Here is a 141,560-nt window from a genome sequence, read left to right as displayed (position 1 = left end):
CTGAAAAGGCTGCATGCAGACAAGGAAGTCAGCAGAACTATAGCGCCTTTTAGAAGATAGGCACACACACCTCCTGGGGTGGTAGTCGAATGCCTGGGTCTTGTAATTTGGGGATGATTATGCCTTTATGTAGCTAGAGGAATACAGAAGTTACTCTCCGCTTCTCAGAATGACTCCCCTTCATTATTACTCACCAGAAAGCAGCAGGCGCTAGTCCTCTAAACACAGAGGATGAATGCTGTTTAACCTTGTTCTTCTCAAGAGTGAGAACACTCAACTGTGGAGGGCTTCCTTTCCCTCCCCCAATGGACAGCTGCTCGCTGTCTTGGATCCGGTTGTGCCTCTCCTCCCTTCGGTCAGCTTCTTAGTAGTTTTGCTGTGTGCTGCTGTAGTCCTGGCACCACGCGGCCTGACACACTTTGCAGTCAGGGAGCATCTGCCAAGTGCAAACAGGGGTGCCCGTAAGAGCAAGGGGACTTCTTCTAGAAGGAGGAGATCACTTGACAGGTACATCTCTACTGGGTCTGGAAGGTACCCGTTTATCCTTCTCTCTCTGTTTGACAAGGTTAGTATCTTCAGTCAATAGCTTAACTTTACCTCTGTTTTTATTACCACCCCCAAGCATAAATTATTTAGCACAAATGCAGACATAATCTCATATAAAATTACTCGGTGTTAGTGACCTGCTGTGAGCATTATTTTCTTGAGTGTGTTGTGCTGTAACCGCAAATTAGCAAAGACATTTAAAATTTACTGTGAATCCATTTAGAGGGGTTATTGTAGTTGATGTTACCTGATTTTTTTTTTTTTTTTAAGTAGGCTGCACACCCAGTGTGGAGCCCAACACAGTGTTTGCACTTAAAACCTTGTGGGGCGCCTGGGTGGCTCAGTGGGTTAGGCCACTGCCTTCGGCTCAGGTCATGATCTCAGGGTCCTGGGATCGAGTCCCGCATCGGGCTCTCTGCTCAGCGGGGAGCCTGCTTCCCCTTCTCTCTCTGCCTGCCTCTCTGCCTACTTGTGATCTCTCTCTGTCAAATATATAAATAAAATCTTTAAAACAAACAAACAAACAAACAAAAAACCTTGAGATCAAGAGTCAGATGCCTAACCAACGGAGCCATCCAGGCAGGCGCTCCTACTTTTATTCTTATATAGGTCATAGCTTTCCTAGAACAATTTTTTTTTTAAGATTTTATTTATTTATTTGGCAGAGACATAGCAAGAGAGGGAATACAAGCAGGGGGGAGTGGGAGAGTGGGAGAGGGAGAAGCAGGCTCCCCATGGAGCAGGGAGCCCCATGCGGGGCTCAATCCTAGGACCCCAGGTCATGACCTGAGCCGAAGGCAGACGTTTCACAACTGAGCCACCCAGTTGCCCCCTTTTTTGTTGTTGTTTCACTTTTTACCCCTCAAAAATTTCTCAGTTACCCCATTCATGGCCTGGCCATTTTATGAGTAGGGATCCAGAAAGTGCCAAGCTTTGGGGGCCTGGATTTGGAGGAGAGGGGAGGGAGTCTAGTCTTTAACCAGAAAACTCTGGGCCTGTAGTCATTTAAGAATTCGGGTTTTTTTAGGGTGGCCTTAAAGATAAAATCACTTATCCCCTTAATGATTTGCCAAATTGTTGAAGTACAAGTCTAGAGCTAAAAATTTTGCTCCGTTTTAACAGTGATCTAATTGTGAAAATCACAGATGGCTACTGACAGTTTATGAATGTGAGTCATTTGCTGATTTTCAAAAAACAGTGGGAAAGGAAAAGCCAAGGTGAAACGAGAAACTGAAAATCATATAGCCACATTACTGGGCGTCGGGGTCCTCAGACAGCAGAATAAGCGAAACAGACTACAGGCATAGGAAATTGGCTCGTGATTGTACTAAAGTCCTGCCTCCCCGTGCACGGAGCCCTTAGAGCATTGCTTGCAGCAGCTTATTGGTCAGGTCCCTCCGCCAACAAACCCACAGGGTCCTCCGCAGCTTGGAAGCCTGGGGAGTCTAGGTGTTGGGCGTGGTGGGAAATGTTAATTGGCCTCTGAGCGAACTAGCTAAACTGCTAGGATTCTTATCCCTTGATAAACTTACTCCCTCCGGCGGTCTTGTTAACATTTAAAAATAAAATGCTAAATCTATTACAAAGCACCGTAATTTAATTTTTGTGGCATTTCTGTGTTCTGTGGTTGTCAGCAGAGGGTCGTATTCATAAAGTTTTTAGGCATACTGAGTTTTAACTCTTAACCTATCCAAGGTTGTTTTTTTGATTGTCGGGTGTGCAGTCCTAGGAATTTTTGTCTAAGAATAAGGTCGACCCAGCAATTTTTAGTCACTTTTCTTTCGGTAAACCTGCAAAGATAATTTTGAAAGGGAGTGACAAAACAAGCCAAGCTAGGAATGTACGGAAAGAGAGAGGGAAGCACAGCTGGGTTTGGCGGCCACTGGCGTGTCTCCATTCCCCCTCCCTTTTCATCCTGAGCACGTGCTGTTCCTTGTGATCGTTGATTTTTCCTGGAACTTTTTCCTTGACTTTGTCTCAGGTTTTTTTTTCTCTTTAAGTTCCAGGCGGGAGAAGCAGTGTTGTCTGAGATCTTGGCTGGTTGCTGCTGTTCAGGGAGGGTGGAACTGGGGAGTGGCAAGATAAGAAATTGCAGAGACCGGCCAGGTTTTATGGACCCTGGTGAGTCATGCTATGCAAGAGGAGTTTGATCTTGACCTTGACGGCAGTGCAAAGCCATTCAAATATAAACTGAGGGAGCAACAGGAAAATTTATTTGTAATTTCTCTACAGTTCGCCTGTAAAATTATATGAAAAGAGTATAGGCAGTCCTTGGTTTCAGAAACAAAAAAAAATTTTGTTGGCATAGGGTAGCCACCAAATGCTTTAGCTTCTTATGCGAACATTACTTATGTATTTACTCCCCATATTATAATTTTTGATCCATTTACAGGATTCTTAATACGGTATTAATTTACTTTATTTTAGATTTAGTTAGTAATTTAGATAATATCCAAAATCAAACTTTTTGGGGCGCCTGGGTGGCTCAGTGGGTTAAGTCGCTGTTTTCAGCTCAGGTCATGATCTCAGGGTCCTGGGATCGAGCCCCGCATCGGGCTCTCTGCTCAGCAGGGAGCCTGCTTCCTCCTCTCTCTCTGCCTGCCTCTCTGCCTGCTTGTGATCTCTCTCTGACAAATAAATAAATAAAATCTTAAAAAAGAAAATCAAACTTTTCCCCTTCATTTTTATTATGAAAAAATTTAAGCCTGAGAAAAATTTAGAAGAGTAAACACAGTGTACATATTACCCTTCATCAGGGGTCAACAATTAGTACCATTGGTTTATTTTTAAATAAACTGGAAAGAGTAACCCCCCAGCCATGTGAAATTAAACTGTAGATATAGCAGACATTTAACGTCTAAATGCATCAGCACACATCTCTTAAAAATGATAAGGATTGGGATGCCTGGTTGGCTCAGTTGGTAGAGTATACAACTCTTGATTTTGAGGTTATGAGTTCAAGCCCCACCGTGGGTACAGAGATTGCTTAAAAATAAAATCTTTTAAAAACATGATGAAGATGTTTTCCTGCATAACCACAATACTGTTAGTAAGATTAAGAAAATTAACAGTACTTTGAAAATACATTCTGATGTCCAGACCATATCCAGATTTCCCAAAGGGTGCCCAAAGGGTTATTTATAGCCACCCTCCCCTCAGATCACATACTATATTTGATTGTGTCTCTTCAGTCTCAGTCTGTAGCCGCCTTCCCGCCCCTCCCCATTCCCCTCATTATAGTAACTGTTCTAAGAGAATGTTCTACATTCTGGAATTGCTTGCTGTCATTTTGATGTGTTTTTTAAAAATTCCCCTGAATTTTTGTCAACTGGGAGACAGTTCTGATAGCTTGATTAGATGGAGGTTACAAGTCACTGGTAGAAATATTCTGAAGGTAATAGTAGCTTGTTCCAGTGTTAGCGTGATCCCTTGGTCAAGGGTTGTCCGTCTGAACTCTCCACTGTAAATGTATGTTTTCCCCTTTGCAATCAAGTAATCTGGAGGAAGATTTTTTTTTTTTTTTTTTTTAATGTTTCAGGATAGTCTTACCAGTTTTGACCATGCATTATGCTTTCCAGCATTCTCTTGCTTGGCCCCTCTGTTTCTGTGGACTAGGTAGATCTTGCATTGCTTAAACAGGTGAATATCACTTAACTAAATAAAGAAATGCTAGTGTCTGATCATTCTGGGCCAAGTGAAAGACAAAGCAATGCAATAGATGAGAAAAAATGAGTCCAGCGTTTTGCATGGCTCGGAGGACCCCTTTCTAAGACTACAGTTTCATGTCTGCTAAGCACAAACCATCTGGTCTAGAGGAAGGGTTCATACGTCTAGGGTGTCAAGGGAAGATCTTTCTTTGCTAAGTGTGTGTGCCGAGAGTCAAGATGTTTTCAAGTGCTTTCTCTGGTAATTGTTGCCTTTCTCTGGAAATGATGGCTCTGATTTCATGTGTCTAACAGTGTAAGTGTTAATGTCAGCTAGAATGATGCTTTTTGGAAACATTTGAATTCCTAAAGAGTAGATAACCCTATTAGTCTGTTATAGTCTTCTGGGCTAACAGTAATATGATTATAATATATTATCCCCATAGGACATGGAGAATAATCTCCTTTCCAAAAGAGGATCAGGAGGGCAGCCAAAGAACTGTCCGTGGATGGATACTTCGGGATCGTGGGCTAGGTGGAGGAAGCGTGCTTGGTGAGGTTTTAACTAGAAGGATCGGAAGTTCTAAGGTAATTATGAATCATTAGGGTGTAGGTGAAGGTGAAGTAATGGTTTAGGATTGGGGAAATTATTTCGGTCTGCAGCAGTAGAGTGAAGAGCTACTAACGCAGAAGCTTGGTTGTGTTTGTGTACTGCCTGCTCCCCCCGCCATTAAAATCATTAAAATGATTGTTTAAAAAATGAAGAGAAAGAGGGGTGCCTGGGTGGTTCAGTCGGTTAAGCATCTGACTCTTCGTTTTGGTTCAGGTATGAGCTCAGGGTCAGAGATGGAGCCCTGCTTCAGCTCGAGTTCAGCACAGAGCTTGCTTGATAGTCCCTCCCCCCTCTGCCTCTCGCCCCTGGAGCTCGTGTTTGCGCACTCACTCCTCTATCTCATAAAAAGAATCTTGTAAAAAAATGAAAAGAAAGAAAAAGACCATGTTTGAAGGCAGCATTCCTAGAGTGTGTTCATAGATACTCAGTGGGTGCTCTGTGGAAAAGGGATTCTCAGTAACTCTGGAAACTTCAAAATTTGGGGTCAATTCAAACAGATTTGGTTACTGCAAGAACTTAGGCTGTTGGAACAGAGAATTTCATTATACAAGGATTTTTCTGATGGCCATGGAATGCTGCATTGTAACAAAGAAAAGAAAGTGCAGAAACCCCATAATTCTGAGCAGAGATGCCACTGAACATTTGATGTACAAATTTTAAAACTTCTATATGTATATTTTCCTTTTTTTTTTTTTTTTAAAGATTTTATTTATTTGTCAGAGAGAGAGAGAGAGAGCGAGCACAGGCAGACAGAATGGCAGGCAGAGGGAGAAGCAGGCTCCCTGCTGAGCAAGGAGCCCGATGCGGGACTCGATCCCAGGACGCTGGGATCATGACCTGAGCCGAAGGCAGTCGCTTAACCAACTGAGCCACCCAGGCGTCCCTGTGTCTTTTTCTTTAATTCAGATATGCTGTACTATATACATTCTTCTACAGGATGATTTTTTTTATTTTTAAAGATTTTTTTTTTTTTTTTTTTTTTGACAGATCACAAATAGGCAGAGAGGCAGGCAGAGAGGGAGGAAGGAAGCAGGCTCCTTACTGAGCAGAGAGCCCGGTGCGGGGCTCGATCCCAGGACCTGGGATCATGATCCGAGCCGAAGGCAGAGGCTTTAACCCACTCAGTCACCCAGGCGCCCCTACAGGATGATTTTTTTTTTTTTAAAGATTTTATTTATTAATTTGACAGACAGAGATCACAAGTAGGCAGAGCAGCAGGCAGAGAGAGAGGGAGAAACAGGCTCCCTGCTGAGCAGAGAGCCCGATGCGGGGCTCGATCCCAGGACCTGGGATCATGACCTGAACCGAAGGCAGAGGCCCCAACCCACTGAGCCACCCAGGCGCCCCAGGATGATTTTTTTAGATTAAATAATGATTGCTTAGATTTCCACGGTGTGACTTTGCCTTAATTTTTATCCCTAGTCCCTTTTTTTTTGCACATGGAGGTGGGTTTGTGGTTTTGCCTATATAAATAGTACTGCAATAAACATCCTTGAATATACAGATTTATCCAGTTACTTCTTGAGGATGAAAAGCTGAAGTGGTAGCTTTTGGGTTAGAAGGTGAGGGTTTCATTTTGACACGCATTGCCAGGTTGCCCTCTAAGGGTTGGTTATCCCAATTTATGTTCCTTCCATCAGGCATGAGATACCTATGTCCCCACATCCTCACCAGCATTTATTATTATCAGTCCCTTTCTATTTTTTAATTTTTTATTAAGTAGGCTCCATGCCCAGTCTGGAGCCCAACTCGGCGTCTGATCTCTCCACCCTGAGATCAAGACCTGAGCTGAAATGGAGAGTCGGAAGCCTAAGTGACTGAACCACCCAGACACCCCCCATTATTATCAGTCTTTTGAAAATGGAAGCAACTTCTCTGGCTTCATCCTAAAATCTTGGGTTTCATATTTGCAAAAGGGTAGAAGAAACTTAGCTGTAGGCAGATAGCATTTCATAGGTAAAGAGGTTCAGCTCTTTGCTATAGAATTGCATTCTTTTAAATCATCACTAAATCATAGTTTTTCACTATGATAAGAGGAAGGAAATACAGAGACTTTTATGATCCTTGTTATTGTAGGTAGCTTCCGTGTAATGTCCTGCGGGGCTTGTTTGGAGAAGGAGCTGGCTCTGAGAATGTGCTTTCCCATCCATTCGGAGGCCCTCCAGTTTTATCATGAAAGGGCGCCGAGGCACCATTGTTACAGAAGTGAAGGCCAACAGTGTAGGACAGTCAAACCCTAACCAGCTGTGGAAAGGTAGAGGAGAGAAGGCAGATGAATGTTCCAAAGTGAAGAAAGGAGAAAACACACTTAGAATTGTGAGATTTTGAATGTAAGGAGACTTGGCAGTTCAGTGATCCTCAACAACCTGAGGGAAGGGAGAAGAATCAGAATGTTTCCGTATTCTGTACTCTTACATTTTGAATGCATGTAGTGTAGTTCTTTCTGCAGATCTCCCGTGTCTCAGTGATGGAGGTTGAGGCTTGGTTGGAAAGATTGAGAAAGCTGCACACAGTTCAACATGAATGTTGTATAGATGGGGTGGCCGAGGCCCAGAAACCGCAGAGCCAGCAAGGGTGGAACTCCAACACTGGTATTGTTGACTTCCCCAGTTGAGGAGTTTCTTCTCCACCATCTTCCTTAGAAGGAAGATTTTTATGAGGAGTTTCTTACTCTGCCCATCATACCTGTCTATTGTGCGGTATACAGCTAATCCACTCCCCAAGAGACAGAAAACTAGAACTCCTTGTCAGTACGTAAATTCCTGGATCTTGTTGACATTTCTGGTTCGAAGAAGCTCTCCTGGGCTTAAAGGCGGGGAGGATTTGAGGAGTGGCTGTTTATCGACAGCCTTTCTAGAACAGAGTGTTGATGTGGAGATAATTCAAGTATGACAGCTGCATAAACCTTATCTACTTGCTGCCCCCCACACCCCCAGCCTAACAGCTAAAGAATGAAATCACAAATGTTCTGTTTATTAATGTTTTGTTTTGTTTTTTTAAAGATTTTATTTATTTATTTGACAGAGAGAAATTACAAGTACACTGAGAGGCAGGCAGAGAGAGAGAGAGAAGGAAGCAGGCTCCCTGCTGAGCAGAGAGCCCCATGCGGGACTCGATCCCAGGGGCTAGTGTAAGTTTCACTCTGTCTGAGATCATGACCTGAGCCGAAGGCAGCGGCTTAACCCACTGAGCCACCCAGGCGCCCCTGTTTATTAATGTTTTTTGTCAGATAATTTCAGTCTGGCTGGAGGAATCATATGTGTGTGTGTGTGTGTGTGTGTGTGTATTATATATCTATATATCTATCTATCTATATATATCTATATATCTATATATCTATATATATCTCCTCTCTCTATATATATTTATTAATGTATATATATATATTAAACTGTTGTGAAGTTGTAGAAACAGGAGGTCAATTCACATACTGTTAACACCTAAGCCCATGCGTAACCTTGTCTCTAGCCTTCTTTTGCCTCATGCATATGCTTATTCTTTAGCACTAGTTAGGATAATCTAACAGAACTTTGTTCATGTTAAGTATAGTAGTCTGTGCTAGGTATTCTACATTTGTTGTGTCTCTGAGGTTTCATAGCTTTTTAAAGCTGTATAAGGTTCCAAGAATTGTATGTATCACAGTTAACCTGTTACCTTATTGTTGCTTTTGAGTTGTTTTCCAAGTTTTTGCTTTTAGAAATAATTTAATAAAAGACTTAGTGCAAAGAATGTCTGCATATTTGGAATAGTTTCCTTGAAATTGCTTGATGAGAGGATATGAGCATTTTTATGGCTCTGTTGAATTTGCAAACAGTTTTTCCAAAGGGTTATACCAATTTACACTTAACATCAGCAAAGTTAGTCAAGTGTAAGTTTCACTCTGTCTGCCCTTTTCTGGCTGAATCTTTGTGGTGTGGTTGCAGAAAAGCCAGTACTTGGTCACCTCCACCAAACGACCACAACAGCATGCTGTTGAGCCGTAGTTCATTAATTTAATAAATAGCTAAGTGTCTACTATTAATCAGACATTATAGATGGAAAAAAATAAAGAAAACAGTCCGTATTCTTACAACCTGCTGGAAGAGCCGTGCTCAGATGTGTGGGGTCGTGGATAAGACTTTGTGTCAGTGGGAAAAGAGCCAAAGTCATTCTAATCCTGGGGGGTGGGGTGATACCAGGAAAAGCTATGAAAGGGACCAGGACAGTTTCGTATGAACCAGGTTTCGGCAGAGCGCATTCACACGGAGGCGTGGTGGCCTGACAATGGGGAGGTGAGGCCCAAGGGCTGGGCTGAGCCTTTGTTTGGAGCCCGCAGCAACATTGTTTTCAGGGCCCTCCCAGAGACTTCACTCCCTAGGGCAGGGGCTGTAGGCATTGTGTGGGCAGCACCAGGAAGGTAATTTCTAGTTTTTAATGACCCAGGGTTCCATGCAGGTTGCACAGTACAGAATTGGGGTATCCGTGTTGGCTGAGCCCCTCTTGTGGGTATGTACTTGAGGAGGTTGGGAATCATGCTGTTAAGAATTTGGGGGGAACAGCGAAAGCTGAAGTGACTGCCTTAGGCTGCTTGGCTAGTTAATACTTGTTCAGGAAGAATTTTCATTTTGAATCTCATGTACAGTTTAATAATTTAACAGATAATAGACTAACAGGTCGGTGGAAATGTTTACAGAGGATTTCATAGTTGTTAATTTTTACCACTTGGGTTTTTGGTTTTTGTTTTGTTTTTTTTTAATAGCTGGGAATAATAACTAGGGAGGGTGGAAAAAAGAACCTGTGATTGACTTGGCAGTTTTTCTGCTTCAGATGGGAAGAACCAGGAAAGAAAAAGACATGGCAAGTGAAATTTTTCCCCCAAAATAGTTTTGGGGGTTCCTTAATCTCTTAATGTTTCCTTGCCAACACCCAGTTTTCTTTAAATACTTTTTGTGTGAAAATTGCCACACAGTTGCTCCTGAACATTAAAATAGATGTGCCAAAGGCTGTAAATTTGTTGTCAAAAAATTCCTTGCATCTTTTTTTTTTTTTTTTTAAGACAGCATGCACAAGTGTGGAGAGGAGGGGGAGCAGAGGGAGAGAGAGAGAATCTTAATTAAGCAGGCTCCACACCCAGTGTAGAGGCCCACACCAGGCTCCCATCTCACAATCCTGAGATCATGACCTGAGCCGAAATCAGGAGTTGGAGGCTTATGACCTGGTGCCCCGAAAAAATTCCTCGCATCTTAAAAACAAAAACAGGTTTATTTTCTTTCTTAAGTATGTGTCACTGGGCACCCAGAACCTTAGATCTTAATATCTCTCAGTGTGTAGTATAAGCCTCAAACATTTAAGTAGATCTGAAATGCAGAAATTCAGGATTCACATTAGAGCTTCAAACTTACTACATTTTTATAAAACTTAAAGTTTTGGGGACTCACCATACTATATATCATGAGCACCAGCATGGACTACTGAAATATGATATTGGAAGCCAGTCGGGGGTATGATATTGACAGTGAAGATCCCGATAAAAGGAATCTATAAGCAAAGTGTGGGAACATGAGCTGTGTGTTTAAGGGATTTGTAGGCATTTGAGAATCTGAGATGATGGAACATAGTATTCATTAAAAACTTGGACTCTGTAAATTAAAATTTTTTACTAAATACATACATACATACATACTTGGACTCTGGAGACAAATCTTGGCTACACACAGTCAAGTTACTTTTCCAGTCCTGAGGCCCCTCATCTATAAAACGAGGGTGGTAACCTACCCTGATTTAATGTAAAGAGGGAATGAGGTGACATGGGTATTTGGGAAAGTGCTGGCACACGGGGGCTCAGGAAATGTATTCCTTCTCCCAGGAATCCTCTTTATAAGCAGAATACTAGTGAATGCATTCTTTATACAATACCTCTGTACAGGGCAGTGAACATCGATGATCTCTTTTTTCGGTGGTGAGATCAGTTATTTTTTCTGGTTCTTATTTTTCTCAGTAAATATTGGTCAAAAAAGGTAGTGAACGGGGCACCTGGGTGGCTCAGTGGGTTAGGCCTCTCTGCCTTCGGCTCAGGTCATTATCCCAGAGTCCTGGGATCGAGCCCCGCATCAGGCTCTCTGCTCAGTGGGGAGCCTGCTTCCTCCTCTCTCTCTGCCTGCCTCTCTGCCTACTTGTGATCTCTTGTCTGTCAAATAAATAAATAAATAAATAAATAAATAAATAAATAAATAAATCTTTTTAAGGGGGGGGGGGGGAGTGAATGTTTTGCAGTACTCTCCCACGGCAAAATTCAAGTCCAAAACTCCGATGACACATCTCTGTTCTTTGTTTCCCCTACATTTGCATCTTATCTTGTGTCTCTTAATGTGTGGGGGAAGGGGGGAGAAAGTGAGCAGCCTTCCCTTTTCCTCTAGGCCTGCCTTTTCTGCTTCTGTTCTCTTTACATTCTCTCTCTTTCCTGGTTCTTTGAGAGCGTGGACATCCGAATGGAGTATAGCCCTGGATCATAAGATTTGTTGCAGGCATGTTTTCCTGCGTTGTATTTGACATGTTATAAATCACACATTGCATGGTCTGTAGGGGTGGACAGAACAGAGATGTCTGGTGTGAGTGAACCCAGCGAAAGAACACGGAGTCTGGCAGCCCACTCGCATGCGAAGCAGCCCCTTGCCCACTCCAGAAGCCTGCCCCTCGCCACAGCCCTCCCCCCCTGTAGTTAGTATGCGTAGTCCCCAGGTTTCTATTTTTCACTCCATCTGCTGGCTCCAAGATTTGGCAGACAGAATGTTCCTCCTGCTGCTTCACGTCGAGTGAAAATATGGCCTTTGGTAAGACTTGGACACCCAACTTTTAATAACCAAGTGGGATTCTGCACACACAGGCTCAGTCAGCTCATCCAAACTTTCTTCCTTGGATAAAGGAACTTAGGTCTAGATACCAAAAATATCAGTCCCTTATCTGGAGCCTATCTGAGTAGTGGTGAATTCACTTGTTTTGATGAATACCTGCTAGTTGGCCCACTGGAAATCTGATCCTGGACTATTTCTTCAATGTCAAGTCCCTAAATATAGCACATAAAGCCCTTTGTGATCTCACCGCCTCTGTCTTTCTAGCCTCCCTTCTCGTTTTTGCAGTATATACCCTTCAGTCCAGCCCTGCTGAACTGCTTTTTGATTTTCAAACATGTTATTTCTCCCTTGATGCCCGTTCGTCCTCCTGGGTGCTCTTCTCCAGCCTATGCTGCACTCTTCTTTCCAGACCCAACCCTAGACTCAACCTCTTCTTTTTTTTCTTTAAAGATTTTATTTATTTATTTGACAGAGAGAGCACGCACAAGCAGGGGTAGCGACAGGAAGAGGGAGAGGGAGAAGCCTCCTTGCTGAGCAGGGAGCCCAATGTAGGGCTCCATCCCAGGACCCTGGGATCATGACCTGAGCCAAAAGCAGACGCTTAACTGACTGAGCCACCCAGGTGCCCCTAGACTCCACCTCCTTGAGAGTATTTTCCCGACCCCGCCTCACAGTATGATTAAGAGCCACTCTCCTGTCCTTTGGACACATGACCAGTTACAGTTTCCTTGTCTGGGTGATGTAGTACAGATAATCACAAGGACTGCTCTATCTTATTTATAGTTAACTTTTTATCCACAGAGCAGAGGGCAGTTTTTGGCACATAATAGGTGTATAAGAAGTGTCTTACCTGGTTTGCCTTTTGTATGTTTCTTTTTATAAAAAATGTATGAGTATATAAATTTCACCTCATTGCTGAAATAGCACACGTGCGTGTGTGTGCATGCAGTTAAGGCTTTTTGCTTTTTTTTTTTTCATTTAACAAGATATCCTGGAATTCAGTTTACAGGTTTTCTTTACTCTTTGGGGGGGCATAAATTTTATGGAAATATACTTACTATTCACAAATAAGTGAAGAGCTTGATGAGTTTTTACAAAATGAACACACCTTTGTATGCCCAAGAAATAATAAAATTCCCAGAAGCCCCCTTCAACCCCACCACCCATCCCAAGGATATGTATTCTCCTGACTTCGTAGGCTATACCCTGGTTGTGCCTGTTTTCAGCTTGATTTACACGGAGTGACACCATGTGCTCCTTGGTGTCTTTGTTCCACATGATGTGTGAGAGATCGGTCGGTAGGGTTGCATATAGTTACGGTTGTTCATTCTGGTCGCTGTATAGTATTCCAAGATCCAGATAAGCTACAAATTTTTAATTTGTTCTACTGTAGAAGGACTTATGGGTTCTTTCCAGTTTGGGGCTATTTTTAATGGTTCCTCTCTTTTCTTTATGGCCTCGTAGTACTTTCTCCATCCATGTGAGTGTACGAGAATTTATAGTACTGCCGCCATCCAGGTGAATGTACAAGAATTTATTCAACCAGTCTTGTTTGGATAGACATTCAGGTTTTTCCTCAGTGTTTTTCTGTTACAAGTAATGTTGTATAAGGTTTCATTTTTTTTTTTTTTAATGATGATTCATTTATTTAAGAGAGAGAGTATGCATGAGAGTGGGGAAGGAGACAGAGGGAGAGGGAGAATCTTCAACCAAATTCTTCAACCAGAATCTTCCCCACTGAGTGGGGAGCCCAGTGTGGGGCTCGACCTCATGACCCATGAGATCATGATCTGAGCTGAAAGCAAGAGTTGGATGATTAACTGACTGTGCCACCCAGGTGCCCCTTTTGTATAAGGTTTTGAATAAACTTGCACATTATATTAAGAACATGGGGGGGCAAAAACAAAATCTAGACAACTTTGGGAGGAGGGGAAAGAACATTTTTTGGGGGGAAAACCTAATCTATTTGGCAGTTTGGCTCAATTGATAAAAAGTAATTGCTGAACTTTTCTTAGGAACAGGTTAGATCATGGAACAACATTTGGGGTTTCTCTTAAAGGAGAGGTAGAGAAGGGCTTCGAGTCCCATATCTCTGCCTCCTTGGGCGCAAGTTCAGAAGACTCCATTGTTTAGTGTCCTGACCGGCTTATTCACATATTGGTTGTGCATCTTCTGGGTTCCAGACACACTGTTCTCTCCACCTGGGGTATAGCTCCTTGACCTCATGGAGCTCACATTCCAGTGAGGGAGGTGTGCAGTAGACAAGACAAATAAGAAAATATGTAGTAGATCAAATGGGAACATAAAGCGGGGAAGGCAGATTGGGCTGTGTGGGTACGTACATGTGTGCATGTTGGGGTGTTTGCTTTTTGGGGATAAGACACAGATCTTTAAGGGTAGTCAGGAAAAGAATGGCTTTCTTTTCCTCCTTGTAGATTACCAAGCCAGATGTAACAAACACGGAGAATTATACATGTTTAGGATAACAAATTACGAGCTCTTTAAGTATACAGGATCTTGTAATGTTGTCTTTTCCTTGGATTATTTTGCTTCTCATCTGGAATGTCAGACTCATTATCTTGTAAGGAATTTTTATGCGTCAGAGTCATTTATTAATGTGTGTGTTCAAGTGAAAATCATTTACCTGATTCATATGGATATGGAGGCTGACCAGAATTCTAATGGAGAGGAGAGAGTATGTCTTCCCATTAGGAGACCCAGTGCTTTGCTCCCCGAAACGCTCCAGTTAAAGCCATGGCCCAAGGCTACTTACATTGGCACCTGGATGGAAATTTCCAATTATGCAAACCTGAATGGGGCTTACTTTTTCTCCATTGCATTCGGGTCATAAGAGATCCTTCAACCTAGGTACTGGGCCTCGATAATAATAATGGTTTCTCGTGAAAACGTAAAAAAGTTACTAGTAAGCCTGAATTTGTAGTAAATGTTATTTTAGCATTTATCACCCTGCATGATAATTTCTTGTATGTGTCTGTACCTTACCCTGTGCTGTCCTACTCATCCTTGGTCCCCTGTGGCCTAGTACTGCCTGTAAAAAGTACCCAGGAAAGCAGTTGCTCCATAGATAACTTGTTGACACGATGGAGGATATAACTGCTGTGTGCCAGTTTAAATTGGGTTTTTTAGCTGTGATTCAGTCACTATTGATCAAGACCATATTATTGGAAACTACTGTTTTCCCAAAAGCTCATCAAAATCTTAGGGAACACCTGATTTCACCCTCTTGGGTTTTTGACTTTGCTACCATGTGACCTTGGATAGATGACTTCTGGAGGACTTGACTTCCTTATCTAAAATTTAAAAATCGTGATGATATCTACTTCACAAAGATGTGAATTTTATTTTATTTTATTTAAGATTTTATTTATTTGACATAGACAGAGATCATAAGTAGCAGAGAGGCCTAGGGAAGCAGGCTCCCTACTGAGCAGAGAGCCGGATGTGGGTCTTGATCCCAGGACCCTGGGACCATGACCAGAGCTGAAGGCAGATGCTTAACGGACTGAGCCACCCAGGCACCCCCCCAAGATGTAAATTTAAATAATTTAGGTTGAAAGCAATGTGTGTGCCTGTGTACTTCCTAGCTCAGGACAGAGCCATACACATAAATTTAGTAACAGGACTTTAATAGGGACATTTGTAAGGTCCTCTAGTTGGATTTGTATAACCGTGAGCACAGAAGAGGAAAGGGGCAGCGGTAGCCCGTATCTAGAAAGATTGAGGATTTTTGACTCCAGCAAGCTTCTGAATCAGTAATGTGGTGTGACTGCTGTTATCAGTGACCGTCCGCAGTTATCAGTTGATTACAGTAATGGGAAATTCTAAATTCTGTTAATAAAACGAAATTTCCCAAAGTTCTGCGGAGAATCACTTATGTTGCTAGTTTTGCGGAGGAAATGGGGCTAATTGGGGAAGTGGCCAGTTTTAAATCATTGAACATCTCTGTTGTAGAATTTCTTTGGCCTTGTGTTATCCTGCATTGTGAATCTCCAAGAGGGGCTCAATTGAGTAGACCACTTTGTAACAGATGGAATAGGGTTGCTGGTGGTCCTGCTTGTTTCTGGGCCCATCAGACTGCTCCTAGACGACTCCGTCAGCATGGCACCTCCCTTTGTCAAGTGTAGACTGCTGGGCCTCTATCCAGAGGCCAGCAGCCAGGATGCAGAGGGGCGCACAAAGGAAGTGGGGCTGCCTAGCCTTGCGGGGCAGGAAAGGTTAGGTGGGTTGAGGTGAGGGTGGAGGGAAATAGGAAACTTCTGACCTCGGCTACCCCAGGTGGGGGAAAAGGATTTGACTGTGGAATGAGAACCAGTGGGTAAAGTGATGGGGAAACGTTTTGGACCAAACCCAAAGTAGGATTTTCTTCGAAGATAACTGTGGCTTACATACTGACTCAGTCTTCCTGGAAGGCACAGTTTTAGGTTTGGTGTGGAAGCATTAAATGGTGATGACAAGTGTTCCTCAAAATCCCATCCAGTCCTGAGACTGTGAATTTATGATTATTTTCTTTTTTTTGGCAGAATTTATTTCCTCGGCCTTTTATTTTTTTCAGTGTTGTGCTAATTCCTGTAGATAATCAGAAAAAGCATTAATATGTGGTTTGTGTACATTTGTTAGTTGAATGGCAAGACCAACATGTGAGTCCGTTGCTAGCCAGCTTAGGACAAAATAGAAACAAGGGGCCCAGTTTTGATCATTTGTTAACAGTAGCACAGAAATTCCAGAAGAAGACTGAAAAAGTATGTAAACTGGGGGTTGAAGGATTAATGTGGTTTGCATGGCAGACAGGAGAGCAGAAGCCCCCGGATGGAAGGCTTTTGAACAGGAGCAGTGTGGATAAATCTGTTAATTACAGAAAATCCATCTGGCAGCTTTGTGGAGGGAATAAAGGTTGGAGAGGCTGGCTCCTTAGTAATCGTGTAAGCCATGTGGGTTCCTGAAATCTTTGAGGGAGAGGCTGTGGCTAGAGCATGGATGAGCAGGGTCTTAAAGCTCAGTCCTTTGAGTAGAGACACACCTGGAGCCTAGACATGGACTGTAAATTGAATAGTATTACTTGCCTCTTAGGATAATTATGAGAATTAAATGAGATAAAGAATTATGTAATTAAGGGCTCAGCAAATGTTACTCATGGTTTCTTACGTAGCTGAAGTTCTCTAGAGCCATGGTTCTGGAAATATCCTCAGACCCCCCACTTTGGTATCACTTGTGAGCTTGCTACAAGTGCAAGTTCATGGGCCCCACGTGGGATTCCAGATCCAAGAAAGGGAGAGAGGCCTCTGGGTGGCTCAGTTGGTTGAGCATCTGGCTCTTGGGATCCTGGGATTGTGTCCTCCCATTGCTGTCTGTGCTCAGTGGGGCATCTGCTTTTCTCCCTCTCTGTCTGCCACTCCCCTCTGCTCTCTCAAAAATAAACCAACAAATCTTTTTTAAAAGGAGGGGAGAATTTAAAAGAGGGGCCAACAACAGTGTCCTTTGCAGTACAGAAGATAAAAGTACCCCAGAAGACTGAAATTTAGGGGAAGGGAAGTAGTATGTTTCTGCAGTGCCCAGCTAACAGCCTTACATGCAATGTTTAGTAAATACCTGTATTCATATTATTTTTTTAAAGACTTTATTTATTTATTTGAAGGAAAGAGTACGTAAGCAGAGAGAGAAGCAGGCACCCCTGCTGATCAGGGAACCCGATGTGGTGACTTGATCCCAGGACTCTGGGATCATGATGTGAGCTGAAGGCAGCCGATTAGCTGACTGAGCCACCCAGGTGCCCCACTGTTTTCATATTATTGAAGACAGCTTGCTTAGTATTATGTTGGGGATGGAAGGAAGGTTTCAGGGCAGTTATATATAATATGTATAATGTACATACTCTATATCCCAAATGATTAAAAAAAAACTTTGAAACCACATTAGAAATTTGATATTGTATGGAGTTTAAATCTTCTGTTTAGGGATATTTCTAGAATCCTGTCTCCTGTGACCTGTGCTGTCTGCTGTAGATTAAAACTGAGATGTGACTCTTGCTTTCAGAGGCTTCGCAGAATTACACTTTTTTAAGGATTTGAAGCTGGTCCTTTCCGATAGCTTCTCCAGCTGTAGAGAATAAATATTCTATCTGATCTCTCCTCTGCCCTGTCAAAAGTGAATGTGTGGTTGTCTTCCCATTGGTGCAAGGCCGACTTTGAAACCACCTCATTTCTGAAAGCATTGCACTGACTTTTTAAAATTATTTTATGGCTCAGGATATACCTTAGAGATCATTTAAATCCTTTGCAAGATTTTATGTCCCTATTTAATGTGGGCCACCTTGGGTTTTCATGGACAGTTGTGCCAGTTGGTCTGTCCCCATCCCCACCCCTGTCTCCAGTCCAAGCACCAAACAGAGGAGCTTGAAATAAAGTAAATTGACATCTGCACTTCATTCACTTAGTCGTTATTTACTGCCCATTGTGTGCAGGACTCTGTGGATAATAATGAAGTGGTGTCCATAAAACTTGCCTAATGGAAGAGCCAGGACAGCCCGAGGCCTCGTGGATGAGTCTGGCGGAGTGGCCCAGGCGCTTGGTACCATCCCTGCCTGGGGCCTGGTTGGAGGGCAGTTACGTGCTCAGATGATCTCTCCAGCACACACTGGAGTTTGGAGTTATAAATGTGCCACCCCTGTAAGACACCCCCCTTGTACTGTGGTCAAGAGAAAAGTGGGTAGGTTAGAATGGCTGGTTAAGAAGTTGTGTTTTGAGGGGCGCCTGGGTGGTTCGGTCATTAAGCATCTGCCTCCGGCTCAGGTCATGATCGCAGCATCCTGGGATCCAGCCGGCATCAGGCTCCCTGCTGGCTAGGAAGCCTGCTTCTCCCTCTCCCTCTCCCCTTGCTTGTGTTCCTGTTCTCGTGTGCTCTCTCTCTTCTCTGTCAAGTAAATAAAATCTTCAAAAACAGATTGTGTTTTGAAACCTTGTATTTCTTGAAAATGGATGACATGGTGTTTGAGATTGCAAGGGAGCAAACAGGAACCATACTCGCTCGTCTTTGTGACTCCCTAGTTTCACATCTCCGAGACACTTCAAAAAAGCACGAGTGGAGATCATTCCCCAGGAATGACAATGGAATAATCTGAGTAATTGTTAAGAATAACTTTCTTGTTTTGTTTTGCTTTTATTGAGGTATAATTGACAGATGGGTCACAGGTGTGCAAAGCGATAGTTCAGTATTTGTACATAGTACAAAGGGAATATGTTTCACTTGACCCTTGGATCAAGTTGCGGGTTCTTTGTCCATTGCTTTGGGCTTTCGGGGTGGGACGGGTGGGTGGTCAGACTGAGGACAGTCTTTCATTATCTTCTTGTCTCTCCAGATCCCCCAAAGAAAAGTCGCTGGAGCCTTAGACCACCACTTTCAGAGATTGCCAGGACCATATCTGGACCTAAATGTTTCTAGTAGGCATAGTTTCTAGTAGGCATAGTGGTTTCCTTTCTCGGAGTATAGCTGTTGAGTGTTAAGAAGGTCAAGTTAAGGGAAATGAGATCTTTTTTAAATGTTTTAATCCAATCCATAAAGGTTTTGGGTCATCACAGTGCCAGAATACAGATTGGATATTTGAAGAATAAATTTGGTGGAATATACTTCTAAAATTTATGGGTGTGTATCCCTCCCCCACCCCTGAAACTGCTGAATATTGACAGAAATTCCCTTTAGTCCTACTGAGCTACCCAAGAAATGTTAGTGTCCTGGAAACGTAGACCCCAGTATGGAAAATAGAGTTAAGGCATTTGGGGAGTTTTAGAGCTGAAAGAAGTTTAAAAAAGAAAGAAACCCCAAGTATTTGTGTTTGTTTTATTTTAATGATTGTCTTTGAATTCACCTCTTTTCCCCCTTCTGTTCTCTGCAGTGAACACCTACCTCTTCATGATGCAAGCTCAAGGCATTCTGATCCGGGACAACATGAGAACAATTGGCGCTCAGGTCTATGAGCAGGTGGTTCGGAGTGCTTATGCCAAGAGGAACAGCAGCGTGAATGACTCAGGTATATTTTTAGTAAAGTGATGGTCTGATTAGAATGTCTTCTCCCGGGGCACCTGGGTGGCTCAATGGGTTAAAAGCCTCTGCCTTCGGCTCAGGTCATGATCCCAGGGTCCTGGGATTGAGCCCCGCATCCTGCTCTCTGCTCAGCAGGAAGCCTGCTTCCCTTCCTCTCTCTCTGCCTACTTGTGATCTCTCTCTGTCAAATAAATAAAATCTTCAAAAAAAAAAAAAAAAAGAATGTCCTCCCCACAGAGGTGAATTTGGTTCGAATAATTATTTTTGATGGGGAAAAGTGCATTGTAAAAGAAGGTTTGGCTGCGTCTTCCCTGATTACAGGGAAAAAAAAAAAAAAGAGACTCTTGCAAAATGAATCCTTGTTCATTTTGCTGACAGTATATTAAGGGTGGCCGAAAGGACGCGTGTGTTAGGACGCAAGCAAAAGAGGAGGACCAAAAGCTGTTTCTGGAAATACTTTTGATTACAAAAAATGTTCCACACGACCAGAGGTCCTTCACTTAATGATTGTATGGTTTCACACTTTGGGGTTGGTGGGCGTGTTTTGTTCTGTTTAGTTGCATGTGGAGGTAGTGGTGGTCCACAGTGTATTCAAAGCAGATCTGGCCAGGGCGGCCGCACGGGAAGACTGGCTCCAGCTCTGTCTTCCTGTTGGTCGCGACTCGAATTTGGTCAGTCCAGCGGGACTCTACCAAGGCTTTGAGACTCCACAAATTCCCATTTCAATTCTTAAATGGAGACTGCAACAGTCTCCACGAATCAAAAAAGCAATTTCTGGAAGAAAAGCTTAATCGTTTACCTGGTTTACCTTTGTGGTCAGCCGTGGTTTTCATCTGTGGTTTAGTTCCGGCTACGTGACGGAGTTTCTCAGTGGTAATCTCAGCATCATTCAGCTTTGCAGAAAGCTTTGCAGACTATTTAGCTAAAGATAGCAATGACAGACACAAGAGTGAACATTTCTGCCTTCTCAGTCTTTTACCTGTGGCTTTTATTATCTTATAAGCACTAATTATATAAAGAGGAAAAAAGAACACAGAGGTTAGATGGCTTGCCTAACATTATATTAAAAGAACTTGTTTCTGAATCATGATTTTGACTCTTAACTATTTTTATAGAGGCTAAACATGGTAAGTTCCTCACCTTTGAAAGCTGTCTTTTTTGTCTCTCTTTTTAACTCTTCCAAAAATTGAACATAGAAAGTATTTCCAGACGGTTAAATGGGACGGTCGTGCAGCTTCTCCTGTCTGGCCAGGGATAATTTTTATTTAAACAATAGATTCTGAGATATTATTTTGCTAAGCATTGATGATTTGCCTTTTATGTCTTTAACTGAGAACTAGTGTGCTTTCCTGTGGCTCCTTACCAATTTCACTCAAACCTAGTACAGTATTATAAAATGAGTACAGTTTAAGAAATATTCTTTCCTTCAAATCAGCCCTCTTTTCTTCCATAGTAAGTTCTTCAGTTATCCAGAGCTCACTGTGGAATGTGAAATTGCTTTGCAAACATTGCAGATGAGAATTCTGTGGTGCTTGGGGTCTCAGGAGAAAGCATTGCCTCTCAGAGGGAAATGAAATCCTTTAAAAGAATTGACCACATCCTCATTTATCTTCAGTCTGCCCTGCTGGCCAGCTTAGCAACAAAGGAGTATAGTTAGCAAACTGAAGCTTTAACACTTCCTTTCTTGTTGTTTGCAAAGAGCAAGTGATTGACTTCCCAGGGCTTTTCTGCCAGATTGTGGTTTCAGGGGACAGTTACCTGAGCTCTGACCCAGACCTGGAAGAGGAACCGGTAAAGCACCTCAAGCCATGGGAGAAGGCTGATCAAGCCATGGGAGAAGACTGAGCGCACTTCTGTTTCCTAATTCATTGTGTGTGGCATTAGGTTTTGCAAATAATCCCCTCACACATTGTCTCCCTCAACTCCAGCAAGGCCCTGCCTGTGGGTAGGCAGGATTTTAGGTGACTTCCATTTCTTCTGTAGTACAAATAATCTTGGTTTTGGAGTGGCTGGGTCATATGACTTTCCCTGAACCCTGCCCCAAACCTGCTTGTTGTCGTGTGATGAAAGTTGGGAGTCCTAAAAAAATCCAAACATAGGGGCGCCTGGGTGGCTCAGTGGGTTAAGCCTCTGCCTTTGGCTCAGGTCATGATCTCAGGGTCCTGGGATCGAGCCCCGCATCAGGCTCTCTGCTCAGTGGGGAGTCTGCTTCCTGCTCTCTCTCTGTCCATCTCTCTGCCTACTTGTGATCTCTGTCAAATAAATAAATAAAAAATCTTAAAAAGAAAGTAGGGAGTCCTTTGACTGCTTCTCCAGAGCTCTTTCTCCTGATGAGTCAGGAAAAAGGAACATTGATGCCACTGGGTCATTTATCCTGTCCGAGTGTTCATGCCTCTCCAAGGTCACATGACTGCTAGGACTTCCATCTGGGCCTTTAGCGAAGTAGTCTGCTCTCTCTCAGAAGTTAGAGGAGCACAAGCAGGGCACAAAGTCTCACTAACTCCTCTAGGGTGGCTATTCTTGAAAACTAAGCACCAACCGAGTTGTGTCTTGGAAGGCTTATCCAGGGACCTGGTATTATTTGACGTGGCATGTGTTTATTCTCAAATTATCATACACTGAAATAATTTTTCTCAGCCTCCCTCTGGTTGAAATAATCATTCATTTTGTGTTCATGGTGTCTGTTTCCCTTATAGATTGGAAGTCTTTGCTCTCAGGGGCTGTCTTACAGTGTGCTAGCCACTTGACTTGCATTGCCTCATGGACTTGTGAGGGACTCAGTAGGTTATATGCTGTGTCCCCACTTTAGGGATGAGAGGCTGGAAGCAGCCAGGAGTTACAGGACTTCATGTGGCTGCGGGGTTGGGCCTGCTGACTTCTGGGTCCGCGTAGTGCCTTCATAGCCTCTTCCATCCGTGTAGCCCCAGCACACGTACACTGCCTAGCACATAGCCTCCTCAGGAAGTGGTTTTTGAGTGCATGAGTGAATAGATTTTTTTTTTTTTTTTAAAGATTTTGTTTATTTACTTGACAGAGAGAGAGATCACGAGTAGGCAGAGAGAGAGGGAAGCAGGCTCCCCGCCGAGCAGAGAGCCCAACGTGGGGCTCGATCCCAGGACCCTGGGATCATGACCCGAGCCGAAGGCAGAGGCTTTAACCCACCGAGCCACCCGGGCGCCCCATGAGTGAATAGATTTAACAAGAAAACATTTAAGTGTTGTAACCTAATTTCAACTTTATCATCCTAATTGGCTTCTGTTTTATTGGCACATCTAGGGAAGGGAGTGGGTATTAAAGAGGAAATACTACTTCATGGGAAGTGTATCGAGTGAAAACCACCATTTTTATTCATTTCAAAGCAGTTCTCTGCCTGGCACCGTCGGAGAGGGCACCCTGGACTTGAAGCTTCCAAGACAGTTGGGGGGACTGTCATTTCTGACCTAACCACTCTGGCCAGGAGCCACCAGGGGCTTGACAAGGGTAGCAGCAGGACTGAGGTGGTCCCTGACCTCTGCTGCCCAACCCTGGACACGGTGCTGGGGACTCACACCCACATTCAGTAGCCTTCGCGATGTTGAGGGTAGCTGAAAAGTTTCATGTGACATTTAGGTATGACGCTAGCTTTCTTTTCCCTTGAAAGCTAAAGTGGTGATCATCTAATAAGAACGCACTCTAAGGGATGAGGACTGTGAGCCAGGAAATACACTTGATGTGATAACCTGGAGAAGTTTCCTGCTGTCACTGAAAGCCATGAGTGTATGAGATCAGGAATCCTATAGAACTTCCTGTGAGCAGAGGGGGAGATATTCAAAAGAACATTGGAATCAGAAGAAAATTCCCACTTAGGGCTTTTTTTGCTTGTTTGTTAAAGTTTATTTATGTTTTTTAGTAATCTCTACCCCTGCTCTGGGACTCAAACCCACCACCTTGAGATCAAGAGTCACACACTTTTCTGACCGAGCCCGCCAGGCACCACCACCACCTCTGCCACTTAGTTTTATAGATAAGGCGAGCAGTTGGGTGACCTGTCCTTTCTCGTCCTTAAATAGGAGTTTGCAGGTGCCCTTCTACCTGTGACTTTCACCCGGAGGGAGATTTCTTACCTCTCTACCCACATGTGTACACACATGCATGCAAACCTTCCCACACCTCTGGCCCCAAGCCCCTTGTAGTCACATACTCAGAAAAATGTTCTCTTGCCCACATTTTTGGAAACAGGACTGCTGACAGAGGCGAATAAAGTGAATCAAGTCATTGCTGGGGTGCTTTGTAATCTGTTCAGTGAGCTAGATATTCTTCCCCTCTCTCTCCGTGGTTTTTAGGCATTTAGTTCATAGTCTTCCTTATGTCTACTCACCCAGCAGGTGCAGGGGTTATCCTTAGGCATGCTGACACATGAAAAATGCTGATTCTTTCATTTTACAGATATTGGTTCTGATGGCATGATTCTAGTATATATAAATATCCACATTTTTCAAGCAGAGAGGCAAGTGTTCGGTCTTTTCTCAAATGGAAGGGGAAGTTGGTGGTTCTTCTGAAATCTGTTGGTCAGCATTTCCCAGTCCCCGTTCAACTGGATGTGTAAGATAAAGGAAAAGGCAGATTTTAGCCATCACTGTGTATTGGGGTAGCCCTGTCGACCCCAGTGCACATGGAAACCCTCCCCCGCCAACAAGGTGGGGCTTTAAAAAATACCAAGGTCTGTACCCCACCCCCCGAGGTTCTTATTTCATTAGTCTGGGAAATAGCCTGGGCATTATTAGGATTTTTTAAAAGCCTCGTAGATGATCTAATGTGCAGGCGTGGCTGCCGAACCACCAGTGTGAAGCAGGGTTGAATCATTATGCCATCTGAATTTATAGGTAGGAAGGATGTCTGTTGTTTTTCCATTTTATAAATGTAGAAGCAGTGCCTTCTTTGCCCTTCTCCCTCCCTTGCTGGGAGAACATGTCCTGATTTAAAATAGATTACAGTTAAATTAAAAAATAAAGCCATGGCCAGAGAGATTCAGCAGGCTTGCTCTATCCTCGAAGCCGCTCCCTCACACAGTAGGGAGGTGCAGAGGAAGAGGAAGGGGCTCCTGGCTGGCTCAGTGGGAGGAGCCTGTGACTCTTGGTCTCCTGGTTGTGAGTTTGAGCCCCACGCTGGGTGTAGGATTAATTTAAAAATAAAATCTTAAAAAAAAAAAGAAGAAGAAGAAGAAGAGGAAGGAGCTGTCATTCGGACGTCCCCATTTCTGGGCAAGCTGGCACCCCACAGTAACCAAGCAGCTTTATCAGGTCACAAGCAGTTAATTTCCTCTACGTCTTAACGGCTTTATCTGTGTCTTCACGCAAACCCCCAAAGGTAGGATCATTAAGGCTAGAAAGTGTCTTAGCCCTTCTGCACGCTAGTTTTTTGTTTTTGTTTTTACATCTTATTTCCTGTTTAGGTTGTAGTTCTTTTAAGACTTGGTTCTGTCACTGCCCAGAATTCTTATTCTCTGCTTCTGTGTTTTGTATTTTTAATTTGCTTATGAAAATGCTATTATAATGCCTCTGGGAATTTCTTCTCCTTCAGAGGCAAATATAATTACTGTGGTGCTGCTCGGCAGCAGCTGCTCCCTCTGCACGTGTGCGTATCACAAAATACACCTTTTCTAGCACCCATGAAAACTTTTTTTAAAGAGAATCATTTATATATTTAAACACACACACACATACACGTAATTAAGAAGCAAAATCAGAATTATCCAGAGTAATGATTAGAACTGGAGGTTCTTGACATAGGTCTTTGAAGTGTCAGTACTTTCAGAAAGGATCGATTTAGGACACGTTTGCATGTACAGACTGGGGACTTTGGGGCTGATTTCTGTAATTTCTGTAAAAAACAAAAATGTAATCTTGCTCTTAGGGTTCATGCCGGCACTGTTCATGTCTGTACAATGCAGGCTTGGTGTTTTTGTCAGGAAAGCTACTACTGAAAATGACAGAAAGCATTGTGTTCCTCGCTTTCCCTCTTAAGAGACTTCGTTCTCTTGCAGCGGACTCTCAGAGTTGTGCCCCTGTATTTATTAGCCGTAGATTCTTGGAATCCCTCTTAGTGTTGCTTGAAAAATATCTGAGTTGAAGGTTGTAGAATTCTCCGGTGCAAAAAGCGAATTTGAATAGGAAGTTTTAATTTTCATAGAATCTGCATGAATCCCAAAGGGGATTGGCGAGAGGGATTTTCATACTCTGAAAAAACTGTGCAGCACACTGGAGAGGTCACTAACCCAGACCTTAGTCGGGTCTCTGTTGTAGCTGTACCAGTTGTGTATGTGATGCCTTGGTGTCCTTACCTGGAAAAAAAAAAAAAAAAAAAGTTGGAGGGCCCCTTCATACAGACTCCTTAGGAAAAAGGCACCCACTTCACGCTCTCAAGGCCCCACTAATGACAGTAAAGAGGGGGTGTGCGTGTTCTCATGTGTGTGGCTCAGTGGCACAAACCCCAAAGAATGAAGAGAACAAGGAGTTGGAAGTCGGAAAGCAGACAGACCAGTGATACGGGGCCCAGCAGACCCAAGAAAACGGACTGCTTGATGTGGCCGCAGGGATAGCCGCTATCCCCTAGAACCCTCCAGAAGCTTGGGAAGTAGCAGTATTGGGTACTTCTGCAGATGAGAATGAAAGTGACAGCTACGATAAAAATTGGTTGAAAGGTGCTTAAAAAGCAGTCGGATACCCAGGTTCTTTCCCCATCCTGGCAGAGGACTAGAGACCTGATCACCCTCAGGGATGGTGAAACAGGGGCCCCTCAGCTTGGGGCTCCTGGCTGGGCCTGAGTGCTTCCAACCCCTCTCTTTTTCTGTCGCAGTGTGCTTGTATTGTAGCGAGGACTGCAACTTTCTGGCAGGAGGTTAAGACTAGAGTGCTCTGGGGACACCTGGCTGGCTCAGTCAGAGAGTGTGCGACTTGATCTAAGGGTTGTGAGTTCAAGCCCCACACTGGGGGTAGGGATTACTTAAAAAAAAAAAAAAAAAAAGTGTTCTCTGGGGAATCTGATTGGACCAAGAAGAAGGATCCTAAGATACTGGTGCTGGAGGCTCCTGAATCTGACTTCTGGCCAGAACACTCTGCAATGGAAAACCTCAGCCCAAGCCCTTGCAGTTAGTGCCCCACTCTTAAATGTAAGCAGTGAAAGGAGCACTGTGCAGGGATCAGACCAAACAAGGAGCAGCAGATGGAGAGACACAGGCGATGCTGGGAGAAGAAGAATGCAAAACAGCTGTCACACCTTCTCAAGGCTGAGGGGAAAAGGATTGCAAACATGAAATAAAAGAGTATATTGTAAGAAATGAACACTCAGGAAATAAAAATGACTTTTTAAAATAAAAAAAAAATAGCAGAAAGGAAAATGAAAAGAAGGTCTAGGGGGCCTGGGTGGCTACGTTGGTTAAGTGCCTGCCTTCTGCTCAGGTCGTGATCCTGGGGTCCTGGGATGGAGCCCCGAGTTGACTCCCTACTCAGTGAAGAGTCCACGTCCTCTTCTCCCTCTGCCTCTCCCTCCACTCGTGCGCACGTGCTCGCTCTCAAATAAAGAAAGTCTTTAAAAAAAAAAAAAAAAGATTGAGGATGTAGGCTCCCCCCTGAGCAGAGAGCCCTATGCGGGGCTTGATCCTAGGACCCTGGGATCACGACCTGAGCTAACCCACTGAGCCACCCAGGCATCCCCCCAAAAAAGATTGAGAAAATGAGAAAATCAGAGGACCAGGAGGTCTGACATCTAACTCGTGTTTTCTGTTCTCCAGAAAGAGAATGCGGAATACAGAAGGGAGGGAATCATCATCACAGTGATAACCTCTAGTCCTGCCCCCAAATTCTAGAACAGGCGCATACAAGTTTCTAGACTGTAAAGGTCAAACGGTCAACACAGTGGGCAAGCATAGAACTCAGAGTAGAAATGTGACATTTCCTGAACCAGGACAAAGTTCTTCATTTCCAGAAAGAAATTCCCAGTCACCTTCACGAAGAGCCGGATTGGAATGGCTTCTGATTTAACAGGTGTAGGTGGATTCTAGAAGGCAGTGGGGAGCACTCGCACAATCCTCAGGGAGAATTTTTTCCAGCCAAGCATTCTGTAAACCCTGGCACCCTGTGAATCAAGTGAGAACGAAAACAGTCAGATGTGCAAGGTTGCAAACACTTCCATCCCCCCCTGCCTAGGAAGCTATTTGCAAGAAGTTTTCCAGTGAGAAAAGAGGAGAAATGGAAGCCAGGCAGAGTGAGGTCTCCCGCTGGTGAGAAGTGAAGGGAGTCTCTAGGACGCCAAGGAGGGGAGACCGACCGCAGGACGGCGTCTGCGCAGCGGGCACCGGGAGAGCCCGTGGGATTGGAAGGCGCAGGACCGTCTCTGGGAAGACCGTGGAGAGAATGTCTCATGCTGGTGGACCTCCTAAGAGGGGCCGTGGGTGGCAGAGGGCATGGCGTTAGTCACGATGCCATATAAAACTAAGCAAAGAGAAACAAAACAGTCACTCTAGGGAAAAAGAACAACCAAATTATGCAGGAAAAGAAATCCTAACTTGGCACATTTCTCAGCTATGAATGAATAGTAATCTACGGAGTAAAGACTTCAGGGTAAATACTGAGGATGGGCCCCACAGTGGAAGTCTGTGGGTAAGGTGACGGAAGCATCTGGAACAGCTGTATGGGAAGTACGTACTAAAGTAATTGGCTGGAAGGAATGAAACTAGTTGCCGTAGAGAGTAGGACATGGGGGGAGGCGGGTGCTGGTTGTTTTTTGTTTGTTTTTAATTACGTTGTTGAGTTCTGCGGCTGGACAGTGAGTACATATAAAGCTGTAAGACCAATAAGAACAGAGACACTGGTTTATCATCTGGTCAACCTTTTTATTGATGGTTCAAATTTTTAGCTGCAGCAAAGAGCTGGTCCAGAATCCTGATTCTGCAGAAGATGATAGCTAAGAAAAATGCTTTGATAGGCCTCTGAGAATTGCAGAATTGATGACCTGTGCTGGTCTGAGCTGCCTTTTCTTTTCCCTGTCTAGATTATCCTCTTGACTTGAACCACAGTGAAACCTTCCTACAAACCACAACGTTTCTTCCTGAAGACTTCACCTACTTTGCAAACCATACCTGCCCCGAGAGGCTCCCTTCCATGAGTGAGTACAGTGCCCCCCACTTTTCAAACTGAAGTGTCTGGTTTTGTTTTGTTTTTTTTTTTATTAAAATGAAAAGAGTGTTCTCAATCTCTTAGGATGCCTCCCCTATGTGGAGAATAGAACGCCTCCCTACCATTGGAAACAGGAATTAGAAAAGCTACTTGTGTCCTCACCCTTCTTCAGCCCTTCTGCAAGGTTGCCTGTGTTCTTAGTGTCATTTTCTACCATATTTCTCAGTTTTCCCTTTGCATGTACCCCCTCCTTGATGACTTGGGGCCTGTTAGGACGTCCTAGAGAAAGTACAGGCAACCAGCTTTATCTTTTAGTATAAATCCCGTGCTGATTATACCTGATTTGGTAATACGGATGAACCTGACTTCTCCAAGCGTTGGTTCAGAATTCTGTGGTCTTGTCCTTTTGTTCTTGCCGTCTCCTGTATAATCTCAAGCAACGGCAGTAAGTCCTTCTATATTTTCGTGCCTTTGGGCTTTCACACAGGCCCCCTTCACTTAAGTTAGTGATAACGAGTGTTTGGGGTCTGGGCCGCATTACTTGGGATCATTGATGAGTGAACCGGGGCCCTGTGTCTGTGCTTGCCTCTGGAGCACGCAGAGAGGCTCCAAGTTCAGCCTCACTCTTTCCTCCTTCCTCTTTGAGTTCAGCTGCCATTCCACGGAGTCTTGATTTCTTGACTTGCCGCTTTACGCAGCACTAGTGATGAGCTGAGGTGCAGGGAGTTGCAGGCAGGGGAAGGGCCTCCCATCTCTGTGGAGAACACAGTCAGCTGGGAAAAAAGCACTGACCCTCCCTAGAGAGTGAAACCCTGGTCATACAGGGAAAACATGCTGTCACTTTCTGGCCTCTTAATTGTTTTTCTCCCCCCGCCCCCACTCTCTGTTTAGAGGGCCCAATAGACATAAACATGAGCGAAATCTCAATGGATGACATCCATGAAATCTTCTCTAAAGACCCAGCCATCAAGCTTGGAGGTCACTGGAAGCCTTCAGATTGCATGCCTCGATGGAAGGTAGGATGTGGGGCCACGCCCGAGGTGCTAGGAGGCCCGCCCGGCCTTCCCGGCCTTCCAAGCCACCGTGGGATTCACAGACTCTGATAATTTGGAATTTGCACCCTATGACCTGTTGCAAAGTATCTGCACTTGATGGCAACACTTCAAAGGCATGGGTTTCCCTAAGAACACTGTAGCCCCAGAAACGTGCATCGTTCCTATGACTGTGCAGGACCCTTTTGTCTTTACAGGAATACTGGCTAAGTGAGGGGGAGGGTTGGTAGGTCTCTTGGGCCACATTGGTCAAAGTCATCTTCACAAATTTATTGCTTCGTGCCTTGTCCGGCATTGTTGGCTGTTAGTTTAGTGCAGCAAAGAACGGTGCTCCCCAGCCCAACATAGACAGTTGCTTAGTGGTTTTCTGCATGATATGGTGGTCAGGAGGCCTCAGTGTGGACTGACCTGGCCCCTGACACTGGCCTGCGTCCATCCATTCTTGTAACAAGTATTTGTTCAGGTGCAGCTTCTGTGCCCGTCATGCAGTAAGCAAGGCAGATCTGGACTAGACGGGCTTTTCCAGCCCATCACTGGGATGTAAGGTCAACTTAATGATCAGCACTTTTTAAAAATGTATATATATAAAAGACAGATACATGTCAGAGTGTACTGCGTGTTGTCAGGGGAGTACTGTCTTGCGGAGTCCATTTTAGTTGTGTGCTCGTATCTGTGGGCACGTGTGTCTGGGTCATGGTGTAGAACGAGTGTGTGCCTCTGGGTTGTGGTTAGAGTGACTGATTCAGCCGGCCGGCTGTGTTACGCAGTGTGGTGCGTGCTTATGCCCAAGGGTCCGCCTGCTGGCATAGCTCTCCATGGAGTGGAGGTCGCAGATAAGGCAACCTTCTAGAATGCCCCGGGAGCTAGCTGGTCACTAATTCTGTGGCAGGGTCCTGCCGCAAAGCCGATGTTGCGTGCGTTAACGGGACGGCCTGTTGTGCGGTGACCCTCTCCAGGTGGCGATCCTCATCCCTTTCCGCAACCGCCACGAGCACCTCCCGGTCCTGCTCAGGCACCTGATCCCCATGCTTCAGCGGCAGCGCCTGCGGTTCGCCTTCTACGTGGTCGAGCAGGTGAGTGGCCCGTCCTGCTCTTTCTGAGACAGCAGTTCAGGGTGGTTTCAGCCAATCTGCCTTGGCAGACAGTGCCAGTGAAACTGAACTCTTAGGACTGAGCCCCGCAGAGGTGAGAGGGGAGCACAGAGCAGCTCTGGGCTTCTGGCTGGGGTGTTACTCGGCACCTACAGACTTGAGGGAGTCCAGGATGGAACTTTGTTTACCCTCGAACAAAGGCCCCTTATAAGGTGGTTTAGCTAGAGGTGCTTGGGTGGTGTCTTGGGTCTCCAGACCCAGGAAATTCCCCTTAAGATAAGGAGCAGTGGGGAGAAATGGCCATATTGTTCCTTCTTCCCTTTATGGGGCTGGATGCTCCTCCAAAGGCCTGAGAGGTCGAATGCCTGCTCTTACAACAGTCGTGGGAGAGAGGAGCCTGGGCCCGTTACCCTTCTTATTTCTAAGGAAATTGAGGCCAGATGTCAAGTGGCTTACAAGAGGCCGTGATGAACTGCGGGCCAGGCCTCGCTCTGGCCAGGTGATCTGTCCCAGTTGGGTTCATGAAGCTCTCCTTCAGGCTGCGCTGAAGCGGTGAAGACGGTGTTCCACGAGTCCTTTTAAAAAGACAGTTTTGCTGCTTTTAGGTTGGCACCCAGCCCTTTAATCGAGCCATGCTGTTCAATGTTGGTTTTCAAGAGGCAATGAAGGATCTGGACTGGGACTGTCTTATTTTTCACGACGTGGATCATATACCAGAAAGCGATCGGAACTACTATGGATGCGGGCAGATGCCCAGGCACTTTGCAACGAAGTTGGACAAGTATATGTATCTGTGAGTATCATTTCCTCCGGAAGAGGTTGACTCTAAAGGTGCTGCGAGGCGCAAAGATGGCGAAATCCTGTTAGCTCTGCCCCAGCGCACGGCGGCTGGCGGGGGGATGAAGGAGATGGAACACAGCCCCGGCGCGGGGCACTGTCGGGCAGGTAAAAAGGAATGGAGCCCTGCCCCGCGGGGCCGGAGGGATGGACCTTGAAAACGCCGCTGTGTGAAAGAAGCTAGTTACCAGAAGCCACATGTTGCATGATTGTGTCCCGTGACTTGTCCGGAATAGGCAAATCCATAGAAACAGAAGGAACAGCGGTTGCGTCGGGTTGTGGGGAGGAGGGGGAATGAGGATAATGGGTACAGGGCTTCTTTTGAAGGTGATGAAAGGTATTAAAATGGATTGGTGTTCGTGGTTGCACAACTCCACAAATATCCTAAAAACATGGAATTGCATGCTTTTTAAATGGGTGAATCGTTTGGAATGTACAGTTCTGTCTCAGTAAAGCTGTTACAAAACAAATCAGTTAGAGTAAGATGCAGTTGGCCACAAAGGTTGATGTGTTTCAGCGCGAGGGAGCATGGCAGGTGGTTGAGGGCGGTAGGCGCTGTGTCATACCGGAAGCAGTTGTCCAGTGCCGTGGTGGCCCTCCCCAGGGGAAGAATCCGTCCTTTGATTCCCAGATGACTCAGGCTGTATGTCTCCTTCTAGGCTTCCTTACACCGAGTTCTTTGGTGGAGTGAGCGGCTTAACAGTGGAACAGTTTCGGAAGATCAATGGCTTTCCGAACGCTTTCTGGGGTTGGGGTGGAGAAGATGACGACCTGTGGAACAGGTACTCCCCTCTTCCGGTTTCCAGGGCCTTCTAGAAATGCTGCCTTGGGCTCCCCAGACAGCACCACACAGATAGGATAGGGTGCAAGCCATGTAGGTAATGTGATGTGTTCTGGTAGTCATGTTTAAAAAGGTTAAAAAAAGAACTTTGAGATGAAATTCATTTTAACATATTAATAAAACATGCCAACAGTATATTTATCACACTATGTCAAAAATAATATCCACCCAACATATAATCAATATGAAATATTAATGAGATATACTTCACATTTATTTTTTCTCTTACTATACCTTTGAAATCTGGTACATATTTTACAGTCAAAGCACATTTCAGTGAAACCTCCCCAAACCAGAGATCACGTATTAGTGACAGGAATATCCAGATTTATCTGTTCTGTTGGATAAGGCTTATATTATACAAGTTTGTGAGAATGATGCTATATTTGAGTAGTATAAACTAATCTCTTTACAGAATGAGTAAGTAAATAGTAACCTAAAAAGGAACAAGTAAGCAAAACAATCTCCATCTTGTATCTGTTGACTTTCTCGGTGGGTTTTAAAAACGGAAGTTACTTGTTGCTTTAATTACAAAGTAATACTTGCTGGTAAAAACTCAGATAATAAAGGTGCATAAACCAAAGGGTATAATTCTTAATCCCTGTCGCTGTGCTATTTTAACAGGGCTTTTCTTTCTCTACTTCTTTGTATTCAAACACAAACAACCCAGACCCATCCCTTCTCCTCTTCCAACCCTGTTAACAGGGATAGAGCCACTTTGTTATCTTTAACAATTGCGCGACATTCCTTTATGGAGACGCATGATATTTTATTTTAATCCTTTCCTCTTAGTGAACATTGTTCATAGTTTCGAACGCCCTTGTTCACGTGTGCAGATATTTCTTCAGAATCAATTCCTAGCTGTGGAACTACAAAGTCAAGTAAATGCTCTTTTTACATTTGGATAGTTACCAGAGTTTCCCTCCAAAAGTGATCACAGAAAGATTTCAAGCAGCCGTGCGTCAGCATTCCCGCCTTCTCACATCACCGCCCACGTTGGTTGTAGATAAGCTTTTATGTTTTGCCACATTTCAGCCCTTGGCTGCTGTACTGGACAAAAGAGCTCCAGATAATTCTTTCTCAATCTGAGAGGTACAAATGGCATCTCATCCTCTTAATTTGGGTTTCTTAGGAACCTAGTAAAGATGAACAGCTTTTCGATAAACGTAACTGGTTTGACCGGTCCTTGAATCCAGTTGAACTCCCCCAGGACATCTGTCATAATTCTCCACTCGTGCTCTCCCCAGCTCAGCAGGAGCCCTTGGCGCAGGAACAGGGGACAGGAGCCCCCGGCGCAGGGATGGGGGAGCTGGTTCTCCCCAGTGCCCTGCACCCTTCCCAGGCGACTGTAGACCTCTCTGTATTTACCAAACTGGAGAGAGAACACGTTTCCCAAAACAAAAGGAGAGTATAATTTGGAGTCAAGCGGAGGGTGTTGAAATAATACTCTGCCAAGCTTTAAAATAGTGATGATGACCATGGATTCCATGTCGATACCCAGAGTCTGCCTCCACGTGCTACTTCTTACAGCCCAGTCAAGTGCCCAGCAAATCCAGCTTGGGAAATTCTGTCTTCATCACATGAAGAATAAGTAACTGGACACCTCCTTAAGTTCTGCTTTCCTCCTAGTATTGTGAAGTTTTACACGGAGATTAGAGGATGTCATACAAATTAGTTCATCTCCCTGACGATGGGGGAGTAGACAGTCATTAAAGTTCATAAGCAGGGACAACACAGTACAACTCGGACTTCACTGACTTGCTTTGTGGTAAGCTGTGGACAGGAAAGGCGCTGCCCACCAGGGAGAAAAGCACTTTTGATAGGACCCAGACAAGCCGGCAGAGGGAGCGTTTGTGTGCACTCACCTACAGGGGAATGAACGCTCACTGTTGCCCCCGTCCCTGAGAGCCTATGTCTCACCTTACTCCCAAGAATCTTGCCTTTTGCCTTTCAAAAAGTTTTGGTATCATAGACCTCTTTTCTAAAGCCGTGAACTTACGCAGGGGCATGGGCGATTGAACATTTAGATGGAGAAGTTGTTCTGCTTTTCAGCCTGGGGTTTCTCAGCCTTGGTGTGGGTGTGGTGGTCTGGGGTACTTGAACATGGAATCTGAAAGCCCAATGTCTTTGTCTGGGACAGAGTACAGAATGCAGGCTACTCTGTGAGCCGGCCAGAAGGTGACACCGGGAAGTACAAGTCTATTCCTCATCACCACCGAGGAGAAGTCCAATTTCTTGGAAGGTTGGTGCAGTTTGTTTGTTGTTCTTACACATCATCCTCTATACTTTGCGTTTGCAGATGTCCCAGAGCATATCATACTCCGCCCTCGTCTTACTCCCCGCCTTCTCTCCAGGGTCCTGGTCTGGCTGGGTTGCAGTTTCTAGATAGGTTTTCATGTACCTGTGAGGCGGGCGTTTGTGTGAAAGCAGATTATCGGTGAACGATTTGATCACAGATCTTTGAAGGAAATCACTCTTTTGGCCTCTTAAGCTTCATGGTCTCCTCTGTAGCCTTCAGGGAGTTGGAGAAAGATCCACTCAGTTCAAGGTCCCATGTAGCTTACACTGACAGGGCAAAGCAGAGTTGGCTCCCCTTTCTGTGAGCTCCGGTTCAGGAAGGCTACCCCTGAGCTTCTGTTCATGTGGGCACACTTGATCAGGAAGTTCCATTCTGGGATCATGGGGGCATGTGGATGGAGAGACAGCTCTGTGTTGAGTGCCTTTGTGTCTTGCTCACGAGGAGGAGGACTGCTCTCCGGACCACCAGTTCTGATTGCATGAGCTCTGTTGTCAGGGGCGTGAGAGGGCACGGAATGCAGACCCGACCTTGCTCACCTGGTGTATTTTTAATATCTTAACTCCCGTTTCCCCGTTCCGTAACCTTACCTTGGGCCAACCATTGAACAACGGAAGCCTTGGTTTCCTTGTTTGCTTAAGGAGCGGTGCATTAAATGAAATGAGGTCATAAACAAAGCCCCTGGCATGAAGTAGGAGCGGTCTCCAATAATAACCTTCAGCAGGGAGCAGCTGGGCGGGGTGGGCTTGTCCGCCGGCCGTGGGATGCCGGAGAGCTGCCCTGGGTTGCCGGAGAGCTGCCCTGGGTTGTGACCCGTGTGTGGGCTGCCCTGCTCTGTCCTCCACCATGAGGGCGTTGGGCCCTCACTCAGAGCCGCCCTCTGTTCTCTGCTCCAACAGGTACGCTCTGCTGCGCAAGTCCAAAGAACGGCAAGGGCTGGACGGCCTCAACAACTTGAACTACTTTGCAAACATCACGTACGACGCCTTGTATAAAAACATTACTGTCAACTTGACACCCGAGCTGGCTCAGGTGACCGAGTACTGAGATGAGGAGAGAACCTATGTTTGCTTGACCCACCGCCACCAAGAAAGCAGCCTGGGGAGAGGTCTTGGGGCTCCACACAGGAAGAGAAGAGAAATACGGCGTCTGGTGAAGGGTCACAGGGTTCGAGGAGAAAATGTGAACAGAGTACACGCACAAAACGCCTTCATTGTGGCTGGGAACATCCTTCATCAGGACTGGCTTTCTGTTTCCACAAGGCGGACGTCGGTCCCGCTGCTTGTCTCCCCCGGTCTAGAACCCCAGCGTCGCGTCCCCGCCGGGATCTCCAGGATAGGAACCGATGTCCGCCAGAGTCCCGGCGCTGAGCCTGTTCCTACGAATGACCTTTGGAGCTTCTCGGCCTTCAGAGCAAAGAGGCAACCCCACCACAGGGCAACTGTGTTTTAGGAAGAGCAAGTGAAACACCACACACCATTCTTCTCCATCTCTGGTGTTCTCTTTGGTTTCTTTTCTTTCTTTTTTTTTTTTTTTTTTAATTACCTGCTTTGGGTGGGGATTGAGGGTGGGGGGAGGGAGTGGGGAAGATAAATAGACCTGTAACAATCGCTTCTTGAAGAAGTATAATTGTAAATAAGCCATGTAAAATGCCTTTTTTAAATTTAATTTTATAGCTGGCTCCAATTCAAACAGGATTTATATATATTAGATCACTCACTTGGTTGGCAAATGCAGGGACTCCGTTAAAATGCAGTAGCAGGCTCTCCCTTCCCAGATGTCTATCACTTTGGAGGGGAGTGGGTAGAGGGCATGTCACAAACAGATGGGAACAGTCCAGTCTGTCACTGGTCGCTGACTCCTGTCCCCTCCCTCTCTCTTCCAGAAGTCTTGCTCTTGACTTTGCTGTGGACTCTGTTTCCCTGTTGGGCACATACACTCTCATCCCAGGCTTCTGCTAAACAGGACCTCTCCCTGCTCAAAGCAGACCCCTTCAGGGGGCCTCCTGTGCACACGCCCCTGGATCTCTGGACTTAAGTTTTTGTCCTTTCGTTACCGAGAGTGGTGGGGTCAGGTGGGTGGGTTTTCTGCCTCTTCTGCCCCCCCCCTTTTTTTTTTGCTCTTGTGGAACTTGGCCACAATTCTGAAATCTGTGCCTAAATTATCAACTAACTTCAGTGATTCCTCTGAATTTTTCCCTTTTTGGTTTCTGGGAAGATTCTTCGTCAACATTGTGAACTAGTTCATAGAACTAATGAGCGATGGACTGAAGCAGTCAGCCAGGGAGCAGGTGACACTTGGGTGCTGTGGCTCAGCTGGGGGCCAGGGTGAGGCCAGTCCGAGCTGTGTGGGTAGACCGAGCTCCTGGATGCCAGGACCCAAGCCTGAGTGCTGGGCTCACACCCCGTGCACTTCTTGAAGTTAGATTCTAAATTGCCCTTGAAGTTGTGCCTCTCTGTTTTTCCCTGAGCCAGATCCCTCCATCCATAGTCCCTCTTGGCTTCTGTAGGATTCTGAACAATGCCAGTCTTTTCCTCTCCTTTTCCATAAAGCATATTTATATATTGTGATTAGGAGTACTTTCTGAAAAGTACTTCATATTTTTTTTAATTGCCTTGTTTGCCTTCAACTTCCTTAATTTTCATGGTTTACATGGATGTGTGTGTAGGGATATATTTGTGTATATACGTGTGGGTTTGGGGTTTTCTCCGTTGCATGTGTTGGTTCCGTGGACATATGATCCCCACAGGCTGTGGGAGTGATTGGCCAGGCCTTGTTTTTTGTTCATGCTTTTGTTCTTTGGAAGAATAGAGCGGTGTTGTAGAAAACCGACTTGCATTACAAAGCTCTTATCGGCTCATATGAGAGAGCAGGTTGCTGCCCTTGAAGATGCTGGTAAGTTGTATCATGTGTTTTTAAAAGAATGTTGAGCATCTCATGCTTTAAAAGACCTTCATGAGGGAACATTCCACACAGGAGCTCACTTGGTTTTCCTTTGAAGTCCGGTGCGCAGAGCAATAAAGATTTCTTCCCCCTTTTCTGCCATCTCCCCTCAGGCCTGTGTGCTGGCCTTGCCTCTGCCCCTCCTCCTGTCCTCTCTCAGCCCCGAAGGCCCTGAGCCCCCCGAAGGCTTTCCGGGGGACACAGCCATGAGGTCATTTGGAAGAATTTGCCAGAACAGAGCGATCCTTGGTGAAGGATGTCGTGTGTGTACACGGCCGTGTAGTAAAATGGTCTTGTTCGAAGCTTTTCACGAACATACCTGCCACCAAGAACAAAACGTTGGCAAAAGGCTACACAGCTGATTTTAAAAAGAAAACGCCGATTTGAGGCCAAAAGGAAGGTGTCTTTTCACTCCTTGAGGTAGGGTCACTGAAATTACTTTGCGATCATGTGTGAGTTTGTCTTGTGAGTGGAGACACCCTACTGCGCACCGCCCCGTCGTTCCCCCGCCACGCTATCGTGTGGGAAACGTGGAAGTTACAGACAGACAGCCAGGCCCGTGAGCTGTTAGTGGTGTGAGATTCCCATGTTGAACAACAACAACAAAAAGAAACGGATAATAAGAACCAAATGTGACCTTGCGTGTATTTTGGCAGCTGAAATTCTTTCAAGGCTACTGATGGGTGACCTGTTCAGTCAGTCCCGTGTCAGCTGCGTGCAGGGAAACGTTTGTCCTTTCACGCTGGTTTTCTGAGCGAGGAGTTAACTGCAAAAATACTCCTTTTGACGTGACAGGGGCTCCTGTTGGAGCTCCTCTGTCTACCACAGTCCAGAGTAGCTGAGCGACAGCCGCCTGTCCCGACCGTGCCCGCTCTCCGTGGACGATGGCGTTGAACGGAGCTAGCTAGCTTCCTTCCATCACGACGTTTTTTTTGAGCTTGCTCTTATGTTTTAAGAGGTGCCAGGGGTACATTTTTGCACTGAAATCTAAAGATGTTTTAAAAACACTTTTCACAGAAATAGTCCTTTGTCATTACATTATTTACTCATGTGTTTGTACATTTTTGTATGTTAATTTATGGATGATTTTTTCAGTAAAAAATACATATTCAAGAACCAAACCTTGGTGGTCGTCTTTCTTGGCCTAGATCAGTCTGGCTTCTAGGAGGCCTTTCCCCTCTCTTTCTCACGGAGTTCAGCGTCTGTGTGGTCCTTCAAGAAGCTTGCGGCTTCCGCGTGGCTGGGCTGGCCCCGGGTGCTCCCGAGAAAGACTGCCCGCCTGAGCCCAGGCACCAGACCAGCTGAGGGACAGCCTCAGCCGATGGAGCAAAAGCACTAAACCCCACCGTGCCACCCAGGCATCTTCCCACACTTGGGTTTTCTTTCCAGAATGGGCCCAGGAGATGCCCATCGAGTCAAACAAGACACCTGGGCAGGGAGAGGAGGAAAGGAGTTGGGAGTTTAGATCCAGAAGTTCCTCTGGGGTCTGTCCAGGGTTTGCTGTCGCCTGGTTCCGCTTGGAGACTGTGATCATAGCTTCTGTTTGTTGAATGTTTACCGCTCACTGGTATTTACTGAACGTAAAGTTTTGTGTCCAGGTGCTAGGAATATAATGATTAGCAAAAAGGACAGGGTCCGTGGCCTCATTGAGCTTACTGTCCTCTTTCCCCACAGCCCCAGTGGAGGGGATGATTAAAATTACCACTGGGGCGCCTGGGTGGCACAGTTGGTTAAGCGTCCGACTCTTAATTTTGGCTTGCGTCACGGTCTCAGGGTTCTGGGATCAAGCCCTCCATCTTGGACTCCCCAATGTCCCTCCCCATTCCCCAGAAAAGAAAAATACAATCTTTAAAAAAAAAAAAAAAAAAAAATTAACAACCACAAAGAGTGCTGCAAAGGACATGGCTGCTGACCACAGGCGTATGGCGTGGAAGGGGTCCCTGGCGGGAGGTCAGTGAACAGTGGGGTTGTGCGGGACCAGCAGGTTACCGGGCGAGCTGCAGGACCGAACACTGCTGGGCCGGTGCAAGGGACGAAGGGCTGCCCCGGCCGCAAGGTGGATGAAGCCAAATGCCTGGTAGGGCCTTGTGTGCTCAGGTAAGGAGGTTGGGTTTTATCCTTAGAACCTTGTGACCTTGAGAGTTGCCACCAGGCGGGGCTGTGTGATGTCATTAAACGTAATCTTACTGGTTGGCTTGGGCTGCAGAGAAGCAAAAGAGAAGGAGGGGGACCAGGTTCAGGGCGCACAGTCACATGGGCACAGTATGCAGTCGGGGCTGAGGGGATGCTGAGGGAACAGGTTGCTGTTGGGATGGAGCAACCCACCTAGCTTCTGGCTTCCCCACTTGGGTTCACGACAAGGCCATTCCGGGATGAGGGCCCTGGAGTCGGACCAGGTTCGTGCGGAAGACCACAAGATCGGTTGTGAGAGTGTTGAGTTTGGGCGTTCTGAGGTCACCAAGCAGATAGGGGAAACAGTTGGGACGTACTCCAGTTGGGGACTCCCAAACAGTGGGGACCAGGGTGGATGGTGTCTCTGATGGCCTGGGAGACGAGCCCAGATTCAGGAGTGGATGCTGACGCCCTGGAGCGGAGTAGAGCAGCTCCCTCCAGAGAGAAGGTGGCCTTGGCCCCCCGGCCGGAAGGGCTCCACTGGTAACAGCTGAGACGCAGAGGGGGCAGGAGCAGGGCAGACAGGGGGCTAGGAGGAAGCAGCAGTGGGCAGGACAGGAAAGGGACGGGAAGGGTTCGAGGGGAGGGAGGGGTCCACAGTGCTGAGTGCAGGGAAAACATGAGGAAGGTGAGCCTTGGGGCGTGGGGAGGAGGGAATGGGGGGGGGTGCTTAGCAGGGAGGCAGTGAAGCCGCTGTGAGGGCAGCCGCCTCTCCAATCCCATTGAAGAGAAGGCTGGAGCTCAGGGAGAGTTTGGATCCTGATTTTCCTTTAAGAGAAACCTGAGTGGCCTGAGCCATAGGGAGATGGGCACCGGAGAGAGAGCTGAATATCCAAGAAGAGACAGGGGCTAATTTAGCAAGAATGTTCCTGAACCACTGGCAGTGGATGAGACTAAACAAAACCCAGGAGGAATTAGGAGCCCTTCCCACGTCAGTTCTGATCGGCAGACACAAATAGCCCGTGAAGACCCGTGTGGCTGTTGAAAGAATCAAGGATCCCTTTCAGTAAGAAGTCACCAGAATTGATTCCTGATTACCACTTCCTCCCCACTCAAGAAAAAAAAAATTAATTTGGGGGAAGTACAGTCCTAAAAATAGTAGTTCCCATTTGTTGGGGTTTGTGCCACAGGCTGTGCCAATTAGTCTTCATCCCTGTGAGGAAGACATTGCCCCGCTTTCTAGAACAAGGGTGCTTAACCCTAGGCTCTTAACATCTGGGGCCGGATCATTCTCTGTACAGGGAATGGGGGGTGTATAGCTGGACCCTTGGCACCCACCTTCTACAAACCAGTAGCAGTGCCCCTCCCTCCCCAGTCGTGACAACCAAAATTGTCACCAGACAACTGCCAAATGACCCTGGGGAGAGCAAAATCCCCTGGTGATAGCCGTGGCTCGAGACCTGGAGAGGGAAAACCACCAACGCCGCTGTCTGCTGGAGGTCCTAAGACCAGCGCACAGAGACAGCCAGGGTCTGCCCCGACGTGAATTCTCGGAACCCCTAAGCTCCGTGTGTGTGTGTGTGTGTGTGTGTGTGTGTGTGCGCGCGCGCGTGCGCGCGTGCGCGCGAGCTCTTAAATGCCTTCTGTTGGGACACCTGGGTGGCTCAGTTGGTTGGGCAGCTGCCTTCCTCTCAGGTCATGATCCCAGCGTCCTGGGATCGAGTCCCACATCGGGCTCCTTGCTCAGCAGGGAGCTTGCTTCTCTCTCTGCCTCTGCTGCCACTCTGTCTGCCTGTGCTCGCTCTCCCCCCACCCCCGATAAATAAATAAAATCTTTTTTTTTTTTAAAAAAAGCCTTCTGTTTACAGACAGTTGATAAGTATTTTTATGGATTAAAAAAACACATGAGAACAGCCTCACTGAGAACATTCAAGATCCCTCACCCTCGAATCGTGGGATTTGGCTCCTCCTGATGTCCGTCTACCTGCACATGCGTATGGGGAGATGAAGACACATTTACGATAAAGAACAACAGAGGGGCGCCTGGGTGGCTCAGTGGGTTAAAGCCTCTGCCTTCGGCTCAGGTCATGATCTCAGGGTCCTGGGATTGAGCCCTGCGTCAGGCCCTCTGCTCAGCAGGGAACCTGCTTCTACCCTCCTCTCTGCCTGCCTCTCTGCCTACTTGTGATCTCTGCCTGTCAAATAAATAAATAAAATCTTAAAAAAAAAAAAATCTTTAAAAATAAATAAATAAATAAACAAATAAAAGAACAACAGAAATCATCTTGTAATTACTTGTGGTTTTTTTATCCTAATATTCCGCGGAGATGGCTTCCCTGTGATGGAAAGGCTTCTCAAAGCAAACTCGGGGTCCCCTCCTCGGAGAGGCATCGCAGGAGCGGCTCGCCGACATGCTGCATCCCCGGGTCTCCTTTATTTTGTTCCACAAGATTTCCGACTCTGAATCCGGTATTTTTACGGGTTCTTGGTTCGTCGGCTGTCAACCCCACCTAAATGTCGTCTCCATGAAGGCAGAGACTGCTTTGTCCTTACTCTCCTCCCGGTGCCAAGAACTGGCCCCAGCACGTAGTAGGTCCTCAGGAATCTCTGTGGAACGGAAACTGCCTTCTTCCTCTGAACGGCCGCGTTTATTTAACGCCTTCCCTCCTGTTGGACGTGGAAGTTTTTTCGGTTTTCCCCTTTTTCCACGGTCCCATCACATGCCCCATAGTGAACACGGCTGTGTGTAGATCCGCAGGCCCGGGTGTCACTAGGTCACCTTGAGTCTCAGAAGGGACAGGGAGTGGAGTGGTGCTGGCCAACGAGAGTGCAGTTCCATTTTTGCAGGATGAAGAAGTTTCGGGGATGGGTTGCAAAATTCTGTGACTAGACCCAGCGATCCGGAGCTAGGCATGTAAGAATGGTTAAGATTCCACTTTCACGTGATGCATATTTTTACCACAATCTTAAAAACAATCAAATTCTGCTTATGAAGGGCATGTGGGTGGCTTGGTCAGTTGAGCATCTGGCTCTTGATTTCAGCCCAGGTCATGATCTCAGGGTCATGAGATCGAGCCCCATGTGGGGCCCTGCGCTCAGCGGAGAGTCTGCTTGAGATTCTCTGCCCCTCCCGCCTATGTGCCCACATGCACTCTCTGTCTCTCTCTAAAACAAAGAATCTTTTTAAAAAGTAAGAATTCTACTTTTTAACCTCATCCAGTAGGAACGTCCATGCTTTCCACTTGAAGCCTTGGTACCCCCAACATAGTAGGCCCTTATCAAATATCTGTTGAATTAATCTGTAAATTTTTTTAAGAGTCTGATTGGCCTGTATGCTGTCTTTGGTCACCCGTTCGGGCAGAATGACAGACGCAAAAACCTCAGGTCCCGCGTTGTCCTCCGTGGCCAGAAGCTCTCTGCAGCCTCGACAAGGATCCAAGAAAACACGGTTCAGTGTTGTGTCCTTCCTCCACTTGTCAGCCCGGCTCATCTGTGTTTCCGTGTAATCTGTCACTCCTCACTGTAATGTCACCTTCGAGCCGACAGAGCCTCAATTGTCTTTTCTTCCCTCGTTGGCCCGTTCAGTTTCCTGCCACGTCACCGCTAGTCCGTGTTCCACGGTGATAAACTAGTCGGTACACCATGTTGGTTTCATTTTCCTGGACTCCTTCCTTGTTCTGCGGTCCCTCCTCTCCATTCATGCTTCTCTTCTATTTTAGCCTAACGCCAGGCTTAGCAAGCTGTGGCCAGCCAGCTGCCCGTCTCTGCAAATAAAATTTCACTGAAACACGGCCATGCCATCTGTTTACGTGTGGCCCACGGCAGAGCTGAGCAGTCGTGACAGACTCCGTGTGGCTCCCCAGATCAAAACTGTTTACTCTCCTGCCCTTGACGGGAAATGTTTGCCAGCCTCTGGCTCCCTAATTCATTTCATGTACCGAAGGTTACATTTTGTCTTTGGGCCTTGGCACTTTGCGTAGTAAGTGAATAATTGGAATGCACTTAAAGCTGACGTTGGGGACATTAACCTCAGGGGGGGTTTTCCCTTGTTTTTCCCTGTGCTGGGGACACTTCGGTTTCAGAGGGTACATGTCTTCCCTGAACACCCAGTCGGAAGCAGCCGACTGTCCCATTCCCGTGTGATTTTTCTTCATAGCAGATCACTAGGTGATCTTGTTCATTTAGTTGTTCCCTGGTGTGTGAGCGGTCTGCCCCTCCCCCCAGCCCTGGAAACTTCCCAAGGCAAAGAATCTCCACTCTCCACCATCCACAATGGCCCGTGGCAGGAGACGGTGTTAAGATATTTGTTGGAAAGTAAGAGAGACAGAGAGAGACAGGAGGGGTGTGCGCGTGTGTGGAGGGCGGCAGGTGTATCTATCCAGACTCCTAGGTTTCTCGATTTGTCCTTCTATGGGCCACCCCTGGTTTCATCTAATTTCTCTTTATCTGACAGCGAAGGAAGTGGAGTCCGGAGAAGGGAAGTGACTTCCCCAGGCAGCCGAGCCCTGGTTGCAGAAGTGGGATCCTGCCATCGGGCATCTTCCCACATCCCCGCTCTTTCTAGAATTAAGAGTAGATCTACTCCCTGACTTCCTCTCCTCCTTACCCCTAGGCTCCCCACAGAGCCTATTTCAGCCACCCACTATTGTTCTGGAAGTAAATGGCACCGCTTCTGTGGTGCGCGCCCTGGTGAGCAGTCGTGAGGCGCGGCGGGACCTGGGCGGGTGGCAGAGAGGACAGAGAGGAAAGGTCTGCCTTTGGGGGTGACAGAGAAGGCTGGAGAGCTGTGCTCCTAAGGGAGCTGCTTGGCTCATACCCTCCCCGGCAAGTTTTCTGCCAGGGACAAGCAGATATCATTGCGTACGTGGGAGCTGTTTGTCCTCACAGCGAATTCGCATGTGATGGTGAGTCTGAATCATTATTCAGCGATCATGGTTATTAGGGGGACAGCGCAGCCCCACTCTACTGTAGCATTATGGGTGCCAGGTTTGGAGTGAGCGATTGTGTCTGCCACATAGCGGGAGCCTCATAGCAGGCCTGGGGGCTCCCCTTCTCCTGATGACCGGTGGTAGCATCAAGGGTGGCTCAGGGCTGTAGAGAGGGGACATTTCAGATGAGACATAAGGGACAGAGAATCAGCCATGGGCGATCTGAAGAAAGGAGTGTTAGGCAGAGGGAACAGCAAGTGCAAAGGTCCTGGGGTAGAACAGTTTCCTTCAGAAAAAGAGAAGGCTGTGGGTTGGCACAACATGGAGGAGGGAGACAGGGGTTACAGGCAGAGGTGGGGCTCAAGAGGCAGGGTCTTGTGGACCGTGGCGAAGAATTGGGATTTTAGTCTGAGTGTCTCCAAAGGCCACTGGAGGGCTTTAAGTACCAGAGTGAGGAGGTCTGATGTATTCATTGGGAGAGCTCCTCTGGCTTCAGGTCACTGGTGATGGAGTTGGTGTTGGAGGAGGGAAAAGAACAGGAGCTGGGACACCAGTGGGGAGCCTATGACAGCCATCCAGCAGGTCATCGTTGGCTCCAGGTGGTGAAGGTGCAGAGAAGCAGACCACAGTCCACACCCACACCATGGAATGCCACCCACCTCCCCGTGGAGGACCAAGTCAGCCGTCTCCAGGACTCCCTCAGCCTGCAGCCATGTCCCCTCCACAGGGGCACCTGTAACCAATGTCTGGTTGACGCAGAGATCCAAAGACCCCGTCCTCTTGCCCTGATGGGGGCAGAAGAGCCGTGCCAGCTTCAGAGCTCGGCTGCGGCCACATCACAGCCCAGTCTCTCTGGGCCCCTTCTCGCTGCCCTCACTCCCTCGCCGGTAAGGCCCCAGCTAAGTGGCCTGTGTGACAACCCATCAGAGTCTGCTTTCCAGTGACCCCAGCCAGGGGTAGGGACTGATCTGAAGAGCCGTAGAAACAGGCTATACTGCTCTGTGGGGGCAGGTCCCTTCTCCAGAGCCGGTGACTCAGGAGCGGGCCCCACCCATGGTCACATAGCCGCCTCACCTCCATCACCGAGGAGGTGATTGAACGAGAGAGTCCAGTTTGAAAGGCTTAGACTAGAAGTGGGCCGCAAGACCTTCCAGAAGCCCCGAGAACCTTCGCTCCTGATGCTGTGGGTCTTTGTGGCTTTCGCTGAGATTACACAGGAGTGTGTTTTTACTAACTTGCCGCCACAGGGCTCTTCTAATCAGAGAACCGGGTCGTTATTCAAATCATCCCCTCCTCAGAGGCCCTGCCAGCCTCATTTCTGGCAGACTTCAAAGTTTCCCCGTTGCCACACTTTCCAGCTTGATACACTTTGAAACTCTGACCAGGAGCAGTCACCTGAAACAGCAGAACGACTCCCATCTAAATTTGAAAAGGTCAGCGGTTTGGGCATGATGCGTCTGCTGCCGAGCCTTCCTGCTTACTGGCTGCTCGGCCACAGCGGGCTGGGCTCCCTCACTCTCTCAGCGACTGACGAATCCTTGCATTTATTCGTCCAGCCTCTCTGCTGCTGCTGACCAGTCAGACAGCGAACTGGCCAGCCCACTTCCTAATGGCTTAGCACGAATGATGTGTGTATCTGCCGGAAGTGCCGTCACCATCGTATCTGGAACCAGTTCAGAACGCTCTGAAGGCCCAAAGAGCTTGCTGTCTATTCTACAGGCAGTGGGGAGCCAAGGAAGGTTCTGGAGTGGGAGAGTGGAATGATGGAAGTCCTAGTTTGAGTTCGTTTATCTGGTTGCCCAGGCACCCCTCCATGCAGCCGTCCTGTCAGCTCACAGATATTTACTGAGCATCTACTATGTGCCAGGCTCTGCATTCCCAGTTTCCATCTCTGGCGGTGAACAAGACAGACCTAAAGCCCTGCCTTCACGGAACCAGCATCCTGGGGAGGCTAGCAGGATAGAGAGAGGATAGAGAGCTAGAGACATAATACAAAATAAATAAGTGGGGGGCGCCTGGGTGGCTCAGTGGGTTAAAGCCTCTGCCTTCAGCTCAGGTCATGATCCCAGGGTCCTGGGATCGAGCCCCACATCGGGCTCTCTGCTCTGCAGGGAGACTACTTCCTTCTCTCCCTCTCTCTGCCTGCCTCTCTGCTACTTGAGATCTCTGTCTCTCAAATAAATAAATAAAAATAAAATAAAATAAACAAACAAACAAATAAATAAATAAATAAATAAGTGGGTTCCAGACGTGCTAAGAGCGATAAAGGAAATGAACAGGGTAATGGCACTGAGAGTGACCAGGGACAGGGTCAGGCTCTTTTGGTTGTCGGAGGGCCAGGGAGGAGCCCTCTAGGGAGGTCATGATTTAGCTGATGGTTAAAAGAAACAAGGCAGTTATGAAGAGACCAGGGATAAGCGTTACAGAACGAGGAAGGGCAAAATGCAAAGGCCCGGAGGCAGCAAAGAATCTAGCTTGCTGGAGCAAGTGAAAGGAAGCCAGTCTGGCTGAAATGGAGGGGAGGAGGCCAGAGGAGGGTCCCGGACGCCCTGGGGAGAGCTTTGGAACTTGCGGGAGAGCAGCCAGAGGCCAGTGCAAAGTTTCAGCAGGGGAGTGACCTGTTTTGGCTGCCCTTGGGAGCAAATGTGGCAGCAGAGAAACCAGCAAGAAAGCCACAGGCGAGCATGGAGGTGGCTTGGACGAGGGTGGTGGCAGTGGAGCTGGGCAGAAGTGAAAGAAAAGACTGGGGGTTCTGGGTGGGCTTGGAGGGGGTACGTGTTTGGGGAAATGAAGATGTCTTTATAGGGTTTCAAGTCCAGAGCCCAGGAGAGAGATCAGGTGCTGATGGGAATCCGAGGTTATTCACCAGGCGCGTGCGCGTGCGCGCGCACACACACACACACACATGTTTATTTAAAGCAGCAGGATGGGGGAGGTCGCTGAGGACAGGGACGTGCCAGGGTGGGGGGCCGGTGGTAGCAGCACCCAAAGACAGAGCTCCACAAGAACGCTGCTGAGAGGCGGCCATGAGCAGGGGTGCCACCATTGGACTTGGGCGCAAGAATTGTGACGTCAAGAGCCATTTGGTGGCACAGAAGGTGGAAACCTGATTGCAGGGCACTGAGGAGGGGGTAGAGTGAGAAGTGGGTCAGGCCGTGTGGACACCGCTCCTCAGGAACCTGATTCGAGAAGGACGGGAGGGATGGGGCAGCCAGATTCTGGCTCAGAAGCCTCCTTCCTCTGGGGTCTTGTTATCTGGGGCGCTGAATCTCGGCTGTACCCACAGGCATCTGGGCTGCCTTTATCTGCCCGCCCTTCTGCCCTGAGCCTGTACCAGTAGCCGCAGCGGGCCAGACTCATAGGACAAAGGGACAGGCCCTGTGCTCTGGGGTCGGACCAGGCACTTCCTCAAGGCCACAGAGCAAAAGCAGGAGGACAGATCGGGTGGCAGCTTGTACTCTGTCTCCCACAAGGCAGCCAGCCCAGGTGCCGGTGATCAGAACTGCCCAGAGACTAAAAGGTGGGGATGCGCCCTGGGGCAGCCCCCGGAGACATGGTGAGGGGCACCTCCCCAGGGCACTTGCTGGCTGCTAGAGGTGACCTCCAGGCCCAGCCTGCTGGCTCAGGAGACCCGTGTTGGGTCCAGCAGGCAGCCTCAATCCTTTACAGCCCGGCGGACCCCAGAGACGGACAGGCTGGGGCTGGACCCCAGCTTTGCTTCTTAGTAGCTGTGGTGCCTAAGGTAAATCATTAAAACTCTGGAGCCTCGGCTTTCTCACCTGTAAAATGGGGATAGCAGTGATTAAGCTTAAGATGCAAATAAGACCAAGACATTCTCAAAACCTTCCAGAAGTGCCCTCCTATCTTCTCACCCCACAGGCCTTGCAGGGCCCGGGCGCCTCTCCCCTGGGTTTCTCTGCCCCGGCCTCCCTGGCCTCCTGGCTGCTCCTCCGTCTCACTGAGCCCATTCCCACCTCAGGACCTTGACCTGTGCCAGTCCCTCTGCCTGGTGTGCCTTTCCCTCAGCTATTCCTCCGGCTGTTCCTCCCACCGTCTCCTCAGATCCCCCTCCTCGCTCCCTCCCACTCCCATCCGGCTCCCTCCCTCGCACCGACAGCACGGACAGCTGAAACAAGCCTGTCTGTTGTTTCCCTGGCCCTCACCGGTCACTGAAATGTGAGCTGCGACTTGATCTGCTTTGTTCCTGGCTCAAGCTCTTACCTAGGACATCGCAGATGCACCATGAACACCATTTCACAAATCGTAGCTATTTCTAAGTGTCCGGCGCTGTATGGGTAGAGAAGAGCCAGCGAAAGCCCAGCTTTCTTTCTTTCTTTTTTTTTTTTAATTTTATTTATTTATTTGACAGACAGAGATCACAAGCAGGCAGAGAGGCAGGCAGAGGAATAGGGAGAAGCAGGTTTCCTGCTGAGCAGAGAGCCTGATGTAGGGCTCAATCCCAGGACCTGAGCCGAAAGAAGAGGCTTTAACTCACTGAGCCACCAGGCACCCCAAGGCCCAGCTTTCGGTGGCTGGTTTGTCACTCCGCCATTCATTCACAGATTCATTCAAAACCGACTCTCAACCAGCTGTGTGGCCGCCCTGAGCTGGGTGCTAGGGGAGAAGCCACAGAGCGTGGTGTCCTCGCTGTGCCAATGCTTGAGGGCACAATGGCGTGGCCCTCAATTCCCAAGCCTTACGAACCTCCGCTTCGCCCCAGGCCTAAGTGCACCACCCAGGTCTGCTGTCCCCAGTCTGCGGCCAGCAGCTTTTCTAGCAGGATCTCTCAAGACGCCGTGGCCGCGGTGGCTGCTGTGTGGCTTTCCATTCCCAGGGTCTCTTCTCTAGCTGTTCCCCTGAGTCTGCAATGTGCCCAACCACCCTAACGTGTGGTCGCGCTTGTAAATGTGTTCGCACGAATGTACAGGGGTCACCCACCTGCCTCGGGGCCCTGCTCACAGCCTCCTTCCCCTCCTGGCTCCAGTGTGCCTTGATACCTTCTCTGTTCTCAGTCATCAGACTGAACCTTCAGCCTCTCAGCCATGCTGGCTCCTTCACTGTCCTCTCCCCCTGAAAGGCTCTTGTTAGCCCTGCCTTACAGTTGGGGAAACTGAGGCCTGGCCTGGGGAGATCCCACCTGCCTCCAGCCAGAAAGCAGGAAACCTGAGCCAAACCCAGGTTTGTCTGAACCAGAAACCCCAGCCGTGCTCCCCTGCGGGTCTTCATGCTTTGTACCAGCAGACACCAGGGCCGGCCACCTGCGGTCACCACCTGCCGGGTCACGTCTGGTCCCCCTTGCTCTCATACATGGCCTCCACCATCCTTGTAGTGTTGGTCCCGTTTTTCACCCTGTTTGAGGGGTGAGCTGAAACTCAGTGAGTTGATGTGACCAAGGACAATTCAGCCAGCCAGGGGCGGGGCTGGATTTAGAACGAGGCTGTGGGACGTCGGAGCCCTCACACCCCTGCCCTGCGTGCCCAGGTGCCTGCATCTCTCTCCCCTACCCTGGGAAACAGGAGTCTCTGAGAAGCTCCAGGCTTTCAATTGTTCCTGCCAGAGCTTCCTGGGAGCTGGCAAGAGGGAGCCACTGCTTGGGCCACCTCGGCCCTTCCTGTCTGGCTGTCAATGGGCCTTTGTGTGGCCAGGTCTGGCCCAGCCCCCGGCCACACTCTACAGTTTCCTGATGACTTCAGGGCACTCAGCCAGCAGCTGGGCATGGCCTGGGAAAACCACCACCCAAATGAGCAGGGCCTGCCTACACAGGCAGGATGGAACAGCCCCTGGGCCTTTGCACTTTCTATTCCATCTGTCAGAAAAAACCTTTGTTCAGTTTTTCCCATGACCAGTCCCTTCTCGTCCTTCAAGTCACAACTCAAATGTCACCATTTTAAAGAGGCTCCTCCTGACCTTGGGGCTCACTATGAGCTCCAAGAAGGAAGGGGTTTGTCTTTTGTGTGTGGGGGGGGGGAGAGACTAATGATAAAGAAGTTATCAGTCCAATAAAATCCTTTCTGCTCGTGATCTGTACGGTAAAAATAACCAGATGATGGATAGAAAGCATCTGGGCAGGGGGTTGCTCTGAGGCAGTGACATTTGAGCAGAGACTTGGATGAAAGGAAGAAGCCACCCGAATATCTGGGGGGAAGAGAGTTCCAGACAGAAGGAACAGCAAGTACAAAGGTCCTGAGGCAGGAGTACGCTGATGTGTGTGAGGTTCAGCAAGGAGGCCAGTGTGTCTGGTGCAGAGTGACTGAGAGGGGGATGGTGGGAGACGAGGTCAGGGAGATGAGCTTGGTGGGAGAGGGGGTAGATCCTGCGGGGCCGTACAGGTCACAGGGAGACATTGCCTTTATCTCTGAGAAGAGTTCCAAGGGACATGACCTGAGGTGGGTTTCCGTGGGCTCCCCTAAGTTGCCTTGTTGAGAATGGACTAGATGGGGCAAAAATGGAAGAAGGGAACTCATTTGTCCAACCAAATGGCGCCCCATACTGTGTGCCAGGCCTGGCGCCAGAGATACAGCAGCCAACCTCTGCTGTCAGGGAGCTCCCATGCGACAGGGAAACCTGATGATAAACCAGAGAAGTGAGTATAATGATTAGTATGTCAGGTGATGGAGTGGAGAAGGGGGAGGCAGGGAAACATCCCAGAGTGTCGGGGAGTGTGCTGGCACCTGCAGATTCCACACTGCGTCCAAGTCTGTGAGCTCACGGAGGGGGACCGTGGTCTCTCCGTGGCTGGATCCCAGACTCCAGCAAGGGGCTTGGCTCTGAAATGGACTTCCACTTCATTCTATCTGTGGGGAAATTCAGAGAGCCACCGGGACTTGCCCAAAATCACCGAGCTAATAGCCGGTGAAACCTGGATAGAACCCAGGGCTCCTCTCACCCATGGAGGGGGCCAGAGGTGAACGTGACTCTTGGTGTTCCACTGTCTTGAATGCTTAACTGGCCCCTGGGGGCCGTGTCTGGGCGTCAGCTCTGCTAGCAGTAGGGCCTCTGGGCTCCGAGCCCCAGCTGAGCTCAGGCTCCAGCACACAGAGGACACGCAGTAAATGAACGCAGGGAAGCAGGGACCAAGGCAGGGGCTCTGACTGCTTCCGAGCAATTTTTCCCTGCAGGAGATATTTGGCAGTGTTTGAAGATGGTTTAGCTTGTCACCCTGGGGAAGAGGGCGCATGCTGCCGACCTCGAGTGAGTGGAGGCCAGAGATGCTGCTAGAGGACCCACAGCGCACAGAACAGCCGCCACCACCTAGGGACCCTCCAAACTGGGCTAGTTGGGAGGGACGGGCCCGCCCGCTGTGTGCTGGCGCCACCTGGTGGCGCCATGGGACAATGCAGCAGCCCGGGGAAAAGCCAAGACGGAGAAGCCATCCCTCCAGGGTTCCGGTAATATTAATACCCAGGGCAGGGGTAGGAGCGATCCCGGCTGGCCCTTGGCTCACCGTGCACCTGCCAGGTTCATGCGAAGTGTTTTCTTCGGATTAGCCCCAACCACATGCACACTTAACGGGCCGAATGGACGCGTGGGTCTGAAACGGAACCCTCCACCTTCGCCCGCTCAGAGGCAGCTCCTTTGAGCTGATGCTCAAGGAGTCGTCCCAGTCCTTTCTGTCATCCCCGTGTCCCCCCTGCTCAGAACCACCCCCCACCACCGTGGCTCCCACCTCATTCACGGGGAGAGCCAAAACCCAAAGAGCCCGCAAGGCCCCGCTCCACTATTTAGAATGGACACACACTCCAGCCTGCGTCCTCCCCGCCCCTCTCTATTTTTTATGTACGGCGGGAATCGCCAATGACATGTTTTACTTATTTATCTCCCTTCCTGCCAATCTCTTCCGGGGAGAACAACTCCCCGGGGTTGTGTCCACGGGGTCACTGCGCTCTTCCCGGCATCCAGCACTAGCTTTGGGAGCAGCAGGTGCTCCACGAACATGTCCTGAATTGGATGGGCAGATGGGTCCTCGTGCCCCCCCAACCCGGCCTGGCACAGAGATTCGTGGGTTCTAGTCTTGCTTCCACCACCGAGGCTGTGCCACCTGGGACAAGCTAGTTGGAGTCTCTGGCCCTCAGGTCCCTAACAGGACTAAAAATAGTCCCCACCTCATTGTCTTCTGACAGTATCTGCAAGTGTTTAGGACCCCGTGTGGCACCCAGTGCCTGCTCAACACCGACCATGCCTTACTTCACTCACTGCTCCCGAACTTCTTCCTCCTTCTCCTCCATGCCCTAAGCCCCCAAAGGGGAAGGCTTATGTCTCAGTCGTGTTCTTTACTCCAGGGCACAGAGTAGGTGCTCATTAAATACTGGCGTTGTGGGAAGGGAAGGACATAAATGTCTGAGGCGTGCCTTCTATTTGTCAATCACCTGAAGCAGGCTCTCCTAGTTTATGGGGGAAGAAACCGAGGCTCCCACAGGACAGAGGCAGGACCTGTCCCTCCAAGCTGGTGGGGTTGAGGGTCGGAGAGACCCACGGGTGCGGAAGGAAGAGCTGTCATTCTACAGAGAGGCCAGCAGGGTGCGAGCGGCGACCTGGAACAAGCGCGACCAGCGCTGCGCCACATTCCACCCCCCACCCCGGCCTCACCCTCGGGAGAGAGCGCCTCCCTTAACCTTTGCACCCTTGGCAGGTCACTTGCCTCTTGCTAGCCCGGACCCTGGTCTCAGAGGCTCTGTCCTACAGGAGGTGCCTTTCTCCTGCTCTGCGTCGAGCGCTTGTGCTCTCCAAGGGGCTGTGGGCAGGGATTCCTGCATATATTAACCCATGCAGCCTTCAAGCCAACCAGAACGGGGGGTGGGGGGGGCGGGGGGGTGTGCACGGTTATTGTCCCATTAGTCAGAGGGGCCAACTGAGGCTGGGCTCGTGAGGTCACTAGCCGGAGGTAATGCTCTTCCACACTGCTCCTGGGGTGTACGGAGGCAGATCTCCCGCCTCTGGTTGGATAAACACCATGACACTTGCATGGTCTTTTCTGGGCTGAGTGAGTCGGCTTGCTGACAGGGGGAGGGAGGCAGACAGCTGTGCCCAGGAGGGAGAATAGCAGAGCCTAATCTTTTGTTTAAAACATTTGTTGGACCCTCCCTATCAGGGAATCAGGAAAGTCGGGAGATGGCGATGCTTCACGGAAAGGGGAGGGAGCCCACTGGACTTTTCAGGGAGGAACAGTAGTTCCCCATGTGGAAGTGGTAGGACATCCCAGGCTGAGGGGACAGTGAGTACAAAAGCCCTGGGGCAATTCAAGGAACCCTAACAACGGAGTCTGTAAAAATGACCAAAAAAAGACGGAAAAAGACAAGATGAAGGCAGAGGGCTGTGGGGCTCAGTTCTCGGACACCGAGAGGCAGGGGCACATCCCTGGGTCAGACCCAGGACACACAGTGAGCTGGGGGAGGGGGGCAGAAAATCGCCCTCCCCCTCAAAGGGCTAACAGCACCCTCCTTTTTACAGATGGGGAAGCTGGGGCCCAGCGAGGTGGGAGCAGCTTGCCCGGATGAGCAGAATTTAAGCCCAGGCCCTCAGGCTCTGGAGTTTTAACCATGGCACCGGAGCCTTCCAATCTCCAGTCCCCTGAGTTTTGTGCTAACTGTGCTCTGCCTTCCCAATGTAGATTTTATTTATTTATTTTTTTAAAGATTTTATTTATTTATTTGACAGGGATCACAAGTAGTCAGAGAGGCAGGTGGGGGTTGGGGGACGGGGATCAGGCTCTCCACCGAGGAAAGAGCCCGACATGGGGCTCAATCCCAGGACCCCGGAACCACGACCCAAGCCAAAGGCAGAGGCTTTAACCCACTGAGCCATCCAGGCGCCCCATCCAATGTAGATTTTAAATGGACTCCCCACCCACATTTTTTTTTTTTTTTAGCTGAATCTGTTTCTGTATATATACCATTAGCAGAAATGGAAAACCCATGTCATTTATCACCAATCAAAGATGATGGTGCAAATAAATACAAAAAGAGCTAAACAATGTCATTCCATTCTTGCCAGATCCTCTTGCTGGCCAGGCCGGGAGGCAGAGCCCAGCTGGGGCTTCTTTAAAAAGGACACAAGAGAGAGTCAGCCGGGTGCTGAGGGACATGCTGGCAGCAAGGGAGCCTTTTCCCTGAGATGCTCAGAGCAGCTTCGAGAGAATCCCTGTAGGGAAAACTGCCTCTCTGGGACCTGATGCTGGAGCAATTCAGAACAATCTGGAACAATCTGAGTCTCCCAGTGGGGCTGGACCAAGCCACCCCACCGAAGGCCAGATGCTTCTTCTCCTCAGCTCCTTCTGGTGTTCCCAGGCCCTGCTCCCACAGACCCTGAGTCCGTGCCCAGGTCGGGGTTGGGGGGATCCTGGCGGCAGAGCTCTGACCGTCCCTCTTACCTTCCATTTCTCCCTGGCAGGGCCCGTAGGGCAGGTTATACAACCGGTGCTCCGCCAGACCTTTCCAGGGTCTGAGCTGCAGAGACCCAGTGTTCAGCTTGTGGGGCTTATTTTTCTGTTTTTAATAGAAAAAATGTTCCCTGTACCACTAAGTCTTTTGTGGGAAGGGTTTGGAAACCATTTCCAGATGAGAAATGATTTTAAGGGAGAGGAACAGCCGAAATTATGGGCCATTCTGCCACCAGCTCCCCCTGGGATGGGCCAGCAGTGGGGGGGGGGGGGGGGAGCTCTTGAGACTGGATGCCTCCTCTGGCCGAGCCGCGGCCAGCCATGCGGGCACCCCAGATGGTCTCGGAGACGGCTGTGTCTGGGGGCTGCCCTCCCAAGCCAGGCACTCCCCACACATCCTCATTCTTTGCCAATACCCGGCTCAGGCCTCTGGAGGCAGCTGCCATTTTGCAGGAAAGACAAAAGTTAGGCACGTAGAACGGAGCCCCCAACCCGCTGCAGCCCCCCCACCCCTCCACCCCCCAGGGAGTCTGCAGGTCAGAGCTCACAGTGTCTGCGGCAGACAGAGGGGAAGAGCGCAGATCCAGCAGGAAACAGAAAGGGAAAAAGACTTAAATGAAATGGAGGTTTAAAAACAATGGGCAGGGGCGCCTGAGTGGCTCAGCAGGTTAAAGCCTCTGCCTTCCGCTCCGGTCATGATCCCAGGGTCCTGGGATAGAGCCCCACATCAGGCTCTCTGCTCGGCAGGGAGCCTGCTTCCTCCTCTCTGTCTGCCTGTATCTCTACCTACTTGTGATCTCTGTTTCTCAAACAAATAAAAATTTTTAAAAAAATATTTAAAAAATAAATAAATAAAAACAATGGGCAAGCATCCAGTCTAGGGACCCCCGTGGAGGTGATAAAATGAGAAAAAAACAGCAGCGATAACCCATGACCCTGGCAATCAGGGCAGCTGGGGAGCTGGCTGAGTTCTACTGGGAACCTGGAAGGGGGTCACAAGACTCTGTGTGTGTGTGTGTGTTTACCATAGTTATTAAGGTATCTCTTTGTGCCACGTGGTTTTCTGTACCTGGGTTTTATTTTTAAAAAGAAAAAAGACTAAAAAAAAACAAAAACCAAAAAACCATTTGTATTATCCGTGCCGCTGGAGAAGGGGAGGCTCGGCTGAGTAAAGAGGCTTTCCTATGGGTGAGCACAGAACTACAATTTGAGGGGCGCCTCCGTGGCTTAGTGGGTTAAAGCCTCTGCTTTCTGCTCAGATCATGATCTCAGGGTTCTGGGATCAAGCCCTGCCTGTCAAATAAACGAAATCTTAAAAAAAACAAAAAAGAGAGAGAGATTGAACTACAATTTGAATCCAGCCTGTAACCCCCGTGGCTTGTTTATTCATTCATCAAATATTTCCAGAGCCCAGGGTCTGCCTTCCCCCACCCCCAGGGCTACAGCAGCGCAAGGGAGACCCATTCCTGCCCTCAGGGAGCCCGGAGGCTGGGCTTTGGGACCGGACAGAGACCTGGGAAACCCTCCTGCCAGGACACCAAGGGATTCTGGGTAAAACGTGGCAAGTAAGTAGCCTTGTAAATGCACAGCACAGACTTTAAGGGAAGTCTGCAGGGGTTCAAGCAAAGAAGAGCAGAAAATTGCAGCCCAGGCTAATGCCATGGGAGGGATCCTAGGGACTTTCAAAGAGACTTTTAATTCTGAAATAAGTAAAAGTTGCAAGAGTTACATAATTCTACCTGGATTTACTAGTTGTCCACACTTTGTTGTGTTTTTTCAATCATTCCTTCTCTCTCTCCTCCTGGAAATATCGTTTCCCCCTGGAATCATTGGGGAATACACTGCAGACGTGATGCTCCTTTACCCCTAAATATTTTTCATGTGCATTTCCTGAGAGTCACGATGTTCTCTTGCACAACCACATAGCTACCAAATTCAGCAGTTACGACCTAAAAATCCGTAAACGTGTTGCCAACTGCCCCAATAAAGACCTTCACAGCAGTTGTTTTTTTTTTTTTTCTCAATCCGGGATCTAATGGGGTCATGATGTCTCTCCTGTCTCTCCGAATCAGAGAGATTCCGTTCTTTTTTTTTTTATACCCCCCCTTTTTAAAAGATTTTATTTATTTATTTGACAGACAGAGATCACCAGTAGGCAGAGAGGCAGGCAGAGAGAGAGAGAGAGGAGGAAGCAGGCTCCCTGCAGAGCAGACAGCCCGATGTGGGGCTCAATCCCAGGACACTGGGATCATGACCTGAGCCGAAGGCAGAGGCTTTAACCCACTGAGCCACCCAGGCGCCCCGAGAGATTCCGTTCTTGATCTTGATATTCTTTGAGGAGTACAGGTCAGTTTCTAGAACGCCCCTCCTTTTGGGGTCAGCCTGACGTTTCCTGATGACTCGGGTTGCATCCTTTTGTTGGGAGCCACAGAAATGATGTTGTAACCTTCTAGGTACAACTTATCAGGATACTAGTTATGAGTAACTATTATTGATGATTTTTACTATAATTTACTGGTGATGTTCAGGTTGGTCTCTCAGTTAAGCCAAGTAAAAAATTTTCCTGTAATTTACTATTTCCCTTTGTAATTAATCATTATGTGGGGGCTCTATTTTCATATCTCCTGCAGGGAGTGAAGACTGAGCTTTAGGGAATTAGAGCCAAGAATCGTGAACTGGGAACCTTGAGAGCCACAGTCTCAGTTAAAGGGGAATTAGAAAAAATAAAAAGAATCTAACTTCTAAGTAAGAAGTTGAGCTCTAGATTGGAAAAAGTATCCCTTGATACTATGTAGCCGCAGGCCTGCTTTCACTTGCTTTGAATTTTAATGTATAACTAGGTCAGGAAAAGGGGATCCAGGTTGATGGTGGTGCCCAGCCCTAGCTCCAGGCCTGGCCTGGTCTGGCCAATCAGAGCTCAGTATCCTGTAGCCCTAGCAATTGGCAACACCTGGAAAATGACCCAAGCCAAGCCAGTGAGTCTCTTTCCTGGGACTTCTTTAGGTGAATAGGAAGAGCCTGCCTTAGTTTAGGACAGCTGCTTGCCTGGGTCAAGAGACAACAGGGACTCACTGCGGGACACGGGGGCGTGTTCCTCACTGGTGAGTGCCCAGTGAATACAGAGGGAGGTCCCGAGAGCCACCTCCACCTCCTCTCTACCCCATCACCTACCCAGCACAGCACAGGTTCTCAGGGAGCCTGGGGGAGGGGTGACAGCAGCAGAAGACATGCAGGTTTCCCCAGCACAACCCTGGAAGCCTGCTCTTTCCTTCCGGATGCTTCTGTCAGAAGGGGACAGAGAGAACCCAGGGCCAAGTGATGGAGAGGAGAGGGCTGAGGCAGGCAGGTTGGGTGGCGGGGGAGGACGGGCCTGACAACCACTGCAGAGACAAAGAAGCCTCTCCTGACTTTGTCCTGACCTCCATCCCCCCCTGAATTGAAGACTCTGCCCCCAGAAGCCCTTTCTGCTGGGAGAGAAAGTCACCTGTGGGTCTCTCCCGCCGTGGTGACTGAGCCTGCTGTGAGCAAACTCCGTGCAGGACCCAGGGAGGCAGAGAGAGTTCAGAGGGGCTTTGGGACTCGGTGCTTGGCAAGGTCCCCAGGGAACACCTGAGAGGTGCAAGAGATTAATGATATTAATTAATGAGAGGTGCATGAGATTAATCCTGAGATTAATTCTGGCTGGGGAAGCCAGTGGGGCTTCAAGGGGGAGGTGTCCAGTGAGGAACACTTGGTCACTGAACGGCATTTTGTCAGGGGAAAGGTGGACTGGTGGGGGGGACAGCCTGAGCAAAGGCCCAAAGGTGGGAAGAATGTGGGAGCTTCAGCGTGCAGTGGCCGGAGGAGAGGAGGGGCAGGGGCGTGGAGATTAAGGCCAGCAGGTTTGGATCAGGAATTCCAAGACCTCCTTAGGACTTTGGACATTTCTAGAAGGCCATGGGGAGCCACCGCAGGCCGACGAGGTCCAGGCCCAGGGCCTGTGAGAGGCCTCAGATGAGAACTGTCCTGGCCGTCGGGGCTGGGCAGGTTCAGGGTCTCACCTGGGAACGAGGGTCTCCCAATATTATGTGCCTTGAACTTTACCTCACCTGAATCCTTGGCCCTGCCAGATGCCAGGGACGGTGCTATGTGAACTTTAGAACCAACTTTCTGGTTGCTGGGTTGAGAAGGGGCTGTTGGGGCGTGAGCACAGAAGCCCGGCAGCTGAGACCAAGGCCCGGGCTGTTGCAATTGTCCATGTGTCGTGGCCGGGGGAGGGAGAGGGAGTGAGGAAGGTTGGATGTGGGACTCTGGGGTGAAGGGACCTCCTTTTCACTTGGCGGTGTGCTCTGAGTGGAGTCCACGTCACCCAAGCTGTGTGACCTTAGCCAAGTTGCTTTACCTCTCTGTGCCTCTGTGTTCTCATCTGTGAAATGCGGATGACAGCACCTATCCAGGGAATGGTTGTGGGGGGTAAAGCGCTTGGCTTCTAGTTGGCACTACAAAGTGTGGGCCACTGTTATTGTTATTGGTGATCTTAATGTCAGCAAGTCGCCCTCCAGTCTTCATGGTAGTCTGGAGTAACCGAGTACGGTAGCCACTAATCTTGCTCTGAACGTGAGGGTCCCAGACTCTAATATCCAGGACTCTAGTACCACTACCTGGTGCCCCAGGGCCCCCAACACAGAGTTTCTGGTCCAGACTCCAATCTCCCCTGCTTGGGCCCCTATCAGGCCTCCCTGCATTGATCCCTCTCCTGACCAGGACAGAGACACATGCCCGGTGCAGCCCCGGCCCCGGGAGCTGTGGTGCACCTTCCCTTCTGCCTCCACCTGCCTGTCCCTGATGCTCGTCTCCCAAAACCCACCCTTTCTTGGTCCAGACCACCATCTCTGCTCACCTTTGCAGCTACAACAACTTGCTCGTTCTGACTTAATCAGAGAAAGGTTTTATGTGTAATTTTAGATCATGCATCCTGTCCAAGTTCAAACAGCACAGATGCATGCCAACATTTCAGACCATTTATGCCATCTGGAAAGCTGTTGATAGTAGTGGTTTCAGGGGAGGGGAGAGAGACTGTTGGTTTCCTGTTATTTGCATGTCATTAAATTTGGGGGAGAAATTAGTTTGCTTTTCTATTTTTTAAAATTCTGCTCGAAATCTTGGCAAGACATGTAAGTGGCAAAAAAAAAAAAAAATCAGATGGCACAAAAAGGTATGCAGTGAGGATGAAATCTTTCCCCCACCCCTGACCCCCAGTTTTGCTGGCCCCCCTTCCCACAGCAACCCCATGCCTGGTGTCCCGTGGGCTCTCACAGAGAAATACGTGACCACAGGCGATTTTTAGTTACACAGATAGAGGCATGACCTACGCAATGTCTTACATCTTGCTTGTTCTCCCCTGACATATCTTGTTGATCTTCATTTGGCTCATGAGTGCTGCCACCGTTCCTTTTCATAGCTGTATAATATTCTACCATGGGGTTGGCCCGTGTTCCCCTTAGTCATTCCCTGGCTGTTGGACCATTAGGTTATTTCCAGCTTTTCGTCATTTGCAAGCAATGTTAGAGTCGTCTTTGTTCTTAATACCGTCGTGCTGTGTGTGTGAGTAAATGTGTGCAAAAAATCCCTGCGATCAGATCTTCCGAAGGACTTATGCATTTTACCTTTGGCTCCATAGGACTGAACTGCACTTTGGAGATGTTGTAGCAATTTCTTCCCCCACCAACACAAACGTGTGAGCGTGCCTGTTTGCCCAGAAGCCTGGCGGCACTGTGTGCAATGAACATCTGGATTTTTGTTGCTCTAGAGGTGGAAGCGGAAATCTCAGGCTAAACTTTGGTTCTTTAACTGAGAGCCAAGCAGAGCACCTTTTGGTTTTTGTGTCAAATCTGCCATCATTGGTCTGTGTGCCACTGTTTTGTTTGTTTTTTTAATGATTTTATTTATTTACTTCATAGGCAGGGATCACAAGCAGGCAGAGACAGAGGAGGAAGCAGACTCCCTGCTGAGCAGGGAGCCTGATGGGGGGGCTCCATCCCAGGACCCTGGGGTTGTGACCTGAGCCGAAGGCAGAGGCTTTAACCCAGGTGTCCCTGCACCACTGTTTTTAATTGAAGTTTATTTTATTTTATTTTTCCCTTCATCCTTGATGCCCGGGCCCACAACATATGCCTTGGGTGTATATGTGTTTTTGTAAAACAAGTAGTAGTATTTTTTTTAATCTGAGAGAAAAAGAGCGCACAAGCAGGAGGAAGCACAGAGTGAGAGGGAAAATCTCGAGCTGACTCCGCGCTGAGCACAGAGCTGGGCGTGGGGCTTGATCTCGTGACCCCTGAGATCATGACCTGAGCTGACGCCAAGAGTCGGATCTTTAACCGGCTGAGCCAGCCAGGTGCCCCCCAAGCAGTAGTATTTTAGGCACGAGTGTTTTTAATTTACAGACAGGTTCTCCTTCTCTTTCTTGCTTCTTAAACTCAACATTCTATTTCCACAATGGCCGCGTGTGGCCGAATGTGGCTGAGGCGCTCCCACCGTGCTGAGAAGCGGAACGTTTCTGCTGCCTTTCCCATGGGCTGTTGGTTCATGTCCTCTGGGGCAGAACATTTTCTTGGCGTGACCCAACCGGGGCCCGAACCCGTCTCCTGCGAAGTCAGAAAGACGCAGGGCCAGGAGAGATCTCCAACAGCTACATGACTGGTGATGGCCCCCCACCCCCTGCCCCAACCTGCCGCCTGGGCCCCGAGTGGGGCGGGCGGGGTCCCGGCAGCCACCTGCCTGTGTGGCCTGGCATGGCCTTGGAGGAGAGTGCTTGAGGGCAGCAGGAGCCCTTGGAGGGCAGGCTCAAGGCCAGGGCGCGCCCCTCTTCGGGCTGTCAAGCCTCGGACTTCTCCCCAGGGCTCTCACACATGGTCCCTCACACACGGTTCATGGTCTGTCAGAGGCCAAGCAGCTCAGTTCCTTCGTGGAATGGGCAGAGCTAAGCGCTGAGAGAGTGAAACCACCCATGTCCACCCTCTACGGGCACAGCATGATGGCGTGGGAGTGCTCTGGCCGGTGTAGCCAGGTCAGGGGCTAAGCTGTAGGTCCCCAGCCTTTGGCCTGTTGGGTCTTTCTGAGTCAAGGTCCCCACGTGCATCCGATAGGGGTGATTTGGGGGGTGTCCGAATCACTTTTCCTTCGGCCGCCACAGTGTATCCACCTACCTGTGCCCTCACCAAATATTTATTTATTTTTTTATATTTTATTTTTATTTTTTAAAGATTTTATTTATTTATTTATTTGACACAGAGAGAGAGACACACACGGAACAAGAGAGGGAACAGAAGCAAGGAGAGTGGGAGAGGGAGAAGCAGGCCCCCTGCTGAGCAGGGAGCCCAATCCAGGGCTCGATCCCAGGACCCTGGAACCATGACCTGAGCCGATGGCAGCCGCCCAACAACTGAGCCCCCCAGGGGCCCCCACACCAAACATTTGTTGAGCACCCATGGAGCACCAGGCAGCGGGCTTCACAGTAGACCAGATGGACAATAACCTGTGCCTTCTTGAGCTGGTTTTGTTGGAGCAGCGGGGGAGGCAGAATCATGTGAACCCCAACCCCACAATGTCCACATCCTGATCCCTAGGATCTGCAAATAGGTTACATGGCAAGGGGGAAGCAAGGATGCTCTTCAACGGACCTTGAGCTGGGGAGACGATCGCGGACTACCCAGTGGGCCCCGTGGAATCCCAAGGCCCCTGCTAAGTGCAAGAGGGGGGCAGGAGGGGCAGAGCCAGAGCGACGCAGCACAAGAGAGACCAGACTCGCCACTGCTGGTCTGGAGGCTGGAGCCGAGGAAGGCAGGTGGCCTGTAGCTGTCGACAAGGAAAAGAAACTTTCTGTCTTTGAATCTCTAGAAAAAATTCAGCCCGGCCCCTGGAGTTTCCCCTAATGAGAGCAAGCCTGAACTTCTGATCTCCACAACTAGGAGATAAGCTTGCATTGCTGTAAGCTACCAAGTTGTAGGGATTTGTTACAGCAGCAATGGGAAACTAACATACAAATCCACAAGCATAATGTATTAATAGGTGAGTCGGAGAGAGGTGTTGTGGGGGACATAAAGCCAGATGGGAGATGGGGAATTTAGCTTGGTTTGTTATTTCAAACAGAGTGAGCAGGCTGGAAGGGCCTCACTGAAACGGTCACATTTAACAGAAGCCTGAAGATGGTGAGGACATGAGCCGTATGGCGAGAAGTGGAGGTGGAGGGAACAGCAAGTGCAAAGGCCCTGAGGTGGGGGCATGTCCGGACAGCCACTGTGACTGGGGCAGAGGTGGGGGAGATGAGAGAAGGAGGTCAGGGTGGTTATGGGGGTCAAATGGGCTCCAGTGAGAGGGGCCTGGCACACAGGCACTCAACAAGATCTGGAAGGTGGTGCTGCTGGACCCAGGGTCCAGGTCCAAGCAGGCACTGAACCAAGATCCGTCCCTTTCCCAGCTCTGCCCAGGCCTGACGAAGTGAGGAAGGAATGTGCCCACCTCTCACCCCACCCCACCTCTGGCTTCTTAGGCCAGCCTGTTGCTTAGCATTATTCTCTGGATCTCTGGTGCCTGATACCGCCTGGTCTAGGAGAGGTGGGTAGAGATTTCTTGTCCTGGAACTGCCAGGCCTGGGTGCAGGGAGAAAGATGGCCATTTTCCCTCCAGTTCCTGTACTCCATGACCTGGGCCACGTGGCTCCCCCATCCCTGGGCCTTGGTCTCCAAATCTGTGCCGCAGTGGTTAGATTCTTGAGGGTCTCAGACCCACAGACCTACATGCTGCTCACAGATGTGTTTAAATGTTTGACATCAGCAGCTGCCACTGAAAAGTTGGGAAACTTCCCGTAAAGCTATATTTATAAGGCTACTCTTGAGAATCAGAAGGTTGGGCAGTGGGTGATTGGAGCTGGGTAGTGGCGACCACAGTCCCCACCCAGCCCACTTGACCATTTCTGACTCTTATCCTGCCGTGTCGGGGTTATTGGGTTCTCAGCCCTGGACTCACACGGCCCCTCTGGCATGAACTTCATTCATTCATCCAAAAGCCAGTCTGTGAGGCGCCTGGGGGGCTCAGTTGGTTGAGTGTCTGTCTTTGGCTCAGGTCAGGATCTCAGGGGTCCTGGGATCGACCCCTACGTTGGGCTCCCTGCTCGGCAGGGAATCTGATTCTCCCTCTCCCTCTGCCTGCCTCTCCCCTCCCCAGCTTGTGCTTTCTCTCTCTCTCTCGTAAATAAATAAAATCTTTAAAAAACAAGCCCCCAAAACAAAACCCCAAAACTAGTCTTTGAGTGTTCACACATGTAGGACCGAAGATCTAAACCTTCTAAGGACTGTTTACAGATGGGGGGAGGGGGGCTCTGCGAGGGGACGTGGTTTGCCAGGGTCCCGGAGTCCCCGCTGGGGGCTGCCTCCAAGCCACAGTGGACTGACCAATTGACAATTGGCCAAAATTTATTGAATATTGACCATAAGCCCTGTACTTCTGAGGTGCCTGACCCTAAGGCACAGCAGAGGGCAGGATGGTCACTGGGCCTGTCCTCTGGAGCACCTGGTCAGGTGAGGAGGTGAGCAGGGTCCCAGACAATCCCCACACAGAGAAGCAGGGCTGGGATGGGGAAGGAAGTCCAGGGGCTGTGAGGGGGGGACCTACCCCTGGAGAGGGGTTAAAGGTGAGCTTCCTGGGGGGGGGGGGCCAGGCAGAGGGTACAGCCTGGACAAAGCCCTGAAGGCCAGGGAGAGATGGGGGCCTGGTCAGTGAGCTGCCATAGCGGGAGGGGATTGGGGTGGGAGGAGGTCTAGGAGGGGCCAAGTGACAAGCTGGGGTGAGGGGAGGGCCGGCTTGTCCCAAGGGCCGTGGGGTCCTGAGAAGCCTGAGACCGGGAGGGACAGGAGCCAGTGCCCCTGCCTCACAAGCTGCGGAGGCTCACCCTCCTCCCTCTCCCCTCCTCCGGCCCCCACTTTCCCACTTCTCTTTCTACATCTGTCCTTTTTTTTTTTTTTAATATATTTATTTATTTATTTGACAGACAAATCATAAGTAGGCAGAGAGGCAGGCAGAGAGAGAGAGGAGGAAGCAGGCTCCCCACTGAGCAGAGAGCCCGATGTGGGGCTCAATCCCAGGACCCTGGGATCATGACCTGAGCTGAAGGCAGAGGCTTTAACCTACTGAGCCACCCAGGTGCCCCTCTGTCTGTCCTTTTGAGTCTTTCTCTGACCATCTTTTTTTTTTTTTTAATTAATTAATTAATTAATTTATTTTTTTTTTTTTAAGATTTTATTTATTTATTTGACAGAGAGAAATCACAAGTAGATGGAGAGGCAGGCAGAGAGAGAGAGGAGGAAGCAGGCTCCCTGCCAATCAGAGAGCCTGATGCGATGCGATGCCCAGGACCCTGAGATCATGACCTGAGCCGAAGGCAGAGGCTTAACCCACTGAGCCACTCAGGCACCCTCTAACCATCTTTCTGCCTGTGTGTCTGTTACCCTCTATCTCCCTCCCCCCCAGTCTGGTGACACAAGTGTCCCTGCCTGACTTCCGTCTACCCCACCCCCCACATCTCCCTACTCCCACTGGAAAGCTCTCCGGGGAAATGTGTTCACCACCAGCGTGGGTGGTTCAGGAATGCTCCAGGGGCCCTGCCCCAGCCCCAGGCGGCCTGGCCTCCATCCCCGGAAGGAAACCACAGCTTTTCACTTTTTCCACATGGTGGGAGGGGCCTGGATCTCTGCAGAGAGATGCTGCTGGAGCTCTTCTTAGTCCCTGATGTCCTAGTCCGTGGATGTCCCAGGAGAAGGATTTTCCCCAGAAGGAGAAGGTGGAAGCAGGAATGAGGGGTGGTTGGGACCAGGAGAGGCCTGTCTAGTCCCTCTTCAATCCCTCATCTACAGGCTCCCTCCGTGCAGACTCGCCGGAGGCCCTCGATGAGCGTCTGATGAACAGGCAGGAGGATGGGGTGTGTCTATGTTCAGAGATGGGCCATGGGATGTCCTGGCTTCCGGGAGGGTTATAATCCCCCTCCCCCAATGTCTCGCACAATGCCTTTGTGCCTGTGACACGCGGAGAACACGAACACGTGTGGAGGTCCACGTGGCTTTCTCAAGTGTCTGGCATCCGGGTGGTACATGGTCAGGGGAGCTCAAACCGCAGCAAGCCTGTGGGAGGTAAGCTTATTGTCTACAGGTGGAGGGTCTCGAGGCTCAGAGGAGGTCCCTGCCAGGCAGGGACAGGGGAGGTGCTGAGCCGGAGCCCATGTCCTGTGACTCCCAGGTCAGGGTCTTTTCAGCAACGTCTGCTTATTTATCCTTTTTGATTGGTCAAGTTTCTGCCAAAGCAGCAGATCCAGCAGAGAGGCGGTGTGGGGTGGGGGAGAAGGGTGGGGAGAGAGAGATCGATCATAAGGACTTGGGGCATATGTGATTGGAGTCTGGCTAGGCAAGTCCACATCTGAGCAGGCCATTAGGAAGGGCAGGCTAGAGATTCAGCAGGAGCAGATACAGACATTCCGTCCACAGGGGGAGTTTCTTCTTCCTTAAGGAAACCTCATACTGCTTTAAGGCCTTTCAACTGATTAGATCAGGCCCACCCAGATGATCTGAGATAATCTCCTTTACATACAGTCCCGTGACTGTAGTTGTTAATCCCATCTACAGCACATCTTTCGGGCAGCCCCATCTGTGCCCATGTTTCACTGACGAACTGGGCAGGAGCCTAGAACTGACCATCCAATTCCCAAGAAGCCTAGAAGGCAGGTCCTGATAATGCTTCCATGTAGGGTGGGAAAGCTGAGGCTTGTGGAGTGGAAGTGACCCAGCTCTTGGCCCCACATCTGGTAGGGAAAGAACCAGGTTCACAGCAGGGCTGGGCACCCCCAGATCCTAAGTTCTTACCACCTCGCCTTTACTGTTGGCAACGCTTCTTAGTCCTCTACCAGGGGAACAGGGGGCAGCCTGGCTCAGGGGTCAGCAATCAAATAGCCTATATTAGATTAGAGGCCATGCTTTCCTTAGGATAGGGAAAGAACTCGGGGTGTGAATCGAGTGGTTCGAACCCTGGATTTACCACCTGCAAGCTGTGCGACGTGCCCACGTGAGCATCAGTTACAGGCCATAACACGGCGTGTCCTGGCGTTTGGATGGCACCGTGGTGGTTCACGGGCTGACTTTAGGACAACTATGGGTTTGGCTCTATGTGATGGTGAGATTGTTTGTCTGATTTTGGTTCTCCTTTAATCCCATAGACTGTGGGGAGATTCTTTGTGATGTGTGGTAGACATTGTGATGTCTACCAATCTCCTTTCTAACAAAACAGAGCCCCCCCCCCCCCAGGCTTAGCACCTGCGGCAGCATCAGTGTCCGACATCAGATAGTGTCCTTGTATCTCCACGGAACTTACTTATGTAGTTTTCCTGCTATTTATAGAAAGCATCTGGTGAGTCTCCCTATATGGTGTTATTGTCAAGATTCCTGTGTACAGGGGCGTCTGGGCGGTTCAATCAGTTAAGGGTCCAACTCTTGATCTCGGCTCAGGTCATGATCTCAGGGTATGAGATCAAGCCCCGAGGTAGGCTCTGGGCTTAGTGGAGGGTCTGCTTGAGATTCTCTCTCTCCGCACCCCCCCCCCACACACATGCTCTCTCTCTCAAATAAATAAATCTTTTTAAAAAAGAAAAGCAGGGTGCCTGGGTGGCTCAGTAGTTAAGCCACTGCCTTTGGCTCAGGTCATGATCTTGGGGTCCTGGGATCAAGCCCAGGGAGGTGATGGTGGAGTCAAGACCTGGTTAACAAGAACAGCAGGTCATGGGGAGATCATGGGGAAGATATTCTAGGCAACAGGAACAGCCAGTGCCAAGGCCCAGAGGCAGGACCGAGCTTGAAGATTCAAGGAGCAGAAGGAAAGTTAGCACGACTGGAGCCTACTATGAGTTGGGGGGAAAGTGGGAGATGAAATCAGAGGGTTAACGGGACCAGATATCCAGGGCTCCAAGAGCCTTTCTTATTATTTTTATGGCACCATGAGGTCTCTATGGGTATGGCCAGCCTGCCAGCTCCCATATGTATACATCTGAAGGTATCTGTCAGGTTTCTTGTCTGAAGCGGGGAGGATTTGGGGAAGGACAGACAGCTGGGGCCAGCTGCTTCCCAGACACCAGAGTCCAACCCCTTGAAGGCTGTCACAGCTGCGGGGAGCCAGGCCCACCCAGGCTTTAAAGAATTTAAAACCACTCAACACATGGAAAGCCTTCCAAGAAATCCAAACAGTATCCCCAGACTGTGATGTACCCACCTTGGCCTGAGGCCTCCCCTGCCCCTTCCCTGGCTGATTTGTCTCCCAAGCAGCTGGCTTATTCATTTGCTTCTGGTCTGTCTCTCCTACAAGAAGGTCAGACCCACAAAGGCAGGGATTTTTGTTTGCTTCCCTGCTGCATCCCCAGGGCCTCGCACACCGTCTGGCTCACAGCAGGTGCGGAACGAGTGTGCGGGAAACAGGTGGATGACCGGACCCTCGGTCCCCATCCCAGTCCTGACCCTCGGTCCCAGGGATAACTGCTCTTCTCTCTGTGCAATGGTCCCTTCCAGATCTCATTCCACTGGTTCTAAAACAGAGTGATTTTGTCGCCAGGGCACGGGTGGCAACGTCGGTGACATTTTTGTTGCTGAAACCAGGAGACAGGCACCACCATCACCTCACGGTTGGAGGCCAGGGTCGATGCCCCTAAACATTTTTTTTTAAGATTTATTGATTCGAGAGAGAGCATGGGAGGGCAGGGGGAGAGGGAGAGAGAGAATCTCGTGCAGCCTCTCTACTGAGTGCAGAGCCCGACTTGGGGTTTGATCCCATGACCCTGAGATGGCAGCCAGAGCTGAAATCGAGAGTCAGACGCTTCACTGACCGACCACCCAGGTGCCCCAGCGTTCTCTGAAGCAGTGCTGAGGACAAGAGACACCGCCTCGGCCTGTGCAGCTGCACAAAGGTGCGCTGGTTGAAAACACAAAGATCTTTCAGGTGTGTGTGTTTAATATGTTTATTTAAAAAAATTTTTTTTAAGATTTTAAAAAATTTATTTATTTGACAGACAGAGATCACAAGCAGGCAGAGAGAGGGAGGAGGAAGCAGGCTCCCTGCTGAGCAGAGAGCTCGATTCAGGGCTCAATCCCAGAACCCTGAGATCATGACCTGAGCCGAAGGCAGAGGCTTTAACCCGCTGAGCCACCCAGGCGCCCTTCAGGTGTGTTTTAAAGAAAGGAATCATACTGTGTATGTCATTCGGGGCTTGCTTTTCTCCTTAGTGATAAATGTTGGAGGCTCTTCTGGCTAGCAGAGGTAAACCTCCACATCCTTTTTCATGGCTACAGAACGTTCCAGGCTATGAGGCAGCTATAGTTTTCCTGACAGTGTCCCTCCTGGCTGGCATATAGACTGCTTGCAGTGTTTGATGATCACAGATGGTGCTTCAGTCAATATTTGGGGGTGTTCATTAATACAAACTAATAATAATAATATACTTATTATTTATTAATAATAAATAATAATTATTAGTTAATAATATTAACCGTTAATAATAATAGTAATAATAGTTGTTATTTTTGCTTCAGCGAGACTGAGCCGGGATTCAGCTCTTGTCACAAAAGCCCCTGGGAACTCTGAAGGGAGAGGAATGAGATTTTCCCCGAGATCCTTCGGGCCCAGACATTCCCTCACACTGCACGTGGAGCCGTCCCCCGCTGGGAAGGCGCCCTGCCTGAGAAGGCAAGGAGCTCCCGGAGAGGCCTAGAGCGGAGGGGGAGGACAGGCCTGGTGGCAGAGACAGAGCAGAGGAGCAAAGGTCTGGAGGCGGGGTGGTGCCTGGCGGGCCGGACCAACAGCGATGACGACCCCCTCCCGCGGTGACACGGTGCCAAGTGACACACAGCCGGTGACATGGCTGCTCTGACCGCGATCTCTAGACCTGAGGGTGTCTTGGAAAAGCAGAACCTCGGGCCCCACCCCAGATCTATGGAGTCAGAGTTTGCTTTTCCACAAGAGACCCACGTGTTCGGGATGATCATGGACGATGCACGGGCCTCAGTCTAGAAACATCCAGAGAGACGTCATTCTCCTCCTGGAGGGAAGGCTGGACTGAAGGGCTGCTCTTCTCTGGTTCAGACACGTCTGGCCGCTTTCTTGGTGGTGGAAGAACAAAGAAGGAAAGAGAAGGCCACCCCCGGGGGCACGCGTGCATACGTGTGCGCGCACACGCTGCTCGTGTCACTGGCCGTTCCGGTGCTCGCCAAGGGCCTCTGCTTCCTCACGGAGGCATTTCCTACCGAGATGGGTCACAGAGCACGCAGTCCTCTCACTGGGCTCTGCGGGTCCTGGGGTCATCCCAGCCTGGATGTCAGAGGTGACCTTGTGACACTTGAGCCACAGTCGGCAGGAAAAGCGACAGCACGACAGCCTTATCGTTGTCCATGGCGGGGAGAAGAACCCGTCGGGGCCTGTCCTCTCGGACGGGAGCGGCGCCCCGCGGCTGTCAGGGCCTCGTTCTGATGCTTGGCTCACCCAGAGGGCCCCTCGTCCTAAACCACCTTTTTTACCAGCTCAGAGTCAGGCCTTTTCTGGCAGCCATCTGTATAAACAAAGTATTTTGGGGTCTAGAAGAGTGGTTTCTTCTCTGGGCAAGACTTTTTGACTTAATTGTCCCCTCACCTCTGACTCCTATGCTTAAAAAGATCAAGACTGAGCAAAAGAAACATATTATTTTAGTCCACATCTCTTAAGAAAACAAAAACACATTCAAATTCCACTCCTCGGGCTGTGTTGGCCTCGAGCCTGGCCCTAAAAGGCTGAGGGGACAGACGATAATTCCCGGCCTCCAACGACGCTCTCCTGACCTCTGGCCTCTAGCCCCCAGCCTCGACCTTTCCCATTTCTCTGCATTCTGTCTCCCCACATCGCCTGGACCCATCTGTGAGCCTCCACCTGTCCACACAGGAAGAAAAACGGAGTTTGCAGTATAAATATTTAGCTTGAAGATCTTGGAGAGTGTTTTGGGGGAGGCTCCTGGGTTCCAGCACAGCTGACCCCACAACTTCTCCAACGGCCCCGCCTGCCCTCCACACACGCCTCCCTCAGCCCTACTAACCAAGGCAACTGGCAGCACCTGGGGGGAATGCTGGGGGAGGGGTGCTTGAGCCTGGCGCCCCCACAATGTCCATCACCCTTCCCAAAGCCACCCTGATGAACATACAATCTAGGTCAAGGCAGCTCAACCTCTGGCCTCCAGCTCCTCGTACAGATAATCCGGGCCCGCCATGGAAAGATCTGACTTCGTTCACAGCAGAAGCTGACATCCGGGGCTTTGAGCCAGACCTGAGTTTGAAATCTGCCACTTCCTAGCAGGGTAACGGTGAGTGAAGTACTTTGGTTCTTTGAGCCTCTCATTTCTTCCTTGTAAAATGAGGATTAAGGGGGTGCCTGGGTGGCTCAGTGGGTTAGGCTTCCGCCTTCGCTGAGGTCATGATCTCAGGGTCCTGAGATCAAGCCCCGAGTGGGGGTAACCCCTGCTTGGCGGGGAATCTGCTTCTCCCTCTCCCTCTGTGCTCTCTCTCATTCTCAATCAACCTCAAGTCAATAAATAAAAAGTTTTAAAAAAATACAATGAAGGTAAAGTCAGTGCTTCTAAACGGGGAGTGATTTTGCCCCCTTCCCAGGGGGGAAATTGGGCAAAATCTGGAGACATTTTTGGTTGTCACAATTTGGCAGGAGGGTGGGGGGTGGGGGAAGCTGTTGGCCTCTAGTGGCCAGAGGCCAGGGATGTTGCTAACTACCCTGCAGGGCACAGCACAGCTGCACATAACAAAGAATTATCCAGTACAAATGTCCAAAGCGTTGAGGTTGAGAAACCCTTGGATAAGGTGATCTCCATGTTGTAGGGTTTTGCTATAAGGATCAAGTTCACCAAGCTGCTGATACGGGGTCCGGCATGTGCTAAACATCCAATCCATAGCTGGGAGTTTAGTTAATATTTTTCTTCTCTCTGAGGACCTCAACCTTCTCTCTCCAGTCTCAGACCATCTCCTAGCACCACACCTCGGGTGCCTCTCACGGAGCAGAAGGTACCTGCCCCCTGCCCCCACCGCCGTTTCCACAGCCCAGTCCAGGCCCTTCACCGGGGCTCTCAGCCTCCACGCCTGCCCCTGCTCCGTCACCTCCCCCACACCCCCACCACGGCAAGTCCCTAATAACCAGCATGTTCTGAGTGCTAAAAATGTTCTAGACCTACACTGAGCCTTTATGTGCATTATGTTCCTTAATTCTTAGAACAACTGGCAGGCCAGTACTAAGATTGTCTCCATTTTAGAGGAGGGTAGACTGAGGCTCCCTGTAGTAACCAGGCCAGAGTCACACAAGTAAATGACAGAGCTGGGATTTGAAACCAGTTTTGACTGAGTTCTGCTCTTTTCACTGGAATGGTACCCAGCGTCTCATATCACTAAAGCACAGTGGATAGGCTTCAGAGTCACTGCAGGGAGGGGGCTGGTCTGCTGAAATAGAGAACCCACCCAGCATGGACCCAGGGATCTGCACTGTGACCGTCTCCTAAGTCCATTCTCAGGGATTCTGATGCTGACCATCTACGCACCACACTTGGGGAAAAAGACTCTCTCAGATCCTGTTGTTCCTCTTAAAACCCTCAATGACTCTGTTTTCCCTCAGAATGAAGTCTAAAGTTCTGGGCCCTCCTTCTCTCATTTCTGAGTTCTTGCGTTTGTGTCCTGTCTCATACCCCTGGGCCTTTGCACATGCGGCAGCCCTGCCTGCCCTGCTGCCTTCCCTCTTCTTCCTGCAGGTGCTGGGCTGGGAGTGAGGACTTCTGCGTCTTAGCCTCATCCGGCAGCAGACACACAGTAAAACTTTGGGCATGCCTTCACTCTTGGGGGGCCTCTGCTTCTCCACTGGAGCCACAAGGATCTGACTAGATAATGGCTACGGGAACAGTCGGGCCAGAGCAGGATCTAACCACCAAAGGCAGGCATCTGGGCTGTTGCACTTGGCTGTGGGTCGGCAGCCTGCTTTTCTGGCACGTGCTAAGCACTAAGTCATGTTACTGGGAAGTCCGGCCCCAGAGTCTTGGCTAAAGCCGCTTTGGCCAAAGCAGTGTTTCCCCACCTTATCTCCAGCCTACTTGCTCATAATATTTAGCAATATTTGGTCTTAAGTTGAGAAATCTGGTGACTCAGAGAAAAAGCAGCTTTGGCCAGCTCCCCATCCTGGAGCCCTCCGCCCCTAACAAGGACGCACCCTTCTACACAGAGAAATGTACTTTCCTCTGGCCGGCAGCTCTTCATGGTGGAAAGAGCAATCGGAGGCCCAGAGAGGGAAACCAACTTCCCTAAAGCCACACAGCCAACCAGCAGCATGCATGTATTAAATATTTTCTGAGTACCTACTATGTGCAAATCTCTGTGGCACATAGAGGCTGGGAAGACAGTCGCGAACAGGACAGAGAAGGAAACGGTCCTTGTGGGAATTTTAGCCATGGCCAAAGGCTCTTGAGTGGATTAGACACTGACACATACAAAGCTCTTATCATGTGCTGGGCACCCTTTCAAGTGCTTTATGTGATGACTTGATTTAACCCTCATCTTAGCCTACTGAGGGAGCTGCTGTCATTTGACAGTAAGGAAACTGAGGCACAGTGAAGTTAACACACTTGCCTGAGGTCACACAGCTAGTGTGGTGAATGGTGGGCTTCCAAGATATCAGGTCATAATCCCTGGCACCGGTGAACGTTACCGTATATGGTGAAGTCTTTGCAGATGTGACTGAATTAAGGATCCGGGGATGAGATGAACCTGGATTAGCCACGTGGGCTCTCAGTGCCACCAACCGTGTCATCGTAAGGGGGAGAGTAGACAGACACACAGAAGAGGAGAGGTGATGGAGAGTCAGAGACTGTGGTAATGTGTCACCAAGCAAAGGGATGCCAGCAGCCACCGGAAGTGGGAAGGGCCGAGAGATGGTTCCTCCCCCTGCCGAGCCTCTGGAGGGAGCACCTTGGTTTCCACCCGGTGAAGCTGGTGTTGACCTTCTGCACCCCAGAACCGAGCTGGAGTAAGTTTCTGTTGTCCTAAGCCACCAAGTTTGTGGTAATTTCCTATTTATTTATTTATTTGACAGAGTGAGAGAGATCACAAGTAGGCAGAGAGAGAGGGGTGGGGAAGCAGGCTCCCTGCTTGAGCAGAGAGCCGGATGCGGGGCTCAATCCCAGGACCTTGAGATCATGACCTGAGCCTAAGGCAGAGGCTTAACCCACTGAGCCACCCAGTTGTCCCTGTGGTAATTTCTTACAGCAGCCACAGGAAACAAATACAACTAGTAAATGGCCAAACCAACATTTAAACCCTGGCAGCCTTCCAACATTCAATGTCCTAGATGCATCTTATTTTGGTTCCACAGGCTGGAGCTAGTCTCACCGTCAGCCCGGATTCAGGGCCTGTGGAGGTAAGTCATGCTGCCGAGGGCTCGGGTCCAAGGAGATCATGAATTAGGGCATCAAGGCAGTGAAACTGCCCCCGTCCCCACCTCCTGCTCAGGAAGTGAGCTGGAGAGCCAGAAGGGCCAAGAAATAATAATAATAACTATAATAATTATTATGACTATTATTTTGCTTAAGCTAGGATGAGCTGAGTTTCTACCCTCTACAACGAAAAGCTTGTCGACTATTCTACATAGACAAATGGTTCTCATACCGAACACTTTGTCAGTAAGGCAGAGAGTTCTTCCCTTAGGGATTAAGTGACATGGGCCACTAGGAGCATAGGAGCTTCTGAATCTGGTCCCGTCACTTGGAACCGGAACACAGTTGATGGGAGCAGAGGAAAGCCAGGCTTTGGAGTCCAACTTTCTGGAGTCCCTGCCTCCCCCATTACCTGCAAGCTCCTAAACCTAGTTAAGGGAGTCTTGAGTCCTGCCGTGAGGGAGGGAGATGGGGGGTGGGGGAGGTGGCGTTATGAGGATTTGAGGACCTCATGCACCTGGGCTTGCTTCGTGCAGAGGGGACCCTCACTAAATGGCACTCAGGAACCTCAACTTTTCTCCTCGGAGCTCCGTTTCGAGATGCCATCGTGGAGAGAAGCAGGAGAGGAAAAAAAACGAAACCACCCCACTTGTCCCTGAAACAGCCAAGTGAAACCCATCTTGCCTGAACAAACAGTTTAAATCATTGTCCTAGCTTAAGATTTTGTATTTCTCCCCACACGAAGACTCACGACAAGATCCGGCTAGGGACCCAAGCAGAAACTTCTGTGGTACTTACTCTATGCCAGGCCCTGGTCACATGGGTCCCAAGGGAAAGTGAGGCCCAGAGAGGCTAAGTGACTCACCTGAGGTCACATAGTAAGCAGCAGAGGACTCAGGTCCTCTGACTCCATAATATTCCTTAATCATTGCACTCTTAATCATTGCACTAGATGACACCTAAGGAAGGTATAAAAGGCTAATTTTTCTTTGCATATCCAAATTCAAAGTAAGGAAATTTGTAACTTAGTGCAACCCTGACAGTGTAGGCCCTTGTAGTGGGGCCTTAATCTTTGTGTGCACAAAGGAGCCTTCCAGAAGTTACATGGGCCATCCTTAGGCTGCCTCCGACCTGCACAGATTTTGTTTATCCATGAAGTGTTTTGCATCTTGAATAACCAAACCTCCCACCCACCCCGCCCCAACCTTCCTGGCTTCTCTTAAAAAACGCAGGGCTGGAGCTGAGGGGCAAGCCTGGATTTCAAGGGGGTGTTTGTTCACGGCAGGAAGAGAAAGCGGAGGAGGCCTAGCCCCCTGAATACAGCTCAGTCTGAGGTGGTTTCCTGTGCCCAGAAGACCTTGTCTGGATCGGGCACATCCCCACCATCCAGCCATTCATTCCTGCCGGGAGCACAATGTCCCCTTGTGCCCCTGACGGCCTGGAGCCCCGCAGGCGAATGAAAGCAAAGGTCTCTGGTCAGAACCCAGGCCCCACCGTCCAGGGCTCTGTGGCCTTGCTGATTCCTGTCCCTCTCTGGGCTCCCCTTGCCTCCTCTGTAACGTGGGAATGCAGTCATCCCTGCCCAACATCCCACCTCCCCACCCCACTGTTTGGTCCTCCTGGGGGGATCTACTCCTCTCACCTTGCTTGGCTGTCCGACAAGGTCGATTGGGGGGGTCACATGACCCAAACTCAGCCAATCAGATTCTCTCTCGGGAGAAGACTCACTAAGGGGAAATTAATGCTAAGAGGGGGAATACCTGGTGCTCTCAAGACCTGGCCCTTTGGTTCCTACTCCCCACAACCCTGGCTCCTGCTTCTTGTGTACCCGGACCTGACATGTGACTGTCCCTTCCAAGTCCCAGCTGGTCAACTTCTCCTTCCATTACCCTCCTTTCTGCTTTTTTTTTTTTTTTTTTTTTTTTTTTGCTTAAATTGGGCAGGGTTGGCTTCTGCTGCTTAGCACCAAGGAACTCTGCCTGATGCCAGCGTGACAGCTGTCGCTTCTACAGTTGGCGTGATGGCCACATCATACGCACTAACGTAAACTGTAAAGTGCCACAAAAACACGAGGAACTGTCAAGACACTGCATGTAGATCTTACTCACTTGGGCCTTGGAATCAGAATGAGACTCCCGGTTTTACCCCTTTCTTGTTGTGTGACCTTGGGCTACTTAGGACCCCCCATCTTTTTTTTTTTTTTTTAAAGATTTTATTTATTTATTTGACAGAGAGAGATCACAAGTAGGCAGAGAGGCAGGCAGAGAGAGAGAGGAGAAAGCAGGCTCCCTGCTGAGCAGAGAGCCTGATGAGGGACTCGATCCCAGAACCCTGTGATCATGACCTGAGGCGAAGGCAGCGGCTTAACCCACTGAGCCACCCAGATGCCCCAGGATCCCCCGTCTTGAGTACCAAATATGGAACATAAACTTTTGTGTGCTTTTCTTATTTTATTCAGGCCTCAGAATGGACAAGTTTTTATGATTACAAGTGACAGAAACCCAACCCAAATCAGCACAAGCAAAAAAGATAATCTAATTGTTCCTGTAGTCAGGAGTGTCCCAGCTTCAGGCATGGCTGGATCCAGAGGTTCAGATTATGCCTAAAGAAATTAGTTTTTCCCCATCTCATGGCTCTGCTTCCCTACGTGTTGGTTTCATGTTCAGACAGGCTCTCACATGGCCCCAGTATCCCACCAGCTCAGAAATCCTTCGAAGATCACCAAGGCAGGAGACATCTTCCTTCACCTAAATGAGGCAAACAGCTATAGATCTCCCTTTATTCCTCGTGTGTGTGTGTGTGTTTAATTAGTAAGGTCAGAAGGCTGTAATAAGTATGCTTACCAGGCTACATTTAACTAATGTTTCCAGACTTCCAGATACTAACTTTTACATCCTCCCAGCCGTCCTGTGATACAGGATTGATGACCATCCCCATTTGATACATGGAGAACTGAGGCACAGAGAGGTTAAGAAATTGCCTGGGGCCACACAGCTTTTAAGTGGAGGTACCAGGCTTTGAGTCCACTCAGCCTGGCTCTGGAGCACAAACTTTTATACTTTTAACACCTCTGTGGAACCATAGACATTTGGGCTCCACGATGACCTGGGCATCAGAATTTGGAGCTGTGGACCACACGCATGACTGAACAGCCACCCAAAGACTTCCTAACTCACCACTGATTTGAGATGTTAACTGTTCCGGTTACCTATGGGTGCAGAAAAATTACCTCAAAAGTGGCTTAAAGGGACGCCTGGGTGGCTCAGTTGGTTAAGCAGCTGCCTTCGGCTCAGGTCATGATCCCAGCGTCCTGGGATCGAGTCCCGCATCGGGCTCCTTGCTCAGCAGGGAGCCTGCTTCTCCCTCTGCCTACCATTCTGTCCGCCTGTACTCGCTCTCTCTCCCTCTCTCTCTCTGACAAATAAATAAATAAAATCTTTAAAAAAAAAAAAAAGTGGCTTAAAAAAATAATTTCATTAATGGGTCTTCAATCTGAGTAGGGGATGGTAGGGAAGACTGTGTTCCACTTAACATCAACTGGACAGGGACCACCAAGGGCTAGAGGATTCACTTTCGGGATGACTCGCTGACATGGCTGGCAAGTTGGTGCTGGTTGTTGACTAAGAGTCCAGCTGGGATAGAGATTTGGGGACCTTGATATGTCTCCACACGGACCTCTTTAGGTGCCCTGGGCTTCCTCCCAACCTGGCGGCTAGGATCTGAAGGCAAGCATCTCCATACAGAGGGAGAGAGCCAGGCAGAGGCTGCATTATCGTTATGACCTAGCTTCCAGAGCTAAATAGAATCACTCGAATGGTACCTTATTAATAAGGTGGTCACAAAAGCCTGCCCAGGTTCAGGGGAGGGTCAAGGTCTGGAAGAGTTTGTGGGACTAGAAATACCATCATGGCTGTTTTTAGAAAACACAACCTGCCACATTAACTTTGTCACTTACTAGATTCCTGAGTGGATTTGGATCTATTTCTGGTTTTGTTCCATTAATTCGTCTGTTAATATCCACCAGTACCACAATGTTTTAATTTATCAAGACTTTATAATTTGGCCTAATATCAGATAGAACTCTTCTCCCCTCACTGTTCCTCTCTCCCAGAGATCTCTTGGATATTTTTGCTTGTCTAATTTTTTGTATGATTAATTTTTATATTAGCTCATTTGGTTAAAAAGCTGTTGATATTTTACTAGGATAACATTGAACTTAGAAATTCATGTAAGGAAAACAGACACTGCTTTAATGACGAAACTTGCCACCCAAAATCATGGTGTATCTTTGTTCGGGTATTTGAAACATGTAATAAATACATTTGTTCAAGGTTCTTTTTGTGTGCCATTCAGTAGTGATTTCAAGATTTCTTCGTGGAGGTCTTACTTATCTTTTACGTATTCAATCTTGATTTTGTTTCTGTAAGTGGGAAATTATCTTTCGGTAGAACTTCCACTTGATAGTCATTTGAATATAGGGAAGCTATGGATTGATATGTGCTAATTTTGTGTCTTAACATCTTACTGCATTATCCTGGGTTTCCCACAGACAGGATCATTTTATATATACAGTATTGGTAATTTTATCATGTTCAGTTTTCATGTCTCTGTAACCCCTTTCTTTGCCACCTAATTTGGCACTGAGTGATGCCATCTTAAATATCCAGTTCTATGTTAAATTATAGTATTGAAAATGGACATTTTTGTCTTCATCCTTTAGTGGACACGCCCCTAGGAATTCTCCAATAAGCATGATATACTTAGATATATTTTGTCATGTTAAAGAGGCAAATACCTATTTATACTTTACTGAGTATTTATGGATTCTTATTTATTGAATGCATGAGTGTGTTTTCATCAAGAATGGATGTTGAACTTTCTCTAATGACTTTTTAGTACCTAAAAAGAATCACATCTATTAATATCATAAATCATATTAACAAGGGTGCTTGGGTATCTCAGTTGGTTAACTGGCTGCCTCTTGATTTCGGCTCAGGTCATCATCTCAGGGTTCTGGGATCCAGCCCTGTATCCTGCTCCTCGAGAATTCTCTCTCTCCCTTTCCCTCTGCCCCTCCCTTGCCCATGAGCACATACACACATTCTCTCTCTTTCTCTCATAAATAAATAAATCTTTTTAAAATTACATTAACAGATTTCCCATTATTGAACTAGCTTTGCATTCCTAGAATAAAACCCACTTGGTTACGATGTCTTATGCTTTTTTTTCCCTAGATTTTACTTTTAAGTAAGCTCTGCACCCGACTTGGGGCTTGAACTCACAACCTTAAGATCAAGAGTCGCTTGCTCTACTGACCGAGCCAGCCAGATGTCACTGATGTGTCATTCTTTTATTGTGCTTCCGGTTCTGTTTGCTAACATGTTATTGAGAATTTTTGCATGGACAGTTACAAGTGAAAGTTGTTACTTTCTTTGTGCCAGCCAAGGCTTCAATCTCAACCTCACATTTGCGTCTCAAAAATAATGTCAAAGTTTGTTTGTTTGGTTGGGTTTTTTTTTTTTTTTTGCTTATGCTCCAAAAGGACTTAAACACCTTAGAATGGTTTATTCTTTAAAAGCTTCAGAGGATTTCCCTATGAGGCTACCTAAGTTAGGTATTTTTGGTGTTGGGGGTGCAGATCTCCGACAGCCTCCTCTATTTCTCCCATGAACTTCACCCTCATCCAGACATAGCAGCAGCATCTGGGAGATGCTTTACAAAATTGAGGGTCTCGGGCAAAACCCCAAAACCAGAATCTTAATTTTAACAAGATCTTCATGTGGTCTGTGTGCTTCTAAGAGCAGCATTTCTGTGGGAATCAGTCTGGTTTTTTTCTTCTGTTCTGAAGCCAAATATGGTAAATTATATTTTCCTGGAGAATTCTTCTTTTCATCCAGATTTTCAATTTCCATTACAGAGAGGTGAACAAAGTAGATAGACCCCTGTGATCTTTTAAATTTTCTCTTTTTCTGTAGCTAATTCTCCCCTTATTATTTCTTATGATACACGCTTACATGATCTCCGTTTTTTCTGGATTGTGTTAACTAGTGATTGATCTCTGCCATCATCCAAAGAACCAGCTTTGGGGATTTATTTATCAGTCTTCCATTCTTCCCTCCATTTTACATGGCTGTTCATTAAAACAAAAATATATATTTACCTCTTTAATGTGATAAAGATTGATTTCTGCTGCATTCATATTAATTACTTTTACTTTCTTTCAGTTTGTTTTCTTCTGTAATTACTTTTCATAAAACATTTTATATTTTGCTTTTTTATCATTTCATTTTTATTCACATATAATGTATTATTTGTTCCAGGGGTACAGGTCTGAGATTCATCAGTCTTACACAATCCACAGCGCTCACCATCGCACATGCCCTCCCCAGTGTCCATCACCCGCCAGCCCGTCCCTCCCAACCCCCTCCACTCCAGCAACCCTCAGGTTGTTTCCTGAGATTAAGAGTTTCTTATGGTTTGTCTCCCTCTCTGGTTTCATCTTGTTTCATTTTTTTCCTCTCTTCCCCTATGATCGTCTGCCTTGTTTCTCAAATTCCGCATATCAGTGAGATCATATGATAATTGTCTTTCTCTGGTTGACTTATTGCACTTAGTATAATACCCTCTAGTTCCATCCACGTCATTGCAAATGGCAAGATTTCATTTTTGATGGCTGCGTAGTATCCCATTGTGTGTGTGTGTGTGTGTGTGTGTGTGTGTACACCACATCTTCTTTATCCATTCATCTGTTGGTGGACATCCATTCCATAGTTTGGCTGTTGTGAACATTGCTGCTATAAACATTGGGGTGTGGATGCCCCTTCTGATTATATTTTATTTTATTTTTTAAGTAATCTCTATGCTCAGCATGGCTCTTGAACTCACATCCTGGAGATCAAGAGTCACACACTCTACTGACTAAGCCAGCCAGGTGCCCCTTAATTCTGTCATTTTGGGATTTTTGTGGTGGGGGGAAGGGGGGCAGTTAAAAGTATTTCACTGTGAAGTCTGCTTCTCCAAAATTTGTTTTGTTTTTTTTTTCAGGCGCTTCTTCCAATATTTAGTGAAGTTTGGAGTCTTTTTTTTTTGTGCATATACCATATACTATCCATAGTCCCTTATCTCTTTAGACAGTGTCTATTAGTTCTCTTTTATAAAATTGCATTTTACTTCTATAATCGTTTACTTCTACACTTATACATGATAGATCAGTTTTGAATTGTATGCTCCAACTCCCAGGTATTGCAAATGACATCTTTTGCCCAGATGTCCAAAGATTCTTTCTTTATCTTTAATGTACAACGAGTACTGGCATGTGGCTTCATGGCATTTTTCCCTGGCACAGAATGTGACCCCCGATTGTGTAGATTCAAGCCTTCTTTCACTTCAAGTTTTCTTGAATTATATCTTTAAATGTTCTGTTCAGTTATTTTGTATTTCTTCTTTGTAGGTTCCAACCATGCACACATTGGCTCTCTGCTGTCTCATCTCCTTGTCATCTTCTTTCACCATCTCCTCCGCGTCATTTTCTTCCCCTTTCCTCGTTTCTGTCATCTGTGTTCCTCGCTGTATTTTCCACAAGGTCTGTTCTTCCTGTTTCTTTCAAGTTGGTCTTACTTTCTGTGCTTTTTTTTTTTTCCCTTCTGTTTCTTTCCTGATCACTGCTGACTCATCGTCATTATCTCCTTGGACCATCTTCTGAGTTCTTCAGTTATTTCGGCTTTATTGTTCTCCTTCAGAGAGGTAATTTCTCAGTCAGTTTTTATTCATTCCAAAATTATCTGGGTGCAATTTTCATCCTCTCCGTGTTAACCTTTTCCATCTGTCGGTAGAATGTAATGCTCTTTTCTGCAGGATTTAATACGATAACTTTGTATGGAGGCTTCTACATTTATTTTTTAAATTTTTTTAATTTTATTTTTTTCTTAAAGATTTTATTTATATATTTGAGAGAGAGAGAGAGAATGAGAGGGGAGGGGTCAGAGGGAGAAGCAGACTCCCTGCCGAGCAGAGAGCCCGATGTGGGACTCCACCCGGGGACTCCAGGATCGTGACCTGAGCCGAAGGCAGACGCTTAATCAACTGAGCCACCCAGCTGCCCCTACATTTATTTTTTAATATAGGAAGGGCTTGCTTTTCCTGGGTCCACTATTTGCTGATTGTTCCGGTTGGTGTGGGGAAGGATAGTTGCCGGGCTTCCTAACTGAAAGGTTCTCCCCTCTACCGCCAGAGAGACAGACTGTTTCCTGTAAATGTCTTCTCTCTGTACTCCTCTGTTCTACTCTGTTTCTCTGAATGAGACCAGATCCAAGAGGGCTTCTGCTGCCAGCATAACTCACCCCAGGGTCTACATTCATAGCTTTCTACCCTGGGGCAAGTGCTCATCCCCAGAAAGTATTTTTGCTCCTGCTTTCTGAGATTTACCACCCCTGAGCTCACTCACTACATCACGTGCAGCTTCTGCCCTATTTTAAATCTGCTTTTGGAAAACTTCTCATACACTATGAAGTTTATGGATTATATCCTTCTCCTGGTTTTGCTAAAAATGGAGTTTGTGAGGCTTCTTCTTCTTCTTCTTCTTTTTTTTTTTTTAAACTCTCCTTGATGCTTTGGTATCATTTCAGGAAGGAGAAGGGGAAAATGTTGCCATATGCGGCCACTTTTCCTACCCCCATTATCTTACTGGGCTCTCTTCAGCTACTCTGAGACATAACCAAACAGTGATGATTGCTGTCCCCACGTTTCTGCATGAGGAAACAGGAGTTCTGGAAAGTTCTCAGGGTGCTGTAGGGTGGCACGAGGATCCGCTCTTGCAGATTGGATCCACATGGGTCTGTTCTCTCCTTGTCCTCCTGTCAAGCTTGTGCTCAGGCATGAGTGGGGGAGATGGAGGTTTGGTGGCATCAGTTTTTCCACTCCAAAGTGCCAAGGCAGCTGGTTGGGAGCCATGGGACCGCCCATACCCCCGTCCAGGGGGCAATCGAAGGAGGGGAGGCTTGCTGGAGCCCCTCTCCTCCACCACCCTTCCCCTTTGGCAGATAGCCCGGAGACAGGATGAGACCCCTCCTAAGCATCATATCCCACCCTGGGCAGGAGCCTGAGAAAGCTACAGAGAAACCTGCCCCGCTCAGCCTTCTTGCGTCTATCCAGAGAGCTGCCCCAGCCTCTGGGTTTTTTGCCGACTACATAATGCATTCCCTGCATAATCCTGGCTCTCCTGGGGGAGGATGCTGGAGGATAGCTTCATTGCAGCTCAAAACCTTGTTCTTTAGAGAACCTCCAGTCTCCTAACCCATGGGTGTGCCCCATTGTAGAGACAATCAGCAGCAAAGCCTGGATATCAGAAAACAGGTCATTTCCTGCAGCCCTCCCTTGCCTCCAATCCAGATATGTTTTTTCTACTCCTGTATGAAAATGACCAAATACGGAATGTTTTCCTTCTTTCCTACCTCTAAAATTCTCGATAAAGAGGCTTACACAGTGCTGGCAAAGAAATACTCAGCAAGCGTATGCTGAAAGAATTATACTACGTCATTTTTATTAAGCACTTACTGTATGTGCTAGACACACGATCTTCCTGACTCCTTCCTTCCATCCTGGGAACGAGGCCCTGTCATTACCCTTGAGAAAACCAAGATTCCAAGCATAAAAAGCAGCTTACTCTGTATGTAGCTGATGCCAACGGCATCTATTCAAACTGACACAGAAAAGTTCAGAGATTAAGGCATGCATTAATCAGTTTTTGCTGGTAACAAAAACCCCAGAATCTCCATGATTTAGAATCATAAATCTTCATCTTCTTACTCACAGGTCTGCTGAGAAATCTCCGCTTCGGCCTTCAGGTTGAATTCCGATTTCTCCATGTGTCATGACTAATGGCAGAAACCAAGAAGTTCAGTGGAAATACACAGTTCCTCTTAAAATCTGTGCTTAGGACTGGCCCACCCGCCATCACTTCTTCACCTCCCACTGGTTAGAGCACATCACATGCCTGAGTCCAGCATCACTGGTGAGGGAGAGATCCTCTGCCCACCGTGGAAGGCCCTGCGGGCATGTGGTAAAGGCTGTGGATGTCTAATTCCAATACATGGAAAGGGTGAGAACGGGACACCATGGTCTACTCTACCACAGGACTGTTCCAGGGCAGTTAGTTAGCAGTGGGGCTTAGCCATGACTCTCCTCCGGGTCCAAGATGGCTGCCACAGCTCTGAACCAGTCTCCAACTTACCTTTGTGTCAGTCTGGCCTTCACCTCCTCGCTCTCAGGCTTCCTTCTAAAACTCCACTATCCTTCTCTGATTCTACAGAGCGGTTCAGTTCCACATCCCAACTCCAGATCTGTTTTGCATGCCCCAAAGGGCTTAGCCACTGGCCTTTGGCACAGCTAAACTCCAGGGCCAAAATCAGGGGGCAGATGGGCCTTGCTGATCTCTGTGGTGTTTTAAAATAATGTGAGCTATCATTTCTGGCTTCTCTTGCATCAGAAGACCTAGCCACACTGGACACATAGTTCTACACGGCCATAGTTAATTCAACTGAGTAGAAGTGGCTTCCTTTTGGAGGGCACAGGGCTCTCCACTTTCCCCTGTCTCCATCCCTCCCTATCGCCGCCCTAATAGGACAGTCTCACTTTATTCGTTTACTGGACTTGCTGGCAGACTTGACTTTGCCGCCCTCTCTTTAGTGGCATGGGAACAATAGAAACTTTGCAGTTTGGGTCTCTCCTTCCCCCCCAACCGCCCCCCACCTCTCAAGCTGGCCCAGTGTCTATGAATGGAAGATTCTCTTCTTGGACTGATAAGATTCATGCCTATAGAAGCATATATAGTCAGCTAATTATTATTAATTTTCTGGTTCTTGTTTTAGATGGACTTCCTTACTTTGGCAGCCATGACGTGCACCTGTCAGGTCTCCAGGGTGGGGCCTAACGGACAGATAGACCATGGACTCATCCTAACAGTCGAGCCAAGACCACACTTCTGCTTCTCCCGGTTCAACAGTGAGCAAGGCAGGGAGGAAGGCCCAGTCCGAGGAGACCCAGGGCTCCTCCGGCAGCACAAGGACTCTTTGTCGCATTATGGAATTTTCCCAGTATGGCCCTGCAGTCAACAACCGCCCAATCTTCCTTCCCCCCTCCCTCCCGGCCTCCTAGGGCTCCCTCCTCACTACTCCTCTCGCCAACCCTGGCATTCTCCCCGCAAAAAATCTCCTGGATAGTTCATCCCTTCTTGACTATCTCAGAGGACCTGGACTAACACCACTTCCCATAATAGATTTGGGTAAACTAAGAGAAAGAGAGAGGTCTTCCAGGCAGGTAAAAACAATTTGAATAAAGGTGTGGAGGTAGCAAAGCCCAGGGTGTGCTCACATCACATGGGGAAATTAGCCTGTCCTAAGAGGACATCAAATCCCCATGCTATAGCCTAGCAAAAGAAGTGCTGTGTGACCTTGGGTAATTCACTGAGTCTCTCTGGGCCTTGGTTTCACCATTTGCAAACTGGGAACACGAATAGTACCCACTTTACAGGCTCTTGAGGGGGATTAGACAAGTTAATACAAAAAAAAATTTTTTTTAAGATTTTATTCATCCATTTGACAGAGAGAGGGAGAGAGCACAAGCAGGGGGAGCAGCAGAGGGAGAGGGAGAAGCAGACTCCCTACTGAGCAGGGTGCCTGATATGGGGCTCAATCCCAGGACCCCCGAGATCATGGCCAGAGCCAAAGATGGACGCTCCATGGACTGAGCCACCCAGGTGCCCCTGAAAAAGTATTTTGAATGGTCTAAATTACCAACTAAAGTTAGGGTCATAATTACAAAAATATTTAAAACTGACCTTGTCTGATGAGGCTGTATCTTAGCTTTGAAGAAGGCAACACACATAATATTTTCCTTTCCAAACATAATTTGTTTGTGGTCTTTGGGCTATAGACATGAAAGGATCTGGTCCCTGGAAAAAGCAGGGGTGTGGGACAAAAGATGTCCTTTCTCAGCCAAGTCTCCCATTTTCTGGAGTTGGGTCTTGACATTGTCCTCATGAGCCTATGGCAGCCAGATAAGAGAGCGAAGGTTAGGAGGGATGAGAGAGTTACCCAGAGGTCTTGTCTCTGGTGACCAGCAGACATCTGGACACAAGAAGACTCCCACAGGGAACATGTGGATGCTTGTCCCTGGGTGACAGCCCTGGGAGAGGTGGAGGGAAGAAGGAATTTCCCGAGACTCCACCTGACATGTGGGCTTCACCTCCCAGAAGAAGACTTGGACACCGGGGTGGAACCCTGCTGGGTAACTCTCTGCCATCGCCACTGCTGGCAAAGTGCCCATTATACAGATGAAGTAGCTGAGGCACAGTGAGATGAAGTGATTTGCTTAGGGTCGTGCAGCGAGCGAGCTTGGGATTTCAATTTAGCTCTTAAGCCTCGTATGTCCCAGCCCTTCCACCACGGGCTGGAGGGGTGGCCCTTGAGAAAGTTCTCCCTCATCTTCAGTCTTGAGCCCATACCAGCCCTCAGCAGGGCCCTGCCAGGCCTCCTGGGTCAGGGGAGTTTGGAATCTCTGCTTCTTGCCCTCGCCTGCCTCTTCGGCAAGACACCATAGCTGGAGAGTTGGGCCGCCTGTGAAGAAGATACCCTATTAGCTTAATCAAGTTAGCAAGCCTGGCCTGTAGTAAAAGTGAGGCTAATTAGATGAAGGGACACCCTTGAAAGCTCACATGGGTCAGTACTGTGAGAGGTGCTTTGGATGCATTTACCTCACAAGGTCCTCACACAGCCATGGCCCGAAGGTCATCTTAGCTAGAAATGTTTTTGGCTGCACGTAAGAGAAAAATCTGACCCGTCTTAGCTAGAAATGTTTTTGGCTGCACGTAAGAGAAAAATCTGACTCATGGTCCTCACACAGCCATGCCCCAAAGGCCGTCTTAGCTAGAAATGTTTTTGGCTGCACGTAAGAGAAAAATCTGACTCTTTGGCAACACAGATGAATTCTTAAACAAAATCTTGGAGATAGGTGGTTCGTGGGATAGCTATTCTTTAGCTCGAGTTTGGGGTTCTGCAGAGAAGAGGAGGCAAATCCGGAGGGAAAAAAATCTCCCAGAATCCCCCAGCAGAGATCCAGAAGGCTCCCACGTGGCCTCACCAGGACCAGTTCCTAGCAGAGAGGGATATCCCTGCTTGGGCCAGACCAATAGGAAGAAGGCGGGGCCACCTTCCTAAACATGTGCCCCATTCCTGAACAAAATCAGGTTCCATTAGCAAAGGTAGAGGCCAGGGGCCTCAATACATTCTTCTCTTATTGATGTGGGAACAGCTGGTCTCCTTCCCCCTGGGGTGGGGGAGGGGAAGTCATCCCTAGATTGAGTAGGCAGGAGAGACATACTATTTGGGAGTGATTTGGACCGGGGAGCTGCTGGTTTACATTCAAGCCTGGGAAGTGAGGTGGAAGAGCTGACATTTATTGAGCCCCTACTGTATACCAGTCTCCATGCTGGATGATTTCTGTCTCTCATCGTGTAAACCAGTCCTCACAACAGACCTATGAGGAAGGAATTATTCTGCCCATTTTTCAGATGGTGAAACTGAGACCTAGCCCTGATCACATATATGGAGAGAGGCTGAACTGGATTAAGTGCTGACAGCAGTTCACTTTCACAAATGCTCCCTCGTGCATCCAAGACGTGTCCACCAGATCACGTCATTTCCTCAGCTCCACTGACCAGGCACCCCGGCTCCGGGAGGGGAAGCAGACTGCTCAGAGTCACACCGTTGAGCATTGGCCAAGCTGGGCTGTGAACCCCACTGCCAGAAGGCTGCCCCATCGTGCTCCCCAAATTTGGAGAAAACCCTACAGGCCTGTTCTGTGGCCTTTTTGGGATTGTTGGCTTCGTAAGCGGATAAGCTAGATAAATAAACAAGAGGTTCAGTCAACTCCTTTTTCCTCTTGATGTTCTGAATCCAGAGGACACATGAGGGTCATCCAGCTGCCTTGACAGCCAACATTAAACAGGCAAATAAATGAATCTTTAACATCATAGCAGGAATGTTAAGTACTGTCAAGAAAAAAACCAAAACAGGTTAAGGCAATCGAGAATAATGGCATGACCACTTTGGGAAGGCCTCTCGGAGGAGGAGACAGTTGAATGGGGACAGTGGGACGAAGGATGTGATGGAAAGAGCCAGCTGTGCGAGTCTCTGAGAGATCGTTCGAGACAGAGGGAGTATCCCGTGCAAAGGTCCTCCTTGGAGAAGGACAAAAGATGAGTGTGGTTGGAGCAGAGTTGGGGAGGGAGAGAGTGGAGGGCATGAGGTTAGGGAGGGAAAAGTGGCAGGGGGCAGGTCATGCGAGTCCTTACAGGACCTAAGGACTTGGAGCTGTGCTTTGAGTGAGATGGAGCCATGGGAAGTTCTGAGCAGGATTCAGTTACAGGATCTGACAGGATTCATCTTCAGAGGGAGGAGGCTGAAACCAGGAGACCAGGGAGGAGGAACAGCTCCTCCAGGGGGCTACTGGAAAGACAGAAAGGAAACCTGCCTGAAGGCAACAGCAGGGGTGCCTGGGGGCTCAGTCCGATAAACCTCTGGCTTTTGCTTTCATCTCAGGCCGTGATCTCATGAGTCAGGACCTTATCCGTGGGGAGGTCAAACCCAGCATCAAGAGATCACTCACGATCATCACGGAGTCCACTTGCGATTCTCTCTTTCGCTCTCTGTCCACCCCCCTCTCTAATAAATAAATAAATCTTAAAAAAAAAAAAAAAAAAAAGGCACCCAAGCAGTAAGAAACAGACATGGGATTAGAATCAGACCTCCGCCCACTGACTCACCACCGTCACCTGTGCCAAGCACGGTCGTTTGCAACCTCTTTTCACTGACAAGTTCACATTAATTTCTCACAACTTCGACATGTCTGTTCCGACCAGGAGCTGGCCTCAGAGCGGGTGTAAATCATTTGAGGAGTGAGCGGTGAGCGCGGGGGCGGGAGGGAGCGGGGTGTTCCTCCTAGCACCCAGGGGTGGTCTCTTGCAGAGTCACAAGGCCTGGAAACTGGCACCTTCCATCACTGAGCCCCTCCTGTGCTCCAGTACAGGTCTGGGTGCCTTACCCGGTCTCCTGCAGCAGGGGAGGACTCGGTGACTCAGAGCTAATCCGGGGCAGCTGTTGTGGCCCGGTTCACTGTAGCTATTGAAGGTAACAGCGCCCTGTAATCCCGCCAACCCCACCTAGTCCAAACAGGCTAGAGAACTCCAGGTCGGGGGTGAGGATGGGAGGAGGAGGCTGTAGGTAGACTGTGGGCCTCTGCCACACCGCTCACCGCCTCTACCCGTGTCCCCGCATCACCTCCCACCCTCATACCCCCTTCCCTCTCCCCATCGCCCTGGGTTTCCCCATAGTCCATCTCCTCCTCCTCTTACCTGCATCACCCTTCCTGTCCCACCTCGTCCATACCGCCCCCCCGCCCCCCAGCTGCCCCCCACCCCCGCTCCACCCCACATTTTCCACCCCCCTTTCCGGGCCCTGGCAGGGGTCCGCGCCGCCGAGCTGGGGGAGGGGCTTCCTGAGGGCGCCCCGCCCCCCCGGGACCCCGGCGCCGTCGGCGGGCCCGCCCCCTGCCCTACAGCGGCCGGCGCGCGGGGAAAGAGGGCGGCTGGGCCGAGAGGCACCTGAGCGCCCCGGAGCCCGCGCGCCGCCGCACCTCGCCCGCCGGCCCGCCGCCCCGCCATGTCCTGGGCCCTGCTCCTCGGGCTCCTGGCCGCGCTGCTGCTGCTGCTGCTGCTGAGCCGCCGGCGCACGCGGTGAGTGGCCCCGCCCGCCCCGCCGCCCGGACAAAGGGGCGCCTTCGTGGGGTCCCGAGCCGCGCCGGCCCGCCGACCCCGCTCCCCCGGCGGAGCCTCCCGCGAGGGGCGAAGGGGCTCGGGGCGCGTCCGCCGCCCCACTCCCGGGGAGGACGCCCGGAGGGGCCGCCGCCGCGAGAGGCTCCCCGCGGAGAGGAGGCGCGGGAAGTAGGGGACCGGGTGGGGGACCCGTCCGAAGGCTCCCGGTGCGCAGCGCTCGGCCGGCACCTGCGCGGGGCTTTCGCGGGAGAGAGCCCGGGGTCTCCGGGTGGGGAGTGGGTGCGTGGACGGGCTCGAGCGGCTCCGGGAGCGAGAAGCCCCCTCCTGCTCCTCAACCTCTGCCTGGGTCCCCCTATTGGAGCCAGTCTCCAGCCTCTGTCGGGTAGCCTTGCTCCTCACCCCATTGCACAGATGCGAGAGTTGAGGCTGGGGAAGGCAGAGGCCCTGAAGGATGCCCTCTTACCGGCTCTGGAACCATTTTCCATGGGATACCCCTCCTGGACGAGGGAGCTCGGTACGCTCGGACCCAGAAAGGGGTCTCCCCTCCCCTGAGACCCCACAGCCTGACAGGGTAGATCAGGGACCAAACTTAAGAGCTTTCTCATCCCAGAGGTTGTCCGGCTCTGCTATTTAGGATATTCAAATCTCATACATCTCAAATCAGGGACATGGCAGTAGGTGTTACTTTTATAAAATATTTTAAAAATTGATTTGGATCGCCCATGGAATAGCTGAGTACATTTGACTTGAGTATTTGTGCTGTTATAGATAGGACTGAAGCCCTTCCCTTCCTTTCTGGCAATTCCAGACTTCTTTTGTTGATCAGGGCTCCCTCATAGGGCTGTCTGAGAGCAGGGCTGGCGGGGAAACTTCCAGATTTTTTTTTTAAGTACGCTTTTTATTTTAGACTGGTTTTATATTTACAGAAAAGTTGCCAAGGTTGTAGAAAGAGTGCCCAAATACCCCTCATACAGTTTCCGCCATTGTTAACACTTTACATCGATGATGGTAAGTTCGTCAAAACTAAAAACCAAGACTGGTCCGTTAAGATCAAGCAAACTCCAGACTTACTTTGAATTTGGTCAGTTTTTCCATCATGTCCTCCTGTGCCAGGATCCAGTTCAGAGTACCACACTTCTGTAATTATACCTCTTCCACAGGGCTGTAGGTAATACAGGGCAGTGTGTGTGTGAGCGTGAAATGAGAGTGCCTGAAAATTCCAGAACATTTCTGGGAACTTTTAATTTTTAAACACTGTATGTTAAATTTCCAAACAATAAACTCATGATATTTTCCTTCTAACCTTCAGGTTAGATTTAAAACTATGTATTCATTCATTTGCCTGAAAAAATAAATGAGGGAAAAAGGAAAAAGGCAAAACGTAATTTTTTCTATGAAAAAACGAATTATTCTTCGGAAGTGGTCAGGCTTTTTGGAAACTCTGGAGGTGTTTTCAGTCTGTGCATTTGCTTTTTTTTTTTCCTCCAGATTTTAGTTTTGATATCTGTCCCTATTGCTACATGGAAATCTGACTCATTCTTTTGATTGCCTGTGTAGTATTCCATAGTAGGAATAAATGGAAGGCTTCTTTTTTTCCTTTTTATTCCTGTCCCCATTGATGGACTCTTAGGTTGTCTCCAGCATTTTTGCTGTTTTGGACAAAGTGCTGTGGTCTCCCTGTGAGACCCACTCCTCTGGGCTCTACTCCGGGGTAAATGGGGCAGCCGTAAACCCCATGGATTCTGGGAGGCAGAGTCCCTGGGTGCTCAGCCTATGGAAATTCAGCCTCTAGGAATAAGAACAACCTGAGTGACTTCTCTCTGCCTTAGTTTCCCAATCTTTAAAATGGGGAGGATAATGGGACTAGGAGAGAGTGGAATTGCTGGGTTAGAAAAAATGCCAGCTAAACGTTGTTTGAGAAAATTCTTGCTCTAATTCAGAGAGCAAATTTATCTTTGAGGGTGTGTTGTTGATTTTTATACCTGGTGGCTTAGGAGGGCTAGCAAGTGGGTACTGGGGAGAAGTGTAGGTGTGGGGGTCACGGACAGCTCCGGCGCAGCTGGGTGGACCCTGGGGAGATCCCACGGGGACTTCACAGTTCAGGTCTCCATCTCATTTTCTTCTCCCAGCTCAGTAGGGGGCACTCTTGTTCCTTCCATTGTACAGAGGAGGGAACTGAGGCTCAGGGAGGCTAAGCTACTTGTCCAGGGTCTGCCTGGTTTTCAAATCTGGGCTGTAAGAATTTTTAATTACCCGGAAAAACAAATTTCTATGCTCCCCACACAGTTTATTTGTAATCTGAACACAGTTTATTTGTAATCTGAACACTCTGATGTTAAGATGGTAAGATGTGGCTGTAACCAGAAGGTTCTTAAGGAGAGACAAATAAGTGTTGCAAAAGAGGCGTCTGACCCTAATGCTGTGTAGACAGTGAGCCAGTGTGAGTCAAACAGGGAAAGCTCAACACCTTCCCTTCTGCTCGCTGACCCTCGAGGTACGGCTCACTACCCTGCGTTATGGCTGAGGCCTGCAAGGGCTCGGTGACTTCCTCAGGGCCACACAGGAATTCTATCCCACATCTAGCTCGTTCCACAAATTCATGCTTATCTCAGTAAAAAGGAAAAGAAAAGGAAAAGAAGAACGACTTCCGTCGATTAGCAGCTGTCTTTACCTCTCGTTTGCTTTTTAAGTTAAAATTTGTAATTATCAAAAATCTCAACTATCCAGAAAAATAATAGCATAAGAACCCCCACGTACGGATCCCCTTTTGATCTGACAGCATTTTTACAAAAAAATTACAGATGGTATAGTATCTCCCCAGGGAATATTTCAGAATGCGCATCAAAAACAACCACGGTTCTGTTATTCTGCCTGAGAATATAAAAATTCTTAATATCCTCTAGTCTCCGGTCCAGACTTCTGCAGTTACGGCAAGGATATTAAAACCCAGCTCGGTGACTGTGACTGTCTTCTGCTGGGACAGGTTGTGAGCCGGAATCAGGAGGCCTTGGGTCGGTAATTAGGCGTCTGATTTCTGTGCCCTCTGGGGCTCATGATCTGCACACAGGTGTCAGAAACCTTCTTCCTGCTTTCCTTTTGGGCCTTGGTTTCTCCATCTGTACCCTGAGGTGGCTCACGGAGCTGTCACTCGTGCCTTAGCCACTCTGCGGACAGAGTACATTGCCCTCTCTTGCTCTCTGGGCGCATGTGTCTGCTGCTTCCTCTAGCTGTATTGGAAGAGGTCTCCGGGTGGGAGACCCCTCTTCCCTGGCACCAGAGGGCACCCTAGCATTAGGTGAGGATCCCCTGGTGGCCCAGGATCTGGGCCTTTGAAGGATACGAAATTTCTAGGTACAATTAGGTCTATCTTATTCCAACATGCACTAATCAGAGGCCGCCAAACGGAGGTCTGTGGCCAGATTCAGCACCAACGAGGGGCTGCTGTGTGCCACACAGAGAGCAAGAGGAGAAAATTGGGGGGTTTCCATACACAAAATTCCCCATTTCCAGCTTCTCATGAAAAATGGGACAGTAGAGCAGCACCTGAGGGGGGCTCAGAGAAGAGCCCCCTCCCAGCCTCGCCACAGTCTCCACCACTCCTTGTTGCCTCTCTTGCCCATCTGTTCTATCACTCTCCTTGCTCTGACTGTTCCTTACTTTGTTGAGAATTCTCTGAACCTTCTGTATCGGTTACAAAAACGGGAAGACAAAAACTAGAGCAAAATGGCCACATGCTTTCTCTACACAATGGGAGGCAAGGGGCAGGAGGTGGGAAGCCAACGGGTGTTAATGGCAGACAGCTTGTGCATGAGTCCTGGGAAAGGATGGGTCCAGCACTTTAAGTGGAAGCTCAGGTGGCAGAAACCAGTCCCCCGCTGCCCCCTGCCCCAAGGAAATCATCCCAGAGCCCAAGCCTCTGCATGGAGGCACGCTACTGGATAGAGAGGAAGTCTACCCACATGGCACAGCGGAGTGACGCAGCCTCTGCTCTGGGCAATCCGGAGTCCCTTGACACCCTCAGCAACTCTGGGGGGCAGGTGCTGCTCTTTGAGCACCAACTGTATACATGAATCACGCATCTGACACATAGGTATTAGACACCTGCTCTGTGCCAGGCGCTGGTGTAAGTGTCGGGGTCGACGACAGGTGTCTACCTTGGTGGAACGTCGGTCCCATGCAGGTGTAATACTTCAGGGCACAAAGCGGGGGTGATACGCATCCTTAACTCCCTCCCCTTATTTGCAGAGCGTTGAGAGGGAGAGAGATGGGACAGGTGGCGATGGAGTCTGTGAGTGAGGAGTGGGCAGTTTGGGAGGAACCCATGTTATGGGAATGAAAGCTGGGGCGAGAGGGGGGTGGTGGTGGTTAGAGAAGGTGTCCCGGAATCTGAAACAGGAAGGGCGGGCGGTGTGGGCAGGAGCTGGGGATGAGAAGGTCCAGCACTCCCCAGGGCCCGGCAGTGCCTCAAAATAGTGAGAGTGTCAGTGGGTGAGGCTAGAGACCGCAGACCCCAAAATAGAGCCTCCTTCATCCCTGCTAGCTGACGGCTGAGTCACCCTGGAATGTGGCCTGGGCCGGAGCTGGTTTCAGGGCCCAGCCTCCGAGAGCCAGTGACCACATCAGGAGTCAGACGCCTGGGCTCCCAGCTTCCTGCCTTTGTCTGAGCCTCCTTGGGACTTTTCTGGGGGGGACAATGGAAGTTGCCAGAAATAACACCTGGCTTGTGGGGGAGTTCGGGCAGCAGCCTGGACAAAGAGCAAGGAAAGGAAGCTCTAGCCCTGCCCCTACCCCCAAAGGTGTCTTGGGGGAAGAAAAGCCCCCCCACCCCGTCCTGGACGTAGGGGAACCGGATGCTAGATTCGCCTCCACTTCCATTGTTGCTCCCCTGGCTGATCACAGTAGTCTCTGTGTTGAGACTTTTTTTTTTTTAAGGTTTTATTTATTTGACAGAGAGATAGAGAGTACAAGTAGGCAGAGCAGCAGGCAGAGGAATAGGGAGAAGCAGGCTCTCCTCTGAGCAGGAACCCGATGTGGGACTCGATCCCAGGACCCTGGGATTATGACCTGAGCTGAAGGCAGCTGCTTAACCAACTGAGCCACCCAGGCGCTCCTGTGTTGAGCCTTTTTACAAGCATAACTTCATCACTTCCCAGCTCCCACTTCCAAACCTCTGGGGGCTCCCTATGGCACCCTGCGTGGAAGCCTGACCCTGGCCATGGGTCATGTCCTGCCTCTCACCCCCACACTCTCCATTGCAGCTACACCAGCTCCTGCTGCCTTGAAAACCTCACAGGCATGCTCCCACCCCAGGGCCTTTGCACTTGCTATTCCCACTGCCTGAAAGCCTCTTCTCCCCACTCTTCCACTGCACTCCCTTCTCATCCTGCTGGTCTTTGCTCACGTGGCACCTCCGTGGGGAGGCCTTCCCGGACTCCTTCTCTAAACCAGTCCCCCTCACTGTGTTCTATCACCCTACTTTCTTAAGGACCTATAATTTGCATACTCTACCATTCAGCCTTTTCAAGTATACAGCTCAGTGGGTTTTAGAACAGCCACAAGGTTGTGCCATGATCACCACCGCCTAACTCCAGGATATTTTTTGTCATCCCTGAAAGAAATTCTATCCCCATTAGCACTCACTCCGCATTCTCCCCTCCCCTCCACCCCCAGCAACCACTAATCTCCTTTCCATCTCTATGGAGGTGACTTTTCTGGACATTCCATGGAAATAGATCATACGGTACGTGACCTTTGGTGTCTGGTTCCTTTCACTTAGCGCGGTGGCTTGGAGGTTCTTGCACACTGTGGTGTGAATCAGTACTTTTGTTCCTCTTTGTGGCTGAGGACCCGTCCATGGCCCGGGCACCTGTATTTGGTCTCTCCGTTCATCAGCTGATGGGACTCCCGGGCTGGCTCCCTCTTTTGGCGGCTGTGCAGGACGCGCCCGTGAATGCTAGCGTCAGAGGTTGTTCCTGAGCTTCCATTTTCCGCTCCTTGGGGTGTACTCGTACAGTAACTCTGTTTAACCTTTCGAGGACCTGCCAGGCGAGTTTCCGAAACAGCCGCCCCATTTTACGTCCCACCGGAAATAGGGGAGGGTCCCCATTTCTCCCTGTCCTCGCCCGTGGTTACTTTCCTCGTTTTTCCTTGGATTGCAGCCACCTGGGCGTGAAGGGGACCCACTCTGTGGTTTTGCATTTCCCCCGTTCCTCAGGACGTTGAGCATCTTTTCGTGTGCTGGCTGGCCGATTGTACCTCTTCTGTGGGGGACTGGACTGTCCATTCAGATCCTCTGTGCATTTTAAAATTGGGTTGTCTTTTTTTTTTTTCAGAGAGCGTGAGAGGGAGCTGGGGGAGAGGGAGAGGGAGAGAAAAAATCCCAAGCAGACTCCATGCCCAGTGTGGAGCCTGACGCAGGGCTCAATCTCATGACCCTGAGATCACGACCTGAGCCTAAATCAAGAGTGGGACACCTGTCGGAGCCACCCATGGTGGCTCTTTGTCTTTTTACTGTTGAATTCTTTCTCCTTTATCTTATCACACTTCCCACTCCCTGAAATGAGTTTGCTCTTTTATTTTCTTTTTGTCTGCCTCCCCTTATGAAAGTATAGAAGCGCCGTGAAGTCAGGCTCCTCGCCTCTCCGTCCGCGGCTGTATCTCCAGCACGCAGAGCAGCACCTGCTCCCTAGTTAGTATTTGCTGAGCGAGTCAATGACTCCGCAGTGACTGGAGATGGGATGACTCAGTCATTCAGCAGACCGGGAGCTCTCTGCGTCCCTGTGGTCCTGATAATTCTAAGATGAGAACGCTCCTTCCAGTCTGGGTCAGTCATGGTGGTGTCGTAGCTCTCCCTAGCTAACAGCCCCTCCCCCAGAGGATGGTGGGCCAGCCGGGGGTCAGTGATCGGGCCAGTCCTTCCACTACCTTCTGCCACTCCCACCATGCTCTCCAGTCTCCACCTTTCCCTGTGGGCATGACAGGGAGTATGAGGTGAACAAAGCCCTGTCCAGGCTGGCTCAGGCAGAGAGCTCTGGGTCTTTGTACTACTGAGTTCTAGAAAGCTCTCGCACCCACAGGGAAGTGATTGGACTCCCTAACATGTACCAAGGTCTGCTGGTCACCCAGCTTTTGCTCTTGGTCCCCTGTAACCCATCTTCTACTCAGCAGCCAAAGGGATTCTGGGGGAAAAAAAAAAAAGCCTAAGTCAAATCATGTCCCTTTGCTACTCGAGACTCCCAGGGCTCCCACCTCACTCAGAGGAGAGGCTAAAGTCCTGACAGGTACATCCAGACCCCTGCATGGTCTGGCATCCGTTACCAATCTGGCCTCAGCTTCTGCTGTTTCCCCTTGCTCCCTCCAATCCAGCCACATTGGCCTACTTATTGTTCTAGGAACACACCAGGCATGATGGAGCCTCGGGGCCTTTGCAGTTGCTCCTTCTGTCCGGAAGGCTCTTCTTCCAGATATCTATGTGGCTCCTTCCCTCACCGCCTTCAGGTCTTTCTCAAATATTTCAGGGAAGCCTGCTCTGCCCAGTCTACTTAAAAATCACACCCCATGCCCCACTCTTTTTGTCTTCTTCCCTGCTTAATCAAATGGTGATAAGTACTGTGGCTTCTGCAGGCGACCTGGCGAGCCTCCCCTGGACCTGGGCAGTATCCCTTGGTTGGGCCATGCGTTGGAGTTTGGAAAAGATGCTGCCAGCTTCCTCACTAGGATGAAGAAGAAGCATGGTGATATCTTTACTGTAAGTGCCGCCGGTGCCTCTAGGGGCAGGAAGGGAAGGAGATGAGCAGCTGGGCTGGCCATACCTGGTGTTGGCAGATTCCTTCTACATCCTTCCATACACTAACCCACCGATCCACTGGTCCTACCAACTTTCTCTCCATTTTTCCATCCGACTGTACAGCCGGCACTTACCCAACATCCGTTCCTTCATTGTCCCTTGAGCATCTTCCCGTCATGAAGTCATTCGATGTCCAGTTCTTGTATGTCCATCCAGCCAACCCCTGTCCACCCACCCAGCTTCCATCTATCCAACAACCATCCATCCAGCCAACATTCACCCATCCTCCTGTCTACTCAGGATATAAGCGGATCTTTCCATCCGACTATCCACTGAACCCTCATTCATGTTCTCCGTTTCCATCAAACCTCTGTCCACTCACCCATCTTTCCATATATCTATCTAACATCTGTCTATCCATCCATTTATCCATCACCCAACCTTTCATCTGTCTACCCAAATGGATCTAGCATCCCTCCATTCATGTACCTAACGTCTATCCAGTTTTTATCTATACATTCAATATCTTTTTTTGGGTGAGCCTAATGCAGGGTTTGAACTTACAACTGTGAGATCAAGACCTGACCTAAGATCAAGAATCAGGCAGTTAATTGACTGAACCTCCATATGTTCAGTTTCTACCAACTTCCATTTATCTACCCATCTTCCCGCCCACCTGCCACTATTAACCTAACATCTGGTTACCTATCCATCCAGTATCCAATGTCTGTGCACTCTGTATGCATCTGTTTATATCTCCATCCGTCCGTCCATCCATCCATCCCCTCAACATCCAAACAACCACCACATCCATCTACCTTCTATGCATCCTTTCAAGTTCCACCCATCCAGCATTCATCCTTCAATCCTTTTACCCAGTATCCACCAAGGACCCTGCCATCGTGTACGCAACATTCATTCAGACTTTTAGTTTCCAGCTAACCTTTAGCTACTCCTGCATTCATCTTTCCATCCAACATACATTCACTGACGACATCCTTCTGTTGACCTACCCATCTACCAATCTGTTCAACAGCTGTCCAACAGCATATTTTCTTGGATATTGGCCTATATTTCAAAGATTTATTTATTTATTTTAGCGGGTGGGGGTGGGACAGAGAGAGAGAGGGGGAATCAGCACAAAGCCCAATGCGGGGCTTGATCTCATGACCTGATAGTCTGTATTTTATAAGAGTTTGATTAACGTGACTCCCAGATCACACTTTGGAAACAGGGGCCAAGGCAGTGGGTGGTTAGGATTGTGTGACCCGCACCCCTCACTCCCCCCGCGACCCGCCCCAGCAGATGTTTGAGGGAAGAACGCCATTTCCTTTGTTAATTACAGGCTTACAGCTCTCCATGGCTCCTTCCCTTATTGGGCAGCATAGCCTCCCGCAGAAGCAGGTACTGCTGGCACGTCCGCTAGCCTGAACCCAACAGCATCCCTTCATCCATCCGTCCGTCTGCCCACCCAAGATGCACACAGCATCCATCTGCTGCCTTCTGTGGGGCAGACTCGCTCCCGGAGGCTGGGGATCTGGCAGTAACCAAGATAATGGTGGGAGGTGCTTAAGAGCGAGGCGGTTAAGAGCACAACCTGTGACGCAGAAAAGCCAGTGGCTGTCCTCACTCTACCACGTCTCAGCTGCGTGATCTCGGGCTCATCCTGTGCCTTCTCTAAGCCTCAGTTTCAGGCCATCAGTGGTCCCGACCTCATAGGGTCGTCATGCGGGGTGGCGGAGAGGACACTGTGTGTTAAGTGTCTAGCACAAGGTGGGCCCCAGGCCCTGAGAGCTGCTGTCCTTCATAGGGGCTCTCCTCACTCTGTCCCTGCTGACCTCCCACAGGTGCTGGTCGGGGGCAGGTATGTCACTGTCCTCCTGGACCCCCACTCCTATGACACAGTGGTGTGGGAGTCTCGCAGCAAGCTGGACTTCCACGCCTATGCTGTCTTCCTCATGGAGAGGATTTTCGATGTGCAGCTCCCACATTACAGCCCCAGTGATGAAAAGGCCAAGATGAAACCGTGAGTGGCTGGAGACGGGGCCTGCGGGAGGCCGGGGAGGGCCTGACGGGCTTCTGCCTGGGTAGCCCAGGTGCCGTGCGGCCCGAGTTCGTCTCTGCAACAGGCATCCAGTAACAGCATTCTGTCCTGAGAAGACAAACAAACAAAACAAATAATAGCCCAAGAGAATTGGGCAGAAGAAAGGCTGCTTTCATCTTTATTCATTTTAGGAGGCAGGTCTGATTTCAGTAGGAGGAGCCCGGGGTTTGGGTCGGCCAGACCTGGATTCAGATCTCAGCTCCATCACTTCCTAACTGTGTGACTTTGAGCAAGTCCCTTGCCCTCTCTGAGCCTCTGTTTCCTCATTGTAAAAGGAAGGGAAGTGGGTGGGGTGATTATTGTTTTTGAGTCCATGTTCTGTGATCTCAGTAGCTTTCCCAGTGATGCTGGAGGGTAAGTCCCTTCTAGCCTCCACTTTTTGGACGAGGACACTGGGACCCAGAGAGGAGCAGTGACTTGCCCTAGGTCACACAGCAAGAAAGTGGTGCCAGTCCTGAAACACAGGAATCATTCTGTCAACAAGAGGATATGTGAGCACATTTATTCTGCATTCATTACGTCTGCAAATATCTGAGGACCTACTCTACGCCAGTCACCATCTAGGTGCGGGGCGGGGTTGCACCACGATGCCGACTTGCCTGCCATATGCTGGTATTCGCTAGGAACGCTTTACTCTCTGTGCCGTTGCCTCAAGAGATAGGTACTTTCATCCCTGTCTTACAGTTGAGGAAACAGACTCAGGGAAGTAAAGTGACTTCCCCACAGTCCTCCGTTAGCAGATGGCACCCCTGAGATTTGAACTCAGGTTTGCAGACTCCCCAGCCTAGTCCCCTCCAGCTGACATACTGAGGAAAGAAGTCTCTGGGTCTGCTAGAGTTCACGCAGTCTGATGGTGATTCGAAGTGGTCTGTCTCCAGGAAGGATAGCGTGCTGGGGTTAGGAAAAGCGTCTAGAATGGGTTTTGCAGGACTGCTAAAGCTGAGGAAAGCCAGAGTGTGACGTGAACCTCAGTGAGAGGCGATTCCCAGTCTGACCTTGGCTTTGTGGGGTGGCTGCTAAGAGTATTTTTGAGCCCAAGTATCCTCAGTCCTGGCATTCTAGGGGGACCATTAGGTCCCATTGGCAATAAGAATCCCCAGTTCACTGCATTCTGCCCCCCTACCCAGGGAGGCCTCCACTTTCCTCCAGTGTCTGCGCTGAGAGTTCCTGTGAATTTCCTCCACTGTCTGCCCTGAGTGTTCCTAGGAATTCCCCATCAGCCAGCATGTGGTCTTCTGGGCATAGCTCCCACGTCTGTTAAGAGCTACTGTCTCCGTCGAAGACTGTTGCTTAGTGTGGGGTCTGGGTCACCGGTGGGTCAAGGTCAATCACTAGGCTAGCTCCCATTTATCCAGCACTTACCGTGTGCAAGGCACGGCAGTAAGCCCTTTCACACGCTCTCTCACCTGTGTCACGTCTCTCGTGTCTCCAGCAACGTTTCACCTTGAACATCCCAAAGCTTATATTTCCTGGGAGTTTGTGGAACCCTTCTGGAGGCTTTCCCCTCTTGAGTTAATCTAGAACCCAGTGGCTTTCTCCATCTACAGGGGTCCACCCTGATTCCGAACAGCAGGTGGGGACAGAGAGCTGGGTCAGCGCACTGGGCCTGTTCTCGGTGCTGCCGCGAGGCGTCTCTGTGAAATGTTCTTTCTGCCATGTTAAGTGGACACTGTGGGCTTGGCGGCGGGTGGGGGGGGCGGTGTGGAGGATGCGGGGTGGGGGGGTGACCTTTTCTGGTCTAGATGCCTGCACATGCTCCAAAGGGGCCTTCACCTCAGACACAAGACCCTCCCTTGGGTTGGCTTCTAATCACAGCCTCAGCCTTGGCTCCGTGTTGGCTCCGTGTACTGTGGAGGCTCAGTATGGAGGGGCTTCAGCTTTAGCTGCACACCCTGCAAGGCTCCTAGACACATGTGGTGAGACCAGGTCGCCAGTTCAGGCGACCTGATTCCTCGTACTGCCTTCACTCAGGATCACATCTTCGCAGTCCTTGGTCGGGGGGTTGCTTTACCCAAACAGGTGTCCCTAACTTCAGATCTCAAGGAGAAAGAGTTCCCTGGCTAGTTCTCTCTCCTCCAGAAGTGTGTGCGTTCCTTATCTGAGCTTGTGTGTCCCGAGGAGGGACAGACTGTCGCGGTCAGGAGTTCAGACCCTGGGGTCGGGCAGACCAGGGTTTCAATCCCAGCTTCATCGCTTACTGGCTGTGTGACCTCGGGAAAGTTGCGTTCTTCTCTGTCCCTGAGTTTCTCTGTCTGGGTGCCATGGTAGTACCTGGGATCCCTAGAGTTGTCAAAAGATGAAATGAGATCATGGCACTTGGCACAATAAAAAGCAACTGCCACTGTCATTGTTATCGACAATGATAATAATAATAATAATAATATCATATTTATGCCAATTTTCTGCAGGCCCCCATTGCCAATGAGGAACCAAAGCCCTGGGACCCTAAGGTTTCGGGATGGGGGATGCCTGTGTGCACATTCCCCTTCGGAGGCTGTACCCTCACTCTGTTCCCTGCCCTAGGACCCTCCTCCACAGAGACCTCCAGGCACTCACGGATGCCATGTATAGCAACCTCCGCACCGTCCTGCTGGGTGACACCTCAGAAGCGGCCGGTGGCTGGCTCGAGATGGGTCTCCTCGATTTCTCCTACAGCTGCCTGCTCAGGTGAGCCAGGGTGGCTCCGCATCTCGGGAATGGAGCCCAGCTACCCGGGCCTGGGTCAGCCACTGATAGTGGCCATAGGAGCCATGAAGACTTTATGGGTGGGGAAGCAGTTTGGGACATGCAACGCAAAGACAATAGATGACCTGTTGTATCTGCGACCCCAGGAGTTTACTTGGCTCAGGCTATGAGTTGAAAAGGAGGCTCACCCGGGTCAGGGAGAGGGGCCTTGCCAGTGGTCTGGAGAGGGAAGAGCAGAACAAGGTTTTAGAGACCGTCTTGTCCCGTGGCTTCCAAACCTTGGACTTCACATCCAGGAAAACAGTATTTGGGAGACCAACCCAGGACTTTAATTTTGTTTTTACCAGATCTTGTAAACTCAGATCACACAGCACACTATCCAACGTCCCTTCCTTCGGCAGTGGCAGACACGATTCCAAGCTCCGGGCATACAGCAGGGGGGAAACAACACCCCGAAACTCATTCAGCTTACACGAGCTGGAGAGACAGATCACAAACCAGTAAATAAAGACAGATACGTCCAAGAGGGGAATAATTGAGAGAATAATGCAGAGAGCAGCAGAAGAGGAGCGAGTGCCTAGGGGACTCTTGACCAGACTGGAAAGGAGGCTTTTCCGAGCATCTGGCCTCAGAGTTGGGGGCTGGCTACAAGTGCTACCCCCTCACCCCCCACCCACCCCTGCTGAGATTGTAGGCAAAGGAGTCAGCAGGTGCAGAGGGGTGGAGTGGGGAGGGTGCTTGGCCAGAGGGCCAGAAGAGGTCAGAGCACTTGCCTTTGGGAAACAGGGTCTCACTGAGCCTCTCAAGGCGGGGAAGGGCTTTGGAATTTATTCTAAGTAAGATGAGTGACACTGGGGGTTGGGGCAGGGGTGTGACATGATTGGGCTTGGGTTTTAAAGCTCTCTTTGGCTGCGGACGGAGACCAAGCTTGGTTGGGTGGGGTGGGGGTGGGGGTTTTGGCTGAAGAGGCAGGAGGTTCGTGTTAGGAGGCTGTTGATGTTGGCTGGGTGAGAGAACAGGAGTCTGGACCTGGAGGTGACCAGGAAATGGCGACAAGTGGTAGCTCTGGGGGACAGACGGACTTGGTAGGACCTGCTGAGGATTTGAGGGGGTCGGGGAGCATGGGCACAGGCAACAGGAAAGAGCTGGAAGGATAGTCCGTGGATTTCTGGTAGTCCCAGTAACTGACCAGCATTTCAAAAACCAAAGACCATTTCAACTACTGCAAAAGAAATTAGAGACATGATTTCAGAATAAGGGCCAGGCCTTCGCTGACACATCTGGGCACACAGGTACGTTTATGACACCTACGTATGTGCTCACATGTAGGCTCAATGTGTGTTAACACTTTTCACCCTCACAACAGCTCCACGAGGCTGGAACTTTACAAACCCCATTCAACAGATGAAAAAACTGAGGCCCAGAGAGCCTAAGACATTTGCCCAGAGTCCCATCATTTGGGGTCATGGCTATAGAGCCTGCACTTTTAAAAATAAAGATTTGATTTTATTGATCGATTTAAGAAAGAGAGAGAGCAAGCGGGGGGGAGGTTGAAGGGTGAGAAAGAATCTCCAGCAGACTCCACGCTCTGCACGGAGCCTGATGCGGGGCTCGATCTCATGACCCTGAGATCATGATGAGCTGAAATCAAGAGCCAGTCGCCCAGCCGACAGAGCCACCCAGGCAGCCCGGCAGGGTCCCCACTCTCACGTACACCCTTGCTGTATAAGTGGTCCGCGCCTGTCTTCTGTCATCCTGGAGTGGTGCGAGCACCGTCAAGGGCTGTAATTCGTGCGGGTGATGCTGGTGCTGTCCACCTTGTCATTGTGAGATTGCGGGGAGGGGGGCTGAGGCCCAGAGAGGAGCAGCTAAAACCACACAGCAGGTTCACAGCAGGGCGTCTCCCACAGCTCCTGGCTCCTGTCACCCTATGTCCTTGGTTGAGAAAAGGCGGGGAGGCTGTGCCCTTGGGGGACGTGGGCGCAGTGTGGGGGCAGCCGAGTCTGTTTACGCCCATGGTAACACCCGGTGCATGTGGGAGTGGGGAGTGGAGGGAATCACATGTAAACGGATCCCTGTCTTCGGGATCTGAGGCCTGGCCTGGAGCTTCTGTTTCTTGGCCTGGTGGACTTGGCCTTCTTGGTGCCATCTGCAGTCACTGAGATGGGAAGGGAACGACTGAGTTGGATGACAGGAGGTGCAGGCTCATGTGGCCCCAAACCAAGAGATGCCACCACTTAGGCCTTCCAACCCATCCTATGGCTCTCCTGCCTCTGTCAGAGTCCTGTCCAAAGTTCTCACCCTGGCTCCCATGTTCCTGCGTGATCAGCCGCAGCCCAGCACACGTCCTGCCCCAAGGGCTTTGCACTTTCTGTTCCCTTTCCCAAGAATGCTGTTCCCTACATGTCCGCATGGCTTTCACCTCACTTCATTCACGTGGCAAGTGATATCTCCTCTCAGAGGCCACTCCTGACACCCGGTTCATAGGATGGCCCCCACTCCTCCCCCAGCTCCCTGCCGGCTTTATTTTTCTTCCTGACTTCTAGCACCACCTACAGGTCGTGTGTGTTTACGCACCACGATTTATTCTGTCTGCCGCCTTGTCCTGGTCCCTTTGCTGTGCAAGGTGCCACAGGAGGGACCCTCCCATCCACAGTGGGAAACCTCACGGCCTACTTAGGCTTTACTGGGGTTATTTTTTTTTTAAGATTTTATTTATTTATTTGACAGAGAGAGATCACAAGTAGGCAGAGAGGCAGACAAAGAGAGAGGAGGAAGCAGGCTCCCGGCTGAGCAGAGAGCCTGATGCGGGGCTCGATCCCAGGACTCTGGGATCATGACCTGAGCCGAAGGCAGAGGCTTTAACCCACTGAGCCACCCAGGCAGCCCTGGGGTTATTTTTGATAGAAATATATGTATATATATTCACACACAGGAAAATGGTTCTCTGCTTTAAGGGAAACACTGGTGCAAGCGGAACCAGAAACCACAGGGCTGGCTGCCCCAGCTCCAGGATAAGGGCAGCAGCTGTGACTCCATGGCTGCCCAGGGTTACCAGGAAGGACTGCAGGTTTTTTGCAGGGGGGGTTCCTTTTCCAACATGAGATAAGAGAGGGCATCCAGATTTTGTGAGGTTTTCCCAATCGTTTGGTTTGTTTGTAGGAAAACTCTTTTCACCAAACCAAACATGTCGGTGGGCTGAATCCAGTTTGCGAGTTGCACCGTTACAACTCTGCTGGAAGGAAACTGGGGGCACTGGTCTGGAGAACAGGGTCCTGGGGCCTCATGTGACTGGAGGGGCAGTGGGACGAGTAGGATGCAGAGGTACAAGCCTGGGAGGATCCGCTCTTCCGAAGGAAGCGCTGCCGTCTTAGAGTAGTGGGATGGGTCAGTTGTGAGCTTTCCATCTCTGCGGGGCATGGAAGCCAGGCCAGATGAGGGAGACGGAGGCAGGGGAAAGGTGGCACAGGAGTAGCCTGGGTGACCGAGCTCAGAATCAGGATGACCCTGCAGTTTCTCCCAAGATCGTGTTCTTAGGATCAAATTCTGACCCATCCACCCTCCCTCTCTCCCAACCATCCGTCCAGCCAGCCACCCCACCCCCCCGTCTATTCACACAGCCTCCGGCCCATCCGTCTGTCCCTCCTTTGAATATTGATAGAAGATCTGTTCAGAGCCCTCACTGCACAGATGAGGGACAGAGGAGTTCTAGACCGGCCTGGCCTCTCTGGCACCCCCCCCCCCCCCATTCCTGCTTCCACCCTTGGGAAGTCCCTCTCCTGGGAGATCAGGGATGAGCAGCAGCTAATGGGACAGGTCAGGGCATCTCTGCAGAGGGCCAGTCTCTCCCACCGCATGGAAAAAGTGAAAACCTGTGGCTTTTCTCCCAGGACGGAAGCCAGTGGGGCTGGGCTTTTGGAACATTTACAAGTGGCTGGTGGCGAAAGCATTTTCTTTAAGAGCATTCCTGTGGTCAGCCTGAGTGCTCATACTCTCTCCTGGGACTCATCCTTTGTCCGCATCTCGCCAGGCCCTGTACTTCCTGTTCAGACTGCCACCACCCTTCAGGTCCAGCCCAGCCTTCTCCCCGTGGCCACCCAGCCCCCTGCCCTGCCCTGCATCACCGGCCCTGCCACCTCCCTGGTGTTCCCGTGCTTGTCCCCCCACATTCCAGTGCCTGCGCCAGGGACACCTAGCAGCTCTCTGACCAGCCCATGCTTGCCCCCTCAGTTCTGAGCCTTGGCCCAGGTTGTGCATTTGGCCCGCACCCCTTCGTCTACCCTTCTCCCTACTCAGCTCAGACCCTGCCTCCTCTAGGAAGCCTGCCCTGACTTCATCTGTAGGGTCAATAACCTCTTTTCCTGATCGGGGCCTCCATCTTGCCCTGCTGCCCCCTCAGTCCCTCTGTTCCAGCCTCACCGGCCTCCTCGCTGCTCTTCAACCCTGCATCTGCTTCCTGGCTCGGGATGTTGCCCTGATACCCCCCCCCCCCCCCCTTCATACTCTGAGACCCCCTTCCCTCTTCACTGCCCCCCCCCCCTTCCAGGCAGCTTCGTTTGTCCTCATCTCTGAGCACCGGCGGGTAGGACTTGTTCACGTACTCTGTTGCCGGCTATCTGTGTTCCGCATGGGGGGCCACCCCTGAGGGCTGGAGTGCTCTGTCTGTTTGCTCCATTGCTGACTCCCTGGTGCAGAAGAGTCCGGCGTGAAGCAGGAAAAGCAGGTGCTCGTTAGCTCCGTGCATGACAAAACGCTTGCAAGCCGCTGCGGGAAGGTTTCGCCAGTGTGCCCAAGGAGGACCCCCTCACCCACTGTGTGCCGCCCGCAGAGCTGGCTACCTGACCCTGTACGGAGTCGAAGCTCTGCCGCGTACCCATGAGAGCCAGGCCCAGGACCGCGCCCACTCAGCCGATGTCTTCCACACCTTCCGCCAGCTCGATCTCCTGCTCCCCAAACTGGCACGTGGCTCCCTTTCAGTGGGTAAGCACCGCGGGCGCCGTGGTGGGTGGTGGGGCAGGAGAGGGACTCAGGGAGCCCACGCTCCAGGTGAAGGATCACAGACAGCCTAAGAGGAAGGACATTCTCTCACCCAGGGAAGCAGTGAGATCCCTGTCACTGGGCGTATGCAAGAGCACAGTGGTGGGGGGCAGGGTGCAGGCCAGAGCTGGGGTTCCTGGCAGATACAGCACACCTGAGGTAGGGCCTAGACACCTATTTGTGTGTTATTTTTATTCTATTTGTAAAGGTTTCTGTTACTTTTTTTTACTGATCTTTTTCTTTTTTTTTCTTAAAGATTTTATTTATTTATTTGACAGACAGAGATCACAAGTAGGCAGAGAGGCAGGCAGAGAGAGGGAGAAGCAGGCTTCCTGCTGAGCAGAGAGGCTGACGAGGGGCTCGATCCCAGGACCCTGAGATCATGACCTGAGCCGAAAGCAGAGGCTTAACCCACTGAGCCACCCAGGCGCCCCTGAGATACAGTTTTCATAGACGAGAGCACACAGGTCCTAAATGCACAGCTGAGAGGTAAATCTAAATGCTTCATGGCCTTTCCCAGTCAATATCCACCCCACAGAGGAAGCCACTGGATGGGTTCCTTTCACCTCGGATTAGTTTTACCTTTCTTGAGCTTCCCATAAATAGAATCAGGCCATGTGTGCCCGTCTGTGTCTGGCTTCTGACTCTCAGCTTCTTGTCTATCAACTTCCAGATTGCCTTATGGGTCTGTAGTCCGTTTTCATGGTAGCATAGCGTTTTGTTAGGGTGATGTACCACGATTTGTCCATTTCCTGGTTGATGGATGTGGGGTCATTCCCAGTTTGAGGCTGTTGTGACTTAGGCTGTTCTTGTCTGTGTCTCTCGTGGCCTTCATTTCTCTTAGTTATCAACCCTCCGCTCTTACAACATTGATCTTGCACACTGAAGGAATTGTTCAACCATTTAGCATGTTCATGAAATGCTACATCTCAAGTATTTCCACTTGGGTTTGTGAAATTCCACCCCATTTATTTTTGTGGCTCCCGAGGGGACTCAGTATTGGTAAAGAGGTTCTGGTGGGATTCAGTACCTGGGGCCATGGGAATCACTGGGCTGCACTGTCTTCTAGCCACTGGGTCTCAAACTACCTAGTGAGAAGAATCCCCTGGCGCCCTTGTTAATGGTACAAGTCCCCAAGCCCTATCCCACCTTAGCTGGATCCAACTCTCCAGGGAGGCCAGGAAGCTGCATGTGGCACAGGAGGTTAGAGAAATAACGTGTGTCCAGCAAAACCTGGATTCAGATCCCTGCTCTTGGGTTTCTGCACTGATGACTTTGGGCGAGTTACTTCTTTTTGCCCCAGGTCCTTTCTCCGAAGGGGCCATTGAAGGGAGTGATTGAGACAGGCTCTCAGCTCAGGTGGCTTGAGATGATTTACTGGATCCTATATATAGTCCCTGTTCCTCAGCGATCTCATCTGTAAAATGGGAAAAACAATAGGATCTTCCAACAGGCTGACTGTTAGGAATAGCTGAGGTAATAAGAAAAAAGCACTTTTCTGTTGAGGACTTTCTATAAGCCAGATACTAGGTTACACGTGGTCTCAATAAGTGCTCTCAACAGCTTGTGACCCCATTTCCTTTATGTATTTTTTAAAAATCAAAATTAATATTAGATTGTTTAAATTAAGAAAGAAACATTCTTGGGGCACCTGGGTGGCTCGGTCAGTTCAGAATCTGATTTTAGCTCAGGTCCTGGGATGGAGCTCTGTGTCAGGCTCCTTACTCGGTGGGGAGTCTGCTTCTCCCTCCCTGCCCACCCCGCTCATGCTCTTTTTCAAATAAATAAATAAAATCTTTAAAAAAAGAAAGAAAGAAATATTATTAGGGTTAACAATTCAAAGATGTCGACAGTTAAGAGTAACAATACTCTTCCAAGCCTAGCTTCTTGTGGAAACCAGTGTTAACGTGCTGGTATATACCCCCTCACACTGTTTTATAGGAATACTGCATTTTACGACAGAGACAAATATACATGTCTAGAGTTTCACCGTGTATTTTAGAAAAGGATTATATCTATGGTCTGCAATTTAATTTTTTTAACCTAATACTGTAGCTGTGAATTCTTCCCTGTCAACACAAACCTCTTCTAGTGGTGTTAGCCAATGCAATTAGATAAGAGAAATCAATTACTGCTATAAGAATGGGTAGAGAAGAGGTCCACTGTCCCTGTTTGCAGCAGATGTCATGCTATGCTGGGAAAACCCCAGGAAATCCACGATAAAAATAAATCAGAAATGACTCTAACAAAGTAGAAGGATATAAAATCACATGCGGAAGGATTGAGACATCTTTGCAGCTCTTGCTTGCCAGCATTTAGACAACCATCCCCCTCCAGTGGGTATTTATAATTGTTTCCTTGTATGTGTGTGTGTGGCTATTACAGTATTTCATTGTACTTGTATCTTCTCTACCATCTGGTGATTTTATTCCTCTCTGACAGTTTCCTGGAAGTGGGTTTGCCACGTCAAAGGGCATACACATTAAAATTCTTGTTAGCTGCTGCCACATCATGTCCAAAACCATGGAGCAATTCATACTCCTGCCTAAAGGGAGGGAGTCTGGTCATTCCCCACCAGATGTTATCAGTCTTCCTATTTGTTTGCCAATCTGATGGGCAGAGGCAGGTAACTTGTTTTAATTTGCATTTCAACAAGCAGTTATCAGCCTTTACAACCTTGCCAATCTGTTGGGCCAAAAAAAGGGCCTCTGGCTTTATGGACATTTCCCTGACCACGGTGATGAAACAGATGTTTGCTTCTCCGCTCTGAGTTACCTCTTCGCATCCTTTTAGAGACAACTCCTTGTGTCCTTGAATCCTGCCATCAAGGTTAGAAGGTTGGCATTATTATACTCATTTTGCAAGTAGGGAAACTGAGGCTCAGAGAGGTGAAGTCCTTGGTCAGGGACACGGAGCTGGGAGATGGCAGAACCAGCAAAATGAAAAGTTGGTCTGATTGCAAAATCCTGTGTGTAAAGCACCTGACAAGGCACCCGAAACATCCCAGCCCCCGTTGCTTCTCCAGGAAAGAATGGTTTCTCTCCATTGCCCATTCCTCCATACAAGGGATCCTGGGGATTCTGGGTGGTTCAGGGAGCAGCCCTGCTCTCAGTATAGGAGGGCTGCATTTCCCAATATGGGCAGCAGGTGGCAGTGTCGGGGAAGGTTTCTCATCTTGGGGCTGGAGGCTGGAGAACGCTGCCCCCAGACCTTGCTGGGCTTGTGAAGAGTGCGGCCTCTTTGGAAGAGTGATTTGGCAGAATCTATCAAAACAGAAAGGCCCATTCCTTTGATCCTGAACTTCCACTACTAGGAATTATCCTACAGCACGTCTTACACATGCCTAGAAACATACAAAGATATTCCTTGCCCCGTTGCTCATAATAGCAAATGCTGCAAATAGCCTAAAGTTTCCCCGGTAGGAACCGATGAAATAAATGATGCGTGCACATGAAGGAGAGCTGCACCTGGAAAGCAGAACGGGATATGCTGTGATAGGATGAAATCTCACGAGAAAGGGGCAGGAAAATGTGGGTATATTGTGAGGGTTTTTGTTTGTTTCCTGTTTTGTTGCGCTATGATTGACATACAACATTGTACAAGTTTAAGGCCTACAGCATCCTCCCTTGACTTACTTGTATTGTGAAATGAGCACCAAAATAAGTTCCCTGAACCACCCAGAGTGGAAGTCTGGTGCTTCTCATACAAGAGGGAATTGGGGACAGTTGCACAGAACCCCAAGCTAAATATTCTGGGACATTCAATTTACCAGATTATTTGGGAAGGGACTGTTTTCTTTGAATATTGCTTTGGAGGGGAAAGGCGTTCTTATTTTAGAGAATCAGAGTCTAATGCAAAAATCTAATATATCTCAAAGGGAAAACACAAGACTTTAAAGATACATCCCTCTCTCAGAGCCCCTACCAGTACCAAGTGTGTTCTGTGTTTTTATATCCTCCTGATAATCCCATGAGCTAGGTTGCTTCCATTTTACAGATGGGAAAATTGAGCCTCAGAGATCCAAATTATTTGCACGAGATCATCTTTCTAGGAAGGAACAGCGCTAGGATTTCTACCTGGGTCTCCCTGGCTGTGAACTCTGTGTTGTTTATTTCACAAGCTACTAGTTCCTAATTATAGAAACAATATGTGAATATATTTTCCATGGACTAATAATTTGCTAATATTCATTAGTTTATTTAATAATATAGCTATTGTTTACTAGGCCTATGCCTGGCATCGCTCTCTGTGCTTTATAGGTTAATACATTCAATTCCTGCATAACCCTTTGCATGGGAACTAAGCTATCCCAGTTTACTTGAGTTGAGAGGTGGGGTGGATTTTTGTTATTGTTGAATCGTAGGAGTTCTTTATATATTTTGGATACTATACCCTTATCAGATCCATGATCTACAAATATTCTCCCTCCCTCTACTGATTGTGTTTTCATACTGCATTGCTTTCTAAAGTCATCCTTAAAAGCTGTGTTGACAGTGATATTCAAGGTTTGTAGTGTACGTGTCAGACCTCAAAGAATGCCAGTCATTTCCAAATCTGTGTTATATTTCTCTGCTTTCTTTAGCTTTTTCATCACTGAGCATCAACTAGGATCACTTAACACTTCCTATACCCTCCATTCACCTGCTGAAACCCTCTGCGTGCCTGGGTCCCACCCCCTGAGGTTCTGGCAAGATTGTTCTGTGGTGGGACCTGGGCATCCAGAGATTTCAAAGCTCTGGGGTGATTCTCCAGGGCCCCCAACGTTACGAAACACAGAGAGATAATGTAGTTGGTGAACAGTTGGGCTCATTGCTTTAAATTGAGAAGTATATCACCTGAAAGGTGAGAAGTGTATCACTTATAAGGTGTATCTCCTGAAAGGGTCTAGAGGTTCAAGAACAGCCTATGGGGCAGAGTATATGAAAATGTAACTAAGATGCTTTAAATATGTGCATAGTTTAATATAAGTTGAGCCTACATTTTCCACCCTTTCAAATACCCTGTAACATGCAACCCAGTTTAGAACCATTGGGTAGATGGGTCTTCCTGAGACACTGCTTTGTGGTTCCAAACAGCTGTGAGAAATTCCTAGGGCCTGGGAATCCTGTAATAATCCAAAGCAACATCCTCTTTTCCAAAGGGTGATTTCGGAAGAACCCAGTCTTTCATTTGCATACACACGTGTAAATACAGCATCGTCTTGTAGCGTTAACACAGCATATGCGTAATAAGCACCCGGCTTCACACCTTTGGCAGTCTGCCCTTATGGACCCATCTGGATCTGTACATGGTTTCCACCACCACCACAGCCCTCCAGAGCGTGACCCACCCGTGTTTGTTTCATGGTCACTGTCAACTGGCGATCCGCAGGCCAAAGCTGACCTTCCGAGATGCTTTTGTGGCCTGCGGCGTGATGCACAGTTCTTGCTCAGACAGTAACCTGAAAAAATGGGGAGATTCCATATGAACATCTGGAGTTTTATCATCTTCTGAAAACTTAGGCTCCCTGGCCATGCGGGGCCGGGTTTCTCCGTCAGGCCGGTGAGGCCGAGAAGAGGCGCCCCGCCTCTCCTGTTCCCCACGGCCCCTTCTTGGCCCTCCTCTCTCGTTTATGTGTCTTCCCGGCCTTCCCTGGAGGTAGTTGAGTGTGAGACCCCAAACCCGTCTATCCCCACCTGATGGCAGTTAGATTATCCCAGTGTCTCCTGAATGCCGCCATGCTGAGTCTGCTCATAGGGTCCCCCCATGAGCACAGGCTGGCGTTGCTCTGGGGTTGGAGCCTGGGAAGGGAGAATGCTGCCTGTGTTCCGTGTTCCTTCCCCTGCGGCGTAAGAAGCACCATTCACCTAAGGCATACTGATGGGGCGCCGACTGCGGGCCGGGTGCTAGAGACACAGAGACGAGTGGTACCGACCAAGCCCTTCACTCCTGCCCACCGGGGCCGGAGAGACAGGGAATAACAGCTCAGCATTTCAAGGCCTTCCCTGGCGCCTCTTTCTGCATCCCCGAGAAGTGACACCCAGCAGACCCTTGGCCTCATGGGATATCGGGCTGGGTGGCCTGGGCTGGGCTGGAGGGAGATCCGTAACCTCCAGCCTGTGTGCTCTGGCCCCGTAGGGGACAAGGACCACGCGTGCCGAGTCAAAGGTCGCCTGTGGAAGCTGCTGTCCCCGGCCAGGCTGGCCACACGGGCCCAGCGGAGCAGCTGGCTGGAGAGTTACCTGCAGCTCCTGGAGGAGACCGGCGCGTCCGAGGACATGCAGGCCCGGGCCATGGTGCTACAGCTCTGGGCCACGCAGGTGGGTGTGGGCGTGCGAGTGGGGCCGCGCAGGTGTGGCTGTGTCTGTGAGCATCTGTGTGTGCTGTCAGGCACACGTGTGCGTGTGTGTACAAGTGTGCATTTGTGAACGTTTGTCCACGTGAGTGTGGGCGTGGGTGTGTGACCACAGACCCAGCCATCAGTTCCCTGACTTTCCAGACTGCCAGACCGTTAGCACCAACAGGATGGGTCATTCAGTGTTCAGTTTTGGTTTTAGTTTGGTCAAACTGGGAGAAAAGCTGTGCGACGAGTTTAATAAACACTTACATACACTTCACCTTGATTTCCCCATTTTGAACATTATCGCGTGTGTTCTCTCTCTTCCCCTCTCGTCTCCTTCTCCCCACCCCCCACCCCCCCCGGTCCTACTGTGATTATTTTACTGAACCATTTGCAAATAAGTTGCAGACATCATGGCTCTTACCCCTCATTACTTGAGCACACATTCCTGGGAGCAAGAATTTTTCCTTCCAGAACCCAGTACAATGATCACATTCAGGACAATTAACCCAGATTCGGGATCGTTAGTTAATAGTCGGTCCCTCTTCCAGTTTTGCTAGTTGTGCCAGTAATGTCCTTCATGGCTCATCTTGGTCCTATGGCCAGTGCGGGATCACAGGGTACATTTAGTCATTCTGTCTTTTGAGTTTTCTTCAGTATGGAACAGTTCCTGTGCCTTTCATTGTTTTTCATAACCTTGACATTTTTGGAGTATGCAGAACAGTCATTTTGAAGAATTATGTAAAATTTCCTTTGAGTACTTCCCATAGGCCTCAAAGACCTGCTTCTGTTGCTTATGTTTTTGCTGGCTGTGGGGGTGGGGCAGACAGTCAAGGAAACGCATATATAGGGTGATTTTAGATGTGGATATGCGGGGTGTAAATGGAGTCATGACTAGAGATCCTGCGGTCTCCTGTAGCCAAGGGGGTGGGTGAGGACTCTCTGAATGAGGAGATGTCTGGCTGGTAAGAAAGAGCTAAAGTTGGGAGCTTGGGAGGGAGGTGGGAGTAGAGCTCTCCCGGGGGCGGGGGGGACCACAAGTGCAAAGGCCCTGAGGTTGTCTCATACCCAGTGTTTGAGCAACAGCAAGGAGTTGAGTGTGGCTGAAGCAGAGCAGGAAGGGGTTGTGCTGGGAGTGAGGGAGGAGATCATGGAGGGCGTATGGGTCCCACTAAGGGACTTGGAATATTTCTCTGGGTGAGATTGGGAGTCCAGGGAGTGTTCTAAGCAGAGGAGGGACAGGATCTGAGAGCAAAGGCAGAAGCAGGGACACCAATAAGGAGACAATGGTGGTAAGACTAGGGGGTGGCCATGGAGGTGATGAGGATTCTGGAAAAACAGAAGACAGCGCCAACGGATGTGGTAAAGGACCAGATACTGGGGAGAGAGTGGGGATCAGGATGCTGCCTCTCGAGGCCTGGCTCCTGCCCTCTCCTGGACCCCAGAGTCCCGCTCCTTCTCTCGGCCCCTCCTCACAGGGACAGCTGCACAGACTGATGTTTCCGGGTAATTCCCTTCCCATCGACTTGCAGCTTATTTTTAGTTTTCTCTCAGAGCCATTAACTGTCCTTGCAGGCAAAGGCTGGCGAGGGGCAAGGGCTGGGTTTAATCAGCAGTTGGGGCCCCATTAGTGCTTAATAACATATTGATGGGCAGAGACTTGGAGTTCCAAAGTGCCCCCGGCATCCCTTGCCGAATGACCTCTGTCAGCAGAATTGGACACTGGCTTGGGGGCTTGAGTGGCAGAAAGTCTGGGGAAGAGCCTTTGACGGGGCCAGGAGAACTGAGCAGGACTTGGGGACAGGACATACTCTGACTCGGAGCCATTGGCAGCGTGCAGAATCCAAGCAGGTGGGAAGACACTTCGAGAGCCTGAGTCTTGACAAGAGGGCCAAGATGCTGAGTAGCCCAGCGGTTTCAGGCACAGGCTCTGTGAGCACCCTGCCTGGATTCGAATCCTGACTTTGCCACTCCCTGGCAAACCAGTCACTTAAAGTTGGTGCCTCAATTTATTCAACTGTAAAACAAAAACGGCAGTCCCTTCCTCAAGGTTCTGTGGTGAGGAGGAGAGGAAGGAATGATGCAAAGCCTGGAACTGTGCTTGGAGATAGCTAGAGCTCAGGAGACACATTCAACAGATACTTAGTGAGGGCCCACTATGTGCCAGTGGGAAAATTCTAGAAGCTGGGCATAGAGCAGTGAGCAGACACCAGAGATCCCTGCTCTTATGGAGCCGATATTCTGGGGGGGGAGAACAACTGATAAACAAGTAAGCATATTAAAATACAGTCAAGTTCTGCAGAGAAACGATAAAGCAGGGGAGGGGCTAGCAGAGGGGAGCGAAGGGAGGCTGCTTTATATAGGGCGGGCAAGGAAGGCCTCACCAGGAAGATGACATCTGAGCAGAAACTCAAAGGGAGGGAGCTGAGGGAGCCATATAGATACATAGGATGAGGGTATCTGAGCTGGGGACACAGCGAGTGCAAAGGCCCTGAGGCAGGGATGAAGATGATGAAAGAGATAGCAGGTGCCAGATCAGGCAGGGCCCTGCTTTAACTCTAAGAAAGGAATTCTTAGAGGGCTTGGAAGAGGAGCAACATGGCCTGCCATCTGCTTTGGGGAGATCATTCTGGCTACATTCCTAAGAATTGGCTGTAGTGGAGAAGGGGAAGCAGGGAGACTAGAGATAAGGCCACTGCAGTATCCAGACAAGAGACGAGGATGCTGGACCAGGGTAGGCCCAGAGGACGAGTACATGCATTCTGGACTCCCTTCCGGGTGGAGCCAAGAGGATTTGCTGTTGGACGGGACATTGAGAGGGGGCATCAGTGAGGTCTGATTAACAGGTAGGATGAAGATGCTGTGAACAGATGAGCAAGATTGGAAAGGGGCAAGTCTGGGGGTAGAAAATTCAGAAGATTGATTTTGGGTGTGCTGAGCTTGAAACGGAGAACTGAGCGGGCAGTAGGGAGGTATACCTCGAGTGAAGAAGAATCTGGAGTTCAGGGTTAAGGTCCAGGAGGGAGATGTGCATTTGGGAGTTGGCAGTGTAGGGGTGACTGGAGACAGTGGGGGCTTGGGTGGATGGAGGCCAGGCCCGGGGCCTCTCCAGCTGTGGGGGTCAGGAAGATGGGGGGGGGAGTGCACACAGGAGGCCGAGGAGGAGAGGCCAGGGGTCTGGGAGGGGAGCCAGGAGGGAGGCCACCCAGAGACCAGGTGCAGAAAGAGGCAGAACGGTATAACTAAGATTCCTGGTGTCTGATCGGAGTGAAGTCAGGAGGAATAATAGAGGGGTCAGGGAAGCTTCCAGCATCCAGGGCCTTAAAGGGCCACCCGCTGGGCTGAGATCCAAGGTCCAGGACAGGGAAGGGCTGGCTCTAAGGGGACCGGGTGGGCAGAGAGAGGAGTTCATGAAGGTCTGCCCACCAGGCCCATGGCAGTCTGGGCTCCCCTCTCAGCTCTGAGCCTTTGGGCAACAGGCAACCCTAAAAAAATATTTCTTAATCATAAAAAATGAAGAGAAAGATCGTCTATGATCTCCCATCCTTCAGCTCTGCCTTCTTCTGCGGCAGCTCCAACCCCAGATGGGCTTCCGAGCTGTGGCAACAAAGGTCCCCTTGGCTCCTGGCTGTTGGGCAGTCCCTGCGGAGGAGGGCCTCTCCTTCCCTGGGATTCCTGCAGAAATCCCAAGTGTGGTGCTCACTGGCCCAGCCGTGGTCACACGTCCCCTCTGAGGGCATCGCTCCCAGTGGCCCAGCCCAGGTCCCATGGCCACAGCTGAGGTCTAGGGAGGTGGGTCAGCCTCAGATGACCAAAGTGAAGTAGAGGTAGTTCTTTGAAGGAAAGTGGGGCTGTTACCCACAGGCAAGGGGGGAATGCCGGGCAGGCAGGGCTGCAGGTGTCCCCACTGGGACTGACTGATGAGGTGGCCACAAAGTGGCACTCGGGAGTCTCTGGGAGCTGCGCTCCGCACACTTTGAGCGCCCCCTGGAGGCCAGCTACCGCCATTCACAGAAAAAGTAGAGCCCAGGACAGGTGCTCCTGGGTGAATGGACTTTGGCTGCAGGGGTAAGGGATGAGGCCAGATGGACATGTCCTCTTGGGGAAACTGAGGCAAGACCCTATAGGAGACTCAGCTTCCAGGATAGTGAATTCAAGATCTCTTGTAGCAGTGTGACCACACGCACCCATGCACATTCACACGTCTGTGCAGTGGGCAGAAGGCAGCCTTCGCCGCCTCCCTAACTTGCCACAGCTTCTTCCTGAAAGCAGAGATCACTGAGCAGCCTCCTGTTCCCCACCTACTTCGTAATCAATCAGCAGGGGCCCCCACCAGACTGTCTGGGCGAGATAAAATGGCCTTTGCACTGAGTTAACCCAAGGCTGAATTATTTATCACCTACCCTCCCCTGGCTATTTAAGTGATGGACAGCAAGTGACCTTGCCTGTGTCTGCTGGACCTGAGTTCCCCCTTGCTCTCGAACAGAGTGGGGGAGGGTGCATTTGGGAGTTGGCAGTGTAGGGGTGACTGGAGACAGTGGGGGCTTGAGCCCCTAGTCTGTGCCCGGTGTGTGGAAGTTGCTTGTATCTGGTCTTAGGCCCCTTGTGGACACCCCAGGAGTGAGCATGTTATCCCCTTTTTACCGAGAGGGAGGGTTTTTTTGTTTTGTTTTTAAGATTTATTTATTCAGGGGCGCCTGGGTGGCTCAGTGGGTTAAGCCACTGCCTTCGGCTCAGGTCATGATCACAGGGTCCTGGGATCGAGTCCCGCATCGGGCTCTCTGCTCAGCAGGGAGCCTGCTTCCTCCTCTCTCTCTGCCTGCCTCTCTGCCTACTTGTGATCTCTGTCTTTCAAATAAATAAATAAAATCTTAAAAAAAAAAAAAGATTTATTTATTTATTTATTTTAGAGAGAGATGAGAGGGGAGGTACAGAGAGAGAGTGAGAGAGAGGTTTTTTAAAGATTTTATTTATTTATTTGACAGACAGAGATCACAAATAGGCAGAGAGGCAGGCAGAGAGAGAGGGGGAAGCAGGCTCCCCGCTAAGCAGAGAGCCTGATGCAGGGCTCGATCCCAGGACCCTGCAATCCTGACCTGAGCTGAAGGCAAAGGCTTAACCCACTGAGCCACCCAGCAGCCTGGGAGACAGTCTTAAGCAGACACTGAGTGAAGAGCTCGACGTGGGACTCGATCTAATGACCCTGGGGTCATGACCTGAGCCAAAATCAAGAGTTGGATGCTTAGCCAACTGCACCACCCAGGCGCCCCTCAAGGAGGTTCTGAGACCCAGAGAGGGAAGAGACTCACCCAGAATCACAGAAAGGGGGGAGTTGGGATTTGAACCCAGCTCTGGCTGGTCCAGCCCAGAGTTCTGCCAGCCCACCTCCCAGGCTGCTGTGGGACATAGACATTTATTTAACAGATGCCATTGAGTCCCCTACTACGTGCTGGGCCACAAGCAGAGACTAGGGAGTGCGTAGTTTTCCCGTCCATGGAAAAGGGTGGAAATGGTCCCTGCTTGAAGGGAGGACTGAGTGAGGAAACGTGGTACCTCCTTGTTATGGAATTCACAGCTAAAGAAGAAAAGCAGAGTTTGTGTCCCCATTGTCGATGCTCTGGCGCTCTTATTTGCTACCTTGCTCTGAATGTTTTCTTCTGTGATGGAGATCACCCAGTTTAAAATCCACATTTTTTTTAAGATTTTTATTTATTTATTTGACAGGTAGAGATCACAAGTAGGTGGAGAGGCAGGCAGAGACAGAGAGGAGGAAGCAGGCTCCCCGCTGAGCAGAGAGCCCAATGGGGGGCTCGATCCCAGGACTCTGGGATCATAACCCGAGCAAAGGCAGAGAGGCAGGCAGAGAGAGAGGGGGAAGCAGGCTCCCCGCTAAGCAGAGAGCCCACTTTTAACCCACTGAACCCACTTTTAACCCAGCTTTAACCCACTGAGCCACCCAGGTTCCCCTAAAATCCACATTTTTTTTTTAAGATTTTATTTATTTATTTGACAGAAAGAGATCACAAGTAGGCAGAGAGAGGAGGAAGCAGGCTCCCCACTGAGCAGAGAGCCCGATGCGGGACTCAATCCCAGGACCCTGAGATCATGACCTGAGCTGAAGGCAGCGGCTTAACCCACTGAGCCACCCAGGCGCCCCAAATCCACATTTTTAATGTTACTTAATATGGCCTCATGGGCCTTCCTCCCGGTCATTGCAGATCACTATAAAAACACTCATTTTTATTTTGCTTAAAAGTACCGTATCCAGGGGCACCTGGGCGACTCAGGTAGTAAAGTGTCGTCCGGCTCTTGATTCCAGCTCAGGTCATGATCTCAGGATCGTGAGACTGAGCGCCATGGCGGTTCCGTGCTCAGCGGGGAGTCTGCTTGAGATTCTCTCTGGCCCTCTGCCCCTCCCTCCTCTCTTTCTCTAAAAATAAATAATTTTTTTTTTTTTTTTGGTTTAAAAAAGTACTGCATCCATTCAAAAAAAATCAAACAGTTTAAAAAGACAGATGCGGTGGAAATCAGTACCTGCCCCCCATCCTTCCCGCTTCTGTCCCAGAGGCTCCTTGAAGAGCTGGTCTGTGCTTCTTCATATGATCCCTCATGAAACGTACCCACAAGTGGGAGCACGGGGAAGCCGCCGTCCCCATCACGCTTCCGTGCGCCTCAGCTACGGTCCCATCCGTACACACACCGATGCAAAGCCAGCTGCCCTTTAACGACGTCCTGTATCAGCATCGGGAGGACCGATCATCCTCTATCTCATCCATCTATGGATAGACATCGAGATCGCTTCCACTCTTTTGTTGTTACGTCAGCACTGTGATCAGTATCCTCGTGCAAATGTCCTTTTGTCTGCGTGCGATTATGCGTGTAATAGAGCCACCGGGGAAACATGGTGTGTAATGACTGTTAACGTTATCGAGATGGGATGGTGGACAAACTCGTCCCCCCACAACCGAGGTGAACTGCTGTTCCACCCATGCCTGGAGCTCGTTTCAGGGAACCCCACACACATCGTAGCCACAAGCTAAATACCTGAATATTAAAACATTCGGCTAAGGCTGAAGTCTTGGAGCAAGAAATTTTATCCATTTTCCTGATTATTAAACTATTGGGAATTTTTATGTTCAAGAAATGACGGGCTCTCGCGGTCCCCTTGATGGCGGCTTCCTTGCTTCATACGCAACACTCAGATATTTGAAAGTAGATGTCCGGATGTCACGTCACTTGGCTGTTGTGTACCAGCCAGTCACAAAAACCCAGTGGCGTACACCACTGAGCACTTACTTAGCTCCGGTGTCTGTGGGTCGGCTGGGAGTCAGCTGCTCTCCACTAGGCTCAGCTGGACTGCCGGCGCTGCCCCGTGAGTCCCGCGTCCTCCGTGCGGGACCAGCAAGCCAGCCGGGCAGGTGGAAACACACAAGGTTTCTCAAGACCTAGACTTCCTGTGGTGCTGTCAGTTCTGCTTCATTCTTTTGGCCAAAGCGAGTCACTGATTCATGGTGACTGGGAGGAAGTGCCAAGTCCTGCGAGGGGCGTGCATACAGGGAAGGGCAGAGTATTGTGGCTGAGGATGCCGTTATCCTCAGATGTTAACCACAATCTTCGGGGATACGCCTGGTTCCTACTTCTGACACTGCTTCACCGATTAGCTATGAAGATTACCTGTGTGAGCTCAGATCAATGAGTTTGCTCAAGGTCAAGGATGCCAGGAATAGCCCTGAGGTCGACATTGGGCTACACCAAAGCCCCAGAGCATATTTGGGCCACGGCCTGAGCCAAAGATAAACATGAGTCATGCCTAGATGTTTGGCAGGCGTGGGAACCTCCATGCCTTGGCCTGGGCTGTGTTTGTGGCACAGACCAGTCAGCTCTCACTCCACGCTGGTGTTGGGGGTGTAATGGGCTCCTTCTCATTGCAGGGGAATATGGGTCCTGCTGCCTTCTGGCTTCTGCTCTTCCTCCTCAAGAATCCCGAGGCCCTGGCGGCTGTTCGTGGAGAGCTCGAGCAGCTCCTCTCCAGAGCAGAGCAGCCCATTTCGCAGATGACTACCCTCCCCCAGAAGGTTTTGGACAGCATGCCTGTGCTTGGTGAGAGAAGCAAACCCTCCAAATTAGCCCCAAAGACTCGGTCATTGTGGGCATGCTAAGCCCTTCCCAGCACGGACTCCCACTGTCCGGAGTCCACTGGCGTCCTCTGACCTAGGGTCCCCCTAGACCTCCTATCTTCTTACACCTGGCATCTCTGTGCTCCTCTCTCAGCTGCCCGGGACTCGTGGACCCAGTCAGTCTGTGGTTGCTATTGGCCGAAAACCTCACTTAAACTGGCTGAAGCAGAGGAAGGACTTTTTTTGAGGGCGTTAACTAGAAAGTTCAGAAGATAGCTAGCTTCAGGCACAGGTGGATCCAGGTGCTTTAACAGAGCTCAGTACTCCCTCTTAGCCCTGCTCTGCCAGGTTGGCTCCAGTCTCGGGCCTGCAGAGGGTGGGAGGGTACACTTCTCTGCAACAATGGTACCCAAAGTCCCAAGAATTTGTCTTTGAATTATATGTCCACCTGAACCAAGTCCAACCCAATTTTTTAAAAATTTGGGTTGCTTGGATTGGCCAATTACACACAGCCCTTGGAATTGGGAATAAAGTCAATAGCCCAACCTCTGAGACCTGGAGAGGGCATGGTCCCCAGAAGAAAACCAGGGAACTATGTCCAGATGGGGACTGTAAGCTGGGCAGACAGAAACAACCAATATCGATGGCCTTGCTCTCCCCTAGTCTGCTCTGGTATCTCCCTGGCTCCCCTGGTCCCTCACAGATTCTCCTAGAGTCAGACCCAAACCCTCACATCCCTCTGAAGACCACAGTAATCATATCTCATAACTTGACCTTTTGTGGCCTCACTGTGTGATGGTGGGCAAGTTACACACCCTCTCTGAGCCTGCCCCCACCTTCCTCTGTAAAATGAGGGCCAAGGGTGGCATGTGAGTGTGTGAGGGGACAGCTGCTGACCCTTCCTGGTACTTGCCTGTGCAGATAGTGTGCTGAGTGAGAGCCTCAGGCTCACCGCCGCGCCCTTCATCACCCGGGAGGTTGTGGTGGACCTGGCCCTGCCCATGGCAGATGGGCGGGAATTCAGCCTGCGACGTGGAGACCGCCTCCTCCTCTTTCCCTTCCTGAGCCCCCAGAAAGACCCGGAAATCTACACAGACCCAGAGGTAAATTACATACTCGAGACCGCGGGGGGGAAATCAGTGGCTTTGGGACCAGTCAGATCTGAGTGGCAGCCCACTTCTGCTCTTTGCTGTGTGACCATGCCCAGATTACGTCACCTCTCTGTGTCTCTGTTTTCTCATCTGTGAAATGGACCTCATAATAGCACCTGCCTCACAGGGTTGTCAGGACAATTAAATGAGAACATGTAAGAAAGGCCTTCCCAGTACCTGGCACACGTAGAGTGCTCTGTAAGCGCTAGCTGAGCAATTTTCCTTTGTTTGGAACGTTATAGTGTCCGCTTCTCAACACTTTTCTCTCTCCCTGGACTTTGAGATGGGTCAAATTTTCATAATTTCTAACAGATTTGGGTGCTTACTGTGTGCCGGGCCCTGTGCTGTGTCTCCGTCCACCAACTCACCCTCCCATCCCCCACCCACCTATTCAGGCATCCACTCACCCATCTGTCCATCTGTCCACCCCCCCCGCCCATCCATCAACTGGCCCGTCCGTCTCTCTGTCCACTGATCCCTTTCCTCCACCCTCCTTTCATTCACGACCTCCTCCGTGCCAAGTCCTGTGCTCAGATACAATCTCCCCTCACCATTCTACAATGTCACCAAAGGAAATTGCCATCCTCTTTTTTAAAAATAAATTTTTAAAATAACCTCTGTGCCCCTACACGAGGCTTGAACTCGTGACCCTGAGATCAAGAGCTGCCTGCTCCCCTGACAGAGCCCGCCTGGCGCCTCTAAAAATCATTTTAATCTTTAAATTTTAAACTGCCTAAGCCATATATGCTTATGAAGTAGAAATATACAGGCACGTATGTTTAACAGTAAAAATTTTCCTTTATTCGTTTTACTTTCCAGTTCCGCAGAGTTCCCTAACAACGGTTTGGAGTGCAGCCTTTAAGTTATTTTTATGTCTTTGCAGACATACACACACACACACTCACGCACATAGGAACAGATAGGTGTGTGGACAGGATCACACAACACGCGCTCTTCCGAAACTTCAGCAACTGGTCTAAAAATTTCTGTGCGCACACACAGACCAAGCTCAGCCTCCTAAACGGCTACCGTAATTACTTTAACCAGTCCACTATCGATTGACTTTTACCATGTTTTCAGTCTACTCCTCTTATAAACAACACTTTGAGGAACATCCTGACACAGTTTTCTTCGGGGACACATGCTGTGGGGGCGGAGTCAGAAAATGGACCTCCTTCCTCTTTCAGGTATTTAAATATAACCGATTCCTGAGCTCTGATGGGTCAGAGAAGAAAGACTTTTACAAGGACGGGAAGCGGCTGAAAAATTACAGCATGCCGTGGGGAGCTGGGCACAACCAGTGCCTAGGGAAGGCTTACGCCATTAACAGCATCAAACAGTGAGTGTGGGGGCGGGGAGGGGGAGCGGGCCTGATGGGGGAGGTTCCTGCCCCAGCTCACTGGCCCACGCCCTCCTCTTTTGAGATCGTGGCTTCTCAGCCAGGAAAATGGGCAGAGGCTCCAGAGGGCCTGTGAGCCATCTCCTGCCCACAGATCTGTTTATTTGTGTGCTCGAAATGCCTGCTAACCTTGAAGAATCAGAAGATCTCACATAAAAAGCCAGATTTCTGGTCTCTTTTGAAATAATCAGATCTGGCAGTGAGCTCTTCCCTCCGAACGTGGTGTCCGAATACTAAACACGGGACGTTCTGTGCAGCTGACCGCTGCCGTCTGTCTGCAGCTGCCCTGCACGTTCAGACCCCCTCGGCAGAAACTGGCCAAACGGCATTGTTCCCTCTTGGTTATTTTAATGCCTGTGGACCCGAGTGCCTTATAAATTCTCTTCCCTGGATCCCAAGAGCCTTGGCCCCTAGGCCACAAACAGATCAGGCCAGGGTTAGGACATCTGCCCTGTCCTGTGCCGCCCCCTGTGTGGCCGTAAGCTGGGTAACCTGATGTGTCTGGGTCCTCAACTGTCCAGCTGGGGCTACTGATCATACTATACCCCAGGGGTGTCAGAACAAAGGAATTGGGTCTTGCGAAGTACTTAACCCACTGCCTGGCTCCTTGTAGGTATCTAATAAGGACTAGTTATTACTGTAATTACCAATATGCCGGCATTGTGCCAAGAGAATGGGCACGTTACATTAACCTATTGGTCTCCGTTTTCTCAGCAGTGAAATGGAGCTCCTAGTATAGCCCGTTCTGCCATGATGCTGCAGGTTACATCCCTAAAATTCATGGCCATGTGAAACCACACAATAAAATCCACAAGCATTTGTGGGGGAAATGAGGCTGGGACCCGACAGACAAAAAAACCTCCTAAGTGCCATGTGCAAGTTAAGAACCCAGAGGGGAGTTTCAGGGCTGAGAAATACGTAAGTGCTGCCATAAGTTTGACCTTGAAAACCACTGGAAGCTTGGTGGAAGCGGGTGGTGGGCGGGTTGCAGCTGTGCCGTGAAGCGTGCATGGAGGGTCCCCTGAAATCCGACACCCAGTGTCAGTGGGGGCGCACCAGCCGCCCCAGGAGCCGAGCTCTCTGAGGGAGTTCAGGTGTGTGCGTGCGTGGGTACGCGGATGCCCGCTCAGTGGGTCCAGCTGGGTGTGGCTTTGCATTGTCCACCGTGCTTCTCGCACACGAAACACATGAGCAAATAGGAAATTTGCCTGAAGCCTCCTTGGGGCCCCAGTACATCCATCACGTGAAACAGACCCACGTGTTCAAAAGTGTTGTAACAGAACTGACTGCAGGTCCTAGTTCATAAAGTTTTTGGACAGATAAAAAGAGACCTGGGATGCTAAATGCTTAGCCCAGCGCCTGGCACCTAGCATTTCAACAAATCAGTCAATTTGTTATTTGCTCTCCCCTCACTGTCGTGCAACACTGCTCAGTAGGGGTTCGTCCAATACTGACTCCGGAGGTCAGATCACCTGCATCTGTGACGGTGCCCCTGGGTGAGGGGAGGTGCCGGGATCCCCATCCAGCTGCGGGTACAGAACTCCCCACCCTGTCTAAACTCACTCTCCAGCATCCTATAGCTTCAGAGCTGGGACAGATCCATCCCACCTCTTTAACTTCCTTTGACCAGGTGGGGAAACTGAGGCCCAGAGTGGGAAGGAAACTTGATGAGGGTCAAGAGGCAGAGCCACGTTTGCCTAGCTCTGCTGTCGAGAGCGTGGACTTCGCTCTACCGTCAGAGCAGACAGTAAGGGTTCCAGGAGCTGGGTGGGGCTCCGGGGATGAGGAGGACTCTGGTCTGCAGGAGTCCGGAAGGGTCACTTAGTCGGGAGGACTCATCGGGTGATGCTGCTATAACAAACGACCCCCAGACCCCTGTGGCCTGCGACAAGGGGTTTAGTTCCCGCTCACTAAGTGGATTATGGGTGTGAGAGCCCCTGCCCTCCACACAGATTCAGGGACCAAGCTCTCTCCATCTCCCCACTCCACCGCCCCAACTCAAGGTACATGAAGCCATCAGGCAGAGAGCACACCAGGAGTCTTGTGCTCACCACGCTGTCTTTGGTGTGGAGTCAACCCTTGTCACTTCTGCTCCCAGCCCCGGGGGCAGAACTGGTGGGTAGGTCTCCTAGCCACAGGGTCAGGTGGACGGAGAGGGGCTCGTGCACTCCAGCTGGGCAGGAACCACATGGCCTCAGACTCAGGAGGAAACCATTGCCTTCCTGCCCTATTCCAGAGATGCCCCCCTCGTCTCCCAATCCTGCACACCTTCAACACCATCTCTCTGCAGATTCGTGTTCCTCGTGCTGGTGCACTTTGACCTGGAGCTGATCAACCCCAACGTGGAGATCCCTGAATTTGATCTCAGCAGGTACGGCTTCGGGCTGATGCAGCCGGAACATGACGTGCCTGTCCGCTACCGCATCCGGCCGTGAGCTCCAGGAGCAGACGGGGCTCCGCACATATGCCTCCACCCAGCCTGCCCCCCATCACCCAACTTCCTGTGTCTACGTTCGCCCTGGGTGCAGGAGCTTTGACCACCCAACGGGGCCAGCACTTTCCTGATTTTTCCCTAGAAGGCTGTGTCCGGGGAGGGGAATGAAGGCATGCTGAGAGGAGGGGGTTGGAAAAGGACACCAAAAGCTCTATGAATTGTCTGCAGCTATGACTGAGTTCCACATGAGGCTCTGCTCCCAGCTCACCTTGCGCCCCCCCCCCCCCCGCCATTGTAGGATAGCCACAGAAGCTGGGGCAGGCAGGGCAGAAGTGGAAGTTCTGCCGTGTCCCAGCTCCCCGATAGGGCCAAGTCCTTGACAGTGCTGTGGTCCAGGCCTTAGCCAGTCAAAGCAGATCCTGACTTTAAAAGGGCCCATCAGGGCCTTACGGTGTATCTATTGAAATAAGCTGTGTCCCCAAATTCTTATTAAACTAGCCAACACCAGAGGAGTCCCTTAGAATATGCCTTCCCTAGGCGCCCCACTCACTAGACACATCCCTCATCTCCAATCACAGTGACGCTTGAGAAAAGTCAGGAAGGTTTTCCCAAAGGTCAAGGTACAGATCATGAGCCCCCTGCAAAGGCCGGGCTCTGAGGAGTAGAGTTCTCTGTTCTAGACATAAAGCCTCCAGATCAGATGGGAGAGCTTTCCCAGGGTCGAGACTCAAGTAAGGAATAAGGAAGACTGTCCCAACAGGGTGGTCCTGATGGAAGGAACCAGCCAGGGCTCCTGGGAATGGTTAAGCAAAAAAAAAAAAAAAAAAAAAAAAAGAGGTGTTGGTTTTCTACGTTCTAGCTTGGGAGCTCCAGGCGCGGCGTATGGTCCATTGGCAGATCTGTTTTATCTGGCCTACGCTTATGAAAAAAATACATGAGTTGTTACCATGTCATCTGGGGGGAGAGTTCATTTAAAATGCCCAGCTTCTCTTGAAAACTTGGAAGAGCGGGCTGCGCTGGCCCCATATTCCCAAGGGCAGCTGTTAGCCGGGCTGCGCAACAGCCCACACCCTTACCCAGGCCATGGGCATTCTGGCTCACGAGGGTTTCCACGTGGTGGAAATTTTTTTCTGCTCCATTCACAGTCTCTCGTGGCCCTTGAAGGCATTCCTGTTTGAGAGCCCTGTTCTGATTCTTAGAAGTGATATTGGAGGAGGTGGTAGGAATCCACTCCTTGGTCCTCAGGCCAGTGACCCTCCCTATCCTGGCTGCGCCACCCTTTGAGCAGACAGATTAAGGATGAAAACTTGCCTTTGCCTCGGCTTTAGAGAAAAACAGGTCAAAGAGAAAAACTGCCTGGAAACATTTATTCTGATGTTAAATATTATAATGAACGTTAGGTCCTGTTTACAGAGGACTCTCTATAGGCCCGTGACAGGCACAGTAGATGCAGTATTTCTCCTTCTTGCAGCATCTCTGTGAAGAGAGGACGATTAGACCTTCTTGAGAGACGAGGAAATGGGCTCAGAGAAGTGATGTGACTTGGTAGGATTTGGCAGAATTATTGTCCCAGCAGCACGCGGTAGATGGGCAGCTCTGCGTTCCTTGGGCTCAAGGCGGGTGGTGGAGGGCCAGTTCCGATTCGCACCGGAGAGCTGACAGAGCCAGAGGCACCCCTGGCTGGCAGTGTCTCCCGAGACACAGACATGCATATGCACGCGTAGCTCGGCCCCTGTAGCTCTAGCTGGAGTGAGGAGAGGACGGGAGATCTCAGAACGGTCCAGGGGCCAGTCTCTGCTCGGAGCCCCGCCAGGGCTTGGGGGCTTCCCTGGCCCTCAGCCTCCAGGCACCTCCAGGATTCCCAGACAGACGCTGTGATTGGCAGGAGGCAGGATATCCCCAGGGAAACCCATCTTCACGCCTGGGTGACCCCCACTGCCGCCTGCTTCTTAACTCTGCAGGAAATCAGGGTTGGCAGCCTTCCGTGGGAGGACAGAGCCGGTTTCCATGGCAACCGTAGCTGCCGCCTCCTGGCTTGGAAGGGAAGGAAAAGGCTGGCAGAAATAGATGCAGGAAGGTCTCTTGGTGCGGGGCTGTACCCTGGTGCGCTGGGGGAAAGCCCTTATGACTGCCCCCACCGCCAAGTCCCGGCTGCCCTATCACGGGGACTAGGTTCTCACCCACATTCCCAAAAAGGCCAATTCCTTTTAAAGGTGGTGCCTCCTTGGAGCCACAGACATTAGGAAGAGATGGTTCTCCCACCAGGCGGCCCCAGCTGGTACCAGAGATACTGAAGCAGAGCTTGGGAGCCGATGCTTTAAGCCCTGCCTTGTTTTAATCCTTTTTCCTTTTTTCTTCCCTCCACCCACCCTTCTTTTCAAGAAAAAAAAACATCAATATAAGATAATAGAGTAAAGAGGGGAGGATGCATGTGTTAGCTCCTTGCTGCAGGTTAGTTAGGAAGGTACCGGGACATCATTGTATTTCTTCAGACTTCGCTTTAGAACCACAAAGGTGCAGGAGGCAAGTCAGAAATGCTCTTAGGCGGACCCGATGAAGCGTTTCCTTCCCATTGGCATTATTTTGTCTGTATTCTATTTCGTATTGTTGTTTACCAGATAGTTTCCTTTAAAACAGACTCATTGTTTCAACTTTAAATTTGCTTAAAAGGGGGGACTTTCTTCCACCGCAGCCAGTAAAGGACAACATGTATCACTCGCTGCCAAAAATAGAAAGTGGCTGTGAAAAATACATTTGCGGGGGCGGGAGGGGAGGAGGCGGTGGGGAACGGTGGAAGGGCCTCTGGGCCCCTGTCGCCGAGGCTCAGAGCCTGAACCCTGGCTCTTCTCCGTTGTAAAATGAGACAAGCAAGCGTTGCCGGGCGTGTTCCAGCGAGGTGGGCACCACCCCGGACCTTCTCCCTGACCATCCCTGGCTGGAAGAGGAGGAAGCGAGCTCCGCCCCTTCTCCAGCAGCAGCCGGCTGGCCCCGCCCACAGCGAGCTGGGAACGGCCCACCTGCCCACCTGCCCATTCTCGGGATGGAGAAACAGGCTCCGGGAGTTCAAGTGTCTTGCCAAAGTCCTTGATCTTGGTGTGTGTGGTGTGTGAGTGTGTGCGCGCGCCGTGCAGTGTTTTGGGGTGGGGATAGCAGTCATGATTATGCCTTGCTGTTTTAATAAAGAATTCTATTTTCATATAATCTCGATGAACGGAAAAATGCTGAGATGTATTAAACCATCCTTGTTTATGGAACTGCCTCTGAGTGTGATTCAGGTTGACAGTCGGCCATGTCCGCGACGTCAAGGCTGGTTTCTGGGAAGGGAGCACAGAGGACCCACGGTATGCCTGCTTTGGGATAGGGCCTTTCGAATCCAGTGGCAGGGCAAGCGTTCCTCTGTATATTATGACCCATTTTTAAAAGATAGAGAAACTGATGGTCAGAGAGGCGACGTGGCTTGCCCAAGATCACGTGGCTAGTTAGTAGCCACAAGAGTTGAGGGCAGCCCTCTCTGCCTCCTGAGACTGTGTTTGGGATCTTTCTATCAACAGTCCTCCTGTAGGCAAGAGAGGGCCCAGATGCCCATAGAGGACCTTGGGATAGGAGGCTCACAACCCAAAGTAAGACAAACAAAAAAATCGTCTGAAAAATTCACTGGATGTTCTCTGTCCTTCACAATAACATATGTATTTGGGGTTTTGTTTTGTTTAAAGATTTTATTTGTTTGAAAGAGTGCATGAGCAGAGGGAGGGGCTGAGGGAGAAGCAGACTCCCCGCTGAGAAGGCAGCTTGGGGGACCATGTGACCCGTGGCCTGCTTGGGGTAGGGCTCTGTCCCAGAACTCTGGGATCATGACCTGAGCCGAAGGCAGACACTCAACCAACTGAGCCATCCAGGTGTCCCTGCATTTATTTTAATACAAAAATGAAGAGGTGAAATAAATTAGATTTGGGGACGATAAAAAGAAAATTGTTTTTTTCTCTCCAGTCTTAGATGAAAAGGTAATTCCCCAAGGTAAATGTCCCTCGCATCAGGTTCCTCGTTTATAAGGGGGCATGGAGGCAGGTCTGGTGGGATTGAACTTGGCTGTGATAGACCTCTCAAGTAAGACAGTGACATTTTTTTTTACATATGAGATGTTTCCATTCAATAGAGCAGACAGTTCTTGCCCTTCCATCCAGATACAGGAGACCAGAGGTGGTGCGGTAGCTCCCCTCCCCTCTGGTCACTCCGGCATTTCTCTGTGTGTGTGTGTGTGAGAGAGAGAGAGAGAGAAAGATGGTGCCGAGTGGGGAGAGTTGGTGGCATGCTGTCCTCTCACCCTGGGACCTCCCCTAGGACCTGCTCTATGTGAGAAAGAAGGAAATACTCAGAATTCTAGCAACTGTCTCCCCAAGCCCAAAATGCCATCAGATGTCTCCCCATCTCTGTGGAGGGGATGACAGGCAGGGGACACAAAGCCCATCTGGGGCTGGCCCTGTGTCAGAGGGGCCGTCACTCTCCCTTGAGGGAGGGGTCTTGTCACGATTGTCCTCAGAGTGAAGACTGAGGCCACAGCAGAAACTGAGAACTCAGAAGTCTTTAAAATACCCTTTTACATCCTAAAGGTAAAAATCAAATCAGCTATTCCCTGCTTAAGACTCTCCAAGGCTCTTGACATAAAATCCAAACACCGCTCCACAGGCCTCACCTACGTTATTTTTCTCCTTCTCTGTTTTTCTCTCCTAGTCCCTCTTGGACCACTCTTGCCCTCCTCACTTAGTCTGCTATGGCCACACCCACCACCTTCCATCTCCTTCAACCCTCTTGCCCCAGGGCCTTTGGACCTACTCTCCCTTCTACCTTTAGCTTGGAATGCCCTTCCCCTTGCTCTCTTATGGCTTGCGGATTACTCTGATTCATCATTCACCTGTAGCATCCCTCCTCCCTCCTTTCTGTTGTTCTGACATTCATACTTTTCTTATTTCCTTCTCAGCAATGATCAATATCAGATTATTTTTAAATGTCTCTGTTTATGCCTCCCAGTTGAATATGATCTCCAGGAGGGAAGGTTAGCTTAACCACCCCCTCATTCCCAGCATGCAACATAAGCTTGACACATAGTAGGTGCTCAGGAAATACACACTAAGTGAACAAGTGGTCTTTTCCTCATTGTGGGCGAGTTTGTCTTTCATCCTGGATGGCAAGGAGTCATGAAGCTTTATCAGCAGGGGAGTGACATGGCCAGACTTCTGTTTAAAGCCTACCCCGGTAGCTGTGGGGAGGTTGGGTTAGAGGAAGGATAAAACTAGGGGAGGAAGATCAGAGAGGAGTCAGATGAGACCAGGAAGAGGTGGACAAGGGCAGTGGAGAGAAGGTAGAAAAGATATCAGTTCCCAAAGGGCAGGGGAGCTAGACGTCAATGAAATGTTATCTTACAGGAATCAGTTCATTTGCTCCCAATCTCTGTAGCTTTGATTTCCTCCTTTTGCTGACTTGCTCCTTTTCCATCACATCTTGGAGTTCCCAGGCCATCTGCGGGGAAGAAATATTACTTTACTTTTAATTGCTTTGCTGGAAGCTCATGCCTCAATCCATCCATGCCCTGTGTTTCATCATTTTTTGGCTGCAGACCCTGGGAGTCGATGGCTTTGGCAAAGTCCAGGCTACAAAAGGGTTTGATGGACTATGTGCAGGTTTACCTATCTCCTTCTGTGGGACCCTCGGGGGCACCCATATTTCCTCCCAGAAAGGGAGCTGGAGCTTACCACAGAGCAATACATGTCATAACAAACTCTAAAATGGTAGGTAGAAGATGAGTGAGTGGTGGCCAAGAGAGTGATGGCCAGTGAGTGGGTGGGTGGACGGATGGGCGGACAGATGAGGGCGTAGGTGAGCGGTGGACAGATGCATGAGTATTTGGTCTGGATAACTGTGTGGGGGGAGGAATGAGTAAGTAAGTAGATGCATGGATAGGTGGATGGATAAGTGAATGAGTAACTAGGTGGGTAGGTAATTGGGTATATGGGTGAGTGGGTAGATGAATGGGTAAATAAATGAATAGGTAGTGGATGGATAAATGGTTGGAGGGTGTATGAATGGGTGGAAAGATGGGTAGTGGATAGAATATGTAAATGAATGGAAAGAAAGATGGTTGTGTGGGTACATAGATTGGTAGATAAATGGGTAGATAAATGGTTGGGTGTACAGTTGGATAATTTGATGGCTATATGGTTGGATAGTATATGGATGGTTGAATAGATGGCTGGACTGATGGGTAGGTAGTGGGCAAAAGATGGAAGAAGAACAGATAAATATTTGAGTTGGTAAGAAAACCAGGCTCACCCTTTACCAGGAAGCTGGCCCAGGAAACCCAGGGCTTGATGAAGTTCATCAGGCTAGAGTAGAATGGGATGGATACTAGAATCAGACATCTGGTCACTCAAGGACCATCCAACAGCAAGTAGGTCTTTATATTAGCATATTCAGCCCAAGGGTGAGAGAGCTTGAAAGAATCTTAAATGAGGTCAGATACATGCAAAGCATTTAGTACAGTGTCTGGTATAGAGTAACCACTCAGTGTTGGCCGTTACTATTGTGGCTGTTGCTACTATGTTATATGAGTGTGCACTTCCTAGTGTTAGGCATGGGTGCTAAGCACTATGTATGTATTATCTCAGACTCCCCAGCAACTCTGGGGGGGGAGATTTTACCATGAGCCTCCTTTTATTTGTGATTATGATTATTATTATTGGGTGTGACAAAAGAGAAGCAGGCGAGAAGACTGGAGTCCAAGCTGATGGAAAATCCCCCGGGGCTGCTGGAACTTTGGGCAAGGCCACAGCAAAGAGGAGTTGTCCTGAGTGACATCCACTCAGAGATGTCAATGATTTCCCTTGAGCCTTTGGGTGTCCCTGTAACTACCTCATAAAGCAGTTATTCCTTCCCAGGGGTCTGTGAGGGAGAGGGGAGAGGGGAACTTCTCGTTCCGTGCCTGGAAGTGCCAAGAAACTTGAGGACACTTAGTGGGATTTTAAGTAAGGGATAGCTGGTATTATGGAGTTTAAGAAAGAAAAAACTGACTTCAAGTGGATACATCTCTTGCTACCACAGTTGAGAAGGGATTCACTTGTATTTATAGGGGTGAATTGGGTTAACTTGGTATCACTCAGCCTCAGGTAAAAAATCTCAACACCTCTGGGCAGGAAGTCTGCCGAGAGGGCCTCAATAAATATGGTTTGTGACCTGGAACCAGCCCTCAGCTGCCCCCCCCCGCTCTGGTTTACTTTTGGGGTACTGTTCTCCTTGATGAGCTGTTAATTTTTCCCGTCTATAAAATGACATGGTTATACTTGAACACTTACAGGGGCGGGGGGAGGGGGCTTCTCTGTAAAACATTCTGAATTTTATTATTCTTTTTGCCCTGTTTCCTAGAAGTTCATTTGTGTTACCCCTGTTTCTTGTAAGTACATTATAAGGAGATGGTAAACTTTTGGTTTGTGGAGAAAGAATTGTATCAGTTGGACTCTTTGGGACATAAAGGAAAACATCACAACTCAATCTGGGTTAGATAAAAAGGGAGAATTTACTAGCTCACACAGCTGGAAAACCCAGGGGCAATGCCTTGAGGCATAACTAGATCCAGAAACTCTAATGACATTGTCAGGACTCAGTATCTCAACCTCTGGGCTGTACTTTCCCCTGAATTGCTTTTAAGTCTCTCCTCTTACGATGGCAGAAAATTCTAGGAAATGAAGGCGAGATGTTTTCAAATAGTTACAGTCTTTTCATTCAGAAAGTAAAAATTCTCAGCTGCATGCTGTGCAGAGCCTGGGGAAACAGAGAGAGACAGAGCTATTCCCACTGTCTGTACTTCCAAGATCCAGATGTATCTAGATGTTCTTTATCTAAATCTGGAACCCAACTTTGCAGGACTTGGGCCACCCAGAGGAAAGAATCCAAATGACAAGGAATATCTAGCACTATTCTCTTGGGGCTTGGGGAAGAATCAATCTCCTGCCTGAGCCTTGTGTCTGTGACCTTGCCTGCCATCTCCACCACCACCATCCCAGCCTCAGCCCTTCACCTCTGGCCCCGACAGCTGCAGATGCCTCATGAGGGGTCTTCCTGCTGTCATCTTTGTCCCCCCCAGTACTCCATAATGCACACAGCTGCTCACCTCACAGAACATATCAGCATGTGGGACTTCCCTGCTTAAAACTCTGTCATGGCTTCCCATCAGGATTAGAAGAAACTCAAACTCATTCCTTATAACCTTGAGAATAAAATTCCAACAAGGCTCTGCATGGCCTAGTCCAGTCTACCTCTCTAACCTCCCTTCCCAAGGTCATTTCCATCTTACAGCTTTTGCTTTCATTGGCTCCCCGGCCTATACCCCTTCCTCAGAACTTCACATGGTTTTCCTCTCCTTGCTCTGAGGTTCTGAGCTTAGATATATCACCTCCTCCTGGAAGACTTCCTGTCTGACAACCCTGTCTAAAGTTGCTGGCGCCTCTCCCAGATATGCTCTGCACTTCCTCTTGTTTACTTTTCTTCATGGCATTTATCACAATCTTAGTGATCAGATTTCTTTATTTAACTTGTTTACTAACTGTATTCCCCGCCAGAATGTAAGTCCAAGAGCATGGGGATTGCTTGTTTTATTCTTCTCACTATATCTCCAGTGTCTAAGAGTAGTGTTTGGCATATAGTAGGTGCTCACTAAGTCGTGGTTGAAAGAATAGCATTTCCAGACCAGCAAATTCTTTTGCCTTCTATTAATCTAGGGTTTTTCAACCTTGGCACTATTGACATTCAGAACAGGAGGATTATTTATCGTGAGTGTCCATCCTGTGCCCTGGAGGATGATTAGCAGCATCTCTGGCTTCTACCCACAAGATGATGACATCTTGGACAAGGACCATAATGATGGAGGTGATGAGAAGTGAACAGACTTCAAAAAATATAGTAATATTGTGGCACCTGGGTGGCTCAGTCTTTTAAGGGCCCAAATCTTGATTTCAGCTCAGGTCTTGATCTCAGGGTCATGAGTTCAAGCCGTGTGTTGGGGGGCTCCATGCTGGGCACGGAGCCTACTTAAAAAATATATATATATATATATATAATTTTTGTATATTTTATTAAATATATTTTAATATTTTAAATATAAAATTTAAATATTAAAGGTAAATATAAAAATTAAAATATACATATATGTACCTATATTTTATGTTAATAGTATGTATATAATTGTATATGTACACATAATATTATGTATATAATACGTATATAATGTGCAACACTATGGAAATGAATCTCTTTGTTTTATAAATGAAGAAAAGGGTCAGAGAGGGGAAGGGGCCCTGTGGCTTAGCCACAGCTTTCTCATCCAAAGCAGGGTGCTTACTGTGTATCCCAATCACCTATTTACTCGTCAGCAGTAAATATGTATTTGAAAGAATAAATAAGTGAACATGAGGCCCAACTATGGCATCCTTAGGGAAGCCTTGCTCACCTCTTCAGGTAAATCCTTTGGTTCTGTATTCATTTCTAGAGATTATTTGATGGATTCTGTCTCCTCCACTGGACAGAAGCTCCAGGGGAGGACGGTACCTTTACCGAGCCTGGCACAGGGCCAGACACCCAGTAAACTCTCAATAACCAGCTGCTCAAGGTAACATGAACGAATGAATAAATCACCGGGCTCTATAGACCAGCTGACCCCTCACTCTCTCTTCCCCCACCCTACTTTGTTTTTCGTCTTAGCCCTTGCCCACCAACTGCCATATTGCCCATTTCTCTGTTGATCGACTTCATTGTCCACCTTCCTCCACTAGAATCCAGAATTCCATCCTACAATTCGATTTGAGAATCTAGCTTGGAAGCACATGAAAGCAAGGGCTATTTAAAATTGCAATCTGCCCCCACTGCACCCCCGCCTCTATCCCTCTCTTCTGCTTCCTTATCCCCCCAGCGCTTATCATCTCGGACATATCTTTTGACTTTCTTGGTTTTTGTCAGTCTCCAGCCAGCTCTCCAAGGAATAAACATTTGTGTCTGATTCCCAGCTGTTTCTCAGCCGTTTATCCTAGTGCCTCACACAGAGTAGGCGCTCACCCCCACCTTCTTCACCTGACAAAGGAAGGCGGGATTGCGCGGCAGCCGGGAAACGGAGCCCAGGTGGGAAGGGCCGGGCCGCCAGGTGCAGCTCCTCTCAAAGCCCTAGCCCGCCCGCATCCTCACCTGGAGGCTGGGCCGGGCAGGCAGGAGTTAAGCGGCGCGCACGCTTCCGACCCGCAGGTGGCGCCGTCCCGCCTCGGTGCCCGACTCTCGGCGCTCCGAAGTGCGGGACAGAATCGCAGCCAGCGCAGAGCCTAAGCTCAGCCTCGACTTGTTGATCTCGCTCAAGCAGCAGCCGCCGCCGCCGCCGCCGCGGGAGCAGGAGCAGGAGCAGGAGGAGGTGGAGCGGGAGGCGCCGCCCGATCGCGGACCTGCCACCCGCGCCCCCAGCGCTCGCCCGCGCCCCCAGCCTCAGAGAGGGCGCCCCGGCTCCGCGGCGCCTGCAGCCCTAGCGCGTCGCCTGCCCGGCCGGCGTAGGCCGGGCCCGGCCCGGCCCCGGGTCCGCCGCTGCCCGCGGGCGGGGGCGCCCGGGCGGCCGGGGCGATGCGCGTTCCCTGGCCCCGGGAAGCGGCCGCCCAGGGGGTGAGTGTTGAGGCGCGCGGCCAGCGGCGGGGACACAGAGGAACAGAGGAAGGGGACTCGGTTGCCGCGGTTCGGCCTGTTGGTCTACCCGGGCTCCGCGGCTTCAGGCGGGGGGTGGGGGAGTGGGTGGGGGGATATTATGGTGGGGGGAATTCTTCGGGCAAGGGTTGGGGCCTAGGGAGGCACGAGGGGAGAGGGCGTCAGCACATGCTGGGGGGCTTAGGGCAGCCCCCGAAATCACCAGCGCGCGGCGGGAGGAGGGCACGTTTTGAAAAGGCCAGAAAATTCAGCTCCTTTCCCCGCCTCCCACCTCCCCCACCCATTCCCTTCCAAGCACCGGGAAAGGCGCAGAACCCGGAGTTATAAAAAGCCATCGCGGGAGAGGAGCGAGGAGGGGGGGAGGGGGCGGGGAAGGAGAAAAGGAAGGATGGAGCAGGTTGATCCGTAGGACTCTGCGCGCCCCTCCCGGTGTGGAGTAGGGGTCACAGAGGGAGGGTCAGGACTCCGCGCAGATCTTGGCTTTGCATCTTTCAGGGCTCACTTAGATACCGGAGCGACCTCAAGAGATGCTCCCGTGCTTTAGGGAGAGGGGTCGCTCCCGAGCGAGGCTGTCTTTGACCACCCTGTCAGTTGTGACCTCCGACAGGTGGGCAGCAGCAATTCCCCCGAGAATTCCCCCCAACTCTTTCAAGGTTTAGAAAAACCAAACCCGCTGCCACCCCCTAGAACTCAAATTCTAATTATTTCGAAGCAGAGGGAAAGAAAAGATGAGAATTCTTTTAAAAAAAAAAAAAAGTTTTTCATACAGCGCCCTTTTCTGCCCATTGTGGGGCCTGGTTTGGGACTCGACGGGGAGACCCAGAAAGAAGCGAGTTTCAGCACTCGACGGGGAGGACAGCGCCCCGGGCGGCTGGGTCGGTCCTGAGCTGCAGAAACCCGGGGTGGGGCCTCCGGGATCCCCGGAGCGCCTCTTGGGGGCCCTCTCCCCGCCCCGAAGAGCCGCCCCTCCCTCCACCCATGGGGTGGGGCGGACTTCAGCACCGGCGGGAGGGACAGCGCCAAGTCGTTCAGCAACCCCCCCACCCCGCCCCCCAAGTCCTGAGCCGCTTAAGTACCGGGAAGGTCAAGGCCAGTTGGGGCCCCCGTGGAGAGGTGGGGAGGGGCTGCGCCCAGCTCCCTGTTTGCTGACCTGCGTCTGCTTCCTGCCTTGCAGCGGTCAGGATGGAGGTGAGAAGACGGCCGTGACGCGTGCAGGTGCAGTCCCCTGCACCCCCAGCAGCCCACAGCGCTCCCTGCCCCCCTCCCCCGCAGCGGCCGGCCTTGCCGTCCAGTGATAGCGGCCTGGGGGGGCAGGGGGGGCGGGGGTGGCCGGACCAGCGATGCCGGCGGGCATGACGAAGCATGGCTCCCGCTCCACCAGCTCGCTGCCGCCCGAGCCCATGGAGATCGTGCGCAGCAAGGCGTGCTCGAGGCGTGTCCGCCTCAACGTCGGGGGTCTGGCACACGAGGTGCTCTGGCGCACCCTGGACCGCCTGCCCCGCACGCGGCTGGGCAAGCTACGCGACTGCAACACGCACGACTCGCTGCTCGAGGTGTGCGACGACTACAGCCTCGACGACAACGAGTACTTCTTTGACCGCCATCCAGGCGCCTTCACCTCCATCCTCAACTTCTACCGCACTGGGCGGCTGCACATGATGGAGGAGATGTGCGCGTTGAGCTTCAGCCAAGAGCTTGACTACTGGGGCATCGACGAAATCTACCTGGAGTCCTGCTGCCAGGCCCGCTACCACCAGAAGAAGGAGCAGATGAACGAGGAGCTCAAGCGGGAGGCTGAGACCCTGCGGGAGCGGGAGGGGGAGGAGTTCGATAACACGTGCTGCGCAGAGAAGAGGAAAAAGCTCTGGGACCTCCTGGAGAAGCCCAATTCTTCCGTAGCTGCCAAGGTGAGTCTGGGATCTATCTGCAGGCAATTGCACTGGGGGCTCTGCTTGAGTCCCCCGCTTGATGACCACCGCTGGGGGTCTCTGGCTTAGTTCCCAAATAAGAAGACCCGAAAGGGGGTGGGGCTCTGGCCCAGACCTAAGAGGTGAGGACCAACCCCCTGCGACTGTTCTGTTTGCACCAGTTACCAGTTACCTCATCCCTTGATGATTAAACACTCTGTATCCTCTGTTGGAGAAGAGGATTTGCAGAGATGTCAACTCCCACAGCAAGAGGGTAGACTGAGTAAGAAGGCACAGAGGGACGTTAAAGCCTTGCTGGGATGGAGTTGAGTTTGGTCTGTATACATAATGCTCCCTTGTGGAGTCCTAGACCCAGGTGGGAGGGGGTCATGTGCGATTCTAATACTTATCCCTGTATTTTTAACCCTACTTTGCCCCAGGAAGGAATAAAAGCAGCTTACAGACGGGCTTGGAGGACACAGATACCGTCAGGCAGTTTCAACATCAGTAAGAAAAATGAGGCAAAGGAACTCTGAGGGGTGGATGTGTGCATATGTGACGCACACAGCTGGCTGTGGATGCTTGTGGGCGAAGGGTCACCCCTGGTTTGTTCTTTCTTTCTTTCGTGAGTTTATTCCAAGAATGATTTGGTGCAGCTTGTAAAGATGCTTTGGCTGTCGGAAGAGGATGTAAATTTTGAAATAAGACAGAAAAATGAGGCAACATGAAAAAATGAAGCAGAAGGAGGCAAAAAGGCTTAGATCAAACCTAGGGGTCCAGTGTGCTGTGGGGAAAGGCAGAGGCTATGCCGGCCCAGGGCAGACTCGGGGTGGGGGGGGCCAGACCAGGGAAGGGGGTCAGTGGTTGATGAGTGGCTCTGTTGTGTGAGGCTGGGTTCTGGGAAGGGCTCAGAGAGATGGGACCTGTCTTCAGGCGGCCAGCGCGCTGGCGTTGGGAGTAAATGGCAACACTGTGTGTTTGGTGCTCTCAAAGAGGTTGTGTGAGGCCCAGGGGGAGCCAGAAAAGAGAAGTGTTGATGTCATATCCAGGACTGCCATGTCAGGAAGACATGTTGAACACTTTGAAAGAGTGGGGCCAGGAGCGGTGGGGATGGGGTGGACAGGCAGGTCAATGTGTTCGTGGCAAAAGAAAAAAGGCAGGAGGAAGCGTGGACACCAACATCATGTATGTGCTTGGGCGGCCTCGTGCCCCCGCTAGCCTCTCCTTCTGGGATCCCCCTGGCTGAGGTGGCCCCTCACTGAA

The 141,560-nt window shown here is 49.8% G+C and overlaps 3 protein-coding genes across 5 annotated transcripts in view; all 3 read left to right on the top strand.

Moving 5' to 3' along the window:
- Positions 1-39,021, top strand: part of B4GALT5 (beta-1,4-galactosyltransferase 5) — a 92,762-nt gene extending 53,741 nt beyond the window's left edge. For both annotated transcript variants that reach the window (XM_059407211.1, XM_059407210.1), the window contains exons 2-9: positions 19,540-19,674; positions 28,716-28,829; positions 29,732-29,856; positions 30,849-30,965; positions 31,589-31,776; positions 32,480-32,602; positions 34,802-34,903; positions 35,857-39,021. In XM_059407211.1, coding sequence (XP_059263194.1) covers positions 19,540-19,674; positions 28,716-28,829; positions 29,732-29,856; positions 30,849-30,965; positions 31,589-31,776; positions 32,480-32,602; positions 34,802-34,903; positions 35,857-36,004 — 1,052 coding nt within the window. In that variant the 3' untranslated portion in view covers positions 36,005-39,021. The remainder of the gene's footprint in view (positions 1-19,539; positions 19,675-28,715; positions 28,830-29,731; positions 29,857-30,848; positions 30,966-31,588; positions 31,777-32,479; positions 32,603-34,801; positions 34,904-35,856) is intronic.
- A 50,877-nt stretch (positions 39,022-89,898) lies between these two features.
- PTGIS (prostaglandin I2 synthase) lies at positions 89,899-130,925 on the top strand. 2 transcript variants are annotated; one of them, XM_059407209.1, is made up of 10 exons: positions 89,899-89,995; positions 98,263-98,386; positions 100,273-100,451; positions 103,053-103,196; positions 108,043-108,194; positions 114,369-114,550; positions 122,502-122,670; positions 123,609-123,790; positions 125,026-125,177; positions 127,528-130,925. In XM_059407209.1, exons 2-10 carry the CDS (start codon positions 98,357-98,359, stop codon positions 127,670-127,672), a joined length of 1,335 nt encoding a protein of 444 aa, XP_059263192.1. In that variant the 5' UTR covers positions 89,899-89,995; positions 98,263-98,356; the 3' UTR covers positions 127,673-130,925. The 2 variants fall into 2 exon arrangements, with proteins under 2 accessions (XP_059263192.1, XP_059263191.1); XM_059407208.1 differs by lacking the exon at positions 89,899-89,995 and adding an exon at positions 90,487-90,600.
- A 7,358-nt stretch (positions 130,926-138,283) lies between these two features.
- The window catches only part of KCNB1 (potassium voltage-gated channel subfamily B member 1), a 91,224-nt gene continuing 87,947 nt past the window's right edge, over positions 138,284-141,560 (top strand). Inside the window, exons 1-2 of the mRNA XM_059407206.1 lie at positions 138,284-138,351; positions 139,565-140,297. Of these exons, the coding sequence (XP_059263189.1) occupies positions 139,731-140,297 (567 nt within the window). The 5' untranslated portion in view covers positions 138,284-138,351; positions 139,565-139,730. The remainder of the gene's footprint in view (positions 138,352-139,564; positions 140,298-141,560) is intronic.

The sequence above is a fragment of the Mustela nigripes genome, chromosome 7 (assembly GCF_022355385.1).
Source record: "Mustela nigripes isolate SB6536 chromosome 7, MUSNIG.SB6536, whole genome shotgun sequence".
In the NCBI taxonomy this organism is placed as follows: Eukaryota; Metazoa; Chordata; class Mammalia; order Carnivora; family Mustelidae; genus Mustela; species Mustela nigripes.
This window is presented reverse-complemented; position numbering and strand designations above follow the sequence as displayed.

Excerpts from the sequence above, each read along its gene's own strand:
- PTGIS (XM_059407208.1), top strand. The coding sequence starts at position 90,527 with ATGTCCTGGGCCCTGCTCCTCGGGCTCCTGGCCGCGCTGCTGCTGCTG. Across the intron at positions 103,197-108,042 it reads TCCTACAGCTGCCTGCTCAG|AGCTGGCTACCTGACCCTGT; the intron begins GTGAGCCAGGGT and ends TGCCGCCCGCAG. Across the intron at positions 122,671-123,608 it reads GGACAGCATGCCTGTGCTTG|ATAGTGTGCTGAGTGAGAGC; the intron begins GTGAGAGAAGCA and ends TTGCCTGTGCAG.